The sequence below is a fragment of the Hirundo rustica genome, chromosome 2 (genome assembly GCF_015227805.2).
Source record: "Hirundo rustica isolate bHirRus1 chromosome 2, bHirRus1.pri.v3, whole genome shotgun sequence".
Lineage (NCBI taxonomy): Eukaryota > Metazoa > Chordata > Aves > Passeriformes > Hirundinidae > Hirundo > Hirundo rustica.
The window spans coordinates 44,652,461-44,774,360 of NC_053451.1; the positions used below are offsets into that span (position 1 = coordinate 44,652,461).

A 121,900-nucleotide genomic window follows, 5' to 3' on the forward strand; every position below is an offset into this window, starting at 1 on the left:
TATATACCCAGCTCTACTGAAAGGTGCTTCTGAGCTGTCATTACCCCAGGCTGTACACACACCTCTGCATCCAACACACAACATTTCATCTTTTACAGCACAAGCAATTCCAAGCAAGAGCCTCTCTTACCACAGGTCTCCACATAGAAAAATAAAATCCTTTGTTTAGAAATTGCACAAATTCAGAGTATCAGATTCTTTCAATCAGGCCTCAGAATTCAACCAAACTTGTGTAATTTGATAAAAACTGCATAATCATAGTCTGAACTACCTTTCCTCTGTGTTAGTCAACAACCGTTCACCTCCACTGGAATTTTCAGAGACATCTGTGCTTCCTGCACCTAAAGGATCGATGTGATTATCGTCACTCTCCATTATTAATTCCACCTTTTTTTCTGGACACCACATGTTTTTTCCTGTGAAAGCAACAGAGTTGATTTTTTTTTCATCCCAATAACAAATCAGTTTTCAGCACATACTTTAAACAGCATTCAGGTCAGGTGAAAACCAGAAAGGAGCTTCATGGACATGTGATCTGACTTCCTACATAAAACAGTCCTAAGATTTCCCCAAGTTAATTAATTCTTATTTGAATTTGCACTTTCTTTTTAAAGGAACAAGCAATTTTGCATTAAAAAATTTCCACAGACCTTAAATAATCCATTCCGATTGTTCATCTGCTTTGCTATTGTTAATGTATGGCTTAAAAACACAACTGAACGAATTTTGATGTCTGCTATACTGATGAGCTCTCTTATCAAGCTTCTGTTTCCCACATATATATGCATAAATTGAGAAGAATTTTATTTTTGGCTCATGCTGCTTTTAACCAAACTTCAATGGGCAACAACAGGAACATTCTAAGATCTCTAAGCTGTCACTAAACAAACCAACGTAGCAAGTAAACCAACAAAAATCATTAAACCTTCAAAATAAGTAGCAGAAAATTATTCTCAGTGACAAGGAGGAAAAAAGCACCACACATCAAGGTATCTTTCTGTAAATGACTAAGCAGTAATGTATCTGTCTTCCTTGTTTTGAAAACAATTTGGCCTCTTCAGAGGCACACACACAGACCTTGCTTTTCACAGGCAGACACTTCTGAAAGATGGTTCTTCAAAGATGAGGTGCATTCTCTGTTGTTCAGCTTTTGTAAAGAATCGTTGCCTTGTGCATGGGAAGGAACAGCCAGAGCATGAGCTCTGTCTTCAAAGACATTCTGATATCCAGACGATGGCAATTGAGGTGAAGGTGCTAAGCCCGTGGAATGCCCAGATCTCAGCTTTTGACTTTCAGCCATTACAGTATAACCTTGAAATGAGAAGGAACAAAATGGCTCTGTCATTCTATGTGTATCACAAAACTATTGCTCCACAGGAAAAAAGAAATGGCACTGAAGGGCAGGATCAATCACCCAGCCTCCATCCTTATGTCACGGACCAAGAATAAGTAATATAGCAATCTTGATTTTCTTCTCCTAAAATAAGCCCTAATTCAATCTTCTCAGGTAGGCAGAGTGAAAGAAAGACAATCATTTAAGTCAGGTTGGACTGACACTGCCTGGAGCAGAAAGTACTCCTCCTCAGCTCTAAATCTTTCCCTAGCCAAGAGCTGTCCCCTCTCCTTGTTCCCCTCCCAGGAAACAAGACAGGAAAACTGATACAGGTTACAAGTCTTTGTTTTTAAATACAGATCAGCTCTCTGTTCTAGTTCAGTTCATCACCTGAATGTGATATGTGTGAGCACAAACAAGGAGGGACAGCTTCATTTGGCTACACTGAAGGCTTAAAGCAATCAAAAGCACAGTGAGAAGCAGCTCATCAGAAAGGAAAGTAATTGTTTCACACTTCAACACATGCACTTTGAAGCAAGGGCTCCCATCATAGCACGTACTGATCAAGCCACAATTACAACTGGCATTTTATAAAAATAGGACAGGATTCCTTCTTCAGTAGCACTCAGCTTTCAAGCACTGAAGCAATGCAGCATTTATCTCTGACTAATCAAGTAATCTTAAAATGAAGGACACAGAAGACACTCAGATTTTAACTGGAAAGTGAGATTATATTTTTCAGTTTATATAAAGTACATCATGCGCTTTCTTTCCCAACTTACCAAGAGCTGCTGGCTGGCCAGATACCATGCTAAGTAGCTTCTGTTGCTCTTCCATTAACCTTTGAAGTTGTTCCATCTGTTGTTTCTTTAACTGTTCCTGTTTCTGCTGTTGCAATTCCTTCAGCTTCTCAAGCAAACAAATAGATCCATGTATTAGAGTCTAGGTTTATTCAGAATGTTCCACAGAATTATTTTGTTATAGACTGTCAATAACTTTCTAAGGCTACTTAATAATTCCTCTTAAGATAATAAATTAGCTAATATTTATTAAGCCACTGATTAATACTACTGACAATATTTGAAAAGTGGGTAAGTATTCTCCTATCACGTAAAATACAGGAGAAAACTTTTACAGCACCTGGTAATTCATGGAATTCTGCTCTGGAGACACACACACTGTCTCCCTCTCTCCACTCCAGTGAACAGACATGGGGATTTATGCTGCTGGCAGAGCGGACAAGGACTTCTTAGTCCTTAACAGCAAGATCTACTAAAGTGCTGCTGAGGACTTTCAGCTAACACAATCTGTATCCAGTAATTGGGAAGAGCTTGGAGTGAACACACAGCCGCTTAAAGTGGATTCACTGACACACTTGCATCAGGAAAAAAACCAGTAACATAACAGCATTATAATTCCACACCTCTTTTTATCCTGACGTCTTGGATACTTTATCACATTCAGCACTAACATATCTCCTCATCTAAACAGAACCAGGTAAGTCACACCTGCGTTGAGAACCAACAAAAGATGTTGCTATAGATACAAGAACATTCAGCTCCACGGTATTTTGAATATCTGTGGTCAAGCACTACACCTGTCAAGGACCAGCACCCCACTTCCACAGCCCCAAGTGAGGAAACACTGTAAAACTGTGTGCACCTTTCCAGGTAAAATGATTTTGAGAGCGATTTAATTTTCAACTGGAACTTGTGCCACCTGGAAACAACAGTAGTTACACTCTCAGTAAATGCACATCATGAGGAACACACCAACTTTCATGTGAGCATAACTGGAACTTAGGATTTGCCCTTTAAGCCTGCTGTGGCCTATACATTGCAAGGGGTTTGCTTACCTGCAGGCATGACAAATCATATGCAGGAACAAAATAAACCTTACTCTAAGAATGTCAAGGAATTCTAGGTGTACTTATTACCTGTTCAAGCTTTTGTAAGAGTGGATCACTGTGACTGGATTTCTTCTGACCGTCCATTTCACCATGGACTAAGTCTGGTTTAGAGCTCTCTAAGTTTCCAGTTGCTGCTGGGAAAGGTGTTCCAGTGGTACACTGCTGAAGTGTCTGAGAGCTGCCAGACTCTTCACACAGGGAGTCATCACTTACAGAACAGCTGTCTGAAAGATGCAGCCCTTCTTCAGGTACAGCTGTGATGTTTCCAGGTCCAGGTAACAAATTTTCTTTCTTGAAGTTCAAACCAGTAAAACTAGGACCCAGTAAGACTCCAGCACGGGAAGTATTGAACATCCAATGTGCACTGAAGTTTTGCTCACCACTCAGATTTTCAACAGTTGGCATCTTGCAAATTGTATTCCAATTTCTTTGCTGATCAGCATTAACACAATAATATTATGTTCTGTAGGGTTAGGACAATATAACTTTCAAAGATCCAGGTAGCTGCTATGGACAGTTATCTATCTGCTTATAGCACCTAGAAATTAAGCAGATTAACAAAATCAGAAATCTACAATAACAGATTCCCAGTAAAAGAAAGTTACTCTCTTGTAACCAACCTAGTGTGTTTATAAAAATAAGTCATAATCAATAGAAACAATCTGGACAACAAATAACAAACACTTTCTGTGCAGAAAATCTATATAATCCAACTCTTAATCATATTATTTGAGTGCAGCTAATATAATCTCAAATACCATAAAGCAGTACATAATATTTTCTTCAGTAGTACTGAGAGGGATTCAGAATTTTTTTTTAAAACACTTGCAACAAAAGAAGTGATTTGATGAACTGAGAGATCTCTGCCACGTGACCTTCACATTAATGCAAAGTTTCAGATATGTCCATCTAAATACAAACACTTTATTGCACATATTTCAATGCAACACATTATTTTCACATTATCTTCCTTAGTTTCTCATGGAAACGCTGCAACTATGCTGCGTTTTACCTTTCTTCTCCCAAAAAGCTTATTTAAAATCCACCCAAAGGAAAATTTAAATACTGCAACAAATCCTAAAAGTGCCATAAAACATGAACGAATTCATGTAGGAAGGAGACCCAAAGTGATATCCTCACTTAGGAAGAAAAAGACAAAACTGCTGCCGGTGACAGTGTGGCAGCAGGAGCCGTGCTTCCTCAAACTCATCCCAGGGCAAATAACTTTCTGCCTGTGCATGTGGTGTGTCAGGGGAAATACAGAGAAGGGGCCAGGGCACCAAGGACAGACAAGCACAGCAGCCCAGGAGTCCTGTTAACCTGGAAATAACTTCTTAAAGCTTCCTCATTCCAAAGAGATCAGTTCATGCCACCTCCCTTAATTTTCCCGCAGTAAAAGTACTTATGCTTCCAGCCAGAGTTTGAAACCGCGACTGGGAGAAACACTACAGAAATGTTTCATATAGAAACGACTGCCTTCTGTTTTGACACGCTAAAGGAAGTTTCCTAGCGATGTGCAGATCCCCGCAGTGGCAAACTGAAGCCTGCAAGGTTCACGGTCTGTTTGACCCGTCCCTCTTCGGAGACCCTCTGGACGCCGCCTGCCAGTCTAAACCTCTCCATGAAACCGACGGCAGCAGCACCTTCGTGCCAACCGAAGCAGCCAGCGGGGGTCAGGCTGATTCGTCCCGGGAAGGGGAGGAGGGACAAAGGGATCCCCACACAGGTCGACACTGGGGAGATGAGCACAGCCCCGCTCCTCGGCCGAGCCGAGGCGTCGGGCCCAGCGCCCTCCTTCCCTCACCGACACCGCCCTCACAGAGCACGCCCCAAGCGCACCCCCGGCCCCGAAGCACCCGCACCACGACAGCTCCGACCCGCGGCCCCTCGCATACAGCGAGGCAGCTGCCCCGGCCCCGCTCCTCAGGCCGCCACCGCAGCCGCGCCCACCTCCGACTGCTACAGCCTTCTCCTTCTATTACAAACCTGCCGCCATCGCACAGCCTCCCGGCGCCACAGGCGGACACCGCCCCGGCGCCCCGCATGCCGGGAGCGGTAGTTCGAGCGCGGCAACGCCACCTCACAGCTGGCCGGGGAACGCGGCGGATTGGGACTACAGCTCCCAAGAGCCTCCGCGGCGGGAAGGCCGTTGATGGGCATCCACAGCGGCGGCCGTGCCCGGTTCGTGCCGGGGCTGTCCGGGCGGGAAGCGGTGGCGGGATCCGCTCCGGAGCCGGGGCTGTCCCCGCAGCTCGGGGCGGCTCCCGGGTGCTCCTGCTGGTGGCCCTTGGCGGGGGTCTCTTGGGGCAGCGCCGCTCAGCTGCTGGGGTGAGGCTGAGAACTTCAGTGTGCTTTAGCTGCGGCTACTCATAGCCTTTTAAACTTTAAACAGCAGCGGGACCGGAGGAAGGCAAAGATAAATAGGCGAAAGGCACCCGCAGGTTCTGTGACATTTTGTGCTTTAGGTATGCCCTGTGTCACTGAGCGAAATCAGCGTTGTCCTCGAAGCTCCAGAAAGCGACAGAGCCTCACGCCGCAGCCTCGGGGAGCGCCGCCGGCTGTGTCCTGGTGCTGCAGCGCTGGTGGGCAGGCCCAACACCGAGCTGCGGGCCCTGCGACCCGGGACAGCCTTTCCAGGTGCCTTCTGTCAGGTCTAGTTTTTGCTGCTTCCTTCTGTAGTCCCACAGGGCTCTTTCTGCTATACTGACACCGTTTATCCTGGACTTTGGTTTAGCAAGTTACAAAAGCACTGCCTGCGTGATTGTCCTCAGACTCGAATCTTCATTAACAGTGATAAGCTAATGTGCTAGAATATAGGATTTGTGCTTGCGGCTTTCTAAACCACAGCATCACATTCAGCCCCTTTGACAACTTTAGTAGGAAAATACTAGTGGAGGGGTTTGGGGGTTTTTTTTCCAGTTTACCTGCACACTTAGGGTCTTACGGGACTACAGATTATTGATGGTCTGTTGTTGGATGATAGAAATTTATTTTTGGCTCCCTCAGTGTGCTAAAAATATAATCCGTTACTGACAGTGGTGTTGAGTTTGTGGTTTGATCATGAAGCACAAGCTTGAGTGCTTGTGTGAAATCCTTTTGAGACTGTTGGGACCCTAAGGCTCTTCACCAATATAAAATTGTAAGAATTAAAACAGGGAAACTTGTCAGCAGTTAGACTTCATTTAACCTCCTCATTAGATGCTGCAACAATGCAGTATTCCAGTTTCAAAGTTTTTATTAGTAGTTAATCAATCCTGAACATGCAGATTAAATATGATAGTTTTAATTCAACAACAAATTCTGGTTTTGAATTTTGCAAATTTTGGCATTCAAAACTAGTAAGGCCAAACACTGCTGAAATTCTTAAGAAATTTCATTCTCTAGGGAAATAGGAGAAAAGGGCTCACTATCCAGTGATAGCAGTAATAGATAATAAGAGAGATCAGGGAGAATCTCCCTCACTCAAGGGAGAGAAAAACTGCAGGGTTCATGCTTTGAACAGGTCATAACTCAAATTCCTGATCTCTGTCAGGTATTCAAATAGACTTATGGAATATCCTGAGTTGGAAGGGACCTACAAGGGCCATTGAGTCCAGCTCCTGGCCCTGCACAGTGATTCAAAAGAATCTACTCCAGAGCAAGTCCTATAAAGCAAAGCACACCTTTTTGGAGCCAAGAGGTCATGCAGGGGTAGCATCTCCATGTGCATGTCTGACTGGGGTTCATTTTACACAGGCTTTTATACTTTACAGTTCTGGCATCTGCCCTTGTGTGTTTGCTTATCTAAAAGCTGCTGTTTTAAGGGTTGGGGTCTTACATAACTTGTAGTTTCTTTAGTCTAGGGCTACAAGCATGGTACATAAATCCTGTCTAACATATTCATCACATTCACCGAACTGCTATTATGCTTTTTTATAATGGTGCTTTCTTGATTACATTCTTCTATTTTCTCTCTGTGAAAACAAACCCTATGCCTTGGCATTTCTGTAGCCTTTTGTGACAGCCAACATGTCTCTCCCTTCTTACCACTTTAGCCCACCAAGGGTAGTTCCCTGCATGCAAAAGCAGTTGGTCAGATGCATCAGTCACACTTAAATCTCTTGCTAATTCATACCTATGCTAAAGCGCTTATGTCACCTCTGTCAAGTGAGGCCTGTGTTTCAACAGCACCATCCCCAAGAGTCACACCGTGTGCCTGAGCACACTGTCCAAACTCTTCTTGAACTCTGTCAGGCTGGTGCTGTGACCACTTCCCTGGGAGCCTGTTCCAGTGCCCAAACACCCTCTGGGTGAAGAACCTTCTCCTGATATCCAACCCAAACCTCCCCTGACACAGCTTCAGGCCATTCCCTCAGGTCCTGTCACTGTCACCACAGAGCAGAGGTCAGTGCCTGCCCCTCCTCTTCCCCTCACAAGGAAGCTGCAGACTGCACTGAGGTCTCTTCTCAGTCTCCTTCAGGCTGAACACACCGAGTGACCTCAGCTGCTCCACAGAAGGCTTCCCCTCCTGTCCCTTCACCATCCCCATGGCCCTCCTTTGGATGCTCCCTAACAGTTTATTGTCTTTCTTACATTGTGGCACCCAAAACTGCCCATGGGACTCAAGGTGAGGCCACACCAGCTCATAGCAGAGCAGGGCAATCCCCTCCCTCAGCCGGAGAACACCGTGAGAGACAGTTTTGAAAGCTTTACTGAAATCCAAAAATATTACATCAGCTAGCTTTCCTTGATCAGCCAGGTGAGTTACCTAGTCGTAAAAAGAAATTAAGTTTGTCAAGCAGGACTTTCTCCTCATGAACCCATGCTGGCAGTGACTGATGACTGCATTGTCCCATTTGGTGTGTGTGTATGAGCAGAGAGTACTTCTATGCCAAAACCACTGCTAATGCAAAAACAACCCACCAAAACCAAGAACCACAATATATAGGTATTTATTGACCTCGTGTACTCTTTGATCTGTTATCTACCTGTCCTAAGTGCACCTACTACCATTATAGAGTTGCCAGTTCCATCAGGTGTATAGTATATACAGACATGGGTAAAATTGCATCTCATAGTGTTGATTTCTCAGGTTTTTATCAAACCCCAAATTCAAACTGATTATGTTGCTCTCTCTCCTTGACTAACTACTTATTTTTTAACAAATAATTTGTTATTCCACAGTAGCTCGCCATCTGATTTCCTTTTTACTGTGCTGAAGAAATAATGCATACATTGAAAATCAAATAGGTCAGAGAGTAAGAAAATAAATATATTCCTTAAATGTAGTGTAGGTAACATGCGCTCAGTCTCAGCCTAAAATTACTTCAGGGTAATGTGTTTTGTTGGAGTTTTTTTTTTTCATCTGAAGCCTTATCCTAATCATCTCCTCTCAACTTGGCCCTTGACAAATCAATCAAACCATTATCTTATATGAGATTGTCAAGTGCCATTTAAACATTTCCTCTGCATCGTCACTGTCTCTTGATTTATTCGCTCTCTGCACTGAAACAGAATCTTTCTGCTGGGTTGATGGAAAGGTTTTATTGGCCTTGTAAAGGCTTTGGCACAATATGACCAATAATTTTAAAGCCAGAAGGACCTATTGGGTAATTAAGTTATTTGGGTTTAGTCTAAAGAAAATGTTCTAATAAATGTTTCCCCATTTGCACATACATAGGGCAGAAAAATATGAATTAGGAAATGAATACAAGTACTTCAAAACAGCATCTGCTTTCCTTTTTCTTTTTTTTTTTTCCCATCGTTAGTGTAGGTGTTGTTTATTTATAGAAGTTTAATCAGAATTTGCAATCTGTGTGGAGCTCTCATTAAGATAAAGAAAGGGGCATTTCTGTTCCAAATGGCCTCTCCAAGAGAGAGGGAAGTTGGACATCAGATGTTTTTGCAAAGCAAAAGAACTGCATTCTTTTCACATTACCTTTGAACAAGCAGTTTCTGATTTGTTCTGCCTCATCCTGCAAGCGCAGGAGCAATTTAGAGGGGCCAAGTATTCTAGGGTGTCAGCTCTGTCCAGTTATCTCACAAATAAAATTACTTGGCCTTAAGTCACTGTGGAAAATTTACATCATCAAGTAGCCTTTTCAGAAATATAAATAGAGTAAAAGTCATTACTAGTGACATTGATACAAACCCTCTGGATGAGATACACACACGGTGCATTGGGATCCAAACATTCCCTGGTGAAAAAAAAATTGTGATTTGAGTGTTTTGTTTTACAAGCGTGTGTTCTCTTCATACTAGTTACTGTAGCATTAGCAGGTTGTCTGCATTAGTTTGGCTTGGAGCACTAATGCCTTTTTAAGCCAAATCAAGAGCTGCCTAAGGTTAAGTTCTCAGTAGTTTTGAAGGTACCCTCTGAATGCCTTTCGGAGAAAACTAAACTGTGCTCTGTGCTTCAAATAAGCTCAACGGGGGCATTGTTTTTGGCTTTGTTCTGTCTGAGCCCACCCAGTCATAAGACCAGCTAGCTTGCACTTAGGACCTATTAACCACTGATGGGCTCTGAAACCCTAGAAAGCCCCATGACATGCTGAGGAGCTCATATGCTATATAAAGAGGTCAGTGCTCTGTGCAGTAGGCTCATTTACCCAGCATTTAGCATTCTTTTAAAATCAGCTTTTAAAATAACTTTACTCTCAAAAGTGTCCAGGTAAACAAACACACATTGATGATACATATTAATCACTTAAGCCAAATACCCACATTTTGTTGTCATAAATTCTACTCCTGTTTAAATGAAACTTTCCCAGTCTCTCATATCTTAGCATAGTTTGTCACAAATGACATGCAGCTGATTTTCATTCAACTTGTTTTACAGATGATTTAGGTTGATAATGCTGAGAAGAGTAGCACTCCTACTTCCCCCTCTCCCCTGCCTCATCCCCACTTCCACTGCCAGAGGTGAATTCTATCAGAAAACAGATCTGGATTAATATTGTCCCCTTAGACCTGGGGGTTTTGTTCTAGTTGAGGTGTGTGCTGTGTGTTTTCTGCATTGGGTTTAGTCTGGATCAGTTTTCCAAAGTTCTTTTTAGATGTTGTGCAGTGAGGTTTTTGGTTTGGGTTGGTTTTTTTTATATATTTTCAGATTATAAATCAGTGAGTGGAAACATGAAATGCAATTTGCATTCCTGAAAAAGAGTTACTTTATAATGGTTCTGTGTGAAAGAAGAACTGAAGGCAAGGTTGTTCCAGTCCAAATTAAGGTAAGTCCACATTACTAACAGCATGTATTAACAGCAAGAGATTAGGAAAAGAATGTTCACTTAGTTCAAGCTATGATTTTACTGAAAATGTAGGTCACACTAAACTTTCCACATAATTAAACAAAATTAATAAAACTGATTAAGATATGTTCTGAGTGGGTTTGAATAGCATATTGATAAAATGGGATTTGTTTTAGAATTCCCTGGAATTGCAAGAATATTATCCACTACTTAAGAGGATAATGGGAACAGAACCAAAAAAAAAAATTCTCTTTTAACAGAACAGCAGTGCCAATCTTTGGAAAATGTGTGTTCTTTATTAAACTGAAATTCTTGCCTATTTAGCAAGCTTAAAGCATCCATAAAAAACAACATCAGAGTACTTAATTTTGTGCTGAATCACAAAGTAAGTGCCATACTTATTTCTGGGATTTCAGAAGGAAAATACCAAGTGGTGCAAGTGTTGTAGAGTTTTGCCTCCATGTAGAGAAACTAGAACTGTAGAGATTTTATTTTGATTTAATATTTAAATTAAAATATTCCATTTACATTTTTAATGCATATGACACTGTAGTACTGAAATGTCATATAAAGAAATGAAGAGCAATATTCTCTTTCCACAAAAGAACCCAGGAGGGTTTTCCCCCCCCAGTTAAAATTGCCATGCTGTTGTTCTTCTCTCATTGTTGGAGAGGGGAAACTGAATAAAGAAACACATCACTGACTTGGGTTTTAGTCATGTTATTGTTAATGTCAGAATTTGGGGTCTGCAGACTGTTATGTTCACGTACCTGATAATTCTATGAAAGGCCTGGATAGTTTACTAATTGAATCAGTAAACAACATAAGCCTAAATGATGTAAGTTAATTCTTGCTGCTCTGTTGCTGTTGGACATGAACGAAAGATGAAAGACTCCAAGTATTTCTCAGAAGGCAAAGAGTATAAAAAAGCTTTATTGTCTAATTCTTACCACCTTTTATAAGGTGTTCCCATACAATCCCATTCAATAGGAATGAGACCTTCCTAATACCATTGGTGAAACTAGAGAAACAGCAAAACACCACCTGGAGAAGGATTGTTTTGGGAAAAGATAGGTGTTTGCCAAGATTGTTTTGAGAAGAGGCTTTCTTGAGAACTTTTCCCTTGGGAAACAGCACTGCTAGCAAGCTAAAATCCCTTCTGACTTAGAAATGTCAGGCCCACACTGCTCTGTGAGGCTGAATATGTAAATGCTGTTAGAAGTAAATTTTTTCCCAGGAGACATGTATGTTGTGTTTCAGATTGGGATTGGTAATTATACTTTTGATATTTCTGTACTTCAGCAAATCCATAGAATCATAGAATTGTTTAGGTTGGAGGAGACCTTTGACCTCATCAAGTCCAAGCATCCTAACTCTGCCAAGTCTACCGCTAAACCGTGTCCCTGAGTGTCAACATTGCACGTCTTCTAAATACTTCCAGGGATGGTCACTCAACCACTTCCCATGCGGTCTGTTCCAGACATTGCTTCAGAAACTTTTATCTCAAATTTTGCTTTAGTCCTAACACTAAAACCATGCTGAACTTCCCTAGGGCAGATGACTTTTTTGTTTTATAGCGGTTTACACAATTTTCAGAATTCCTGTCATGACATAAATCAAATCATGTAAGAAGATAGTCACAGAAGGCAGTGCATGCAGCAGGTTTCAACCATCCTTCTGTCAGCCATTCTCTTGTAACGGAAAAATAGTTTTAATTATAGTCCCTGTTGTGTTATCAGGTGACATGTAATTAATGCAGAGCTACTGCTGAAGGCCTTTGGATATTACAGCTGTTATTAAGCTGTAATATCCAAATAACCCACCCTTTTGTTAAACCTATGGCTCATTTAATCCCGCTTTCCCACACACCTCAGTTCTTTAACTTTGCTATCTAAACATTGAAGAGGATAATCTTCATGTAATTTTAGTTCCTATGACCTAACAAACAACTATGACATAACAACAAGAACAAAATCACTGTATAAGGCAAGATTTTTGTTCATCTCTGTTATAACTGAAGGCAAAATTATTGGAAAGGCAAAAAAAAAAAAGAAAAGGAAGAGCTTTGACAGTAGAACAGTCCTCAATTCTGGAATGACTTTGCTTAAATTTTATTACATGAAACTCACTTTTGATTCTCTTCCTCAATTTCTATATGGCATAAGAATATTCACTTTTTGATGTGGAAATAATACATATTTTTATGGGTTCTGATGAGTAGGGAGTACATTAGCAGTATTGTAGAAATATACTGAGAAACTGTAATGACTACACTACATAAGTCAACAAAGACATGAGGAAGCACTATTTGTAGTAAATGCTTTTTACAGCATGCAATTGTTTGGATATTAAGGCTCCTGACATCTTTCAGGGAGGTGAAATTTGATAAGTATTTGGGAAATAATGTTGAATCATGGGTAGCTTTTACAAGAACTGAATCACAGAGAATAAAAAGATTCTTAATCTCAATGCATCTATCTGTAAGAATACAATAAAACAGTTTTCACTAACTCTTCCCATTTATAATTTATTTAGGAGAGAAATAGCATTTGTATTGAAGGAAAAAAAAATCTCAGTTAAAAAAAAATCACACAATAATCAAGAAGTGGGATGCTGTTCAGTTAGATTAACCTTTCATTTTGTCCCAAAAGGCATTTGAGAGACCGAGACTAGTCTGGATCACTACTGAACTGCAGTAAGACATTGCTATGCAGCCTCTTATGTCAACATTTTACTAGCTGTTGCCTGTGGTTCATGTAAATTAAGTAGCATTTTGCCTTTTTCCTCTTGCCTTGAGAGGACAAAGTAATAGAACATTCATTACTATCATTTCATCTGTAGGTTGCACTTTAGAAATAAGACTGTGTGTTTTAGGATCGTGTGGTGCACTTCAACATTTAGTAAGAAATTTATTATCTTCTTGATTTTATTTCATCAATACATTAAAGCTGGCAATGTGAATCAACACAATGTTGTTCTCTTTCAATCTGATCTATATTCCATTTTATTTCAGGGAGGTTATTTTACTGTCTCTTAGCTCTGCTTGAGGTAGTTTGCAAGTAGCCCAGTATGAGGGCAGAATAGTATCCAACTGTTAAATACTGTTTTCATGTTCTAGCTGCAATAATTTATTTAATGGATATTGCACTAACAAGAGTTAAAGTTTTATATCAGTGTGGAATTATACGATCCATTTTCAATATTTGTTACTATGTGCTCTTTCTGAAATTTTGCAATAGCTTTCCGTTTAACAGTCTCTTCTTTTACAGGTGAGCAAAGCAGAAAGTATTTTATTCCAAGTTAAAAATGCACTTGGATGAGAGAACTGGTGATGAGGCACTATAAAAGATGCTGATGGAATTCTATCAAGTTAGACATCACCAAACTGAAATGGAGTACATAGTTTCCAAAAAGTTATCAAGAAAATAGGACCTGTGGTAGATAACTTCTACATATTGTTTGCAAGCCCTGTGCTACAACAGTTCTGAACATGCTCACTAGATAAATCGACAGGATACTTCGCATAACTAGTCACAGGCTGTAAGTTTAAAAAAATAATTTATTGAAATCTTATTATTAAAGTAAAACTTAGGGGGGAGTTCAGTGCTTTCATGAAGGCCAGTTGCTCTCTAAGTGGTAACAAGAGCTCCCAGTGTAATCATTGTGAGGGCATCTTCAGCTGGATCAAAGGAGAATCAGAGAACTGTTATAATCATCCATTGACCCTAACAAATACTCCAGCATATACGTAATCAATTTCTCTTGATTATCTTAAACAATATGCAAAATATATCTGAGCTGTTGTAACTACATGCATAGACTGTTCCGTGTACCCTTTCCTTTCCTGCATATGCCAGAACAGCTTCCAGAGATTATTTAAAATAACCAATCTATGTATAGCTTGGTGTCCTCCTTCACCTACAGCATAAACTGCTCGAGGCATTCCTTGGACTGCCTGGATTGTCAGAGCAAGAAGTTAGCCAGCATATCTAGGGAGATAACACCTTGCAGCTGGCCTAAGCACAGCTGGTCTGCCATGGGCAGTCTCCAAGGAACACCCCCTGAGCTCCTGTGACAGTTCCTTCATTTTTAAGCTGGGTAGGGGTTCAGTCAGCCAGGAGATCAGTTACCGTGCTGCAGGTCAGTCCATTGCCTCGTCTTTGCAGAAACCAGCGGGGAAATCCTCAGCCTGCTGGGGAGGACTGGTGGCAGCTCTGCTCCTGCGGTGCCCAAATAGGAAGATCAGAGCAGGTGGCTAATCCAGGGTCACTTTGTTTGGCCTCCTCATGGTGGCTTGTCTGCAGGTCCAGATCAAACCAGGAACCTGAGTCCATGAGGATCTGGGACAGAACCAGGGAGGTGCAAGGCTGGATGTGGACATACTGACAATATAGTTCAGCTGCGAGACCATGGGTAAGAGCCTATGCTCTAAGGCACGTGAGCAAAGGAGAGGCAGGAATTTGCAGTCTTCTCACAGCAATCTTAAAAGTCTCCACAAATGTGCTGACAAGGCTGGCACTGAGCCCAACCTACCAGGCCCTCTGGAAAGGTGACAGTCAGAACTCCGACAGCTACAGTATTCTTGTAACTATGGAGCAAACACAAATTTCCCTCTTTTAATGCAATTATAATATAAATTCCATAGATCCTGCCGGAGATACCTCTTTTCTTCTTCTTCTTCCCTTTTTTTTTTTTTTTTTTTTTTTTTCTGACAAAGGCTATCCAGAATTCTTGCCTTGTTGACAATGAAATAAAACCATTTCAGCCTGTAATTGGAATGGAACTGGGGCAAGAGAGCAATGACACAGAGTCATTGTCATTTTACATTTACAATGTCATTTACAGTGCGCAAGTAAGAATTTCTTTGTTTGTATATTGACTTGCTCCTTGAGTTTCATAAATGCTTATCAGAACCCTTTTTTGAGTAATTGTTTGAAGCTAACATAATAAAAAGTAATTTGTCATTTGTTTGTGGATGTTATTATGTGACATCTGCGTAGCATCTGTTTAACAGATTTCCTACAGGCATAATTACCAACAGCAGTTGCAACTCCCACCGCAGTGTGTTTCGAGAGAAGCAAAGGAAGTACTTCTTCATAAATCATCAGATGGTCTTTAAATAATTCAAATGTGAGGTTCTAAACAAAGACCTTGTAAAGCTTAAAGGACTATTCTGAACTCATGATCCCTTAAGATAGACAGCCTGCAGCTCAGCAGTTCACAACATGGGTTTTCATTACAGAAACTTGGTGGGACTTCTGTGTTCTAAACCTCATAAATGAATGTGGGTCATTAATATAGGATTAGTTTCAATCATTCTTCCCAAGTGTATGTTTCAAAAAATAGCTTTTTAATCTTTCATAAACTCTTTATTCAGCCTATGCATTACCAAATGCAAATTTTTCGAATCCTGTAAAAACTGGTCTTCAGGACAGGTTGGGAATTGCATTCCCACTGGAAGGTGTTTATATTATGGCAAGGATCATAAGCTTTGTAGCCCAGGTAGGGTACGCTATTTGTTGTCCTTTTCTATAACTCAGCCCTGAAAAAATAATCTGTTAAGCTATTTTTTAGTAAAAATGCTATTCAATATTTAGTAAAAAAAAAATTTAAAAAAGGGGGGGCAGGTCAATCGCTAAATGAAGGCAAGTCCTGAAACTGAGTAGAAATATACCTCTTAGAGGGGTATAGTCAAACAAATACCTAAAACTCTTTGGTCAGTGAAAGGTTTGGCTCTATTTTTAAGTCTGGTTTCTGCCTATGTGTAATCAAGTGACTTTGTTGAGAAGCTTTCTGCAGTAGCGTACACATTCTGTTCTCTTTAGAAACCTGCTTGGTTGAACTGTAAACCATGGGGAATACCTAGGATGATAAAAGGTTTCTGGAAATGTGTTCGTGCTTTGGTTAGACAACCTAAGTTAGCTGTTACAAGTGAAATATCAATCACTCCAGAAGAAGTTGCTATTATAATCTGAAAATAAGCTAATAAAAGTCAGCCAAGCAGTCTAACTTGGGTTTTAGTACGTATTTCCTAAGAACACGTCCTGTCCAGTCACAAGTCGTTTCCAATCCTGCAACATAATTCCATAATCTCCTCCCCTTTCAACTGCTTCCTGGCCCAAGTAGTCTTGTTCATGCTGGAGCTGTGGCTTCACCAAATCTGTCTTGTGTCTCTGCACAAGAATCTCTATTCAAGGGGTTTCAGTGCCAAAGCAGCCTCATAAAAGCACATCATGGTTTTTGTACTATTATAGACATACTGCAGTGGTGACTTCTTTTGTAGGCAATAGCTTGACAGCTCCAGTCCTACCAGGGTAATAAAGAACCTTTAGAAGGCCGTGTTTTCCTCTTCTTCTGGAAGATATTTGGTTAATGATTTAGGGATTAAAATTCAACAGCTCCTTATGTATTTCTGGAGATGTCTATATGTCAAGCACTGATGAATATTATACCTTCATTTTTAAAGTATAAATATAAGTTCTAATTGTGGCATGCTGATTGACATTTTGTAGTGAAAAGCAGTATTACACTGAAAGTATTGATATTTTAATCACAATTTAAATATTGCACAAAAAATACTCATTTCAGGTCGTGATGTTACAGCCATACACCAATTAAAACAGTAAATCAATTGAAGCTAACTATATCTTTCCTTTGAATGATAAAGCTGCTGTTTATGGATTTGAATCTTTTATCAATGGAAAACTCATCACTGGAGAGATAAAATATTATTGTACTTTGTTTTTGATGTAGTTCCTTCAATGTCAAGATCTGAAACGACTTAATTAGTAATGAAGATGTACAATGCTAAACTTAGTCTCCGTCATGATTTTTGTTGTTGACACTGAGCAGTATTTCAATGTAGTCATGTCATTAAAGAGAATATTAGCTACATTTTCTGTCTCTAGAGATTAAATTACTTATTTTGGAAAAATCTTTCATAGGCTGAAGAAAAGAGTGGTGAATCAAAAGAATAGGTAATATCGAAAAGCTGTCAGTCAGGGTGATGGAGCTTAGCAAATGGACCAAGATGCACCAGTATGTTGAATATCATGGTTTAGTGAATATCGTGGTTTAGCCTACCAGAAAATTTACAATTGTCCAGTTACAGACTCCTTGCTGAGTCATACCTTTGTTGGGAAACTTCTTTTTACTAGAACTTATGTAGTGCGTACATTTGATACCATTCTTTGGGTTTTGCTGGAAATGAAGGAATTATGAAAAGTTTGACATTTCATATTATTATTATAAATTCATTATCATTTCAACGCTTCATCAAAAAACAAATAGTACCCTCTGTTTTAGCTTTTAGTTTCAGTTCCTCTAAACACTTATTAAATTATTGTTTTGGAAAACATGGGCTTTAGCGAGATTAAATCTTGTTTCAGGTTTTTGTTTTGGGGTTTTCTTAGGATATTTTTGTAATAAGTGTTGGAAATTAATCTTCATGTTCTAGAGTAGTGATCTAATCACCTAAGTCACTGCACTGAGTTTTCAGAATGGCTGTAGGTCCTTTCATGTGCCATCTTCTGTCACTACGGCAACAGGACAAAGCTTTGAATGAAAACATGCAGGTTTATTAAAAACCAGTCTTAAAATAACATCTTGTTAAGAAGCAAAAGTTCCATGCCTAGAGGAATGCAGTTACACAAGAGACTTAAATAAGCTTATGATTGTTTTCCTTTTAATTTCTCCTCTTTTGTTAGAAGATAATTGTTTGTAATCATGTCCTAAAGCAACTGAACCATAAACTTAGGTTTGCTGTGATTGGTAGAAGGCCTGGTAACTATCTCTGAGGATGTATTTGCTCCTGTAGGACTTGGAAAGTTGACTTGCATTGGCACATCTTCTTTCTGAGTTATTTGCTATGTCTGTGCTGCTGTTTCTCCTTTGGCCTGCACATATTGACCCCTCTGCAAAACAGGAGGTGATTCTACAACATCATGGGGTATCTTGGGTCTCTTTTGTATCTGAGTTGTATTATTAGACCTATCAAATTGCTTTTTTAATGCTATTGCAGAAGTAAATGAAGAATTTACTTAGCAAATTAAAGCTAAAAAAAAAAAAAATAAAAAAAAAAAGACATGCAGTTTTACCAGTGAAGTTTGGAACATTTAGCCAGGAAAAATGATGAACTCAACTTCTCTGAAATCCAGTCTGGCTGGCTGTTATAAAGCTTTGCTTTAGAAAATAAGTGTAATGTGTTATAGAGGAGATCATGCCAAATGACTTCTTGATCCTTTCTAACCTTTTAAGCTATGAATACCCATAATGAATCAATGTGGTTATTCTTTGGGTAGCCTAGGAACAAAAATTTGTCTAACAAGTTTGGTATTCCCCACTTTCGTCTAAAGAGTAAAAAAGGACACAAAACATCGCTCCTTCTCATGGATATGTCATGGCATGCAGATTAAACATCAACTTCCCTGGAGTGCCATTCATTTTTTTTCCTCTATTTTGTGGCTTTTCCATGGAGATGGGTATTGATCTAATCTAATATTAAACACATACACAGTTGTACAGATAAAGGTAAATTAATTTCACTGTAGCCATTGACAGTTCTGTTGTGTATTTTAAATGGAAGTTTTGTCCTAGAAAACACTTGTGTCTCATCTCTTTGGCTTTACTGTTCATTCTGCAAGGAGCTTGGTTCTCTGTTCTTCTCTGATAAACATTTCTGCCATGCTTGAAGCCTTTCTGGTTTGTCTTCTTATCTAAAAGCACATTGGGGAAAGTGAACGATATGTTAAAGAACGTAAAATGTAAATGGAAACTGTACCTTGTAGACTTTCCATAACCTCTTTGAGAATAGGCCTTGGGACTACCAGTTAAATCTACCATTGTCATTCTCTGTCTTTATATTCACTATATTGTTATTAAATAAATATTTAAGTGCTTTCATTTTCCTCTTCTAGAAAACAAACTGTCAGGCTGTAATTAAAGTAGTTAATGAAGTTTTGTTATAAATATCTAGATTTCTCAGGTGTACCTACCTCCAAAGTAGGTAGAGAAGCATCCCAAAAAAATGAGACACAATGCATAACTTGGAGTGTTCATGATGTGTGGTGGTAATAACGAATATGCTAAAACTTCACAAACAGGGACAGCTTCATTTTGATGTGTATTTCACACCATGGAAGGGAATGCATTGTGATCCATTTTCTTAAGTTGAGCGTTCTCCAGAAATTTTATTTTCAGTCACACAGAATTGTTTGGAGGTTTTGGTTTTTTTTTTTAATCCATTGCCTCTTACAAGTAAAATGTTTCAACACAGTGTCCAATTATTTCTGTTAAATCATAGTTTTTTCCCCAACTGTTGTGTTGCTGTTTGTATTTCCTAGAAATATGACTACAGTGTTTGATACAGATGTTGCATTTGGAGCAGCGGATGTGAACAAACAAGTCACAGCTGAGGCTGGAACTCAGTGGCATCTGTGAGTCATGTAATTGCTGTACAAATTAAATATAAACAAATTATTAAACCATTACATTTTTAGGACTGTATTTACAATTCACATGCAAATATTTATAGAATCTGTCAGTATTTTATTCTAAGGCATCTGGCTTCCCTAGATTTTGCATTCTGCTGTAGTTGTTGCTGCTGCAGTGATTTTTCTCAAACATTATTTGAATCTTTTTCACTAAAAAGTGAAAAAGACATAGCTGACACTTCTAGCGCTCTGAAGCACTCACAAGCAGAATCCAGGTATAGCTGTGTCACAGAAAAGCTCATTATCACCACTGGAAAACATTAATAAAAGGTTAGCTAGGAAAGGAAAGATCAATTCAACCCCTCTTACTTTCACTCACAGAAACTACTCTCCTGAGAAATACACTTAAAACTCAAGAGAATATCTTAAAATATGTGATTCCAGGTTATTATTTTCCCACACATTTAATGAAGTCCATGGAACTTTTAATTATTTTCAGCTCTTTTTTATATTCTTACATAAGATAAAATGTTGCAGAAGTAAAATGCAAAGTCTTCACATGAGTAATCTGTCCATCCACTGCTGAAAAATTGATTAAAATAAGATGATCGGTAATATTTTCTTTCCAACAATGATCCCTTTTCTTATTCTTCCTTTTCATCAGCGTTGCTTAATTTAAATGTATTAGTTTGGGGATTTCTTTCTGATGACTGCAATAATACAACTCCCTCAAGGAAAAGAGAAAGAAAGTGATTCTTATTTATGCAAACCTTTCTTTCCCTAGTGGAAACATTTTCACTTCTTCAGGCATTTTGTTGTTCCATTTTTGAAAACCTTTGTTTTTCATAGCATCTCTGTTCTTAGTAAGGACAGTAAGCACTTCTGGTTTGCACATTCTTTTTGATTCTAGTACTTCTCACAAACTGATGGTGGCAGTGATGACTAAAAGATTATATCTGTGGGGATTTTATTTTTTTAAGATTTAGAGTCAGTGTTGTTTGCAGAAGAGTAAATTGGATAAGAATTTGAAACCACAAAATTCCTTTTTCAGTTTTTCATGTGATACCTGAGATATGGGTAAAGAACAAGGAATTTTCACTTTTCAGGCACTACAAGTAAATGATACGTATATTTGTTAAAACTCTAAAATACAGCTGTATTCTGATCTTATTCCAAAATAAGAATAATGAAGATATTTGGGTATACTCATAATGAAATAATATTTGTCCACTGCCCTGATGATTTTGCTTCTCCTCCTGTAACCTTGGATGCTTCTGTTTCAACCAGATTTTGAAACAGCATTTGAAGAGCAGCTGTCCAATGAAATTGTTATTTTAATATATTGTTCAGATTCTATGGCAGGCCCAGCTCTACACCAAACAAAGTGGATTGCTTCACATGTTTTGGAATTATTTTTTTTCAGAGAAAAAATGAATACAGGCAAATTTGGCACAAATGAGTTCCTCTATTTCCTTTTTACCCAAGAGCCAGCTGTTACTTTATTGTCATGGCCTAATTTTATGCACATGGTTATTATCAAACCAGCAAAACACACTGAACCATGACCGGGAATGTGTGGCAGTTTGCAATACTTCTATTCTGATATTCCAATCATAAATCATAAGCTTGTGTTTCCATATTGTAACTCCATGCTTAATATTTTAACAATTTTCAAATCAGTCTTTACTCACAGATTTCACTGCATTTTCTTCTTTTTCAATGAACATCACACACGATTTGGCATCACTGAAGGGGTTTACTACGGTAAGTAAATCACTTTGGTTGTATTCTAAAGAATGCTTTTTGTATGGAATGCTAATCATTGCTAAACTCTTAACATGCAGCTTTTCATCTTTGTTTGTTTGTTTGTTTTTTCTTTAGGCCAGCTTTTAAGATTTCTCCTTAATTTAGTCTATTTGAAGTAAATTTGCCCTAATAACAAGCACAATCACATATGAATATTATTTCCCCCTAAATACATCTTTCAGAGTCTCATGCCTCACATTGCTTGCTCTTAGCAGGAATTACTTCCTTCTGGAAATCTGCAATTTATAAGTGAAGGCTGCACTTAGACTAAAGGGAATTCAGTGAAAAGGAAAATGCTTTTGCCACCAAAGGATCAGATGTAGACAACTTAGGGCAGGAGGTTTTGGTTAGTGCTGTATTTAATCAGTGCCAGAAGTAGATTAGAACCTAAGCAAACACAAACTGCAAAATTTCCAACAACCCGTGACCAAGTTTAAGTGTGAAACCCAGGAGCATGTTTGACAAACCACTAATGTGAATTCTCTCCCTAGCAATGATTGCATGGTGAAGCAATTAATTGGTATTCAGCAAATGATGGTTTAAAAGCCTTTGCAGAAAGTACCAGTTTTGTTGTCAAGAACTCATTTAAATAGTAATGTTGCTTCCCTTTTCTTCTTCCTTGGTTCCAAATGGAAAAGCTACTGCTATTGATTGCTACTGTTCTTGTGCTGCAGTTCATACGATGCACAAAGGAATTGAAAGGGATAGTTTTCAAAACACTAGTGAAATTGGAAGATTCATCTAACTGAAGTGCACTTTAAAAAATAAATCTTACATATAAATCCTCTTGACATACAAAGACTAATATCATTATAAAGATTCAATGGCTGTATTAAAGAATATCAGAACTAACATGTAACGGATTCCTTGTGCCAATAGGCAGAGATTTACACACTTCATACTTTACATGGGCATGTAGGAAAAGGATACAGAAACAGTCAGGAGAACCCTGGAAATCTTCCTTCCTCTTTTGAAGAATTATATTACTCATTCTCTATCAGGTGATATTTTATACATGCTGGATCATCATACTGTAGAAAATCTTGTCTTTAAAATAATTATCATTAGAAGAATTTTTTTCCCTGCTCCTTTGATGGACTTACAAGATTTTATTATAATTAAACTTCATTTTTACTCACAGTGTTGTTCATTATGTTTTTGTGTTGATGAAGAAAGCAATAGAGTTGGTAAGAAGGCAATTTCCATCTATTTGCTATCAAGTTGAACTTGGTATTCTGCTACTGAGAAGGTACTGGGTATCAAGTTTATCTAACATGAATTATCTTTCTACATAAAACATTTAATGACATAACTCTTTAAAATAATAATGGAGTTAGCTTTCCTTGCAGTTTTATGTACAATGTTTAAGTTGAGGACATTTGATCTTGTATTGTTACTAAGTAATATCTTTCACAGTCACACACTTTAAGGTATGGAAACAAAAGCTCTTACAGTTACTAAGTGTTGTTTTCACATATATGTCATATTTTACTTACCATAACTTTTTAAAATACCTTACTATTTAATTTTATATGCCAATTTCTAGTTTGTTGCACATCGTAAAGTACTTTTATAATATCTTTATTTTGATTTCTGCTAAAATATCAGTACTCTTAATTGTATGGTTTTGTAATTCCTACAGTGTGCCTTGAAATGGAAACAGCAGAATAGATATTTTTCTACTGCACTGCTTTTCTTATTGATCATAGGCTAATTTGTGAATACATAGGTCAGTTTTGTTAGGAGGAAAGAGTTCTCTCTTTTTTTCCTGTTGTTACTCTGTATTCTGATTTTATGCAGATGAAAAACCAACTAATTAATTTTATTTTATACCGGATCAAACACTGTAGCCTAATAACAAGACCAGACTAACATTTATTTTCATTTAATGGGCTTTTTACAGGTATTTAATGAACACACCACATCTTCTAAATTAAGGAGCTGCACAGAACAACATTTTGGTACTCTGTGATCTGATGAAATGTAGTTGGAAACAGCACAATGGCTTGCTCTGAGGGTTCAATTGGGTATGGAACATACTCCACACTTGTTTGTGCATCCTTTGAAAATATTCAGGAGCAGGAGATTCAAGAGAACCATAGGTAATGCCTTATACTGCCCTTGCAAATGAAGAATGCTCCCTAGCTGTTATATGGAACTAAGAGATTACTAAGGAAAACTGCAGAACCTTTTCCACAGAGGTTTTCCTGAGAATTTAAGCAAACGTGCTAAGGGTGCAGTAGATACACTTGATCATGTAAAGGACGTTGCCAGGAGGGATATCCCAATGTCCTTCTGTTTCTAAGGTGCTCTGAATCCTTGTTCTCAAAATGGAAGAGACTGGCTCTTTTTAGTAAAAAATACAAAGGAAATATTTCTACTACACTATGAGAAGAGCTAGGATCTGGGTTTCTTAAGAACTAGAAAGACACCTTAATTCAGACAATGATAAACTAGCTTCCAAATCTGCTCTTCAGTCTCTGCATGGTCAATTGCTCCATTACTAGAATTACCTTAGAAAGCAAGTGCTGGCAAAAATAGGAAGAATTTTTTTTTTCTTCGGTACATCTGTCATTCTTGCAGCAATACATCCCATATGGGGGGGTGTGTGTGTGGAAGATACACATTCAAGCTAAAACCCGAGTTTTGGTTCAGCAATGTGTGATCCCTAAGGATCTGTTTCCGAGAGCAAATACACTAACACTCTGGCTCTAGCAAAAGGCCATGGAATAAGCAAATAGGGTGTGGCTTATTTGCCTTTTCTTACAAGGCTTCTTTTTTCTTCCTCCTACATGTTAAAGAAAAACAGCTACACTTGCCAAGTACTTTAACATGCAAAATACTATGAAGTTAAAAATTATTTTTCCTTACTAAGAAACCCTACCAATGCCACAGCAGGATCTTGTCCTGAGACGTCCATGTACACCTTTTTTGTGCATTTCTTCAAATGCTGAGGGCAAAGAATACCTTTGATCCAACAAATCCAAATGGAAGATGCTGTATTTGGATTGGGGCAACCCCAAGGATGAGTACGGCCTGGGAGAAGAACTCACTGAGAGCAGACCTGCTGAGAAGGACTTGGGGGTGCTGGTGGGTGAGAGGCTGGACACGAGCTGTCAGTGTGCACTCACAGCCCAGAGAGCCAAACGTGTCCTGGGCTGCATCCAATGGTGGGCAGCAGGGCCAGGGAGGGGATTCTGCCCCTCTGCTCTGCTCTGCTGAGACCCCACCTGCAGTGCTGCAGCCAGCCCTGGGCTCCCAGCACAGGGAGGACAGGGACCTGCTGGAGCGAGTCCAGAGGAGGGACACAGGATGATTAGCGGGATGGAGAACATCTCCTGTGAAGAAAGGCTGAGAGAATTGGGATTGTTCAGCCTGGAAAAGGCTCCAGGGAGAGCTTGTAGCACCTTCCAGTACCTAGAGGGGGATTACAAAAAAGAGGAAGATTGACGGGCAGATAGCGATAGGGCAACGGGGCATGCTTTTAAACTACAAAGGAAAGACTTTGATTAGATGTTAGGAAGGAATTCTAAGGGTGGTGAGGCACTGGCACAGGTTGCCCAGAGAAGCCGTGGATGCCCTGCGGCTGGAAGTGTCCAAGGCCACAGAGAAGCCGTGGCTGCCCCATCCCTGGAGGTGTGCAAAGCCAGGTTGGGCCGGGCTCTGAGCACGCCGCTCCCGTGGGAGCTGTCCCTATCCATGAGGGATCTGTCCCCATCCACGGGCGGAGCTGTCCCTACCCATGAGCGGAGCTGTCCCCATCCATGCCCGCAGCTGCCGCGGAACGCTCCCTGAGGCGCCTCCCAAGCCCCGCCCAGCGGCGGCCGCGCGGAGGGCACGCGGCCCCGTGCGTCACGGGCTGCGCGCGCGGCCATTGGCCGTGGCGGGCGCTGCCCCGCCCCCGGATGTCAGCCCCGCCGGTGTCGCGGCCGCTTTGCGCCCTTGTCGTTTGAAACTCGGCCCAAGATGGCGACGGCGGCCGGGAGCCGGGCCGAGGCGGCGGCCAGGCTGGAGGGGGCGGAGGGAGAGGAGGAGACGGCGGCGGCCGCCGCGGCGAAGAATGAGGACGGGGGAAAAGACGGCGGCGGGGCGGGCAAAGCGGCGGGTGTTGCGGCGGCAGCCGGCGGGGCGGCTGGCGGCGGCGAGAGCGAGGTGGACGAGGAGGAGGACGAGGAGGACGTGTTCGAGGTGGAGAAGATCCTTGACGTGAAGAAGGAGGGGGTGAGTGCGCGGGTCGCTTACAGTGGGCGAGGAGCACGTGAAAAGAGTAATCCCGTTACAATTGCGATGTAAAGCGCGTTGTTGTGCAATGAGGCTTTTTTGTCCCTTGTTCCAGATTCAATCCCCTCAGCTAAAGATAAGTCTTTACTAAGTTGTTGGGTTTTGTCTGCATTTTTAAACCGCTCTTGGCTCTTAGGGCTGAACTGCGGTGCTATTTTGATGTGAAGTGTTTTAGTGCGGAGATGGCCAGCGTTGAATATAACTGAGAACTTAGAGGCGTTTTCAAGGTATGTTGCCAGGAACCGTGTTCACAGACAGAAAACGGGGGAAGACCTTCTAAAATAATAGTCCTCTCCTGATTAAATTAATAAGCAGCAGTGATCCTGCATTGTTTAAACTGAAATACCAGACCTTGATTTGTTTCTTTGTAAGCAACCTAGACTGGTTGAGGTTCCTGAAAAATTTTCCTAAACTGCAAATAGAAAAAATAATTAAAATAATTAACACGGGGGTGGTTTATGATTTTGTGCCTGAAAGATTTTTATTTTAACTAATTCATGTTTTTTTATTTTGGGCTTCAGTCAGGTACGTGACATTATAAAATTCTGTCAATTCTATGTAAAAGGTCAGAGTCTTGAAACCCTTAGGCTGGAGAACCTTCAGATCAGCATTTTCTTCGATATTTGTGATGTTATTAAATTGCACCTTATCTGAGATATGCTGATGTCTTAAGATTATGTTATGCTTTCAGGTTAATACAGTATTTATAGCTTTGCCTGTATGAAGTGTTGGTCAACATAAGTCAGGCTTGAAAACAAGAAACAAGAGGATTAATTTAATTTTTTTTTTTTCCTTCTTTTCTTTCCATTCACCCCCAAGTGATGGAACTTGAAATCTGAAGGTTTAGGTGGTTGTGGTGGTGAGACATACCATTAAAGAGCACTGGAATACATCAAGTACCATCTCTTAAAGATGTCACTGGCACCTGCTGGTAACAGGGTGCCTCTTTTCCACCCCCTCCAGGCAAGCAGCACATTCTGAGCTCTGTGTGCTTAGTTTTCCAGGCGGGGTCAGCGCAGTGAGCTCCAGCGTGTGGGTGTCCCCAGCACACGTTGATCTTGGCTTCGTGTCGTGAGCTCCAGATGCGTCAGGTGCCCTCTCAGTCGCTCTGCAGCAAGGCCTGTGCTCCTGGGCTCCGCAAGTGCAGGGCAAGGCAGGGACTCACGCTCAGGTGTAGCTCCCGAAATGGCTGGGAAGAGGCGTGTGTCACCACGGAGTGAGTCAGTCAGCCACCGTGCAGGTGGCATGAGGCCGGTTGGGGTGTTCTGTGGGACAGTGGGACCCCTGGGGAGCCCGGCACAGAGCTGCTCCTCCCGCACACAGTGTTGCTGCCTCTGGGCCTGGCAGTGGCTGTAGGATGAGAGACAGCGCTCCTGGGTTGGGATCGGGCTGGGGAGTTAGACCTGTGGATCAATAAATCATTAACGTGTCCTACTTAGGAGAACAAGCAGTGAAGTTTGGAAATGTAGTCTCTCAGTGTATCTGTAAAGCCTTTTGTAGTGCGCCTCAGTTATACCTAAACAACAGGCTCTGGTGAAATTGTGATGTTGCTCAGTGGAAGTGGGAAATTTTAACTCTGCTGTTTAATGACGTGGTGGTACCCCTTTCCATAAGAGTTTGTTCTAGTTCTCACAGAACCTGAAGCAGTATAAAAATTCTTGGAAGTATTCTATTTTTTTCTAAGTGATAACAGGGAAAAAAAACCCCAATATTATGTGAATGAGTGTTGATAGGTGAGTGTAAGACCGTGTCTCTTAACTGTGAGAATCAGTCTTCACTTAAGAGTCCTCACTTAACATGAATTTTGTATCACTCTCCTAAGCTGCATTTTTCTGTCACTCTCTGTGTACTGGATGTAGTCGTTCAAGAGCCAAATGGGTTTGAATTTGCATTAGACTTTATTTTATGCAGCTTTCTCAGTTAATGAAAAAAGGACTTGTAGCTTATTTGGTACTTGAGTTACAAGGATGTACCTAACTCTGCAGCTAGCAAAAGTCCTGCATCTGAAAGGAAATAACCCTGTGCCACCAGGCAGGTGAGAGTCAGCTGGCTAGGATGCAGGTTTGCAGGAAAGGAGCTGGGAGTCTCCACAGGCAAATAAGGTGAAGGTGAGTCAGCAGTTCTTGCAGCAAAGAAGGCCAGCAGCATCCAAGAGTGTAGCCAGAAGATGAAGAGATGCTTCATTTCTCTTCTCAGACTGCTGAGAAGCATCCTGACTACTGTGTGAGCTCCCCAGGACAGAAGAGACATGTGCATAGCGGAGAGAAGGGTAATGAAAACAGTGAGGAAGCTGAGAGCTGGATTTGCTTTGCCAGAAGAAGAGAAGAATCAGGGGAAATCCAAGTAATATCTGTATCTAACAGGAGGCTGTCGAGAGGACAGAATCAGATCCTTCTTGGGGGTGCACAGGGAAAGGATGAGACAGGCAGCGGACACAGGCTGGAAGACAGGGAAGCCTGCACAGACACCCTGACTTGGCAGATTGGGCAGCCTGATGTAAGCAGTCCTGCTTTGAGAGGGAATTTTACTTGTTCTGGAGATCTCTGATAACCTAACATGCTCTGTGACTATCACGAGAAGGTTACTGGTTGCTTATTTTGTAACCCCCAACAGAAGAAAAGAGGAGAGGGGAATATGATTTTGAAAACTTAATTCCTAAATCGAGAGAGATGGGTTAAGCTGAATTTTAAGAGAAATGTTAAATTAATATAGTTTATTTAATATGTTTGAATATAGGCTCTTTATTTATTTAGATGTCTGTGAAGCAAAATACAGAAGATTGTAAATTGATTAGTTGGTTGCTGAAGCTTAGTGGGATGTGTATACACTTGGTTAAAGGTTAATTATGCTCAGGTAAAAATTTATGCATAGACTTTTAACAGTAAGTGCCAATTGGCAATTCTTCTGAAGCTTGCTTTCTCCAGGCTTGGTTAGCACTGTAGGGTCTTTCAGAGCATTATCAGTCCATGTTTGAAAGCGAGAGGTACTATTTTGCCTCTCCAAGGGCGCTTTCCTTAGCACATTCACTAAAAAATTAATTTTTTAATGGTAAAGGATTTCATAATTTAGTAGAAAAAACTAGATAGAAACTTCAAGGTGCAATTTCGTCCCACTGTGAAGTTCAATACTGTTGAAACAGTTGGTCTCAGATTTTTGTATATAATCTACCAAAATCTTTGTCACTCCACAGAGATGCACACACTCAGATTTTTGTCTAGGTTTAACTTGATCTCATTGCTGTTTTTTTTTTTCCTAATATTTGGTATTTCAGTTTATCAAAAATAGAATTTATTACAAAAATAGCATAAATTATAAATTCCAGTGTGAAACTTGGTGAATGGTGTTAGTTCATTAGAAGCCTTAAGGGTTTATATTAAGTTATTCAGCAAAGAGAAAACAATCAAGCTTAAAAATTTCATGGAAGAAGTATTAAAACTTTAAAAAATAGTTTCATAAGTGTCAGAAAACTCATTTTGATAAACTGACTGGGAATTTATGATGTGTACGTTGTAGCTGTGGTTCTGAACAACTATTTTATACTGCAAGTATTTTGGATAAAACTATTCCAACTACAGAAATACTGGTTTTTATATACACAAAATTGTATATCCACTGACATCCTCAAGAACTGACTAGCTGATGCAATACTATGTTGTGTTGTATTAAATGTTGTGATTTTTCTTACAGGGTAAAATTCTCTATAAAGTCCGGTGGAAAGGATACACCTCTGATGATGATACCTGGGAACCAGAGGTTCACTTGGAAGACTGCAAAGAAGTGCTTCTTGAATTCAGAAAAAAGGTTGTGGATAATAAGCCTAAACCTGTTAAAAAAGACTTACAGGTGTATTTCAGCTTCCAGTATCTTACACCGGAGATGTCGTCCCTGTCTAGACTCTGCTAATGAGAGGAGGGGAGAAGGGAAGGAATTTGAAATGTGGAATCAAGAAGACTTTAGGAATCTCATCTAAAACGGTTTTGTTTCTTGTGAAACTTAATATTATTGCTGTTCTCTGGTAGGGATTTTTTTGATGACAGGTTTGCTTGTACACTGAATCCATCTAAACTTCAGTTCCATTTCTGAGGGGACTATATAAGTAATGTACAGTCATTTTAGTTTGTTTTTGACAACATAAATAACATCCTTTCCCTACCCGCATGCATTATTGCCTTTTCACTGAAGCTGGACACACTATTCCAATCACCCTTCTGCTTTCTGTAGGAGATCAGTGGGTTTTAACATGTAATCATTAAGTTTGGTAAGAGAGGAATACAGAAATCTTAGATGCCAGAGGGAAGAATATGGCTTTTTTTCTTCTTTTTAACTGCTCAGTTAGTTTGAAAAAGCAGTGTAAGGATCCTTTTGGAAAACTGGCATCCTGCTTCTGGGAGACGTGTAGGTAAATCTTACAAAATCAGATCAATTATTTTTGATGTAAAATAGCTCAGGTTTAGTTCTATTCTGGAATCTGGTTGCTGGATGTGTAATTGGTTTGCTTGAATTGTTTGTGCATTGATTCTCATCCAAGCAGTTAGTAATGTAATTTAGGTAAGTAAGCTAGAATTGTATTATCACATTTTGCAATTTGGTAATGAGGAATGATCTTGGCAGGTATCAAGTGATTAAAGTGCTTAAAAATTGACTTTTCCCAAGCACGACCGCTACCATTTTTGTATGCTTTGTACCAAAGTGACAGATTACCGGGGAAGGAAAAACTTTAATTTTTTTTTCTTTATCTTTTAGAAACTATCTCTAAATGACGATATATTCGAAGCAGAGTCTGACAGCGACTGGCAGAGTGAAACAAAAGATGATGCTTCATCAAAGAAGAAAAAGAAGAAGTCAAAAGAGGGAGAGGATAAAAGTTCAGATGACTCGAAGAAGAAAAAATCTAAGTCTGGAAAACTCAAGGAAAAACCCATAACAGAATGTGAAAATTCCTCAGATACTTTGGCTTTAGATTCAAAGCCAAAAAAAAGGACTTTAGAAACTGAGGATCCAAAGGACCCAAAGAAACAAAAGAAAGAAGAAACTAAAGAAATCAAGAAAAAGAAGGGAGAAGTTAAAGATTTAAAAATAAAATCTAAAGAAGATTCTAAAGAAAATAAAAAACCACAGAAGGGGAAGCATGGAGATGTTCAGTTTGACTCAGGATCAGGCATTGTAGATGATTCAGTTTATCAAGGAACTGATAATGAAAATTCAAACATAAATTCTGAAAATAAAGACGAGAAACGAAAGGTAGTAAGTGGAGAAGAAAGATTGGAACCAGAAACTGATGAAAAAGGTGCTATTACTGATAAATGTCTTGATGGATCAGCAAGTAATGAAGATGATAGTATTGATATTAGGGCTAAAAGAAAGAAGAAAAAAATTCAGAAAGCAGAAGACTGTAGAGAAGAAGGTGGCAAAGCAGAAATTCAGGATACTAATTTAGAGAAGCAGAGCATGCACAAAAAGCAAACAGGTCAAGAAAAAGTACCGGGAGAGCTGGAGAAAGTGTCACCTGCTCCTTCACCAGTGCAGAGGGGTTTGAAATTGAGCCCTGAAGAGAGGGTGTGCAAGCCCACTGATTCCCCTGGGGAGGTAAGCACAGTTAGGGTGGGGGCTGGGGGTGATTATCAGTCATCTTTGAGGTACATATACCTCAAACCATGACTGTTCATGATGGCAAAGAGAAAAGTACAAATTGGAAAGGTACTGTATGAGCTGCATGAACTTAAAGAAACACCCACTGCACAATGTATAACAGAGACTGGGAAAGTTCTGGATTCTCAGCCCTCTAAAGGGGGGAATGCTTTAGGAGAGGAAAGCGTATTTAAATGTGAAAGGATAAATTTCTCCCATTTTACTGTGTCTTCTTAGAATGAAATTTCCTGCAACGCATGCTGTTGTTTCTAGCTGTGTTTGTGCCCACTTTCAAGAGTTTCCTCATTTGACTTTTTTATGCTTGTGTAGTAAGACAGAGCGGCATTGAGCAACACTTGCTCTCTCAGACCCAGCCATTCCTTTAGAGCTTGCATGTGGTGGCACTGAGACCTGAGAACTGGAATGCTGAAATCACTTCTAAAGCCCAGGTCTCTCAGATAATTGTGTGGCAGGCTTGTCTTGTTAGAATTCCTGGAGTGCTTACAGGAAATGCTTTGTTTCGTGACATGGTTTCATATTAAATAGAAATGCTGTACCTGTTGTAAGAAATGAGCTAAGCAAATACCAGGATATTTATTTTTCCTTATTAAATACAGCAGTGTTTTAAGAAAAGCAGTATTGTTAAGGCAAAAGAAAAAAATTATGACAAAAATAAATGTTTTTTGTAATGTTTCTGGGAATATAAATTCTTTCAGCTGCTTCAGCCTGTTCTAATACAGTTTGCAGTTTTCGTAAAACATTGGCTGCTCAGAGCAGCCATGTTCTGATTTAACAGGATTGCAGCCAAGGCACCCTGATAATTACTGGACTATATCCCATTCTGAGTCCATAATTCCATGGTGGAGAGTTTCTTCTGCAGGCTCAGCAGTGGTCCTCTGCTTTTGATTGTTTTTTGTATGGAGTAGGTCACCTTAAAGAAGTTATTCTGGGGATAAAGAATTATGTGGCATAATCTCAGAGTAGAGCTACACAAAAGTGTTTTTGTAGGATCTTAGTGGTGAAAGCTCTGGAAAACAAGGAATTACTCTGAGGCATAGGTCAGTTTCAGAAGGCTATTTAATTAATTGAAATTATATGGTCCTTTATTACCCAAATGTTTTACTTGTAGTTCAAGGCTGTAGTGCTTGTGAGAGAGAGAGACAAGAATAGGAAAACTGTTTGGAATTCTGTTTACCTGTAGTATAAAAATCCTGTCCCCTTGACCATGAATAAATGAGCAGCAGAGGAAAGTTTTTGCTTGTGAAAAGCAGCCCTTGAAAGGGTTTGCTTGTGGCTCTTGAGTCAGCATCCTCAGTAAGTTGTCTCTATGCTTTTCTCGTGGTCGTGCTCCGTGGAAGGTCATGCTCCAAGGTACCAGGAAGGAGTATGGAAGGCGTTCTGCTCTTTGCTTCTTTTGAATGTAGAAGGTTTAAGCAGTGTTTTCTGTAACTGGTTGGTTATTCTCTGGAGCATCTGTGGGTTTGGTGGAGAGTTCGCAGGGGCTTTCGTGTTTGCTAAGTTGTCGGCCCAAGCAGATGATGCCTTTCAAAGAAAGTCATCATGTGTATTTCAGGTACCTTCCTTTCCATATGTAACTCTGGTTATAGAGCAGCAGTCATGTCAGTTTATAACAATATTTTCTGTTTGGGGTCAGTTTGCATGCTGAACCATTCCTTCCATTTCATTTGCCTCCAAAAATAAATGTGTATGTTGTGCATCTGATTAACATTAGAAATCTGGAATAGAATTCAGGATTACTGATTTTAACAGCCCCACTGTAGCAAATGCCTGGTAGTCCCTTTAGTTGTGGATTTCCTCTTAAATACTGAGCATCTGGCAGGATTAACAGCTGCCTGTGTTAGCATTAATCACGTCAGTGATCAAAAGCTGAGGTTTGTGGAGGGAGGGGAGGCAGTGAGAAAAGCAATTAAATGTCTCAGCTCGGCTAATACATCATGATACACCAAATTAATCTGGTTTAATTAAGGTTTTTGCTATTTCAGATGGTAGAATATATATAAGTTTTTGTGAGCACTTCTTTTGGGGCAGTTTTTCAGAAAGATAGTGCTACTCCCTGTGCCAGGTTAGTGTCAGAGGCTGATAAAAAACCATGCCAAGGAGCCTTGTCCAACCTACTCTGCAGTGAATTTGCTGAGTGGAGAGGGATTACAGGAGGAGAAAGGCAAACTTTGGTAGAGACAGTTGAATTCTATTTTGGCAAATTTGATTATATATTTACATCTACAGTAAGTGTTTTCTGTGATATTAGATGCTGCTAAGCTTGGACTTCTGCAGGGATATCATGAGTTTGGGTGGATTTTGCTGAGTCTGTTTTCCAGAAATACCCGTTGCTATAACGTTCTGTCTGTGTAAATTGGAAAGCTTGGAACCTTTTGTGTCCAACTGTCAAATTTTCTCAGTTGAGGTTCAAGTCAATGCTATCCTAATGCTTCAAATATGGTGCTACAAAATTGTTAAAGGCTCTGAAATAATTACCTTCTATTCAGGTTCACTATTTGGAACAAATGAAAAGTTCATAATTTTGTTTTCCTTCAGAGTGCTGTTTTTGTTGTATCTGCAGCTCTTCCATAAAGTAAGTTGATTGACTGGGTTGCAGTAAAAATATGAATTGAAGTTCAGAAAATAGTACCTCTACTGTTAGGGAAGAAGCCTTCACACACTTAACTCCTGTCTCATTGTTTAATTCTTAGGAATGTCTACAAGACTGTTGCATACAGGTTTCAGTAGTATTAATTATAAATATACTTTATTGTTGGAGTTTTGAAAGGAGTTTATTTTCTATTTTTTCTCTATCGCTGAAATTTGATCTTTGTTCTCAATTTTAGGAAAAAGAAGTAAAGAAAACTGAAATTAAAGAAAAACCTCAAAAGAAAGAGTCTGAAAAAGAAGAAAAAAACAGAAAAGAACAGAAAGTCCTAAAAAGTAAGTGGTAACTTTGAAACAGAGAAAGGAGTGACCCTTCAGGGCATTCTCTTCTTATTTCTATAAGGGCAGATATTGTGTAATTTTGTAACACGCACACTTCCACACACCCCAGAAGTAAGGAATTCTGTTTTTATTTTAGGAGGCAAAAGTCTTCTGCTCAATGGCTTTGCTAATACATGCTTTATGAGAATGTTATATATTCATGTATGTGCTTCATGTATGAAGCACAGAAGTATCTAGAAGTCTCTGACATTTTTGTAGACAAGTCATGATTTTGCCCTTTTTAATTTAATATTGACAACTGTGCTTCTCTGGCATGTAATAGTAATTTTTTTTTTTTTTTAAGAGGAATTCATCCAACTGTTGGCTATTTTCAGAAGCATTCTGACAATAGGATGTGTCTATCTAAATATATCTTTTATATTTAGAAAAAACAGTAGAGGTTCCCATCAGACAAACATCTTGCCTCCTGCCACAGAGACGAGTTACATTATACAACCCTGGATGATTAGATACACAGCAAAAATTGTCTGTTTCTGTTCCTAATAGTATAATGGATTATTAGTGTTACTGCTCTTGATCTCAGAACAACTCTGGATTATTTTTTTCAGAATACATTCCTTCATTAGAGAAACACCTTTTTCTGAAAGTGGCATAGTTGCTTACAGTGCTTAAGGAAAGTAGTAAGAAGCAGAATGATTAATGTTTGTTTCTGTGCAGCACTTGTCCTTTGTTTGGTCATCACAGATACTGAGCCGTATTTTAGAAACAGTAATTTATGCACAATTCTAGACTGCATTTCTTCAGAGGAGGATGGTTCTATGTTGAAAGCAGTCAGAACTCAGACTTGCCAGGGCAGGTGGAGGTGGACTAGCTCTCCCTGACTTTTGTCTTAGGTTAAGCCTGCTCCTGTGCTCCAATATTTAACAGAAAGAGAACAGATCTTTTCTAAATGGTTGCTGGTAATTTACTTAAATTTTGTTATGTAATAGTCTTTAGTGGCTCAAGTAGGCACTTGTGGTAATTGTGTTAATATTCTAGGCTTTAAGGTCATCAGAAGTGCATTTGAGTTGTTTAATGTACTTCAGAAGAAAAAAAAAAGTAAATATTATGAGAATAACTGCAAAAGAGAAGAATCTTTGCTAGAATATAAATTCATAGAAGAATTAAAAGAACAAGGTGTACAAGGAAAGGAGATGTAGCAGACATGTAAGAGATGAAGCAGACACATGGACTTGCATTGCTGCAGAAGCTGATTGAGAAGTACTGGCTGTGTGTCAAATGCGGAACACTGGTAGTTGAGATTTTCTTCATTCCTCCTTGCATCTCTAGTGCTCCAGTTTTCTTTTGAAACTCACTGATACCTTTTCAGTGTGTTTCCAATGCTTCTGCTACTAAAGTGATGGAGTGTTCACCTTTCCATAATCACTTCAACCTTATTTATTCTGACAAATTAACAGTTTCTTTCAACTAAAAGCATTTTATGTAGCCTTTGCTACTGAGGACCATTCCAGTCTGACTGCCAGAGTTTATTTGAATGGAAAGTAGCAGTAGTTGTTTGTTAAGCTGCTGATCATTGAGGCAAGGGCAAGCATTTGTTAGCTTGAAAATTTACAATTTGTTACTTATCTTACATGTTTTTTCTTCCATAAAATTAAATTCATGATAGATGGCAAGCAGCAAGTCCTGAGTTTGGGTATGGACATGCAGTTAGAATGGCTGACACTAGAAGAATTCCAGAAGCATCTTGATGGAGAAGATGAGAATCATGTATCAACAGAACCAATATCAAGTGGTGAGTATTTCTGGGGAAGAAGGGGTATTTCTTAGCTGACATTTATAAGGGAAATATCTTATAACAGCATTGAATTTGTTTTCTAGCTCTCCTGAGAGATGCTGTTAAAAGTGGAGACTACATGACAGTGAAAATGGCACTTTCTTCAAATGAGGAATATAATTTGGATCAAGAGGTAATTTTTGTGCAGTAGAAGTATTGTAAGACAGTAGGAGGGAAGAATATGAATTTGGATTTGTTTGAAAAGCTTTCCCCTCTTGTGTTGTAGCAGATTTCCATCTCACCTAGGTAAAAAAGCACAAGGTATCAAAAAGGAGTACAGACTTGGAAGTTTCAGTACTTGTTATCCATTTCTTCCCAGAAAAAAATAGTTTGATAGAGCCATCCCAGTTGCTTTCCAGCCAAATTGCCCAGTGTATTTAACTGACCAAATGTGAACTTTGCATGCTGCTAGGAACAATAACCATAAGTTTAAGTGGCTAAACTGTAAAACATTGTACATGGGAAATAACTCTAAAAACCCCCAAATACCTGAAAGTTGTTTGACACACCGGGACCACTTCACGATTAGTTTTCTGCCAGTTTGTGTTCTTTTTCATCAGCTGTGTTCTTATTTGGTTTACTTTCAAGAATCTATTTTCCTGCTGAGTAGTGCTGTAGTTCCATTTGTGAGTTTAAAATCTCCAATACTGATATTTTCACTGGTAATCTTGTGTAGTTGTATTACGTAGCATTTTGAGAACTCCACATTATGCTAAGACTTCTGAGGCGTCAAAGAGAAGATGCCAAATGAACTGATGATGCCAGCATGTGTTCTGTGAGTTGTAAGATCTGGTGAAAGATGCAGGAATGAGTGAGGAGACTGGCTGGTCACAAAGTGTCTTTTTGCTTACCCTCTGATAAAATCAAAAAGCAATGTTGTGGGGAGCAGCTGCCTTGAGCCATAGTGGTTTTTCTCCAGGGGTGCTAACTTATGTTTCCCAGAGTCTTGCTGTTTTCCCCACCCTCAAATACCTTACAGCTTTTCTCCCCGGTTCGTTCTGGTTTTCCTGCTTCTCGTTCTGGTCCTCAGAACTGCAGCGAATTCTGCAGATTGTGAAGCTCAGAGTGTGAGACCTGCGGGCCAGAGAAGTGGGAGGTGGTGTTTGCTGGTATCTGGCAGCCACGTGTGTGTGAGTTCTTGTGCCAGGGAGGGAAATCTTTGTGAAACACGTTGATACATTTGAAAGTTTTGTCTTGAAGCTTTGATTTGTCTTGAAGTATTTCTTTGCGTTACTATTGTTTTTTGTAATGGCGGTGATTCTTGTTCCAGGACCCAAGTGGAATGACCCTGGTGATGCTTGCTGCGGCTGGAGGGCACGACGACCTTCTGCGGGTGCTAATCAGGAAAGGAGCTAAAGTTAATGGCAGACAGAAAAATGGAACAACTGCATTGATACATGCAGCTGAAAAGGTTGGCTTGGTTGTTGTGTTTGTGGTTCTGGGCTCTTTAGCTTACATTTAAAGGTGGTACACAATTCTTTACCTTTGGATGATGCCTAAAATAGTTAGCAAGATACAGCAGGCTGACCTAAAATGCATCATTTCAGCAGCTGTGGTTATTGTAGTGGTTATTGTGTAGATCACAAACCCTGTCCTGAAAAGAGAATATCTTAGGAGGAAAAGTGGTGGCAGAGGGTATCTCTGAATTTTTTGTCTGTTAGGAGAGCTTAAGTTCTTGTGCTAGAATTGCATGTTATGATGTCTGTCTACCCCGGATCCAAATTGGAGACACTTAGAAAGAAGATCTGTGATGAAGCAGGACTTGTTATTTTAAAGCAGTTGGGCAATGGGCACAGCTCTTCCCACACTAAGACCAGCTAAAGCAGTAAGTTAGAGCAAGTCAGGGTTTCATGGGTGCACTCTTCTGCTCAGGCTGGTCTGTGTGCTTCCCCAGGTACAGTAGACAGAAAGCCAGAAGGGAGCCTCATTCCACTTTGGTAGCAGATGCAGATACACTGCTTCCTTGCTGTCATGTTTATTGCAAGATTTAGAAAAAAAGTAGGAATTGTAAATAACTAGGGCTATCCACTTGCCTAAGTCTGAACTGCTCTTTATTAGCCAGGGGAGACAGCAATGTTAATTGTGCCATGACTCCTGTTTTGAATTCTATGGATGAATTTTAAGTAAATGTCATTTTACATTCTGAAACAAAACCAGAATATTTTTTACTTACTTGTGTTGTGGTTTTGGTTTGTTTTTTTCCCCCAGAATTTTCTAACAACAGTAGCCATTCTTCTGGAAGCTGGAGCATATGTGAACATGCAGCAGAGCAGTGGTGAAACTGCCTTAATGAAGGTAAATTCTGTGTTTGTCCTTTCGTGGTTCAATAGGAATACTTTCACCAAACTAATAAAATGTAAAAACATATTTGTAGGATTCATTTCAGGAACATGTACCATATTTGAAATAAAAATACTATGCATGGTTACTCTAAGCAGAGTTTTAATCCCTTTCTTTAATGTACTGTAATATTTAAACAAGAAACACAGATGCCTTCAGCATGCAATGCTAAATGTGGCTCATCATCCTTTTCCTTTTGTTTGGCTCAAAGAAATGCTGATGTGGTCTTCCAGCTGAGATACTCAGATTTTCAGCAGGAAGAGAAAAATTCCCAAAAGGAGAATCTTTCACATGGGTGTTGCTGTGATTGACACTTGCTGTTTTATTGCAGGCCAGAAATAAAATGGCCATTTTACAGTCTTATTCCCAGTGCTTGTTCTGCACCATTACTTCCCAGTCACAAAGGAAATTTTTAATTTTGTTGTATTGGGAAAATTCTAATACTCTTATAACAGTCTGGGCTTTTTTTTCTTTATGTGGATGAATTTCACTGAAGTTCCCCTTTGGATAAACTTGCTATATTTATATGTAGGCTGTTTGTGTAGTTTGTTTGTCAAAGAGGTTACAGAAGCTTTCCTGCCCAGACAATGTGGTGTTGTTTCTGTTCTGCCCTGTGTGAGGCTTAACAAGTGTGGGGATTTTGCATTTTCTCTGAAGACAAAAACTCACTTGTGGTTTCCTCAGCCGCTTCAGTCCAAAATCTCTTCATAATTTGGCCACTTCCATGAAACTCAGTCTTGACCTTCATTGTTTTTAAAGTTTTTATTACTCTTTGATGCACAGCTATACAAACCAATTAGCCTATGACGACTTATTCCAGGTGTTTGTTTTGCAGTCTAGATCCAGAGATAGGATCTTCATTTCCAGTAACTTTCTGGGACAAGGTTAGCCCTCTGGATAAACATATGAATGTGTTTATAAAGTCACTCTTACTTAATCTGAGGACTTTGAGCATACTTTTTTTAGGAGAGAGAAAAGATCATAGTGCTTGATTCCTTTCTGTCAGGTGGTGTGAGATTTTTCTGAGTTTTTTGGTTTGAGGAAGGCAGGGGTGTTGTTCTTCTTATGGAAGATGATGGAATGAAGGCACAGATCAAAATTCAGAGGAGAGATAAATTTCAGAAGCTGTCTTCTGAAAGTCTTACAGAGATAAAAATGTGACACTTGTGCCCTTCCCTCATTTATGTGAGTGAAGTGTTTGAAAACAAGTGACCAAGAGCATGTGTTTGCTTTCTTCGAAGTAAAACTTTTTTAGATTTTCCTGTGATTTTTAAGTCTGTGGTTGATGTGCCCTGAAATTCTTGCTGCAAGTGACAGTGAACAGCTTTGGACATTTATGCAGAGGATAACAGTGGCAGTCTGGCACAACTACGTACCAGTCTGGGACAAATTCTGTAAATTTACTGCATACCCAAATTACCATTTTAACTGACGTGCATAAAAAACCAGGCACTTGGAAATGTTTCTTTAATAATTTCTTAATAGTTCTATAAAAACATTTATTCAGTTAAACAATTGCAATAAAATTTATAGTCACTGAACTCCAGCAAATTGGATATTTTCACAGAACTTTTGGGGTTTAGGTTTTTTTGGTTGGTTGGTTTTTTTGTTTGTTCTGGTTTGGTTTGGTTTTTTGGTTTTGTTTTTAGTTTTTTTTCTAATTACGTCTGGTAATCCTGAGGGTTGCTGCTTCTGTAGGATTGAGTCTGTAGTACTGCCTGGATAAAGTATTTATGGAGTGTGTTCCTCAGTTTCAAGTTGTGTTACCATTCACAGAGCAAATAGTTAAATTTCTGAATTGTAACTGATTTTGGATTTTCATTTACTTCTGCAGTTCTGCTTACTCTCATGTTCTGTTCTGTTCTAATGGGTTTGTTACTGTTTCCTGTCCTTCGACCTTCTCCCTTTCCACACAGGCTTGTAAAAGAGGGAATTCTGATATAGTGCGGCTCATGATTGAAAGCGGAGCCGACTGCAACATTTTGTCCAAGCACCAGAACAGTGCCATGCATTTTGCTAAACAGTGCAATAACACACTGGTGTATGAGCAGCTCAGGAACCACTTGGAAACGTGAGTAAACTCTGCTTGCAAGTTTGTTCTGCTGATGTTTGTCGTGCTAGACGTGTCTTAAGTCTGGTTTAAGTTAAGGAAAATGTCAGGAAAGAAAATAGTTCTGATGTGAGGAGAAAGCTAAACTAACAAATCATGAGAAATCAAAATTATATGAGCTAGCAGAATTGGTATGCGCTTGCTCAAACACTGAGTAAAAGCATGGAAGGAAGAAAAAGGTAATTCCTAGGAGTGAAAGATTCCTTTAATTTAAGGTACAGCAATCATGAAAACTTAGAAGTGTATAAGCACTGGACCATTGAATGTAAGCTCTTAGTAGAGCATGCCTTGCTAAATAAAATACCTTGCTAGAAAGCATAGGAAAAATCAAACAAAAGAACATCAAGCAGAAACACCATGAACAGTCTGTGCAGGCAGTTGTGGTGTTGCTGGACCTTGAAACATCAGCTACGAGCTGAAAGTGCCAAGGATAAAGCTTTCGTGCCAGTAGGTGATGGGTATCATCATCATCATCATGCAGAATGACTGAAGAGCAGTGCAGTGTATGTGACATGGGAAGTGCTGGTGTCATATGGTCATGTAAAAATATACTGAGCTAAACTGAGACAAACATACACAGAAGGAGCAAGCTCTTCAAATATCCATTTGGAGTGCTGTGGGTAATGTATATGGGCAGAAAATTATAACCAGCAATCTCTAAACTTTCGTAAGACCCAGGGGGGGTCTCAGGGCTTCTGGAGCAGGTGACATTTTGCCATGAAAGCATAGTTAGTGCTGAAAGAACACTGTCTCAGTGCAAAATTGTTTTCTTGTTTCATGATGATTTAGTCCTAGTGTTTCATCTGTGTAATCTGAGACAATCTGTCAAGAAGATTACAGTCTAAAAAAATTTACTCTCTTCCAGTGTATCGAAAGCCCTGGCTGTTTTCTGCCTCTTATCTCTTGTGTTTCCCATCAGCTGACTTTTTAAGTCTGTCTTTACAGAAAAGGTCTTGTAATGCTCAGTGTTTATCAATCAAAGAACACCTGAAGTGATAGGGTAAAGGAGATGGAGTCACACTGGTTTTAGTGGTTCCCAGTGACTGGAAGCTGCAGTGGACACAAACTGGAACACAGGAGGCTACCTCTGAGCATCAGGAAATACATTTTTCCTGTTGAGCATGATGCAGCGCTGGCACAGGCTGCTCAGAGGGGTTGTCAGGTCCTTGGAAACTTTCTAGAGATACCTGGACATTGTGAGGTTTCTGTCAGCCCACTTGTCAAGCCTGTGGAGGTCTCTTGTGGACGACAGAAATACACCAGAGGCTATCAGCCACTCCTCCCAGTTTTGTCTCATCTGCCGAAGTGCTGAGGGTTCGCTGCACCATCCTCTGGGTCGTTAATGAAGATGTTAAACGCGACCAGATCCGGTATTGATCTCAGGGCTGCACCAGCAGTGGTTTGTTTCCAGCTAGATTTTGTGAAACTGATTTTTCCTGAAATAAAGTGTTTGGATCCAGTTTCATATCAGGAGGAAAATATTCTGATGCCACTGTTTTTATTGCCCTGTAAAGTTTGTCTGAGATATTGTAGATCACTGTATCAAAGTTCTGTCCTGAGCAGGTGAACACTATAAAGAATGTTTTTCTCTTGTAGAATGTTAAAAGGAAAATAAAAGTGCTGAAAGCATAAAAGCTAAGAATTATTTTTCAGAAATTAGAAACCTGTTAAAGTGAGCAGGGGCAGCTGAAGTGGGTGAATGAAGTATGCTGATTCTTTCCTAGGGAAGCAAATCATGACTTGTTAAGGTTTTGAAGGCAACAGCAAGCAGATAGATAAGTGATCTAGTATCTGCTGTGTAGTGAGACTTTGTCACTCGTTCACTGTCTGATGCCTTTCCAGTTTGTTTCCTATTTGACATCTGCCACCTTCAGTTTTGGCTAATCTGAATAATAAGTTTTGGAAGATCTTGACCATGTAATTTTGTCAGTGAAGCGGCAGTTGAAATTAAACATTGATGATCTCAAAGTGATGTCTGGAGATATCACTGTGCTGATGTGAACTATTCAGGGAGTAACACAGCTCTTACTAATTCAGGAAGCTTTTAGACTCACTACCTGAAAATACCAGTTCAGTGCTTTTTGTCATTCAGAAAGGAGGACAGTATAGTAGTAGTGGAGCTGAAAGTAAAATGATTAAAAGGTCAAAATGTAAAATCAAGAAACAACAACAGAAAATAACCCAAAGCTGTGAGACGGGTTCTGCAGGACATCCTACTTTATGATATAGTGGTAAGTTTGAAGTGGAGGAATATTTTTGCACAGCAAAACTGAACCACGAATCTCGTAGTTTTGCAGTTGCAGAATTCTGTGGTCACAAATACCTAGGATTTTAGAAGGGATTAAGTAGATCTGAAGAGATGTGATTTAGCTGCAGCTTCTAGTTTTGGAGGGCTCTTAATCAGATTGCTGGAAAATAGGACAGTGTACTAAAAAAGGACGACTGTTTAATTTCTCATATTCAATACGGCTTTGTCAGGAATCTGGAAAACAGGCTACATGGACTTTGGGGCTTGCTTAGGCATGGCAGTTCTTGTGGTTTCTTTGCAGTGAAACACTGAAGTTTTAGATTCTGCAGATGATAGTTTCAGTCAGCAGGGTGGTGAAGTGTGCTCTGGATAATAACTGAAAAAGCTACAAGCTGCCAGAGGCGGGACCTCTGCTGTGCTAAAGCATTTAAAACCCAATTCTGACAAAACAGCTTTCTGAAGAGGATTACTGAGTAATCTGCCTGCAAATGTGCCAGACACCAGTGGGTGATGTGCTCTCTCTTTGAAGGCTGGGCTGCCACTCCCCCTGCCTACCTCACCACCCTCCCCAAAAACAAAGAAACCCCCCACATTGCCTATTTTAGTGGTAGAATGGCTACTTTTTCACTGGTTTATTCAGAGTTTAACTAGGAACTGCATTTTTCCAGCAGTATTGCCAGTAAAACTATACAGGGATGTACTTCTTTTATTTTTACTCGCAGGCAGCTTGGTAATTCAGTCAGGCTGGGAAAGTGGGGATGCCTGTCTAGCAACCAGGTATATATTGATGTTTCTGGGATTTCTTTCTGTATATAAAGCTTTCAAAATATGTGACTAGTTAGATTCTTTTTTTTAATCTACTGTAGTGCATTTGTATTAATGTTTTATATTTTTTATATAGTAGTTAATTTCACAAACAGATTGCTGATAAAATATTTTATTAACAAAGAATTGGGACCTGTGGTTCATCTGTGGATAAATGCTAGAGAGGAAGGCATTCGCTCCTGAAAACCAGGAATCTGAAAAAGTGATCTGGAATCTTCTTTTTGTGTGTGTGTCAGGTCTTACCAAGCCTATGTCTGGTAAAATAATTCACTCTGTGTAGCACAGGTCTCACTTGTTTGGTCTTTCAGGCTCTCAAAACTAGCAGAAGATACCATCATGAATTACTTTGATACTTGCCTTGCTTTGCTGGAGCCAGTGTTCCCAATTGCATGTCATCGTCTCTGCGAAGGGCCAGACTTTTCTTTGGATTTTAACTACAAACCTCCACAAAATGTCCCAGAAGGTAGGGAGGGGTTTGTTGTTGTGGGGGTTTTGTTTGTTTAAAAAAAATGGAACAGTATGTTTAAAGCATGTTGTAAATGATCGCCTATGCAAAATTATTTTTGTGTGACTTTGCAGTACATCACAGTAAGAATGCTCTGATTATGGAATATAGGGAGAGTAAATATATTTTGATGTATTATAGGTAGGGTTTGTGGGGGGGTTTAAGACTTTAATTGCTACGTACAGAGTGTCAGCGTCTTTCTGTTCATGGATTACATTAGCTCAGTGACAGGCATTATAGGAAAGGAGTGGTTTACCTTTACCTTGGAATTAATAATTCAGGAAAATCTAGGCTTACTAGATTACTAGAGAAGATCTTGTATTGGATTGTTTTATTTTATGGACAGTAGGTCACTTGCTGAGGGCTTGGAATGTAGTCCCAGCAGTGCCCTGAGACAAATGTAGTCTAGAAATACTAGGAAAAGGAAGCAGCTGCAGTTTTTGTTTTGCCCACAAACCCTTTGAAAAAGCTGGGAATCAAATTCCCAAGGTATTTGGAAATGTTTGTTTATTCTTCCAGAATTCAGATACTATTCTCTGCTGCTTGGCTTAGCTAAGTCATTTTTGATGAGTATATCAGGGAAATATTTACTGATACTGATTTTTCTTCAAGTGATAAATCAGTGTGACTATTAGAATCCACTTAAACTGAGATTGAAAGTGGGTATGTCTGCTCAGTGTTCTGGTTGTCAGAGTTGTTGCGTAAGTCTTCCAGTTCTTGATTATAGATATCCTATCTTACAGAATTGAGAAACTTTATGTAAGTTTATGTATTAAAATGAAGTATTTGTGGGTAGTTCAAGTTGCTGCTTATTGAATTTCAGTGCGGTTCATAAAGATCTATAATTGACTGGGCTCGGTTGTCTCTTCTTTTGACTAGACCCAAACCACACTCAATTCCATAACTCTCTGGGTAAACCTGAAACCACAGAAGTGAACTGTGCTGAGGACTGCTGTTTCCATTTTCATTCCTTTCTAATAGCCACATAAAATTGCTTCTGCTGTGAAAAGTCCTTAACCTGGTGACCAAGCCAGTTGCTTCTGAATCCACTGGCTTAAGAAATGTGATTTTTTGCATTTGTTAATATATATATATATATATATATATATACACACCATAAATGGTTTTTATTTATATGTATTTGCATCTGTCTTAAAAGGTCCGGTGTATGCAGTTCAAGATAATGGATCCCATTTCAAACTGATGTAACTGAATTGCCTTCCCTTTCAGGATCTGGAATTCTCCTCTTTGTTTTCCATGCAAATTTCATTGGTAAAGACATTACTGCTCGCCTCTGTGGACCATGCAGTGTACAAGCTGTGGTTTTAAATGACAAATTCCAGCTCCCTGTATTTTTGGTAAATCTTTTCATATAACTGATTGAGTGTAAAACTACTTCATAAAGTCTTTGTAGAGCAGCCTGGGAAGTCTTTGTAGAGCAGCCTGGGAAATCTCAGTGCTGTAATTTGAATTTACAATATTATGATGAAGCATACTTTTTATGATTATGAGGTTTTTCTGAAATGAAACTTAATTTTCTTTGGATATGGAAAGAACAATGAAGTTTGCCTGTACTAGATTCCGTAAAAATTTATGACTTAAGTGTCAGGGACATAGGGCTGGACAACCTTATTCGAGGTGGCCCTGCTCAAGCCAGGGGTTGGATTAGATGCCCTGCAGAGGTGCTCTCCAGCCTTCTGTGATTCTGGGACTGAGGTTTCTTCTATAATTGACCAAGCTTCTCATTTTTGAGCCAAGTAAGTTCTTAAAAACCTACCTCAAAGTTGTAATAATTAATTTCTGGGGTTTCTCTTTTAATCCATTAAATGCATCACTCTGCAGAATTTTGAAGTTCTCTTGTTTTCTTGGTTCATACCTCAAAAGTCCATACACAATGTTCTTTCAAAAACAGCATAGAGAAAATTATGTGTTCTGTTAGTCCTCTTACATAGGTCTTTCAGCCATAACCTACCATTAACTTTGTCCATTTTCTTTTTTACTTGTAGGATAGTCACTTTATTTATTCCTTCAGCCCTACTGCAGGCCTTAACAAGCTTTTCATACGGTTGGCAGAAGCTCCTACTGCCAAGGTACAAAATGTTCACAAAATTAAATGTGTTTGTTCATTGTACAGTAACTCTTCCACAGTCTGAATGTTTTACATTCATACAGCTTCTAGCTGCATGTTGCAAATGTAAAACTAAGGATTTTCCTCTGTCTCCTCATCCCAGTTTCCATCAGTTACAGTTAGATCCTGTGACATTGCCAGAACCTGGGAATATTGCCAAGGGTTAGTTCTGTTATAATTAAATGTTTTTATGGTGCAGTCAAAATAATTCATACACTAGGAAAAACGAAATGCTCCAGCTAAATATCTTCTCCGTTTGTATTGTGAATTTGTTGATTGAAAGAGACATGGAGTGGCCACCTCTTCTTTTTTTTTTTTTTTTTTTTTTTTTTTTTTTTTTTTTTTTTTTTTTGCATAGTTATTTTTGCTTGTGTGTTGGAAGGATTTACTGGGGTGTGCACCCTGCTTTTAAATAGTCTGTTGCATTTTACAGGTGGTTTGAGAAATACTCCCCACTGCATGTTGCAGTATGAATCCTGTTCTGGTAGCATTTATTTTGTCCTAGAAAGACACACCACTAAATTTTCCAGATATTTAGATTTAAAATTGCACTGAAATTATACTCTTAAGTATTTTATTGTACTTTCTTTTAATTTCTTTTTTAAGTGAAAAAATGTATATTCAGATGGAAGTATGTTTGTCTGGTTCAGCTTTGGGGCTAACTTGTTCAAACACCACCTGATGCTCTAGAATTCTACTGGAGTCCTCAAACAAGCCATCTGTATTTCAGTAGGGCTACTATAAACTGATTTTATTAAGGACTTTGTAATTCCTCTTTTTTCCTTTCTTAGTAAGCAATCGTGTGCCTTTTCTTGTGCCATTCCTACATTAGGAGCCTGTAACACAGTAATCACCTGTGGCCAGCACTGATATGGAAACCTTTGTTTGCTTTTACAGGTAAAGCTGCTCATAGGAGCTTACAGAGTGCAGCTGCAGTGACCTCTGAGCATGAGTGGACTGACACTTTTTTGGATATACTTCCAGTTCCTCTCTTCAGAGACTGACAAAGCAGTTTGGAACTTTTTGGCACCACGCTCCGAAGACTCAGTTCCCAGCTTGCTGCTGCTCCTTGCAGTCACAAGAAGTGTGTGTTGAAGAGCAGTTGAATACGCTGCACTGGTGGGACAGGGTTGTCAGCTTTTTTTACTTTGTACAGATGTAGATGTAAGTATTTGTGCCAATACATAGGAATTCTGTTTTTCTTTAACTTGTGGAGTCCAGACTGCATATTTCAGCTTTTCCACAATGTGGAATGGTGCATATAAGAACTATTTAAGGTAAAGACATTTCATGTAATTTTTAAAGATCTTCTTCATTTGTAAACTAAAGTTTTCTACTTACTCTAACATTTTCTCTGTGAAATGCAGAATTGTCATATTATTGGAATGGGCAGAAATTACACTTTAAAATGACTGCATTAGATTTAACTTTTAAGTTGCTGAGGGCTGTGTTCTGGTTTAAAACTCCTCCTGTTTCTGTCTCTCAGTGAGACACCAGTTATGCTTAGAGTGGTTCCCTTTGAACAGAGTTCAGTCTGCGAGCATGAGCAAAGATGTGAACAGGCTCAGTTCACAGAAGGGTCGCAGTCAAGTTCCCAGTTACATCACTGGTCAAACCTGCTTTGGTATTAGAGAAGCAACTGGTAGTTTTACAGACATCTTAACTTTTGAGGTCTTGGGTCACATCTGGAATAACAAACACAACCTGAAAATAGCAAACCAGAAAATTTGTAGCTACCTTCAGTGTCCAGGCAGTGCTATTTGTAGGCAGGAAGATACCTAGAGAATTTCAGATGTCCTCAGCCTGCCAGGTGACAGAACATGTGTTGTCCTTTACTTCAGAAATTCAGCTCCTCAGTGCAAAAAGCTGCTATCTTTTTATTTTATTATTATTATATTATTATTTTATTTAAATGACCCATTTTATCAGATGACAGCAGTTTTGTAGTGGTCCTGTGCTGTAAAATATAAATGTAATACTTCTGCATGGAGTACAGAATATTTTTCTTTGTAAATCAACCACCATCTTGAAAGGTAGGAAAAACCAAACCGGATCGTGCCTTTGCTGTTCTAGTTGTTGTGTGTAGTTTACATGCCACTATGTGCCTATATTATTAGCAAAACTATTGTGCATAAATTCTTGATGATTTTGACTGCTCACCATCAAAATGGTGCAGCTGTATGAAGTATCCCTTTTAAGAATTTTCTTATTATCAAGTTCAGTGATTTTTTTTAATATAAAGTTCAGGTAACCAGTTTTTAAATCTTGGTTCTTGAAGTTTAAATCTTTCATATTTAAGAGATGCCAAATGAATAACAAAGGACGCCAAATTTGTGGAATGTCACATTAAGCTATATAAAACTAGAACAGCAGCATGACATACACTCATTTCTGTTTCGATTTAGAATAGTTGTTTATGTTTTTGCACAGTATTGATGAAATCTTAACAAATTTGGGTTTTGAACAGACTTTTGATACCTCCACCTCTCTGAAATATGTTAGATACCTCACTTTGCTAAGTGTGAACTCCTGAGACGCACGAAAAGCGCTGGCTGAGAATCAGGTATGTCGCTGCCAGCACTTGGGACTTTGTGTAGCTGAAATTTCAGTTGCTGTGCATTAACCCTGGGTGATGCATCAGGAGAGGGGCCGCTGGTGTTTCCTTGCGCTGGAATGCCAGGTTTCATCAGCGTGGCTGCCCCTCGCCCTTACTCCGGTGCAGGACGTGTGGCAGTGCAGTGTGTGTAGGACAAGGTCTGTACAGCACCTGCCAGTGGGGAATGCTGGAGCTGCTCCAGGTGGGGATAAAAGGTGTTTTGAAAAAATGTCCAAATGATAGAGATGGTATTTAGAAACTGTTGTACAGTCTAACCTAACAATGTCTCGTAATGCTCCAAGAGTTGATATAGCAACTAGTTTGTCAAAGGCTGTTGATTTGGGGGGATTGTTCTGTTTTTTAGCTTGAGGCACTTGGGAGAGAGGGAGGAGTTCTACAGGACATGGGAATGAAGTCTGAGTTTCATGATGCATTTATTAGAGATGGATATCTTGCAGCCATCTTTCTCTTTTAGCTGGCAATATAAATTCAGAATCCCTATTGAAGATGCATAAGAAGTGTACAAAAAGCTGTTTGAAACTGGGTTTTGTCCGTTTTTATTGTAATGTTTTTATCCAATTGCTGAAAAAGGTTTTGATGACAAAGGATGAAGAGAAAGTAGCTACAATAAAAAACGATTCTTTAGGCACTGTGGAGAAATACCTGTGAAGTACTTGCTCAGTTTCCTCTTGCTGCCACCAGCAAGGGCTGCAGCTGCAGTTCCCATGAACTGCAGTGGTAGCAAATGGTTCTGTAGGCTCAGGCTCCTTACCTTCACTGCTCCAGCACCAGTGCTGCTGCTCCTGGCTTCTTTTACAGGTGCTGAAGGTCGCTGGGTGATGAGCTGACCATGTCACAGGTCTTCTGTGCTTTCTGCACCCATTTGCAAAAACAAGATGGGTTTTGATCAGTCTGAATTTAAGAAAGCTGTTCCAATATGGGGAAGAGACAGCACAGCATTGCTCTGCCATCTTAGCCATTCAGGACTGGTACCATATGGTACTGGAAAACAGCCGGTGTAATGTCTTTCCTTAGGGTTAGGCTGTCAAAGTGGTGGCTGCCAAGGATCATGGGAGCAGTGATGACCCTGTAGGATGCATTCCTGTAGCAGTGTGTTTAGTTTGGCTGGAGTCCATAATGGAGTCTTTTAAGAAGGCAAGAGAATGAAAAAAGCCATGTGTTTCTAAGCTACTGCCGCATGGGCCTGCACTGCACGCCCATCACTGAATCCTGACACTTCAAAATTCCTGGGTTACTGTGTCCCGTGTAAGCAAGGAAAATACTTCTCACATTCTGACTGTGTCTTCAAATGTTTGAGTGAGGGGCATTGACAAGTTTGGAAAAAACTACCTGAAAAAGACACTACAAACTGGAGCAGAACTGAGGCAGCAGGAAAAATTAATCTTTAAAAGGGTCTCCTAAATCTCAGATACCTCAAATATAGCAGGCATCAGGAAGGAACAGGAAGAAGATGGTTCTTTTTGATTGCAAGTCACCTGGTTTTCCACAGCAAAGTCTCACCTGTCATGCATGGTAACTACAAATGAATCTTTTTCCAAGATTATCTGTAATACTTCCTCCATGATCTGAAGTGTAAGGAACTCTAATCAGTTACTGGTGGCACTGGTGCAGTTATAGTTGGGGGGGTCAGACTTTCCCATTGTCTCCCTCCTCTGCTGTGCCTGTTGCTCTTCAGGGAAGGCACAGCTCTGCTGCTCAGATAACCCAAGCCACGTGTATGGGGACTAAAGACATTTTCACATACCCAGGGAGATGAGGGCCTGTTCCAAAACTGGATTAATTGCAACTGTGTAGGCATGGGACACCAGAGCTTGAGGAACAGGATTACCCATGTGGTGACATCTCAATATGAATTTGAGAAGAAAGCCCTGTTAGGCCTGTTACAGCAGCTGCATGTCTTAGATTGAACACAACCCTCCAGTGTGGGAGAGGGGAAGGTGCTGTCCCAGCCCCTCCCACCTGTAAAAGCTGTACTGACAGAGCTGGTATTTAAAAGGCTTTACGAGTTTGGGTGAGAGAACCTGTATGGAAAAGCTTGCACAGGAGATTTAAAGGCTTGGGAAGTTTCCTCACCTTTCATCTGTCTGCTATAGCGTGTCAATATCAGAATAGTTCTTTCTGTGAAGAGCAGGGTTAAGATCCCTAAAACCACAAGTGAACGCCCAGCCCAGGTCCCCTGCATCCACCCTTCCTGAATCCAAATGATTACCAGGAAGCCCCCAGTGGTTCCCCAATGCAGTAGTGCCTTGCACTGTTTTTATGAGTGGTATGGTGCAACACTTCCATGCACTAAAACAATGGTACAAGACTGCCACCGTAGCACCACTGCCATGAGTAGCTCCATCTTCTCCACACCTATACAGCGAGATTAACCATCTCGGTTAATCTCTGGAGAACCCACCTGCTGTTCTCCAGCTGGAAAGAACCCTGCTGCCTGGCCCCATGCCTCCTGTGCTGCAGCCTTCTGATTGCCCAGTGGCTTCCATGGGACTTGTTCCTACACATTCTTGCCTTCAAGAACCCAGAACTGGGCACAGTGTTTCAGCTGCAGTCTCAGAAGTGCTGAACAGAGATTGCTCTTCTGGCCCCTGCTCAGCCATGATCTTCTAATGGAGCCCAGCATGGGCATGGACACCTACATCTTCCCTTGTCCCTCAGGGGCCCAGATCAGCCTCCACAAAGCTGCTTCACCACCAGTCTGTGCCCAGGATCTACAGCTGCATCAACTGAGTTCAGTTTCCAGACTTAACTGCATGGGGTTCCTGTCAAGACTTCAATTCATGTCCACTGCCTTGCTGATTTCAGGAAATAGAAAATAAACATGCTGTTACTCATTTAATTTGAAACAGTTTTACAATAGCTATATAAATTGAGAAAAACGCTGTTGATATGTTACAAGCCCATGTTCACGTCACATCAAATTAATTTTTCATTCTTCACTGTTATAAATGAGAAGACCAAATTCGATAAATCAAAATTTGGAATTTTATTAAGAGACAAAATAACAGTCTCGGACAGCCACAATTAAAAGGACAGCGTCGAGCCCGGGGTCGGCGCCGGGTGAACAACGATAACACACTCTGCCAGTCTGTTATCCCCAAGTTCACATCTGTGGTTTGCAGCAGCCTCTTTTTATACACTGGATCACGGAGAGAGGCCTGAGATGATGTAAGTCCTCCATCCGAGGCAGCTTCATTAAGTATGCAAGTTTCAGTTCTAAGAGTCTGAATGGATCAGCGGAGGAGGACAATGCTGTCGATGGTCGGTTCCAGGTGTGGTGTAGACATGCTAATTTTGGCCGGAGACCATCTAGATACGGATCTGAAACCATCATCGGGTTCTCCGGGCTATCATCTCTGTTTTCCGTTGCCTTTTGTTTCCTTCCAGCGATTCCTGGCAGTGACAGTCTTCTGTCCTCCTTTCTGGTAATTCCAATCAAGCTCTTTCCGTGTCCCTCCCAAACCTTTTTAGGCTAGGGATATTTTTGTATTCTATTGAATCCCCTTCTTCCCAAGTTAACCCACAAAATGCTAGAACAAAACCTAACTTCTAACATGCTAGTTTATACAGGACTTATAATCATACATTCAGTATTACAATTTATATTCTATTAACATGAAGTAACTTCAGAGCAGATGTTACATTCCTTTTTAACGATCTGTAGCCAAAGCATGTTTGTGTCTCTCTCCTGGTAGCTAATGCATGTTTGTGTCTCCCTCCTGGTAATTCTTAATCATGTTATGTCTCGTGCTTCCCCCTCCCTTGTCCTTTCAAGCGAGAGAAATTCCTGCACCTTTTCTGAGCTGCTTTCCTCTGAGTTGACTCATAGTTTGTTGGATTAAAACAAAACTTACATTTATTGAGATGATATTACATTTTTATCTATCAACACGAATTAACTTTAGGACATATATTACATTCACTCAAGGTTTTTTGTCTTTTTATTGGGCTACATTAAGACAGGCATTTGTAGCATAACTTCCTACTCAACACTACAGACAGCTTACTGCAGCTGTAATCTCCCCTATGATAAACATTTCCTTCCAGTTCTTTTCAGCTGTCCCTGGCTCATACCGTTTTTCTCTAGGTAATTAATACTTTTGTGTTCTAAACTTCTGCAGCATAAACACAATCCACAATACTGCATTATCTTTAAACTCTACCACTTGCCTATGTTTTGTCATATATTGTAAGGCTTGAAAATATTTTCATACCTTTTAAAAGGCTTTTTTAAAGTCAAAGAGCAAAGGTTTAAGCAATCCTTAAACCAAGGAGCAGTCATTTAATATAACATTGACTCTTATTATTCTTGTAGAATGTACAAACTTTAATCCTGACACCCATTTCCCTTAACACCGATATTTCTAGAAAGAAAATCTGCTTCAAGTACAGTCTAGATGAAAAGGGCATCAGTACCTCAGTTACACATTCAGCTTTACTATGAAATGCTGGACTGGCACCACCTTCTGTGCCAGAGGCTGAAGACATAACATCACAAAAGCTGTAACTTGTCTCCTCATGTAGGAAGAGGTCTTGGAGCTCACAAGCAGATGTATTCACATTCCTCTCATGTCTTTTTCAAGCTGAGGTGTTGATGGGGGACACAGCACCTCCAGGCTGGGTCCTTTTCTGTAATTTCAAACAGCCTTTCTACAAGCAGAGAGAAAACAGCTTAACTGAGAATGATCAGTTCATCCTTCTACCTTCAGCCAGGTGTGACAGATTTAGTTACTATTTTATTAGGTAACAGCATTATTTGTGTGCCCAAAAGTACAAAGAGATAAAAAAACATATACACATTAAGCACAAAAATAGTACTAACAAACTGAGAACCGAGTACAAAATGTACCATTACAGGAGTTCTAACAGGCAACAACACCATTATATTCTTACCTGGATGGTCCTTGTAACTCCAAGGTGCAGAGCAGCATTTTCACATCACCACAGTGTAACAGCTGTCTTCAGTTCAGAGGCTTTTTTGAAAACTAATGCATTCAATGGAGAGGAACATTTCCAAGAAGTAAGCATGATTCAGGCTGAGGAGTTACAAGAGACACTTGAGTGATAACTTCCTTGCGAATGTGCTTTTGTCATCAAAGTAGAACACTTAGGACTCAAATGGCAAATAACAGAGCAACATATCAGCAAATACAGTTGGATAAACAGCTGAGAAATGCCAGCAATTTTTCAGACAGCCCTCCCCAGAAAGGTCACCTGGAGCTCCCTCTGTTCAGGAAGCCCAGGAGCACCCTGGCACAACATTTAACACAATTTCATTTCATTCACTTTGTCAGCCAGGTTCACACTGCAGTCTGAGCTGCACACACAAGTGATGAATGGGGGAAAAGGAAGAAAGGCTTTTATCACTTCATTGAGCCAAGGAGTTGTTATTTAGCCAGTAAAAGGAACACTTGTATCTCCAAGGAACCTGGACCATCCTTTTTTCCCCTCACAGGAAGGAAACTGTGAGCTGACAGAAAAATTTTGAGATGCCTGGGAAACCTGCCAAACACTGAGGTTCCCAAACGGCTCTTGTGCACAGCAACACTGCAGTATGTAGTGACAAGCAAGACTGAATTCCAGTTGCTACAAGGTCAAGACAAAATGTCCTCAATAAAAAAAAATCCCAACTAAATCGAACTTTGAAAAAATCAGGCATTTTCTGTTTTACTATTACTTTTTTGATGAAGAGCTTTAGCTGCTTGTCTTTTTTAGATTTTGTGAGTAAATGCTTGTAGCTTGCTTATTTCTATAGTCTGGTTTATATTACAAATGATTATGTGATTTTTATACTGTGATTTTACTACAACTAGAAAATAATGGGACTCCTCAGTAAAGGGCAAAAGCAAAACCAAAAAACAAGGTGTGCAACAACTTTCCCCCCTCCTCAGTGCCCCCCTCAGTACCAAGAACAAGACAGGGTCCAGTTAAGGGAACACAAAGTGGACGAGTCACATGGGCTGAGCCTGATGGGATGTTCCCATGAGTGCTGAAGGAGCTCACTGCTGGTGCTGCAAGGCCACTCTCCATTGCTGACAGAGTGTGGCAACTGGGAGAGGTGTGCAAGGACCAGGGGAAAGCAAAAGTCACTTCAAGAAGGGCAGGAAAGAGGACCCGTGGAACTACAGGCCATGGGAAGGTTACAGACCAACTTCAGAAAACCACTTCCAGACCAAGAAGGGCAAGAAGGTAAGTGGCAGTAGTCAGCATGGATTTACAAAGAGGTCATTTGCAAGTTTTAAAGGAGCCCAAGTGGAGAGCCTCTCTGGTGGGGTGACCAGTTCAGTGGACATGGGGCTTAGGAAATCTTTTGACACTGCCATACTATCTCCAGTTATCATTTTGACCCTGTCATAATATTGACAGGCTACTGCCAGGCTCAGTAAGTGGACCATGAGGTGGACTAAAAACTGGCTGAGCAGACAAGCCTAGAAGGTTGTCAATGGCCTGAAGTCCTCTTGGACACAAGTGAATAGCAAGAGTATCGCTGTACTGAGGCCAGTCCTTTTCAAGATCTTCATTTCTGCTCTGGCTGATGGGACAGCATATCCTCAGCAAGTCTGCAGGTGACACAGAGCTGAGAGGAGTGGCTGCTAAGGTCACAGTGTCATGGCACCATCCAGTGATCCCCGACAGGCTGGAGAAATGGGTTCACAGCATGTCATGGAATTCCAAAAGAAGGAAATGCCAAATCCTACACCTGGGGGAAAATAATCCCAGACACCAGGACAGGCTGGAGGCCAGCTGGCTGGGAAGCCCCTTTGCAGGTAAGGACATGGTGGCCCTGGTGAACAGCAAGTCCAAGAACCACGCTGAGCAAGGAGCACAACCTGTCCACAAAGACAGCCAATGGCATCCTGCTTTACAAAAAAAGTTGCCAGCACATGGAGAGATGATCATCTGATCTGAACCCCTGCCATGGACACGGACACCTTTTGCATGTGATTACAAAACAGATAAATTGTTCTGGTCTTTTATATCCAGTTCTCTTATTTATATATATATATTCTCCTATTTACTGTTAACACAGCTACAGAGACAGCTCTGAGCCCTTTTGCTAAGCCAAACACAGGAGAATTAAATCAAGTTTCTCTTGCTTTACCAGTAGAACTTGTACATCTTGGTCAAATCCCACAGTGTTTAAATTTACTTTTACTTTATAAAAATAACTGATATTTTGGAATTTTGCAGCTACCAGAACTATTGAACTTAGCTGCATAGAACTCCCTTTAAAGTCTTGCCATCTGTCAGCCCCACCAAGATGCTGCTCACAGTCAGGACAGATGGCACTCCACACCTGTGTGCACGCAAACCTGTGCCCCAGGCTTCCCAGAGTGCATGGACACCACCTTCCAGACCAGAGCCCTCTGATTAATGCCAAAGACTGTTCAGAAGCAGTAACTACTGTGCTGGTTGTACAAACAAACATGATTCCGAGTGCAATGTATTGGTAACATCCAGGAGCTCAGACATGGCATCATATTAATATGTCACTGTGGGGTTTGGATGGCTGGCAAGAGCTTGAGCTGACTCCTAAAGGCTGTGTACATATGCTTGAAGTCCTTTAAAAACATATCACATGGCAGGAATTATGCTAGGACTTAGATTATCTGAAATCAAGCATTACTTGAAGTGTATAAGCACAACTACATCAAATCACAAATCTGAACAAAAAGTGGGGTACCGATTTCAGTAGCTGCTGAATAAAGCCATATGTCTTAATACGTACCTTGTACTAAAACCTGGTTTAGGATTCCCTTTTGTCTGCATAAGATAGCAGAAGGATTCTGCACAAGCCAGTCTTCATCTGCATTTTAAGATTTTAATAGTAACCTAAAAAATAAAGACACAGTAAATAACTGATATTTCAGGCAATGGGGAAAACACAGTAGCTGCTCTTTTCAAAAACCCATTATATATGGAGTAATAAAGCATGAAAAAACTTCCCATTACCAGAAAAAAATCCATTTATTCTCTACCCATTCTTACCACTTAGTTGTTTTTCCACAGATTTTATTTAATTTTTACTGCCTCAGGAGTTAACCAACAGCTGTTCCAAGAACATTAACGAGTTCCTAGATTTTCCTATTTCTGCTTGGAGTAGATCAACCGCAGTTCTGCTGCAGTGTGGCCCAAGTCATTTCTCTTCGGAGGTTTTCTAAAACGTATCTACTTCATGTGACAGAAGACGTTCTGCATGTTGTCTTCTAGGCCTGCCAAGGCACATGGCAAAAGTGGCATTTTATCCTTCTAATATTAGTGCCACTAAAATGATCAGGATGCCTGCACACAACACTGAGTCATTAGAGACACTTGAGAACTAACAGCTCTCACTGCAGTGTCCTCCTCTTTCTGCAGCATGTTGTACAGATACTACTGAGTAGGGACTAAGTTATCTATCAAAATAATACAACTTAACTGAGCTGGAGTAAAATCTCCCACTTTATAATAACATCTCACAACAGAACTGCATACAAGTATCATTAAAGTACAGTTTAATACTACAAGCATTAGAAATTGATGCAAAAGTTTAGGACTTCCATAACTTCTGCAATAGATCTGCTTGTATTTGCAGTAAGTGCAGTTGGAAGAACAGCTAGTCAATATTATTGCTACTACATTTACTAATTAACAATTAAATTATTGTAATTCTATTAAAAATGCCTAATATAAGTGTTAATAAGGGCATCCATCTTGCACAGTGTGCATCTTCTCATAGAGCAGACATGCAAAACAACTATCCAAAGTGTTTAAAATTCAGCAGCTCCATGCCCCAGCCATTCAGGCTTCAAAACAGCTCTCACCTGTAGACACACTCCCTCCTCCCAGAATTAAAATCAGCTCTTCTCCTTAAATGCCTCCAAATTATAGTAAGATGTGAACAGTGCAATATTTGATAGGCTTAGCATCATCCCTTATTCAGCCACAGAAACACGTTGCAGAGCCTGAGAGCCCTAATGAAATGTCTACGGAGAAGACTGCCTGGAATGGTCCTGATTACAACAGCACAAAGGGGTAAAGAAGTCCCCATACTCTCAAGACCTTTTAAAACAATCTTCCCACATCTTGAGGTCCAGTTTGATGATCGTAAAACTTAGCACACCCTACAAATTACAGAAAGAATTCCTTTGGAAACCCACACACAGGTTGCACCTTTCAGGCTAGCTTCACTTTAGGAACAGTCCCAAAAAGCAACTCAAGAAGTTACATACATGTAAATTGCCATACACAACCACGAACATTTACAATAAAGGTAACGTTTACCTTATCAGACACAGCTGAAAACAGGCTGAGATGCACAGCTCAGAATAAATACAGTTTTAAAGTTGGTGTGATTTAATGTCTGAGTCCTATTAAATCAATTCTCCCATTTGGATCATTTTATCTCCCCTCCCACCCATGGTGAAGCTTGCTATCGATCAGATTTCAAAAGTTTGATTATCTATTCTGTACCAGACATTCAGCAAGATAGATACTTTCTTCCTAAAGCACAAATGACAGCACACAGCCCACTAACTCTTTCTAACTAGAGCTATAACTTTGCAAGTGTTGATACAACAATCATTTAGCAAGTCAAATGCAGTAATAGTTGCAGTGATGAACTGTCAGTTGTACGGAGCTGGCTGGAACTGTCATCTGGACAAGTGTTAGTGTCCTGAGACACCACCTCGACATGGTGAAATTAATGTAGTTATTGATAGATATGTACCCATCTAACAGGAAGGCTAAAATTACAGTCTGTAACTTAATATGAAAAAATACAATTAGTTTCTCTCTTTTTTTTTCCCCATCAAAAAAGCTAAAGCATCAAGGCCTAACAGTCTCTCCAGTTCCTGTAACTGACAGAGTATATTATTTCCTCTTTCTTGGAGATTTACTAAAGAGAAAGCAGTGAGCCATATTCTTGGCAACCAGGAGATATTAGTGACAAAGTTGTAGCCAAATAAACATATTTTTGATGACAGGTCCTAAAACCACCCAGTAAGACTGCTGGGAATGTTAAAGTATGTATGGCTTTTACTAGGAATGTGCCTCTGCACTATTTACTCACGATTCTCTCCCTTCTAAGATCATGCCAACCTCTCTACCCTATATAAATTCTACTGTTTATGATTAGCAGTAATTACTTTGTTAGAGCTGACTGTATCCAAGCAGCCAGTGACGAAAATAGTGGTTTCTAGGAGTGAGCTGGAAAACAACAGAAAGTTGTTTTCAAAGTAAGAGACTGAATTTTCATTCATATGATAAAGCTATGCTTTAAACGAAAGATCAGACTGGGTTTGGTGCCAAGCAAAATGAATCTGAAATAGTCTAAAAGGCTAACAGCATGATAAACATGCCTGTTCTGGAGAGAAGACAGGCATCACACACAAACTGAGTGATACTGCATATACTGTGTCATTATAAAGGAAAATTGGAAACCAACTCCTAAGTGCACCTATCCAAAGTATCTCAGTGTAGCAGGGTATCTCCAGCAGAGCCCGGCCGTGCGGGACAAGCTCCAGGCTGCCAGTGCTAATTCAGAGCAGGAACAGCTGTGACACTACAACACTGAAGGACATTTCACATTTACCTTGCACGTGGATGCGTGGCAGCTTCACCAGCTTGACTGACAGAATGGGTTTTGTGGTTTGGTTGAGGGGTTTTGGTTTATGTTTTTTTAATTAATAGGATTATTGGTGGGTACTGTAACAAAGAGCTTCCCCCCTAAATTTCCCCCTTTATTTTAGGTCTACTTTAAAAATTACCTAGCAAGACACAACAGCAGCACAGGTAAACTTTTGACTTCCACTGAAGTGACCATATGGCATTTTGCACCAGCAGACACAGGTATGATTTTGAAAGTAGCAGAACCACTATCCAGCACACAGAAAGAAGAACTCCAGTGCCGAGCTGTTCTCAGGAAAACACACAATCCCTTGTGGCCACTTATTTGGGGTTTCCAAAGGGAACCCGAGATGATCCGCAGAGCTGTGTTCATGTTTGCATTTGTTCAGGCTTACCTATCAAAAGGTAACAGATAACAATGTTGGCTGCTGACATACTAACAGAAGATACAGTGCTAGACATTCTTAAATGATCAAGCAATCTTATCCTCCCCATTCTTCTCTTAGTTTTAACTTTAGTCTGGCCAAACCTGCTCATCTTAATTGCGAGTAGTCCCTGCTGAAGACAATAAAACCATCAGAGATTAAATCAACTGTTACCTGGCATCACTGCAGAGCTGCCAGGGATTATAGGAGACAAACAGCAACACAATTTTCCCCAATCTTGTCTTTGTCAAATTCTCTTAATATTAAAATGCATATACTTGCGAAGAAGTAGAAGCAAGCAAGCATTTTAGGGGAAAAAATATTACCAAGTTAGGGCTCAAAAGGAGAACTAAGTTCCTAGAAGCAAAAGGGAAAATACTACTTGAGTTAAGCCAAGAAGGCATTTAATTTCCTTTACAAGATTATTACAAATATTTTACATCCATTTCACAACTTTCAAGTAACAAGGTGTAGGCTACCTGAAGTTAGCATGTTACACAGAATGGGGAATGCAAATGCAGTAATATTCCTCTTCTGGGATCAGATTTTCAAAAAAGAACAAATGGTTGCAGTTACTAATGGCCAGGCAATGAACCCATGCCAGTGACAATCTGCTATAAGGGGACATTTCTTTCTGTTTTGCTTGAATTGCAAAGCTTCACCATCTAGAAATCAGATGATTTCTTCACTGTTTGGGGAATGATGAGCATGTCTGAAAGCATTTAAACAGAAGACAGAGAAGTTTTCATCTGTACAGCTTCAGCAAGGTCTGAATTCAAAGATACTAAAATTTGTAAGTACTTTGTAAAATTAATAAAAAATGCTCATTTGCAACTCATTACATTCCTAGATGCAAGACACAATATCATCAGAGTGGTTTTTTTTATATATACACACACATTATATTTTCTGCAAAATTTTGTGCACTGTGAAGCAGCAGTCCAAGTAATTAAGATAATCTTGTATGAAACAGCAACTAAAACCTCTATTTTTTAATACAGCCCCCTCCCCTCTATGACACTCCCATTTCAAGTTGAGGAACCTGCAGCACCAGAATAGCTGGCACTTCAGTGATTCTCATTAATTACCCATTTTACAAATGTTGTCAGTGAAGCAGCAGAAATATCTTTCAATGTTCAGATTTTTACCTTCAATGACTGTGTTCATGATGAGCAACTTGGAAAAATGTCCAAGTAATGGTGTCATTTTCTCCATTCAGAACTCACACGACATATTACATGGATGTGAAGTTCTGAGCAGTTTGTGATACTTTATCATGAACAGCTAAAAAGTACAAAACTGTTGAAGGAACAAGGGAATAACCTTTAATCCTCATAGTCTCTTTCACCTAGAAATAATGATGTATAGAAGTGACTTCACAAAGAAAGCTTAAAGAACCTGACAGATGAAAAGCATCTGAAAATGCTGCACTTGGCACTGGAAGCTACAGTTAAAATTTCATGATAGTCCTGCCATGTTCTGGAAACTCTGAGGTCACCTATTACAGAAACAGGATTCAGAAAAGTCTGCTGTAAACAAGGTATCATTAAACCAGCACAGCTAGCACAGAGTTAAGTAGGATCAGTACAGCTCTACTAATTTAACAGAAGTCATGATACCATTGTGCTACACACAATGCAAACAAAATTACACTTATGCAAGGAGTTAAGAGAACCACCAAGATTTTAGGGATGTTTAAATAGGCATACTTCTATTAAGCCTCATTTTTTATTTCAAAATAATTTAAAATTGTTTTAAAGTAGCGAGAATGTGTATATGCAAAGAGACAGTTTTCTCATATCTTACTTTTAAGACCACAGAAAACTAGCATAAGCTTTGTATTATAGAAAAATTCTTATATATAGTAGTGATGATCTCACTAGCTTAAGGACATTTTGGATCTTCCAAAACCTATGGGGGAATCTAGTTTCACACAAAACTTCCTATACTGTGCATAAACCAATTTTCTCCAATTAAAAAAAAACCACACCACACAAGGAAAACAAACAAACAAAAACAACAACAACAAACAAACAAAACAAAACAAAAACCCCAACAACAACAAAAAAACCACCACCCCAAACAAACCAGCATTCCTAAGGAATTGTGAACCTCACTAATACACAGTTTCTGAAGTGTTTGCAATTCTGCTTTACAGAACTTCATACAATGCTCCCCGTTCCCTCCTGTAAAGTTCCTTACCTGTCATTTTTGCAGCAGGTGCCAAGTTAGGCCAGTGTCCTAACCTCCTCTTCCAAAATAATGACAGCAGAACTGATTATCTTTGTGGGGCTAAAATCTCTGAAGCCGTAAGACTGTGCTGGGGGAAGGGCAGGGCAAGACGTGGTCACAGAGTCTTTATTAAACAACTCATTCACTCCGAGAGCTTTCATCTTTGACGTGCTTCATTTGAAAATGTAAAATTTAACAATACTACCCAGTACAGACATCTACACTGAAATGAAACCTTGTAAGGAAGGATTCAAATACCTAAGCATGTAATAGGGTTTAATTCATTAATATAAAGTTTGATGAATTCAAAGCTTTGCTTAGATGACAGAATCATGGACATGTTAATGTCAGAAGGGACCTTTAGAGACCATCTGGTCCAACTCCTCAGCTCAGGCAGGGCCACCTAGAGCCAGTGCCCAGGACCACATCCGGATAGCTTGCAGTGTCTCCAAGAATGGAGACTCCACAACCTCCCTGGGCAGCCTGTGCCAGTGCTTGGTCAACCCTCACAGTAAAGATGTTTCCTGATGCTCAGAAGTAACCCCGTGTTTCTGTGCGTACCTGTTGCCTCTGGTCCTGTCAAAAGATTTGTGATTCTTTGTGCAATTAAGTAATTTCCTTCCTGTACTAACTCTACTGGGTGACAACTTCCATCTCAGATTACTTTATAACAAAGGCAGAATACCAACTTCTGGCTTCCACCATAATAAAACCATAATTGGTAGAAAACAGAAAATCTTACATGAGATTTGAAATACACAGGAAATGGAATCTGTATTTCAAGACAAAGACAACAAACAGCATTAATAAACTGCAGGGCATCCTGCAAATGTTCTACCCCACATTGACTTAGACTTACCTGTTTCTGAAAAACCCCACAAAGCAATGTTGAATAAAGGAACCATTTTTCTATTTGCTACCCTTGTATTGCCTGGCAAGCTGGGACTCAAACTTGGCATTTCATCCTTTCCTTGCCCAACTGGACATATTGCTGATGCTGCACTATCAGGATTTATTTCAGCTTTATAGGATCATAGAATGCTGTAAATTCTATGTACAGGATTCCTTATTTTAGTAGAAGTCACTACTACTAGCAAGATAAAGCTATTCTTCATACCCAAACTGAAATAGCTTTCTAAGTTAGTATCAAACATTTTTAAAAAAGCTTCAAGCTCAGCTGTCATAGGGTGAGCAAGGTAACACCTACTAACATGCAGCAAAGAGAACTGAAAAGCACTATATTAGAAATAATTTCAAGTCTGAATAACAGATCAGGTATCTTAGTTGAGTGTTATACTATTAACCATTCCACCATACAGCCCCCATAAAGACACTCCAGTTGGTTACCATCTGCTTCACTTGAGAGCGAAGTGAAGACCTCAGTGATGACACTCCTTTGCACAGGACTAGGCCAAGACCACATTGTGAGAAGTGAGGAATTCTCTTTTCATATCATCTTAGATACAAACGCAGTAACTTGGCATCATATTCAAAACTAAATATTTTTAATCAAAGAGACTGATTGTTGCTACTGTTTTTCATCATGGCTCATTCAGATTTCAAGATGCAAGCTCACACTATAATTTTCACATTAAAAATACTAATTTACAAACAAGCTATCAAAATTCTGTCAGGTACCAAATTTGTAAATAACACATTAATGAGAAAATGGTTACGCACACAGACTAAAACATAAAAACTGTTACTTCAGTTACCTCTTTGCGACTTTTAAAGTACACAAGTAAAAAATACACATTCTAATACACTACAAACATTACTTGCAATGTCTTGAGAAAGAAACTCCACTTAAGCAAGCAGAAGCTTCTCCGAAGAAGTCTGCATTTCAAACTGAAGTTCTGCATCCTGCTGCATCCATTTCTTTGAATGATTAACAGTACATGTACATGTTATCAGATGCTTTCACACTAGTTCTTACAGACTACCTTCAGAGCTGTTTGCTCTCCTATTCTGCTCAATCTTGTTCTGATCTTCTCGTAACTTTACTTCCATCTTACTTAACAACTTATTTCAGCCAACTTACTTTCATTCTGGACTCTACAAAATCTTGCATCTGATCAGCACCTGACTGATGAGTATGCTCTGACAGGGTATATTTATGCATAACGTTTGAAGGACTCTAGTTTACAACAAGCTGTGAAAGCAAAAATAAATGCAGATGTCCAAACAGTTTAAAGATGAACCTCAGAAAATGGAGGTAGAACAAAATCCAAGTATCTTTATTACAAACTTACAGAATCAGAACCATCCCAAGAGATCAATTTTCTGTAACACACCTGGAATCATTAAATGAATCTGTCTCATTGACAAGTACAAATGTAACTAGTTTGTATTTTCTTAAGTCTCTACTCAAAGTTGCTCAGATCAGTACCTCACTGAGAATACAACTTTCATTAATGAAAAGTAATATTTGGAAGTGCATTGTAATGACTGAGCAGATATAAACTAAGATGACTGCAGCTGATAGGAGCAAATGCTGATTTAAGCAGCCCATCGTGACACCACCCTCAACCCACAATTGCGGTGGCTGTCACTACCTGAGAGAATTTGCTAAGCAGAAAAGATGACTTTGAAAAGCATCCGTGCAACCATGAATGAACTTTATTAACTGAGGCACATGGAGCAACTGCTGAAACGACCCAAGGCACTACCATATGCCAAGTCCTGGGAAGCCTGTGACAATCATGCTGCTGTACACACACCAACTCAGCAGACAAACTTATCTAAGATGCTGACTTCTTCAGCCATTCAGATATTTATCACTGTGGCAAGACAACTATGTTCTTCATAACAATAAATCCTGACAATCCTATTCTTGGTTTGTCACAACCAAGGCAAAGATAACAATTTCCTGCCATAAGAACAGGATCAGATTTGGGCAGCACTTGTGTCTAAGCAGAAGCTCTCTAAACTCATGACAGAAGTCCTCTGTTGGAAGCACTGGTACTTCAGTTATGCATATTTGAACTTCAGTCCTTTCCCAGGAATTTTTGTCCTGTATATTTAGCCTTTCCCTGCAACCTGCAAAGTGAAAGATGAGATGAAGCCACATTTTCCTGCTTTTGCACAATAGTAACTCTCCCATCTGTCAATCCATGAAGAGCACTTATCTACTTTTACCTTTCTGTATTAGTATTTGCACACATCTGTGAGTTCAGAAAGGGTAACTATCTATGAAGTTCTCATGTACTCTGTTAATTAATTCTTGCATGATTACACAAAAGAGAAACTATGAAATGAAATTAATCCACAGCAATTTTTCCCCCTTAGAAAGAGATCTAAATCCATTTTAAAGGCACAACAGGTTAAGAATAAATACATGACATATACTAACAGAACACATATAAAGAGGCAAGTAACAACTTGTCAAATCATAGACAGAACTGGTTTTTACTGTGCATCTGACATTTTTCCCTTACTTTTAACCATTTCCATCAAGTTTAGTGTTAGAACCTCCAAGTTTCAAACAGCTCAAAACTTCCACATCATCAGGAACACATAAAGCCTTTTACAAGAAAAGAAAACCTAAAGTACAGAAAAGGAAACAAAATCCTGAAAGGAATGGATTAGGATAATCAGAGCAGGCCAGTGACAAGCATCAAATATGAATGATTTGGCCCAATCCTACAGTCATCTTACATGCTCACATCACTTGTAAAGCCTGGCAGAAGCTTGCACAATTTCCAACATAATTGTAGCATAAGGTTAGAGTTAAGACACCATGTCCTCAGTGCCAAACCAGCAAAAGGTTTAGAGCTCAAGTAAGACATCTAGTAAAATAGTGTTCCCACATTTTTAAAGATAAACCATTTGGTTTCCTTCACACTGGGCAGTTTTAAATATATAAGACACTTTACAAAAAACAGTAAATTTTTAAGCAATCGTATAAAGAAGATTCTACAATACCAGTTTTCCCACAAAAGACCTCAAGAAACAAGCAACATACCATAACCAATCCTCTACCCTCTCCCATATATTTAGATGAACACTTTCAAACCTGTGAGTATTTTTGTGATTACCGCAGCAGTAAAGCAGAAATGCAAGTGCAGCATCAAGGTTCTGGCCACTGAGTTCTAAAACATCGTTATGCTCAAAATGTATCAGCTTTTATCCAACTAGGCTTAAAGGCACAACAACATATCATCAGTAACTACCAACACTTGAAACATCCTATTTCTGATATTTATACTGCATGCCATGATCTCCAGTAAAGTAAATGTGCCTAAACTAACCAATTCTATTTTTCCACTGTAGCAATGAACTAATAACTGGAAAAAATATGACAAATGGTATTTCTTTTTAAATATTTGTAACAAATGGTCCCAATGTAAAGAGTAAAAAATGCATGCCCAGGGACATAATGCAACTGAAAACAAGAGTATAATTTCTCCACAAATCTGTGCTTTCTTCACACCCACTCCCAGGGGACTGGCTAAGTCAGTATTTAAAAACTATGAAACTCAAAAAATTATTTTTCTTTATGTTTAATACAACTTGGGGAGTTAAGAGTACTATTCAGAGCAAACATCCAAGACATTTGTGTTTAATTTACTGTCTTGTAAACATGCTTAGGATTAAAACCAGACAGAAATTAAATGTTTTGGTTTTAACCTTGAATAATGATTCTTACATGTGCAGTGAGCAGGAAAAAGTCTAGAATAATCATGCAGAAAGTATACAAAGTGATTTTATTCTCTCGAGTCAGCTGTCATTTTAGAAGCAGTAAGAAGCATCCAGGACTTTAATTTAGTTTCCTAATAAACATGTTTTCATTACTTACTACTTTTCCCACTATATAAAGTAGAAAAAGTGTATTTTGCTCAGAACATGTAAACACAAGACAGAAAAACTTATCAATGAAAAACCCTCCTAAACAAGTTACATAATACTAAACAAATGCTCTGGTACGCATCCATCTACAGACATTTGCATTCATCAGTGTGTATAATATATGAAACTACACAAGCATGATGCAAGAATGATGCCAAACATGCATTAAGTGGTATTACAAAAACTACACAAGTATAACATGGCAATGATAAACTGACACATATTCCAAAATCATTTCAGAAGTACAGCCATCCCTGCTGCCAAGTTGACAATTTTCACTTTTAACCCAGCAATTCAACAGATGACAATTCTTTCATACATTTTCTTTCAAAACTCTGAACATTCAGCTTTTGAACTGCAGTAATTGCACTCTTCACACACTAAGGCAAAAACTTTATTTGTGTGATTTAGCACAGCTCTGTTTCTGAAAATGTCAGATGTGGAACTGCTACTGGTATAATGCTGGAAGTTCTAGAAACACAACGTTCCACATTGAAACAAAACGGCAGATGAACCACTGTTTCATTATTACAGGTGTGTCTCCTGGGAAAAGCCTTTTATTTGAAATTGATTAAAACTGGAGCTGCGGCTTACCTTTTACATGCTCTCCCCCTTAAAAGCGGAACATAATATATGGAACAACACAGTGCTAGGATGTTAAAGAATGAAGAATGTTAGCATTTTAAAAGACAGTATCTCCCATCTTTGTAACGGCAATTTATATCTTTTCTTCCAAGAAAAAGTTCATGTGAATAGTCTTGCTTCTTTTTAAAGCAACTGTGTATATCACCTCTCCAGGAGAAATCACGAAGAACACTATTTTCCATTTTTTTACTGGCTTGCATGTAACCTTCTTGGTAACTGCAGAAAGTGAACAGACAGATCAAGCTCACATAAAATTTGGCTCAGCATTTTAGTGTACATTTCTTCTTCATTGCTTGAAATACTCGCTCTCTTGGACCAACTATCACCACAAATGTAAACCATAACCGTGTTATTCAGACATCTAAAGCCCTCAATACGCTTCTTACCCATTTGTTCTAGGCTATGTATTTCTTCCAAACTTCATGAGAACATTTATTAAACTACATTCTGTGTGTGCAGCACAAATTACCCTGTGTATGCACAGGTATGAAGAGTCTTGCTCTACTGCCCCTCCTTGCTCTTCTTTCCTTGCACAATGAAATGAGGAGAATCGAGAATTCTCACTGGGTCTCCTTTACCTGCCTTTCCCTGGGTCTCCTGCTCACTGCTTGCGGACACAGAGGAAGCAGCACCAAGCAGCAAGGAGGGCAAATGGCTAATCATATCTGCAACAAGGCATGTGCTGGATTATCTTAAATATGCACACAAATATTTCAAATTCCCGCTAGCATACAAATATTTAGAACATTTGTAAGAAGCCTGGAAGATCAATTCAGCTGGCAGTTCAAAGACTACATTCTACAGTACTGCAATAGCTGGTTTATGCAGTGTTTTTTCATTCAATTTTACACTATATAAAAAGATTTAAAACTTAGTAACAATAAATAAATTTAGTAGAATAAATCCTCTCATAAAAAATAATGAACAGTAATTGATTTTTTTTTTTTAAAGCAACACTTTAAAATGACCAGAACATCAAGAGATAACAGATGCAAAAAGCATTACAGTAAACCCTTGTGTTTTTTACATCTTTTTAGATTTATTTTCTCTTCCACCTTGCTTAAATATACGTGGTTATTTAAACTGGGAAAACACATTTTGCTTGGGGTTGGGTTGTACACAGAGGTATTCAGGGTTTGGGGATTTCTTTGGGAGAAGTGTTTTGTTTTGCTGGGGATTTTTTTTCTTTCAAGTATTAACTGATAATAAAATTAGTGTCCCTGTCATACAAAAAATTTGATTACAGCAAATTAAGGCAAAAAAATTAATGAAAATACCTTAATCTCATTCCATCACTACTAACAGATATGTACTATTTAATTTTCCTTTACCACGTTCCTCTGTTTGGCGCTTCTCTGTCTAGGATGCACTCAGGTTTAAGACTGGATTCTCACTGGTTTGATGAGAGGCTAACAACTTTAAAATCAGCTGTTACATACTTACATGGTGTGTGTACGCTGTATACAGTTACTGTATTCAGCCACAAAATCAAGTCCTACACAACAACTTCATAAAAACAACACAGAAGAGGTATATCCAACTGCAGCGATCCCACCCTACAACCCAAGAATATCAAAATTCTTAGAACATTAATTCATTTCAGTTTTTCTGCTATTCCTTGGCCATCTGCACAAAACTAAATTCAGTTTAAAAAATCCAAGACATGAATGTAACTGGTATTTCCACCTTTTCTATTAAAAATTAGTTGGGTTTGTGGTTTTCATGTGGAACAAGACTTAAAGTTATTTTTGTGAATCTCCTGCAATAAAATTAATAAAATTAAACCACACTTTTCTCACTTTTATTATGTTACTTTATTCCCTCTCTCCCATTTTTTTTTGTTCCATTTACATACAGGACCCTCCACACTTATTCTTATTCAAGGATCTACGCAGTTTTTACTTAAAGTCAAGAAGAGTATCTTTATTCTCACTGCAATTCTTTCAAGTCAAGCACTTAACGTCCCGCATACAATTAGCATGTAAATTCAACCAAATTATACAGCTATGCTTTACTCTACAAAAATTGAGACATAAAAGCACACTACTAAATCTAGGAACAATGGAAGCTCTAGACAAATCATTCACCCAACCAAATGGAAAAATCTTATCCACATGTGTATGTAAATAATACAATTCAGTTCCTCTTGAATCTCATACCTCTTATTATGAGCATTTTATTCTCCACTCAAGGGACCACGTACAAATCACTTGAGTTTTTACCCACATTTACAAAGTTGCTTTTTTTTTAATGTGATTTGTGTGTATAAAAATAATTACATTAGAGCAGAGGAGGTTTTAAATAGTTTTAAGTATTCTGTGCTTATCTCTGAATGGTTTTCCAAATAGCTCCTTTAATTAGGAAAAAAGAGCTGCTCTTCCAAACAGAAGGAACAGAAGAAACTTCTCGCCCTGCTTTTGAAAGTCAGGCTGAGGTCATTAATAAGGATTCCTCCAAATTTAAATTATATTAACTTTCAGAGTATCTTAAGGAAGTTCAAGATGGAAAAGACCTATTAAATCTATCCCACTGAAAATTAACACATTGACGGTTTGTTTCCATGCATTTAAAAACATAAAAAGTACTCTTTTCATGAAAATTTCACGTTCCGTTTATTTATTCTACAAGTAACATTTTAGACAATTTTATAACTAGCTTCAGTATTTCATGGATTACTGTGAAAACACTCCTGAAATGCCAACAGCTATGATTTTTAAAATACTTTATGGGAAAACACCCCAAACTATTAACAAAACACATTAAACTGGTGAGAATGCTCAAATTACTTTACAGTATATCTGGAAAGGTAACAAAAGGTAACAAAAATAAACCAATGGGAAAAATTATACCTAACATTAGGTATTACAAGCTTTAGTCAATCCTCTTATTGTTACTACAATAAATTCTTACATTTCAGTAAGTGAATTTTTAAGAAAGCAAATGCCTTCAGGTTACTACAGTTCTACATTTGCCACCCAACTATCACTGAAGAGCCAACAATCTAAAGCAGTAATGCCCAACCTCTGCATTTCCCACAGGCTACATTCACTCCCTTCTTACCACTCATAAATCAGGAAAGTTTGGACTGATAATCCCTCATGCTAGGAGCCAACAGCCAAGGAAAGCACCAAACTCCAAGATGAGCATCTTAAAACCAGCACAGCGGCATATTAATAACTTGGGGGTCCTGAGAAGACAATTTGCACTGGAAGTACGTGCTCTCTGAAGCCCCCCACTCTTGGCCACAAGCACAAGCTAACAACAGATGCTGCAGGCAGACTCTAAAACTACCCATGGATAGGCACTTCAAGTCCCAGGAATGGGATTTAGAACCCCTTCACATTTGTGGTCCAACACAGATTGCTACCCTGCCTTCTGTGCTATTTTAGGAGTTCAATTATGCTTTAGGTTGGCTTATGAAGGGAAAAATCATGACCCAACTTCTTATAAAAAATAGATAAATTAGGAATTATGCAAAAAAAAAATTGTTTCTACAACATACTTAAGTAAAATTAATTTCATGCCACTAGAGTACACCAGTTAACTTCTGAACATTTATCTCCAAGCATATTTTCTCCCTCCAAAAGGCTTACAGGGTTTTGGGTTTCACTTGAGAATCTGCCTTTAGATTAGTTATTTTAGCATTTTTGAGCCAAGTTATCTCAAGGTAGATTGCAACTGTTTAACAACACATAGTTCATAAGTGCCACTGTGCGTTCAGTACCCTTCAAAGAATTTGTAATTACAAATTATTCTATATCTGAAATAAAGAGTGGAAAAAAGGGAAATGAATTTGGTAGAACATTTTAAAATGTGGCAGCATACTTTAGATCAGAGTACTCCTCAAAGAATGCATACAATAAAACCCTACTGGATTATGCTTAAAATTAAATTAATGCAGTACTTAGTTCATACTGTCTTCTTGACATCTATTTCAAATTTCATTCTTGTAGGAATCTCCAGCTTATTATATCTTTATGTACAACTGCATAAAAAAACCACAGACAATAAGTAAAACAGCTTCATGTCAGGAATTTTCTTTCTAGGTAATCCACAGTAGTTTGTGATTTTCTTAGGAAATAAGTACAGTACAGTATATTAGGATTGCCACTAAGTTTCCCAAGATACCAACGTGCTTTATCTAATGAGCACATTGGTCAGAAATGGAATAGTAAAGCTTTGTTATCTTTAAGTACCAAACTGTATCTCACAGAAAAATTAGGCAGTTTAGGAATATGAAACTTCAGGAATAATGAAAATTCCAGTAAGTACATTACAAAAGTAAGTGCACTGTAGTTGGCAGTTTCACATATATTCCAAGCCTATTTGTTTTAGCATACCATATAGCAGAGAGTCAGGACTTCACTGTGCTTTCCAGTCAAACAGTGCAAATGTAGATAAAAACTTGAGTACATAAGTACACAAAAAAAAAAAAGATAAACTGATCAACAAGATGAGGAACAAGAAAAATTAACTGCTTTAGCAGAAGGGCAGAACCTTCATGCAAAAACACTGGCTGGCCACATCTACACCTTTTTAGGAAACAATTTGAGACAATTCCTTTTTTATCAAAATTAGGTGTTTATTTTATAGCTAGGATCAGTTACTACCACATTTGGCAAAATAACAAGCACTGCCTTTAGAGTTGAGCCAGACAGCCCAGAGAAAACTTTTAAGAGCTGAACTTAGCAGCGTGTCATCAGCTACAAAAGGCAGTCTTCATTAACTCTTTACAATCTACCCAAAAATGCATTTCAGTATTTGTTGGGACTTGATTCATGAATATTTAAAAATAGATTAAATTATTTTCTGCAGTAAGGACAGCTGACAAATCCACTGCTCCCATGCAGCAGAGCAATCCAAATCAGATGTTTACAGGAAGAGCAGGTCACAGTGGAATGTCAATCACTAAGGTTAAATAAAACTTATAATAACTTTCAAATACATACATACCTCCACTCGCTACCAAAACCACAGTGCAAGCATGCACTTAAAATAGCATGAAGCTGGCATGAGAAGTATGAACTACTTTTGCAGATTCAGTATATTTAATGTTCCTTTGAAACATACTCAGATACTACAAGGAGGAGTGTTTACATAACAAATATACAGGAGCTAGCTAAAAAGCCTGAACAACACAGCCTTTTCCTTTGAAGAAAATGAACCAACATTTTGAACCTAGTTGAATTTGTATTTAAAATGTGCACCGTACAGCTTTACAGTTGAGAAGTCATGCACAAAAAAGTCATGTACAAGGGCAGAAAAGATGAGGAAAAAAGTAATCTCATATTTAGACACCTTACTAGACAACCTACCAATGTAAACTGTATTTTTAACTGAATAAAGGACACTAGAGCAGAGAGCTTAAGTAGTTGCCATATGCAAACATATATGAAAACCCAGTAATTTTCCCAAATCTTGAGATTTAGGACCACTGTAAAGTAAAACCATTTGCAGTTTGGTTGAGGTTTATCTTAAGAATGAGTGCTACAATATGATACATATACCAGGGAAAGAGTATCTCAGACACTAAAAGGTAACTCATATTGTATTACAAAGTGTGGCATGTATCAAGTCAACCAAAAAAATGGCAACATTAAAGACAATCTAAAGCAAAATGCTTAGCTGGTACAGATGCCAGGAGTGAGGATCTACAGACTTTGTTACACTAAGGTAGCTCCCGAATTGTTTGAAAACAGTAACTTAAGCCATACAACACTGGCAACTGAAGTAACAGTGTATTTTCAAAATGCCAGCAATGATGACTTCTTGTTAACCATTTGTTCAATATTCAATCCACCAATATCACCGCTACATTAACAAGTAACACACACAAGCCCTCTCTGCAGCTTGCATCCCACGCTATGTATATACCATTTGGATGGTATTAGGGCACCAGGTTATTTCAAATCAGTTTTTAACCAATTTAGTAACCCAATTCATGCAGATAAAATTTAGTAATGTCTACCTCTGAAAATGTGAGTAAACTGATAAAAAAGAACAGCACTATTTTACAGCTACTTTGCACAGGAAAAAGAGTAGTAGTAATCAACCAATAACCCTACTTATTCGCCATTACAGGAATAGAACCAATAGGTCTTTTCCATCCATCTTCCAAGACTGACAAAACAGAATCATAACAAGCTTCCTAGCAGCTTTACTATTAGTTTTATTTTAAAACTCAGTCAGCAAATCTACCCTGAGTTGTGATGTAATAGGCGTTTTTCAAGTTCCTTGTTCTGTGAAAAATTTATTAGGAATTCTCCTTTTCTGAAGTACTTCTGCTTTTTTGAAGAATTCATCTACTATTCAAATAGTATACGAATTTTGAAGAATTCATCTACTATTCAAATAGTATACGAATACTCATGTGCAATCCTAAATGCATATTACTAAACTATAAGCGAACACTTACTTTTGCTGGAAAACATGTATTTGCTTCTTAATTAAACAGTTACTCATTGATAACAGACATGTTTTTATTCTAACCATCCACTGGGGAAAATGTAGTTATTAATAATGATGTGCAAACACAGCAGAAAGCTTTCGACCAGCGTGCAGAAATGTTTCCTTTCTTGCAATAGAGATACTTTAACCACCAGAACACACAGATGTCACAACCAATTTTCTCCTCTATATACATGGTTTAGGTAAATTCAAGCATACTGTTATGAATAAAGCATAAAAAGAGATTTCTTTTCAAAGTTGTTTTTTCCTCTCCAAGTTAAATTTTCTAATAATTTGTCTAATAGATAACCTCTGTTGATAACCTCTTACTGCGACTAAGTTTGCAATGGCGGACTGAGATGCAAGGACACAGTATCTTTGAGAACACTTTGTATAAAATTTTATGCTCTTTGAAAGTCAAAACAAAAGCAGTTGTGTTTTAAGTTTTTCATAGTATGTACTGCACCATGCAGTTTAGCTAAACACTCACTATTAAGAATGGAACGTCCTTGACGCATAGTAGAAACTACGTAAAAATGAAAATTATGCCACTTAAAATTAAGCATGAAATTATTCTTACTCAGTATTAGTAATAACATTCCCAAAATCCTTTCCAGTGATTTTTTTTATTGTAATCAGATAACTGCACGTTTTACAGCATAGTCACACATTGTATTTTGCTAGAGTCACAAACACATTGCCTTACATAATGATCCGCATCATTTCTGCTCTATACTACAAAGCCTATGACTGAATACAAAAAAAGTTTTACAAAATAAACTGTTTTAAAGACTACAATAACAATAAAACCGTTTCCAGATAACAGCTAAAATTATAAAGGCATATCACCGTATAATTTTACTGGAATTTCTAAAACAGTAAGGAATGAATTAAGATTTAGTATCTGCGACGCTTGTTAGGTCCTTCAAAGTTGCCCCCTGGGTTTCCTCTACCAAAGCCACCAGGTCCACCACTCACGGCACCTACACCACTCATTGGCGGCTGAGGAGTTTCAGAGCCCGTTCTACTAACCAGAGGTGAACCCATCTGGGATGGACCTCCTTGAGGGAATCTCTCATTATGCTAACACAAGTCCATTTGGAACATGCCAAATGTGAGTTACAATAAAAACCACAAGTGATGTTGTCATGGAGTTCAGCAGATAGTCCAGCAGAATCAGGATCATACATAGAAGGAAGAAAGGAGCAATTCAATTAGTTATTATGGAAAAAGAGCTGGAAATTAAAGAGTGCTAATGTTATGCTCCAACTTTTTAAAGTAAATTAAAAATTAAAAACAAGACTGACTCTGGCACTGAATGTAACTTCATCCTTACAAACACATCTGAAGCAATACATATTCTCTATGTAACAGAGGAGACAGCAAACAGTTGTATATCTGAGCCCGACTGCGCCTTACACACCAACTACAAAGCTTCTCCCTTAAATAGATTAGACAGAGACATTGTGAAACTAGGAGGGGAGGAAATCAGCTTTTGTATTTCTAGACACTGCATATTTATTCTTTTAATACTCTTAAGACTTCTATATCCACATCTATGGATATTTCAAGTCCATGCTACCTGGAGCTGGCCTTTTGTATGGGACTTAAAGAGATCTCTAGTTAAAGCTTTTAAAATTCTGAAATCCTGTCTGAACAAAACTACATTAGGGAAAAAATGTGTAATTTTGGACTATTCCTAGTTTATAAAAAAACTCTGTATGTAACTAAGGCTCGTTCTGAAATATCAGTGCGAGATAAAAAACCAATTAATATTCCATATTTATTTTCCTTAGCTCTACGCTTAGTATTAGTAAAGGTATATATGCTTACACAATTTATTTGCTTAATTTCTAAGCAAAAAACATCCATCTGAGCATTTACAGTTCAGTATTTACACAAGTGTTTAAAAATAGAACCCCACACTGAGAAATTTTAACTCAACATAAACCATTAAAAGCATATATACATGGTACATTCAGATGTGGAAATAACTCATCATTCACCAGTTAAGGACAGTTACGCTTTCAGAAGAAATTCCTTCTGTACAGAGACCTACATCAACTCTCCAGGTATTCAGAGTTCAATACAGACATTTAAGAGCAACACTTTACTTATATGCCTGAATCAGAAAAGAATTCTTCTGAAAGCCAAACTCCAGCAACAGAAGTAGAGCTCAGCAGCTCTGGAGTCTGCTAATTCATATATATATATATGTATACATAAGTAAAACACCAGCATTTTATCTATATAGATAAAAGTACATGCAACCTAGATCATGGCTGCATATTTATGCATTGTTTCAAGTGTAACATTGTATACAAGAAAGGCTACTTCAAGAGCTGCATAAAGATCTACTACTGAGCTAAAGCACCTTTCAATCTGTAGCACTGGGCAGTAACTGTTTTGAAATAACGCAAGCCAGCTTGTTAGCAATGGATATTAATTTCAACACGTAACTTATCACATACTTCTGGACCCTTTTACCATTTGACTTTTGGACAAAAGTCAAGTCCTTTCCAATAAGGACCCCTCCTTTCAGCTAACAAGAAAACTTCCATAATTAACTACGTACATTAGTAAGTGGGGGAAGCTGCTTTTAAAATGTTACTTTCAAAGACAATCCAGGTTTCAAAAGACTGCAGTGAAACAAAGAGGAAATTGCTACAACTTTCTCTACAAGATAAACATCCAATTAAAAACATTCAATTTGTATTTCTGGTCTAAAAAGTATGTTCTTCATTTCCCTCAGTGGAAAATAACTTAGAGTGCTTTATTAGATAGCCCTCAAAGGATCTTTAAAGTATCTTTCTAACAACAGCAATAATACAATAAGGCTATGCCTTTCTGCAGGGGCCTGACCCTCCAAGTTAAAAACTTTCAAAGAACAAAATGAAGAAAAAACTAAAATGTAATTTGTCCTTCAGAAGCATGCATAAGAAAATGAAAGAAAAAAGCTGGGTTTTTTTAAAACATGCATTTTCAAGTGTCAGTTATTTCCTACATTTCCATACCTGGAATGACTTTTTGTAGAAAAACAACCATTTAAGTTAGATACCATGACTTAGGACACCAGGTTATTTTCCATACACATCTTTTTCAGTGTCTATATAACCACAAAAGAAGGTTCTCAAGTAACCAGTAACACAGTGGTCTCCAGCAAAGCATTTCCAAATACAGTATGTTGTGAATAGCATCCTCCCCACTCTGAGAGAAATGACACACCTGATAAAATGAGCTGGCTCCTATGATGTGATGTAAGATCCTCTCCTTTTTATCTGGTAAAGGCCAGACACACAATGTATTTTGTGCAAAATCAAAATCTCATTTTCTTCTATGGAACAAAGGATTTTGTTCTAACTTCATTATACAGATTGCTCTATCATAGATATTGTTGAGAAGGCATATCTAAAAAAACACAGCTACAAAATGCTTCTGTGTTCCAACTGTAACAGAATAACTGTTAATACTATGTACTCCTTTATATCACACCACCACTAATCCAAAAATCTAGTAACAGAACAGTATTTAAAAAATACGTAAAAGTCAGATTTCATATTACATAGTTGTTTCTCTACAGAAGACATTACAGCTAGGAAAAGTGACTGGCCATAGAACAAAGCAAGAACGGCTAGTGCTTTAACTGCATCCCAATGGCCTATCTGCTCTTGATCAAAAATCCCAGACATAAAACAGACATTCCTATTACCCATGGCAATTGGGCAACATTATTTTTCCCGTACTAATATAACAGTTATCAATAGCTGTTGGCTACTGATTTTCTAAGTGGCATAATTACCGTCAATCTCATGCGTTAAACGGTGTTAGAAAAGAAATACAAAGAACACTAAAGTTGCTTTAAAAAATTAAGTACTTTACACAAAGATATCTTCACACTTTGCACCGTCCAACATTTAACTGTTCATCATAAACCCCAACAAGCTAATTCACAGAATTTAGTTTTACTAAAGCAAAGAACAGCAAAAGTCTAATTTTACAGATTTTTCATTCCTAAGGGAAGCAGTATTTTCACGGTAATATCAAAAAAATATTTCTCTTTTGGGTTGTAAATTATTTCCATGAAAATGTTTTATCAATTACTTTAAACAGATCCAAAACATGTAAAACATTCTTACTCAGTGTGAAAATACCTTTGGTAAGAAAAATGGGCCATGAGACATGACAGCTATTCAAAGGAATTAAATTTGTGATACATTACCACTGTTCCATTATCTGGCATCATTGGTGTTCCCATATTTGCAGCTCCTTCTGGTCCCATGGAAGGACCAGGACCCATTGCAGGGCCAGGTAAAGTTCCTCTGTTGTTCATATTCATACCCATCATTGGAGGAGGGCCTTGGTTACCAGCAGGTGCTGGGCTAAACGCATCTATGCAAAACAATCTATACTTAGAGCTGTCCTATCTTAATTTTACAAGAACAAACAAACAATTTACAGTGTTTTAAAAGCCAAATGTACAAGACTTCAAATGGTTGGAAAAAAAATTCTTTGAGACTGTACATTTATCTCAATTATCTGCTTTTAAACAGATTTTAAATAATTTCTATTATTCTGCATTATATAATTTGCCTCACATTTTTGAAAATCCCAACCTTTACAGCTAAATATAGCTGTACACTTTCTGTGCAGGAATCAAAACATTCACATTATATCTATATGGAGTATGCACACCACAAACTGGCAAATACTGCAAGTGATTTTACAGATATTGGCAGCTTTATGACAACTTGGCTCTTTAGGGATCTTAACAGATGAAATGTAGATTTGCAAGACGTCTTTTACCAACAGTATGTTAATTGATACAGTGTACAGTAGATTGGTCTAAAAGCAATAACAGAGATGGTACTCAACAATAAATCATCTGTCATACAGAAGCAATAAAATCTTGCATTTAGCTGTAATTTCTTATGGTGTAAGTACCAGAAAACTAAACAATTTTGTTAGAACTTGAAATGACAAACAATCTCCTCCAAAAGTGTGGATCAAAGAAGTGGAAGAAAATTTTGAAAACATATTCTGAGGAGATCATTTGGCTGTAATATTACACTAAGAAGCATCACTCTGCCAGTCCTCACTAATGTACTGAACACATAGGTAAAAATGCCTTCATACTATTTTCACATGTTGCTGTAAGAAAGAAGTCTGATTATCTACCTCACACCTTACTATTATGAAATATCAACTTCAAGGCTGGTGGTGATGCATTCCTCCCATTCCCCACAATAATCCATCCTTTTCAGCCTAAAGTATGCATCCAAAATTTGATAATGGAAGAAAGCATACCTTTGGAATTTAATGTACACTTTAAGTATACACTTTCACAATATAAAGAAATCTGACATGGTGCTAGACTTATTTATAAGCCTGTTGTTTATACTAAAAAACACCACAACACCACCAACCAAAAAACCTTCCACTTCTCACCACAACTGCACTTTTTTAGAACTGAATATATACATCATTCAGAGGAGGCCACTTTTCACAGATACAGTACTGTGACTATCTGCAGGTATGCACAATTACATCTCGATTACCTGCCTTGAGAACACCATGTCACAGCAGCCAGTGAAACCATGACAAGCAAGATATTGCTGCTAAAATTGGAGACCTGGGATTGATCATATACATTAGGCCAACCACAAACTCCTTAGCAAAAACAATGCATGCCACACAGTAGCACATGGGAAGTGCTAAACAAGTTTATTACAAGTGACTGAAATCCTGTAATTTTGAAAAGCACAAGTCTTTGAGCTTAGTAATGAATAACTCCCAGACTTCTCCCTATAACATTAATTCGAAGCAAGGTACAGATTGGATGCTTCTCACCTATCCAAACACAAGATCAGTTCATGTAGCAGGTAGAAGACTGGGCCACAATTCAAGAAAATTATAGTAGCATATGCTTTAATATGAATTTTTACTGCCACCCATTCAGTTAGTATAGAAGGAAGTCTACACTGCCAATATCAAGAGAAACCTTTATTCTCAAAGGCCAGAGGCACTCAGCAGGACTATCATGATGGCAGCAGCACTTAGTGCATGCAGTAGTGCCATTAACTAAATGCTAAATTACTTGCTAGTGGTTTGCTTATCAGCATAATTAAACTGAGCCAGGTGGCCACCCACAGGTACTGTCACTCATCTGTCAACTGCCACAAAGTTCTCATGCTTCCTTATCATAGAAACATGCCCAGGGTGGCAGACAGAAACCTACACTAGCAAACCTCTGGAATACTGATCCTGTTTCAGGCAGAGTCAGATCCCAAGAGAGCAAAACTACAGAGTACAATGCAAGGAGAGAGTGGGTCACTGCATACTTTCAAGCCAGAGGCCACATCAATATATTGGCTCCGACTCAGAGGCTCTCCAAAATCCTCCTATCTCCAAAGCAGACCCTAAGAGCTAACCACTTAATTGTCCTTTCATTTTAGTGGGACACTAATGTGAGGAGTTAATTCACAGGACCATGTTCAGCAACAGATGGAATGCAGTCATTAGTGTTCGTGCCACAATGCAGATCCTAAAAATTCCTTTTCTGCAAACTGAAGGGGTGGAAAAAGTCCACTCTGAATGTCTGAAATGCACCAACAAGAAAGTCAACAATCTTCATCAATGCAGAGACAGTTCCCCAAAAAAGCCCCTTTTTTCCATATTTAAGTTTATAATCTCCACTTAGCACTACAGATCCAGTTAAATGCTCTGATGAGGTATACCTATTCTCTCAGAACTTGTCACAGAAAGCTATAAAAATGAGCAGTTCTGCACAAGTCAGCCCAACACTTATCACAGAGGCACTCTGCTTTCTAAGAAAATTATCATGCAGGTATTTCAGTTACTGAAGATATTCCAGCTCCCTCTGTCCCACTTTTTATAAAGTCGCAAATGGCACAGGCAAAAGTCAGTTCAAAATAAAGTTACAATTCCAACAGAAATATTAAGAAAGGATGCTACTATCAACAACTAAAGATCTACTATTTAAAGGTCTACTGTAAGGTTTTTGGGGTCAATTATTTTGCTTGTACCAATGGAGTTAATATGCTAGAGAAGAAACAAAATCTCTGTGAGTGAATAAATGCTACACTTATTTGCTATGGACAATTTAAAATATCTGAGTGGTACTATAACTTTTTTTTGAATTATACAATTTATTTCTAAAAGTATTATATTTAAAATCAAGTTGTAACATAAAACTTAAAAAGCAAGACCAATAACATCACTGTTAAGAACTGCAGTAACCACACATTTCAAACCTGCACGTAAGAAGTGTATCTTGCGGATCTGGACAACTGGCACAGTATCAATATCTACAAAGTCTTCAAATTAAATATTCAAGTACGATGCCATCATATGCAAAAGTACAACTATAAAATAAATTTTAAAAGCCTCAATTTATGCTTCAGTTTAATATTTGTAGATAACTTCACAATGTCCACCTTCAGAATTATTTGTAAAAAATCTTCATCATCCCTGAAAGCACAAGCCTATTTCTATTTTTCATCTATAAATATGCTTCAATAAATACAAGGAAATAATGAATAATGTGTTTGAAAATCTGAAGCAGATTCATTACTCCATAAATTCACATTACTCAAAAGGCCAAGTGAAACGTACTAAGTTTTGGGTGCACTTTCAATTTTAAAATATATGGAAAAAATAGTTGTATTACATTTCTTTTAATTACCACCTTAATTTACTTTAAATTACCATGAGGAAACTTCCAAAAGATTAACAGTTTGCACAGTTTAGTTAGATTTGGTGGTTTTGAAGAAATATTTTAAGTTTCAGTCTTGTTTAAAAGCAGATATTCTGGGTAAGAAAGATTCCAAACCGTTTCAGTCTGCATATATGGAGCAAGCACTAATTATTATACTTTCCTAGATTATACAGTAGTAGTTTTTAGCAGTGACGGTATTTAAAGTTGCAAAAGCTAATAACTGAGGTTATTTGTAAATAAGAAACTTGGAAGAAATTGACAGAACACCAACCACATTATTCATTTATCACATGAAGTACATCAAGAAGAACTTGCCAATTTTAACCTCTACATTATTTCACTGCATGCAATTAGAGTCCCAATTTCTTTGAATAGGCAGTAACTCCAAAGTAATGCCAAATGTTTTTTTGAACATAAAATTCCTCTTTTGGAATAACTCTCAGAGCATCACTTTTCACTGATTTTTGTTTCTGTTAATTGCGCATCATTTTTTGCCATGTATAGTCAAAGCCGGAAAATAAAGATACACCAGGGGTAGGGGAGAAAAGCTGCTTGAAAGCAAGATATATGTTGGGGTTTTTTATTTCCTAATATTGCTTACTCCTTTTTTACCAGTTGTCAGTAATTAATAGTGCTTGAGTAACATGTACAGTCCCAAAGAAAAAAAAAAAATACATTATAGAAGCCTTTTTCCTTCAGATCCCTACCTCCCATGTTTATTGCTCCACGAGGACCCATATCACCCATTCTCATTTCCTGTTCTCTCTGAAAGTAAACATAGTTTTCATGATCAACCTATCATTCTTAGAACTTAAAACATTCCCATTTACTCAATGAAAATAAAAACGTTAAAGTTTCAAAAGTTTCCATTGATTAAAAACAGTGCAAGGAATGAAGTTAAATATACTCCTGTTTTTTATAATATCAAAGCAATTAATAAGTTCAACATAACAATGCTGTACATTTTTGCATTTTAAAGATTAAATATCCCAAGTTTCATTTATCAGATGCAGCAGCCTAAAGCTCCCAAACAGTTATGTGATCAACCGCAAATGAATCCATCTTCACACAGTGTTTTTAACTAATAAATGTTTCAATTTTACCTGTAAACAAACAGGTCTTATTACAGTACTAGCCTAAAGGCCGTGGTTCAGTAATACTCAGTATGATTTCACAACTCAAAAGTACTTGTGTTGATTGAAAACCAAGACCTGATGTATTATACTATGGTATATAAATTCAACCGACCAATTCATCATTGCTCAGTTTTAACTTAACTTGGTGGTGGTATATTGTTTTAATGAATTATGCTTTGCTATTGATGTTAGTTCAGATACTGACCATCCTTTTAAAACCATCATAAAACTGTATTATCACCGGAAACTGTAACATGCATTTAACACTAAACAGACAAATAGCAAATCAAAGTGATGCAGACTCAATTGATGTTCAGTCAACCAACAGCAAAATATTTCTGACATTATTAAACATGAACCACGGTGTGCTGTGAAACAATACTCAAAGGATGGTACCCAGAGGGGCAAAAAAAATCATCACTTGTGAGAAAACAAAATACTCTATCAGAGACAATTCCAAGGGATTTTAGAATTACATCAAAAAGACTAAATAGAAATTAATTCACAGTTCAAAACAAAACCTAATGAAATTTATAAAAAAAAAAATCTCCTCACTTTTCTACAGGAACATTAACAAGTATTCTGCTCTTGAGTAAGTACGCATGCACTGAGAATTAGAAAGTTCAAAAAAATTTACTCATTCTGAAAAACCATTCTACTTATGATTTAAGAGCCTAAGTTCAGATGCACTTTGAAAATAAATCCACGTACTAAGCGACTATATCAGTCTATAAGCGACTTTTACATGGAAATATTAATAAATCAAAATACATTCATAGTATTTGTACAGGTTCACCAAAGTCTGGTTTGGTCAATCATTTTTGGGATGCCAAACATGAGTCTTCAGCCACTTGAAGCAGCAGACTCCATTATGTGACAGAACAGAACCAATAGTTTTATAAAAATATCCTGCTATAGAAAATTGCCCCAAGATAGATGATAAAGAGCTCTCAGGTCAACAACTTCGTAGTACGTCATATTAATCTGGAAAAAGTACTTAATATAAGAAGAGTACACACTGTTTTCAAAATAATATGGGCTTAATGTGGAATGGAAAAATAAGGCCTGGTAACTAAAAGACACAGGCAGGTTTTAAATTCCGGCTAAAAAAGGCCATTGATGGAACACTGAGGAGGATCTCTTCTTCTGATCCTAGAAATCACATTCAAAATTGATTAGAGAACATGCAGCTACTCTGACAGACCTTTTACAGTAACATCAATTGACATTTTAAGTAAAACCAGCACCCCATAGGGATCAACCATACCTATAAACTGACATGATTTACTCACAAATTAGCATACAATCGTGTTATTAGTCTGCTTGTACACCTCAGTCTGGACATCAGGAAGCAGAAGGAAAAGTGGTGCATCACCCCTATTGCCAGTTCCTAGCCCAAAAGGACAGGGAAACACCGCGGCTATCAGTTTACACTAGTCAGATTGTGCGCACACATGCACGCCTATATGCTTGTGCGAAAACCAGACACACCATGAACAGTTGTGAGAAACTTTTTCACTACAAAGCAAAGCACCAGACTTTACAGTAGGCACAAACCTTACTTGGTTCATCTCAGGTTCAGCTGCAAGTTGGTTGGTATTTTTTTAAGTGACAAGTGCCAAAAGGCAAGGCTAAGTGCAACACTGGCTAGATACGGATGCTAAGTACAAAGTTGTAAAGCTGCACCAGTTACTAGAACTGAACTTGTTTTCTTTGTGAAGGACAGAAGCATATGCAAGCTCTGATGTACACTTTACTAAAAAACACACTAGTCTTCCTTCTAGCAATCAACTATTTTTCCCTGTCTTGAAATGCTACCAGTCTGCAGTTAACTGAAGTACAGCAAAAGATGGGTAGAACCTACTTTTATTTAGTCTAATTTGACATTTGTAAGAAAAACCAAGAGGCAATTATTTGCCTTTTTTTAGCTTTAACTTCAGTATTGAATTATTACAGTATAAAAAACATTTCAGGTATAGAATCAAGATCCATAAATGTGTCTTAAGGTTGCTGTTACCTACTACTTGATCAACATGCCTGTAAGATTAAGATGCTGCTGCGGCTTATAATTATTTCTACTGTTGCATGTTCAAAACATATAATGTTCCCTTGATTTTCAGCACAGGAAAATTCTTCTGTACTCGTAACACAGAATTAGCAACTTTACACCTCCTCTCAGAGAAAATACTCAATTTCAAATGTTAACCAGCAGTACATATCATTAATGTAATTAGATTCAAAAATTCTATCTGGAGGAGTCCTGGGTAGCAACAAAAATTCAGTCACACACAAATCATATCCTAGACAGCTCTTTACTATGTAAGCATAAACATGTTGCTACAGGTTACCAGGATGAGGTCAACTAGTCCATGGGTTTTGCCCAAAATTTAACAGAATGGAATACCAACAGGCAGTCTGACACAACAGCTGAACCAGTGCTGGCTGGTAATTCCAGCCCACCTCAGAGGTTCATTTTCAGATACTCAAGCCTTTTGCAGCCTTATCAATGATAGTGTTACCTCCTCAGAGCTTCTTTTCCTCACTGTATGACTTCCCATTCTTCTGTTGACTAGCAGTCTGCTTCAGCCCCTTCCCCAAAGTCACCCATAACTACCCACAACAGGGAATTAAAACTGAGCAGCAAGAGAACAGGGCTAAACTCTTGAGTGAGAAATATGTGGGGTGATTAAGAACCTCTCAGGTCACCTGTACCTGGGAAAAAAATCTTAACAAGAAGAGAACAAGAAAAACAGATGATATGCTATTACAGGGGGAAAAGAAAGCCACAAGACAAATAATGTGCAGGAAAGCGTAAGTTAAATTTTGTGAACATCAGGAAAAAACATTATCAAAAAGACAGGCAGCAAACAAAAAATGTCCTATTGTAAAAGCGCTGTTTACACAACTCAAACCTTTCCAAATCATTTGTTGCCAGGATTCTTGTAAAATACTTCAGAACTCACTAATGTAGACAACCTTCTAAACAGGTCCAATTCATCTGAGTAATCTTTTAGAAAAACTGCTATGATGGCAACTATAGGATTATACTTACTAATTACTTTAGACAGAAGCATTAAAAATTGTGTTTCTCGCAATGCCAACTAATTTTAATGTCAAATGTAAAAAGTAGATCAAAATATTCAATACACTCCATTTTCAAAATATGTACTTCATTTTAATAATAGTATGGATTCTCCCCATTTTACCAAGTACCTGAAACCAGTTTTCCAAAATATTTCAGGTGTATCATGTGCTATGTTCTTACACCTCTTATCACCACTGATACAGCAGTCTAAATATACAGAGAACTGCCAAGATGATTCTTCTGAGTTTGTTAAATATATTATGCTATTTTTAAATTTCTTCTACAAAACCATGAAACTAAATGTTTTGAGAAACACCTAAGAACTGATAAAGGTCACACTGCAAGTAAAAATACAGTCATAAACCTGACTTTTTAAACTGACAAACCAGTGCTACTTTTTTTCTTAAAAATAGGCTTTGCAATTTCAGCAGCCAAGCAAAAATTAATCTTGTCTCCAAGAGATGCAATATTCATGGTAACAAAGCTGTCAAAAATTACAGTATGAACAGAACAGCACAGAAAATTTCAGAACAGCAAAAAAGCAAGATATCTCAGAAATGTTATCATGACAGACAATAGTTTTCAATGTTTTGTGGCCAGAAGAACATGTGACTATTTACTCACCTTTCACAGTATAGTAACCCCTATAATGCTAAGATATGGCATCCAAAAAATGCCTTAGTAAGCAAAGAACACTTTCTCCATAAACTTGAAAATTAATAGTTAAATCAACACTTTATACAGGTTGTGTGGTAGAGCAAGATGTAATTACAAAGTGCTGTTGATCCTCACTTGTTTTTGTTACTATAAAAACTGAATTTTATTCTCTAACACACTACGTATTTGTCAAAACTGGTACAACATTTCTGCACCTCATACTAGAATTCATTACTCTCTTCTAGCGTGTTTTGTTTCATTAAATTCCTTCTAGAAAAGAAAAATTATTTCCAAAGACCACCTAAAGAGGCATAAGGCTCTTAAACCTTACATAAATAGTAACTTACTGAAAGACATCTATATTTTAATGACATAAATAGTACAAGTTATTAAAGCTGCTAGTTAGCAATCAAAACTAGAATTTGAGGGATAATTTTGATACTTGTTTGTTATTTGTCTTTTCCTCAGAACAGTCCACTATTTCACTCCAATGACAAGTGCACTGAAGTTAAGCAGCAGTAAGAAGTTAAAGTAATAAAAGGCTTTTCTTCCATCCACCCCTTCTTGTCACCCATCTCTCTTCAGTTTGATACTCAATTAAGTTCTCTGGGTAAGATCCAAAAGTTACAAAATCCCCACACAGTTCATAGAGAATAACAGTAAGTAATTTTAAATGAAAAATACTGATCTTTAAAATCCAATATTTGTATGTGTTCCTGAGCACTGAAGTCTAAATTCGGAGCTGATCCCAACTCTGAGCTGGGCATCACACTAGATGATTCCAGAAATGTCTTCCAACCTAAACTGCCCAAAACTCTATGCACTGAGTGATAGCGTTCACTCAAGAGTCTAGAAAAATATAAACTGTCTAACTTCAAACAAACCTACATAAAAACATTAAACTAGGTAACAACTAAAGCAAAAATAGCTATAAAACACACAGCATGCATATGTCCTGGTTTTAAATAGGAATCCTAATGAAAATAATTTTCATTAGGTTTAATAGCTGTTACCAGGACTCAGTCTTGGAAAAAACATACTAAGAAGGCTAGAGGAGATAAAGGCAATTTACTGCTTTCTGACTCGAGTCATGAATAAAGCTCATGGAGTCAACTCATGAAGTTCCAACACTAAAAACCCCTAAACATTAAAAAAGTATCACATTAGTAAAATCAGGAATACACACTGCATGAAATACAAGCAGACACACATACTCCAGCAGATGCTACAAATTTGAAAAACACTCCTAATGGCAGTAAAAACTACAATTACAGAAAAATAAATTTATTACTAGCCCAGCATATTTCTTAAGAATTCCTGTCATTTCAGTAAGATTGCAAAGGAAGCATCAGTATTATTTGAAGAGGCGAATTTCTTTTAAAACTAATAGCAAAAGTATAGGGATGTATTTGTGAAAAACCTCTGTGCATTACATCTTTGTTCTCTTCTTTTAGTTCTGAGAACAGAAAGTCTTCTACCTCTGTGGGGTCTCATTTTCCTCCTGCATCAGTTGCTAAGGATAGTCCTCAGCAGCTAAAGCCCACAAAGAAAAAAAAAACCAAAAAACAAAACCAAAACAAAACAAAAAACAAACCTGAACCAATGTAATTAAAACTACTTGGAAGAATTTACTATTGTAAATTGAAGTTATTATTTAGAAATACTTTTTACAGTAACTGTTAAACAGCTGTGAACCTCCCAGAATGTTATTATTTTGTCATTCTCTCACAGCTAGATGCAAAACCCAATCTGAACTAAAGTTGGCTTCCTTCCAATACATCAATTCTCACATGATATTTAAGTAAGAATGTCACTAAACTGACAATTTTGGAAAAGAAAGCAGTTTAATTGCACTAATATGATTCTTGATACAAAGACCTTTAGGGGATACATCACTAACCAGCAACATTTAATAATCCTAAAGATTAAAGAAAAGGTTAATCCTAAAGGTTAAAGACAATACTATTTAATACACACCAAAGTAACAGCTTTATCTTAACACAAGAACTCATATTTTCAGAATGCATTACAGGTCAAAACTCAAATTACAGTCTAACTTGTTAAAAAACCAGAAAATAGTCTAGAAGAAGCCAAGATATACCATGGAACCTATTCTGTTGATTATTGAACTTGGTTCCATATTGCAATTTATATATTTTCTGCTTCATTAATTTGCCTTGTAGTTACTTGCTCCTTCACTGGATTTTAATATTGTATTTAAGGCAGTGCATTACTATAATTAGTGATCTTTTCTCCCACCTCTCCCATTTCCATTTGTTAAAATACAGTATAACACTGTATATACACTATCTATAAAACTGACAAAAATGTCATTTTCTCATAATCTAAGGTAAAAGTTATTTGTCATCCCAGAAAAACAATGTACACAGAAGGCTCTAAACAAATATATGCATACATATACAGTAGTTAGGAACGAAATCAAAATATTTTAATTCCATGTCTCCAATCATTATCATATCATCTGTTCAGGTAAAAAAAAAATCCTACCATTCACTGTATATGAAGCACTCTCTGATTGTGTAATTGCAAAGAAGGATATTTTTCCAAATGCCTTTGCTGTTGATGATTTCAGAGAAATCAAGTACAGAGGTATTCTGGCAATTTTTCCCCTACTAAGACTATGACAACTAAGACTCACAAGAAAGGTAAAAATCTGCTTGTCAAATATTTTAAGCTAAAATTCAGAAATAATTTTCACAAGACAAAGGTGCTTAGAGAAGGCAACAGCCCTCAACAGATTTGGAAATACTTTGAAAAATGAGATACCATTACATCAATTCCCTTTAATAGCAACTTTCTCAATTCTGCCACTTAATCTGGTTCTGCTGGAGTTAGGAGCCACTTTAGATTTATGGAATCAAAATATAAAAAAAAACATTTCTCCCATTTCCGCTAGCTTCCTTTTTTCGGTAACAGTAAAAAAGTTAAAAATATAAATTAAATACAGATCAACAGCTGAATATAATACAAGTATTTTTTTCAAAGGCATTTTACTCTTCACTTACCCACGGAAGTACTTTCTAGAAGAAACATACAGCATATCACTAAGTTCACGATTGAAACATGCAACAATTACACTACATTCACAATATATTCACAATATATTCACATCTTCAGAGGCATATTAGAGAATTTCATGTGGCATCTTAGAATTATTCTGGTTTTATATGAGCTGAAGAAATGTCAGAAGAGTGGGTAAGTATCAAACAGACAACTTGGCAGGCTGCAACTGATTTTCAGTGCCCTCCACTATTTACCATGGTGGGGTGGACTTGAATGGCTGTTTAACTGGTAACAAAGACTGGGCTAACTGTACCCTCATGCAGAAATGCACTAAAGTACTAAATTGAAAATCAGGTGTTACATAGAACAACGCTGCATTTTAGATTTGCCAAATTGTTATGTTTTCCTTGCACAAACCCCAAGTCTATACAAATATTACAAAGAGTGAATGCTGGATGGAGTGAAAAAAAGTTTTCCCTAAATGCAAGATTCAAGGATAAGATGTAATGAAAGTCAACACTGTTCACTTAGAAGAGAAGTTAATCAGCCAAGAATACCCTTTATCATGGAACGTTTACATGAAAATCTACTTCTTAATTGAAGTGTCAACTATAAGACTGCAAAAGCACCACTAGTTATAGCCACAGTTCACTCAATATGCCTCTCTGTCAGACTTCTGTATTAAGAATTTTTCCTCACCAAGTAAATATTATATATGCCATATAAATTATAACATAAAAACCAGTCCAATTGTAGTTGCTATCTCATAATTAAAGTTACCAAGTAAAAAAGCAAGTTATTTATCAAAAGGAAACTGAAAGCCAAAGTCTTTCAATGCTACTGAGGTCCTGTAGGTGAAACTTCTAGCACCTATATAGTGTTTTTTATAGATGCTATGGATGTTGCTTACAACCAAACTAGTTCAATGTTTAAGATTTCTCCAATGAACTTATGGCCTGTCCACACATACAGCACACTAAAACGTAAGAAAATATAAACAGAGAAGCATCAGTGAAACTTTCTGCTGGAAGCCAAGCTCCACAGTTATTTTATACAACTTGTAGGCCATTTCCGGTAAAATTGGAGCAGCATGAGGCAGACTTGAATGAGGAAGATGCTTGTCATTCAAACAAAGTTCTGACTGATGAAAATAATATATTCTACCAGGCAATTCTAGTATTTCCATCAAAAGTTTAAGAAACTGGCCATCTGAATAAATCCAAACAGATTGAGAAACACTGCTTTCTACCTAAATACCCTAACCCAAGTCCATACACTCTTAAAGCTACAGTGTCTAGTTTCATCAAAAATATCCAACAAAAACTACTATCTTATTTACGTACAAGAGACTCAAAGGTCACAGTTATGTTAGGGACTCAATGGAGACCAACCAATCAATAGGGACAAAACCTAAACTCGGAAGTTCCCCTATAGTTAAAACAAAAGTTTAATAATTCAGAAATGGTGGGGGAAACAAACAGAAGACTCCATAAGTAAATAACATTTTAGAAGTATCATAAAAACCAGAAACATGTAAGAACATAAACAAAGCCTGAAGAACCTAATTTCAACATCATACTGTCTTTTTCTTAGAACAGACAACTACCAACTATCTTGTCACAAGCAGAAAACCCAAACTGCATTTGGGACCTGTAGTAATAGCTTCATGTTGTGTACAGCACAAAACTAACACAAACACTCCTTCATCCTACACAATTCTAAGCCTAAACTGATGAGCCATTAGCCACTGTAGGAAATTGTAATGGTGACAAATGTTTTAGTAGGGCATGTTGTGACAGGACATGGGGTAATAGTTTTAAGCTAATAGGGGGTAGACTCCAGCTAGGTGAAAGGAAGAAATTTTTTACAGTGAGGACAATGAAATACTGGAACAAGTTGTCCAGACAGGCGGTGGATGCCCCACCCCTGGAAACATTATGGATGGGGCTCCAAGCAACCTAAAGTAGCTTAAGATGCCCCTGCTCATTGCAGGAGGCAACGTACTAGATGGCCTTTAATGGCCTCTTCCAAATCAAACTGCTATGATTTTAAGATTATAGTCAGGCAGAAACACCTTTTAAGAGCAAACCCTAGATATACCTACCTAATTGACTCTTTAAGCATTAGTTTCTACTGAACTTCCCATCTGAACAGTTACAAAACAGCTCTACCAAAACTCATCTTCTTACCAAAACCCACTATTTATCAGAAGTGCTAATTAACTGGAAAGTATTACCCAATCTCTTCACTTTTAAAGTGTACTTGATGGAAGACAGAAGTATCAGATTTAAACTCCACTTTCCTCATGAACATTTAATAATCCAAAGCAAGCACTGCCACCAGTAATAAGAAAAAACTACTATGACAAGGAGGCTTGTGAAATATTCATGAGAAAAATTATGAATATTTTAATTTTAAAAATAACAGCCCGGTATAAATAGACAGGCAACAACACTAAGTTAATTTCTAGGTTTTTCTATTTCTATCAGTTTACTGCATCATCACTAATAAAATTTTCTGCTCTGTGAGAGCAACTGAAGCAAAACGCTAGAGACTAAGCAAAAGGTCACAGTAAGGAAAAAAAACCTACTTGGAAGGCACTGGCTTGAGAGAGAGAAACAGACTTTGCTCACACTATGCAACAGACCCATTAACAAGTTCCCTCAAATCCAAAAAAACTACTTATACAGTGTCATGGGTTGGCACAGTTTGGTTTTTAGTTCAGGAGGCATGTGGAGTGTTTTTCCCTGCCAGGACCCTGGAATTGCTGTAGAAAGGACAGGGACCTATCAGAAGGCTAGACTGAGAACGTCAAATGCGACTACGGGAAGTACCCACATAAACCCTGACTTCCTGCAGGTCAGCCCTTTTCCTCCTGGCCAGCTGCACAGGTAACATGGAGTCCGGCCTGCTGCTCCCCTGCCCCTCTGGAGGGGAAGCTGGCCCCGAGGCCTGGCCAAGCTCCATCAGAGAGGCTGCAACTTAACATCAACTACTATGAAACCTCCCCCGAGCCACAGAGCCCCGGAGCAGGGAGGGATCTCTGCTGGGCCCCTGATAACAGCCATGGGCCCGTTTAGGCCGAGGCCACCCCGACTGTCACTGAGGGGTGGGCAGAGCTCACCCCCTTCCTCTGGTGATTCCAGACTGAGAAAGAAAAGAGTGGAAAGAGGAAACCCAGGCCAATGATCTGAGATGCAGCAGTGGAGAGACTGCTGCCAGGGACAGAGATCACACGGCCACTGCAAGCCTGGGCAGATTTATCCCTTTCCTGGTAACATGAAGCTTCTAAGGCCTAACCCTTTTCTGAGAGAGAAGAAAGAGACAGAGTGGATGTAGGAAAGACACTGAGTGAAGTCACTGGAGCAAGAGTGAAAGAACTGATAAGATTATTAGAAAAGAGACTGAGGATGTGAACACTTTTAACCGGACTTCTCTGGGGTAAACTAGGGAGAAATGGACTGTTTCTTGTAACACCTTAATGTTGTTTGGGAAAATGCTGGTTCTAATCAAATTAGAGATCGGTATGATTGAGATTTAAGTGAGAATCCCAAAGCCCCTCGCTTCTGGGGTAAAAGGAGGTCTCAGTCTTTGAGACAAAGATTATTTCAAAGAGAAAGTGATTTGAGGCCCTCAGCTCCTGGGGTAAAAGGAGGTCTCTATGGTTTTTTGAGCTAGGGACGATTTCAGAGATAGAAGAAGAGAATCCTTGTTTTGTACTGGAAGAAGCATTCTTAAACAGTACCCCAGATACGCTGAGAGGCCCACAAGTAGCCAGGGGAAAGGCTGCTAATGGGTGGGACTGCACAATCTGCAAAAATTCTGTGCAGTTGCAGATTTGTGACATCGGAAGCCACTAGACTGTTTTTGTCTTGTGGCAAGTATCTCATGGTACTCTAGAGAGACTCCTCTCCCAAAGTGATGAAAGATTATGTTTAAATGGTGAAACTGACTGAGAACCACAGGTTGTGTCTCTCCGTGTTGTTTTGTAGGAAAGTTAGCAGTTTGTAGGAGGAGAGAAGAGCGTTTTGGCGTTTCATTCTGTTTTGTTTTAGTTTTTTTCCCAACTTTTCTTTTCCATTCTTTTAGTGTGTGTTAATAAAACTATATGTTTATTTTTAAGCTTAAGCCTGCTTTGCTTTTTCCTGATCTTCTCCCACAAAAAAGAGAATAAACACTAAAACCACTGCACTAAATCTGGCAACCAGAATTTAGCAAAAAAACCACTACAACAGAAATCTCACTTATTGCTTCTTGGGTGCTTTCATCTTTCTTTAAACACAGATCCCTTGAGCAAAGACAAACTTTTCTAAGCAGAGGAACTTATTTTGGTTGCAAGTCTCAGTGCCACCAAGCAAGATCTCAGGATTTAGAGAAGTGGATGAGTCCGAAATAGGTATCAAGCAGACAACTGAAACTGAAAATAAGTTTCTTCTTAGTCTGGGTAAATACATGTATAAACTCCAAGTCAAACTTAACTCCAGTAGCTGAGGAAGAAAATAATTAAAATTATTAAGGCAAACATTAATTTTAGCTTCTTCAAATATATACGGCATTTATCAAACACATCGACAAGGAATTTTTCTAAGTTATATATATAATTCCTAAGTATTCTTACTTGTCAGAATGTGAAAAACTGAAGAACTCTATTTGAGTAGCTTAACTTGAATAACTAGATTTTCATTAAATTGTGAGCAGCAACGATTTTCAGAAACAGTAGTAAAATATAGAATACAGACTTATTAAATCCACTCTTGACTACATTTTTCTATTTTTATCTGTAAAACCCAAGAAACAGCAAATGTTAAGCATGCAAATGGAGTATTCTATAAACAACTACAGATGCATTTGAGGTCTTTTTATCAATAATTGAACAAAAATGGCATTTGCTACAGCTGAGGCCTTATGAAACACAGAGACTGACAAAGACTACTGTCATTCTGCCATTGCATAAGCGGCATTTGAAAATTGTTATTTTAGTTTCTAGATCAACAGTCTTACTGAGAGCAAGTAAGGTTATAAACAAAACCAGATAATCTAAAGAATATGGACAGAAAATTCTCCATTACTGTAGAAAAGAACAAATTTGGGAAGGCTTAAAAGCAATACCACAACACCTAAATTCATACTGGAGACTTATGCACATTTGACAGCACATTAAAGTATAAAAATCACTTGTGAATAGTCACTCATTCTATTTGCAAGTTCACATGAAATACACATTAGTATTTTCCAAAGCACTTTGTACAAACATTAGAAGATGACTGCAACAGAACAAAAGATTAGTCTCCGAAATATAACACAAAAATATCACATTGCCTAAATACTCAGTTCACACATACAGAAATATAGTTATAAATGAAATATAATACTGTAACAATTATTTGCTCTGTTACTGAAAAATTACCTTAAGTAGCATCCTTGCCATACATAAAAACATGACCTAGAAAATCAATTATGAACCATGCTAAAATGGCCACAAAATACTCACTACCAAAAGATCTTATTCCACAAACACCTTCATTTAATAAGCACAAAAAGATACCTGAAGTTCTGCATTGATTTTCATGCAATGTCTTTTCATACTAAAAGCAGATACAACAGTTAAATAGTTTTTTTCTACCTAGTAATGTAATTAAAGGCTGAAAATAATTTATTTAGTTGCTGAAAATAATATAAAGTGAATATTTTAAGGCTTGTTAAGGAAGTATTATTCTTGCCCAAAGCAACAAATTTAGTAGCTGAAACACCAAGGAACAGAACATGATTTAAGTGTCTGTCTACTGAGGTATGTCACTTGTGAAAAATAAAAATAATTTAGTGCTACTGCCAAAACCAAGACTGCCCACAAAAACACAAACTGTGTATTTATAGAATGCTTGCTCAAAGGCCTACCCTATGTTGATTTATGCATAGGAAGAAACTTGATCACTGAAGTAAAACCACTGCCAAGAAAAGCAGGAGTATTCTGTCAGGTTGGTGTTTTTTAGTTCTACGTTTAATGATTTGTCTTTTTCCAAGCCAGTTTTACCTTAAAAAGCCTTTAAGGTGTCACACAAGAAATATGTATGCTGGACTGCAGTAAGGATGCTATTCATCTCACCCAATCACGCTCTACGTAAGAGCTTTAATAAAGTAGCAAGAAACCAAAATTTTATTCATACAAACTCACAAAAACTTCACCAACATTACCTTCATTAAGTATACCGGGCTGTCAGGATAAAATAACCAACATCTATTGTTAGAAAACTTACCAAATTTGAAAAGATTCTTAGAAATGTTTCATTAATTTATTTTTGGGCATCTGTCTTAGTTTGAGTTCGGTAGGAAAAAATTCACCATTCAGTGAAAATTCCAACTGCTTACATTAACGGAGCTTTTGAGCATAATGCTCAAAAGAAGATGATATTAAAATACAGTTCTATCCACTTAAAATGGCAAGAAGTGCAAAAATCTAGTCCTGAATTATTGAAGTTTAAGGAAATCTAACTGATAGTTTTGTTCCAAACATGTCTAATGCTTAACCTGCAAGTGAACACAGAAGGGAGGGATAAGACATGCCTCAATAGGGGTCCTAACAGTAAGAAGTGGAAAACTTCATCTATAAACAACTCCGAAGGACCAAACTCTTAGAACAAAAACTATGTTGCAATGTCAGTCTTTTTCATTCCTGAAGCTACAGACTTCATTGCTGTTTCCCGATGAGCTTTTTTTTACTTTCTTGCTCTCATCTGTCCTACAGCTTTTGATCCAAGTCCACTACAATCCCTGCTGTTGAAGCATCTCCACTGCTTTAGTGGCTGACACTTTATGCCGATAATTACTCAACGTACCTGAGAGCAGTGCTTCTGCAAGAAAAACTAAAGGAAAGCAAAACAACGTCGAGAAATAATTCCTGAAAAGACTATGAGATTAAAAACAAAAGTATTTAATATACAAAGTCTTACATGAAAAAACAGCAAGCATTCAGAAATTGAAACTGATGAATTCTCAAGAAACAATCCTTTACACATTCAAAAAGAGATTTTCCATGGAGGAAAATGGGCAAGGACGTCCAAAAATCTCAATTCCGTCTTTAAACTATCAGTAAGAAGAGCTGTAAGTTTTAGGCTGGTACTGCAGCTATTGTTTCACTAAGTACAATACACACCTGACACTATTTCAGTGTTACTACAGAACTAAACCCATGCACACAAAACTAGGACTACAACTCGTAGGTATTTTGATCTCTGTTTTAGACACACAGAAACTATTTTAATACACTAAATCCAAACTGCTAAGTTGGTGACATGAATAAAAGCAGGTCTTAGAACTGAAATTATTTTGTAAAACGGCTCTGATTGAGACTCAACAATGTAAATCCAAGCAAGCCATCCGTAACTGGAAAATAACCACTGCATGTTTGAGTAATTAATGTATTACTGGCACTCAGATGTATTTTCTTTTTAAAAAATATTTGTGCCGTTGCAAAATAAATCACCATCAGCAAGTTCCTCTTTCAGCCAGAAAAATGTATGTAAAAAAAAAAATTAGCAAAATACTACTAGAAAGTGAATTTCCCAATTAAGCTACTGTGAAATCAGAATGCATATAAATTATTGAGCTATAACAACACATTTCAATGGACTTTTAGAAAGAAAGGAAAAAAACCTAACCAAAATGAAAGTGTTTATTAATAATTTATCTAGTAGAGATCAAACAACTAGATTAATGAATTGTTTAGGCACCATCAGGCTGCCAGTTAGATTAACAATCAATGCAATCAAATTTCTAATGTTCATCATCACCAGCAACAAGAATGCTTCACGAAAAGAAATCCTCCCACAGAAAATATTTTTATCATCTGTAACAAAATCAAGTTTTTTGATTGCTACATGCTACCTGCGCTAAACTTGATCACAAGATGTGTTTCAAAAGTAGTTGTATTTTTTAAAAAAATCAAGTTTAATGAGTTAGGGAAAAGACACAGATAGAAACTTACAATGGGAAAGCCTAATACTGCAGCTTTACATGTGAGGGTCCAGTTCTGGTTGCCATTACACTTACCATTTATCTTCCTGTTTTAGACTGACCAGTAAAAAGTGATAGCGTATTAAGTGAAGGAAGCTTACTTTTCAAAGCTTTTAAGAAACAAAAACAAGGATTAGAAACAATTCTTATTGTCCTACAAAATACATTGTTGGCAGAAGACTTTAATATGCTGTAAATATAATGCCAGAGGAGTTTATCAAGACTTGAAACAGTAAAAACTATCCAACAGTATCAAAAAAAAAAAAAAAAAAAGCAGTTCTCACCAAGAGTCAACTTTTTCTCTGAAAATAGAGAATAATTTTCTCAATACATGTACAGTGATAATCTTAGAATAGAAGCAAGTGCAAGATGGAATCTGTTCACAGTAAACAAGTATTAGTAAGAACAAATAAAAACAAATGAGCTGTGTAAGAAATTCTAAGTTGAAATCAGATTTCATGTGTCATTTTGTTATCTCCAGAATAGGTTTACAGTTTTTCTCTGCTGCAAAATGCAAAGGCTTTTTCAATTCCCATTCACACTACATAACAACAGTTATCTAAAAACCATTTTATCACAAGCATCTATAAAATGACAGGCAGCTTAGTCACAGGGCTGCCCTGATTAGAAACTGTTGCTAAAGAAACACATCACCTGCCATTTTGTTTCAAATTTTCCTCTTTTAAAGTTTCAAGAGCATTAGAAGTAAAACCTCAGACATAACCAGAATACGAAAGATTAGTCTAGAAAATACATTTTTTCATGTATTATTGTATATGCCACTTCAATTTCATACAATGTTTAAAAAACAATACCTGTACTCTACAGTCCCTTACATGTAAGTTAAAACACTTTTGGTAGGCCTATTACTGCAAAACTACATCTATATATTTTTGCAGTGTATTAGCTAGGTCCAGATGAACACACAGTTTCAGTAATGCATGAATGGGAAAGCTACACTCTTCCAAAGCAGTCTTCCACCTTTTACCTTTTCCTTCCAAAAAATTTTATGTATAAAAGTCATAAAAATTATGCATAGTGATTGAAGTCTTTTCATTTGACCCACTCTTCTTCCCTTTTTATCCTACATTTTTGCCAAGTCCAGCACATCAACTTCAACAGAGTCTATTCATATAGGGTTTGGAATTTAAAAATGTAGATAAGCAACAAGGAAGGAAAAACTGCAGTAAGCAATTTAAGCAAGGAGACTAAATACTATTATCTCAAGACAGATGTAAGAATAAACCAGTAAAGGCTGTGATGGCCAACATCATCTATTTTTCCCCACTCTAAGCTGCAGATTACAGGCCACAACCTCCTAAAAAGAAATGGAATCTGAGGGAGCTACTGCCGTCCCAAGGGCTGTGGCTCCTCAGCTTCCTATTACTGCAGTTCTCTGCAGCAAGAAGCACGGCTCTCACAGAGGAGTCAGGGGGTTCTGACAAGCAGCTTACAGGTCAGAAAGTCAGGCAACCTCCAAAGATGCTACATTAAGATATTACAGCGATACAAAATCTTACATTTGGCACTACAGAAGTCATCAGTAAGTACTACTTCTAAATTACATCAGACGACTGCTACATGCTAGTTCCCCAATTTATGTTTAATAATATTTGGAACACACTAAAGGACAGTATGAGTTCTGAATTCTTGGTCTTCATTACCCTCAAGAAAAGATGTGCTGGAAACTGTTTTCTTTTAGAGTGAGAATATATGGAAATAAATTACCATCTGCTTTTGGATGCGAGTCCCTCAAAACACAGTGAGCAAAAACAAATTATACCTGCTAGTAAAATCAAAGCAATTATTTTGCTTCCTCCCCATCTTTACTAAAAACACTAAGGGGCAGGTGAGGGGAAAAATGTCCTGCTGAGAACAGGAAATCATTTATTTTCTAACATCTCTCAGGATGTCTCAAAACATACATAATAAATTCTTCACAACCCTACAGAAAATTTCATGGTATAGAATGTAAAGCAGGTTTTTCTTTCACAGGAAGTAGCTGAGAAACCAGCAGTTTATTTTTGATTGATGTACGAAGCTGCATCTGTGAAGGGGAGCACAATCCCCTCCTGAAGACTACAGTTATTTCAATAATGTAAAAGGGCATTGAATTGCTTATTCATTATTTCCCCACTAGGAACAGCTGTAACAGTAAAAGGTATCCTACTCAAGAGAAACAAAAGCATTTGCACCACAGTTTGAACTGATCTGGTCGGTACAAAAAAAGTCATACCCTTTGGGCAAAAAAATTTAGAAGCTGACTCCTCTGACAGCACCATTTTGTTAGTCCTGCAAGGATGAGTCTTCAGAGGCAGAGAACACCTAAATTACTAATAGAAATCATGTACAGATTACAGCAGAGGACAAAATTTCCCTCACTTTTATAATCTTTCAGTCTCCTTTAGTAAAGATTTGGATGTTCTCTTCACCTAGCTTTACACAGGGTCAAAGGGAAGAGTGATTTTAGGCTCCATATGAAATTAACATTGCCCTTTCTGTTTCTGAAAGCTTTCTTATTAAGTTAAGCATAAACCAAAACCAGTAATTCAAACAAGCTTAGCAGCATGAACTGGTTTAAACTGGTTTTAACTGTGCAGAGTAGGGCACATTAGGATGGGTGATTCCTATCACCTCCCACTTAGAAAAATCATTTTACTGAAACACTTCAATTCCCAAATAAAAAAAAATTAGTATCTGAAGACCTTCACTTAAGGGAAGCGTTACATCATCAGCTTGCAGGAAAAATAGCAGTGATGTCATCATGCAAAAGAGTAACTACGCTACTGAATATGTAGCAATTCACTCAGGAGAACTAGGAAACAGCCAACAAGAAAATGGCAGTTCAGTAACTAGTATAAAAATAGTATCATGGAAGACTTTTTTGCAATTTGGACTTTCACCATAGAACTGTACTTACATTGTCCATGAAATTTGGCTTAAATCCTCCCTCCTGCTGTCGTCGTAACTCCTCTTGTTCCCTCTGGCGCAGCATCTCTTCTTCACGACGTCTGTGTTCTTCTTCGTGTCTAGGATATTTTTTAAAATTATGTCAGCTTAGTCTCTTGACCTGTTCAGGCTTGCACTCAGTCTCAGAGGTAAGACCAAGCACATAAATAAGGCTGGTCATTATTTTTACATAATGTAAGGCACTAATCTACTCAACTTGATGAGTTTGAGTACTTTTGAAGTTTTGGTTCATTTGTTTGTTTTTGTTTGTTTTTTTTTTAATTGGAATACAAATAATTTCAATACCAATACATTCTATACCTACTCTTCCAGGCATGTATCAGTAAACAGGTTAAAATATTCCAGTTTTTAAGAAGCCACTATGGATTAAAACATTTCAACAGTGCCAAGTGACACATTTTTAATTCTGAGATGTGTTTGTGCTGTTCTTTTTATCTTATTGACATTTACTGTGATATTTAACACAAAAAGTATAAATCAATATGATGAGACCATGTCTGTTTCCTTAAACTTTAGAAGAGGCATTAAAACAATTATTTGCATTAATCAAATCCTAAAAGAAAAATTCTTTTCAACATACTAGAATATCAAGTGAAAATAACTTCCAAAATCCCATGTCAACTATAAGATTGCAATGCTATGATTCTATACGCAGATCATCTGCACAAACATCCAGAAGCATGTTCCTATCTATTACAACAAAGCTTTGGTGACATTAAAATAAATATGAAACAAAAAAATAGGCTAAGACATTTCTAAGCTATTTAGAAATCTCAGAAATTTACAACAAAACTAGCAGAGCTGAAATAAAGTGAAAAAAAAATCAAGCAACGCTTGAAACCAATCTTTTATATTAGCATTATATTATCAGAAACATCACATATTATGCTTTTGAGAAGCAAGGTTAGTTAACATATCTAAATTCATGCATGCCTATGTTGGCTGCATGCCACACCTCTGCACAGTAGAAGACAAAATACCTCAACTGTATCTGCTTGCGTTTTTGAAGTTCTTGGTTTCGAAGTTCTTCCAAGCGCCTCAATTCTTCCTGACGACGCATGAGATCTAACAGGATTAAAAGCACATTTAAATATTAAAGCTATCAATCAATAATGTGGCAACACAAAAATTGTTACTACTGTCAAATTACAGTTCTAACATTCATTTAAATGAAATTTTCAATGCATTTAACTCATCTCTTCCCATAAATCTAAGTTTAGTACTTGAAAAAACACTGGATCCATGGCTGACAAAATGGGCAAAGCCCCCAGAGCAGGTTACAGAAACAGAAATTTTTTAAGTTCTCAAGAAAAGGAAAAAACACTCTCTCAAAATCTCCCTTAAATCATATCCTGGTTTTACATCTAGGACAGGGCATCAATTTTCTCACAATGCTGTATACTGCTCAAGTCACACCACTAAAACCACGACTATTTATGGACATTTATGCTCTTTGCCACCTACTGCAGACCCCTACATGGCACAACATCAGAAAAAGAAAAATCGAATGAACTTCAAGTGCATGAAGTCTGAACCTCCACGAAGATCTATCATGACTCTGCTTACTGCAACTTACAAATGCCTAGTCTCTTAACTCCACAAAAAAGGCACAGCCATAGCCTCCTAAGAAGCACTTAAAATTCCTTTAAAAAGCAGGGCACAACTCACAGTAATTACTTTTGCTGACCAGTCATATTATTGACTTCTGCCTGGAAATTCATGCTTTCTCCAATGAGTAATAATTTTACCATTTGTTAGAAGCAGGTTTTTTATTTTTTAACTATATAGGATATTGGCCACATGATACTATTTTTAGAAAAGACAAGTAACATTTTACCATACCACCTGTTACATCTTTTATGCTTTAGTTTAACTGTTCTGCATGCTTTCTCTATGCATTTCTTCGTTATACTAATTAAAATATCTTTTTAGTTATGCAAATCAGTTTCCTCAAACTTGCATCAGCATAAATTATTATAACTTCAAATTTAATATCCAAAAGCTACAATAGCCAGTACCTTCTGCCAAAATATAATGTTTTCTTTGTGAACAAATATGATTATCAGATGTTTACTCTCACAACATCTCTGTTGATATTAGAAGTCCTTTTTCAAGCACATCTTACAGGATTGCTTTTCCATTCTCTTCTGCAAAATTAACACATTTCACACTCAAATAGAATAGAACTATATTGAAGATACACTCAAATCATAAAGTCTGAGCGCTGCTTCTTTCCAAATATGCCTGCCATAGAAAGCCTGGCCACTGGTATCCTGATCATTGGGCAGTGTCACAAGCACACTATTTTGGCTTTTAAATAACCTTTAGGTTATTTCAGAGTACAAGTGTACTTCCCTCTTAAAATTAACCTTTAGCTTGCTTCACAGTATTACTGAGATCAAAAACTAACCCTTTCTGTATGCAACACTGGCCACTGTGGGAGAAGATGTTTCCCTTTCAGTTCTTTGTTCTTTCAAATTTATACAGTGTTCCTTATTTCTTGTGCACACAGGCACAGGATTTCCTACTTTCTCTCTACCACTATCATTTACTGTCCTTTATTCTCAAGGTGTAGGACTCCACTTTTCTCAATGTTCTCCTAATTCTTCTCCACAGCATAGTTTATTGCCTTTCCTGAAACAGTTAGTATGCTGAAAGTTCAACATAGCAAATTATGGTTCAGTATCATTTGACAACTGCCAAATATTGGCAGAAAGCCTTGCTAGGCCAGGAGAAAACACAGCTATAGAGGTTCAAACTCTGCACAGGAGCCGTTCACATTAAAAGATCTGTAATGATGGTAATTCCTGACTCACAGACTTTTTCTCTGAACAGAAAAAATCTGCACTAAAGCAGTCATGGTAGGAAAAAAAGAAAGAGAGCATTATTATTAGCCTCTGCACTTTCTTGTGCTTATAAAAGGGCAAGGTTTTCATTTTACCTTCAACCTTCTACATAGCAAAGAGCAGAAGGTGAAGGTGTTCTCTCACCTCAGAAGTTAATCCTACAAGCTGGAATATCAACTCCACAAAGACTTTTAAGCAGTTTTAGCTGCTGATTTTTCAGCTTCTAAAGACGGAAAATAAATGCCAAGTTTCCATACAAATGATAAAATAGCTTCTGGTTAAACTCAGTCACGTTTTCCAGTATTTTCATAATCTATTTAACCGTCGTGAGAGAATATTTACAAGTGTTTGCTGCATACCACCAGTACATAGATCAGAAATACCATGCAATTTACTTACACGTAGGAACATGTATTCTGCTTTACAAATTACTTCTGACTCAGTCTGTCAAAATATGACACTTAAAAATGAAAAATTACACATATCAGAAGAATTAAATCTACCTTCAGAATTAATACCACAGCACAAAAACCAGAGTACTCAAACCAACACGCTCTAGAGTTCCACTCCTACTAGCTCTTGTGGAGCAGTTTCAACACAACCTTCACCTGCTAGAATACATGAACCAGTAAGTTCACCCTTCCTGTCTTCTTTTTAACACAACTAAAACATGACGTTTTGTATTTTATTTCGTATTTCATAATGTCTGCTTCAATACCTCTTTAAATTTGACTTTGTGCACCAGGGATACAAAAGTATTAATTCTAGGTTCTAGTGCCCTAGAAACTTCATTGCAGCTTTCTACAGGATCGTGTGATGCAATCTCATCAATATAATCAATATTCTTGGCGTGGCATGAATGTAGATCCACACATTCTCTTGTTGCTTGTTCAGAGCAACAAGAGAAAACTAATCTTTGAAAATAAATACAAATGAAAAAGCCACTTTATGTTCATGCATGCTAAAGCCAAAGAATTGAGACTACAAAAACAGAAGGAATGCTTACTAATTCCTAGAGCTCTGAAAATTAAATGTTGGCATGTAACTAAGAAGAAACCTTCCTGTCTTCACAAAATTCTAAGTTATCTGGTACCAAAGAGTTACTCTGCTAACCAAACTGTGAGGAGGAAAAAGCCCTCCTCCACCACCAAAAAACCCGTATTTTCTCACTGGAATAGCAGCACCACATGCATTCATGTTTTATATGAATTTTAATGGAAGGAATAATTCTCTCTTTTTTCACATAAAACTAGCATTTAACAAATATTCAAAAAGCAGAATATCTTTTCCCTCATGTTGTCCTTAAAAGAAACCCTAATATCCAAAAACACACCAAGGATGTTTTCCCATGTTTTAGCATCAAGTGCTTTTCTATCTTAATGAAGACCTCACTGTAATCTTGTCCCAGTTTAACTCGCAATTAAGATACGAATTTAAGACCAAGTAATCTCTGATCCTGCCCTCAAGGACAGGCAACAGGTGAATTAATTCAAAGGAAATTGAAAGAGGATGAGTTCGAAACTGGATTATTAGCACTGTTAAATATCAACAATTAGAAAAGCCAACAGTAGATTTATCCAAGCTGTATCTTAAGCACTGAACCATCTCTCCAAATCTCAGTCACGCATCCACACAAAATGACGATGTGTGTCTAACTGCCAAGGAGGGGCTCTACTGTGCATTGTCAGCAGCATTCTTGGATCATACTAACATGGACGCTCCTCACCTCTAATACACACCTGTGCTTACAAGGAAACTTAAAGCTTCAACAGCTTTTCTTGGGAAAAAAACCCCAAGAAATAGCTGGCAGTCATTTCAGGTGCTGCAGCAACCACCTAGCATTTCAAAACAGTTTTCTATGTAATTGCACTCCTTATGCTTTTTATGTTATTACACAGTTATGTTTTTATGTTATTATCTTCTGCATAAGACCTTAAGCTCTGCACAAGACCTTATAAAAACAGCATGGCTCCACAGTGGGAGCACTTGTGCCTATTTAGGAAAAACAGGCTAAGTAAACATTTTCCTGAAGATAAATTGAAGAAAACAGACTTAAACAATCACCTCTTTATCAGATTCTTAATTTCTGCAAATCATCAAGGAATATGTGCACAGGTAAGTATTCCTCCTTTATTCTCAGTTAAATGCATCTAATTAAATGGTGACCGGCAAAATGACCAAGTATACAGCTCAATCTGCTATACAAAAAAAAAAAAAAAAATCTGTAACAACAAATTTAACACTAGTAGATCATCTGGTTTTACCTTGCCTCATCAGCATTAGCTGATGCTCATGTCTAGCTGCTTCCATTTCTGCCTCAAGTTTCTCTTTGGCTTCTCTAATGTTTCTGTCAACCTGTTCACGCTGCTGCTTTTCCATCTCATCAAGAGCCTTCCACCGTGAAGCGTACTCAAACTCAAATGTTCCAGGCTGAGCAAAGCGTGGAGGCTGCTCTCTTTCCCTAATAAAAAATTTGCAGTAAAAATGTACAGAAGGACACATTTAGATCAACAGCTGTAACAGCCAGAGAATGTATAAACAATCACTTCAAGTACAGATCTCACTTCTTATCAACCTGTCAGATGACTACATTCTAAATCAGACAAAGCTTAAATCAGACATTAAGACAAGTAAAAAGACAATTTTCCAAAAACTGCCTAAATAAAATTCAATTTATTTAATTCTAAAATAAAAAATTCTACTGACATCAGTACAAAATACTAAGATGCAACACTAGATTAACCATGTTCAGCCTTCTAAATCAGTCAATTCATTAAACCAGTTACTTAAATAAATATCAATGCTTACTAGACAGCCCAGAATATTAGCCAGAATCTGTAACCATTAAAATGAGCCCGCATTTCCCATTCTAACACTAATATTGTACCTTATAGTGACAAATTTTTAAGAAGTGGTGTTTACAGTCTCCCAAAATAAACATTTTAGATTGAAGCAACATGAATGGCGAGTTATAATATTAAAAATTAGTATTTTCAGCTTAGGAGGCTTCTATCTCATGACTGAGAAGCACTTTCTCATATCATGTTTAGAGTTTTACCTCAACTGTGGAAGCTGCAAAGATTTACATGCCAGGGAGGCTGCAAGCAGTTAAGAGGCTGTTCAGAGAACATAAAGATCTGTGAGTATTCAAAGTCTCTGCAGGATTACACCACATCCCTTCTCCATAAAAGTCTATAGTTTGCTGGCAACAAGCTCCCACTGACTGCAGTGTAGGCCAAGAAACTCTCTACTACAATAAATGCACTGAATGTTAAACCAATGAGCCACATCTGAATTTTACTATGATTAGGAAATTTGGGAAGGCCCTGCTTAATCCTTTGACACAAAACAGCACAACATACAGAAGCACTACTTCCTGCTACACAAACTCAAAAGTAAAAATCAGCATATATTTACAAAGGTAACTAAGTACACAAATCCTGTTTTATAAAAAAAGGTTAAGCACAACTTACTTGTGGTACTGTTGTGTTTTTTGCATTAGCTTCTCAGGGAGTCCATCCTCATCATCAAATTGCTCCATTGGTTCTACAACAACAGGTCGAGGTGTTCTGGAAAACATTTTCAATTTGATAACTGAATCATTAACAAAGAAGTTACAACTTATTTCAGCATTTTGAAAAAACACTCCAGAAAACTACCATGTAATTCCTGTGTCTTGTCTTAAATCACAGAATTTCAATGAATCCCAATCTTAAGATTTACCTTTGGAAAATAATTGTTTCTATGCCCAAATCCAGCTATTCCGCCTAGAAACCACAACTTACTTGACACAGTTCTGTTTGCTTTTTTAAAATACCAAAAACATCTACTAATAATTACAAAATATTTAGGAAGAAACTACCTTTCTGTTTTTATCAGTGAGGCACCACAGAGGCCGTGACCGAACCAGGTAAGCAACAAACCCAAAACAGAGCAGCACAACTTATTCATATTTCTACTGACTTTTACAACTTAGTTTTGCAAGTTACTCTACAATTGAAAACAGCTTGATAATTCAGTATTAACATTACAGTGACAATTAGAAAAACATTTCTGCATAAGTTATTTAAAATCCGTTATCTGAATAACCATATGCTCACAAATCAGAATCCTAATTTATCTCTGAAAACAGGTTCCTCGATATGTAGTAACCAGTGGCAAGCACGAGCCAGTACTGCCAAAGAGAGCAGCGTAAGAACTCTGAATTGTGTAAAAGTTCTTTGCATCAGTCTTGGGAGCAGAGCTTAGAAAACACAGAGCACTAGAGACACGATTTTCAAAACATCAGCACTCATTTATTGTGTTCCTTGCCTTTACTTCACTTGGCAGATCTTCCCCTACTGCCCATGTCCCTCACTAGGAAAAAAAAAAAAAAAAAACAAAAAACCAAAATCAAACCAAACCAATGATCCCCCCAATTATTTTACTCTGGGCATCAAGTTCATATTAAAAAGATGAAGTCCAGAATCACAGAGCACAACTCAGCAACTGTTTGTTCTGATGCCATGTGCATGGCAATTGCTGACAGTTCTGCTATTTAAATGCAATTGAACTAAGGTGGTAACAAGTTATGACATAAAACAACGTTAAAACGCTAATGTTTTGAATGTCTAGTTTTGATACACTTAAACAGGAAGTGAAAGATGTTCTGATCAGGCAAAGAGTTTCCAGTTTAAAGAAGCAAAACCTTAAACTCAGAAGTAAAACATCGAAGCAGATGGCAGCAGATTCACGCTAATTGTCTTTGCAACTGTCCATTAGGGAACATGTCACCTAAGCAAGAAAACGATCGAGTGCTTCTTATTCATTCAGGCCATGGTTAGATGGTCATTTCCATCCAACTGATCTACCCAGCTGGTAAAAAAACAGTACCCCCCCTTCATATCCCAGCTTCTTTTTCCCTGCCACATCTCTCATGCCAAGAACAGCACTCCTCTAACAGTGAACTACATTACTTCCCTTGTTTGGCTCACCACGCTTCCATGCAATTACTAATGCCAAGAAAACCCAGGAAATAATAACAAATTGCTGGCACCTCCCGATAACATACAAGATGTATTCAGACTGAATTTACTATGTAACCATCAAATCAGTTCAGTAGCACACAAGATATGGAGTTTCAGACCCCTTACTCACCTGTCAACTCCTCCTGGCAACATTTTCTCTGCCTTATTCTCTGCTGGACCTGACATTAGCAAGCGCCCTCCTGCGCTTGACCAGACTGCAATGGACCCCCACACAATGAATGCTCTCCTGCTGTTTTTGTAGCAAGCACAAGCAGCTTATGAAGTATCATGATGTTCTCAAGCACATAAAAGAGCAGCACAGCCAGGGCAGGAAAAGAACTCTAAGCTCAATTCAATGACAGCAAGTTTCCATGCTGTGAAACCACAGCCTTATTTTCCCAATGAGAATTAGAAAAACAAAAAATAATCATAAATATGTATCATTTCATGCAGTTTTTAAGAAAGCATTTGAAAATGTCACTTGTGACTATGTGAAGTACAGCAGTTAACAATTCTCTTTGGCAAGTACAGAAATATGAGATGTAAGAGAAGTGCTGCTATTTGCAAGCTTGCCTGTCCTTGAAATAGATTGCTTTCCAAGCATCACTACTACAAACCTCTTCAGAATCTCAATCTTCATTTTAAAACGGCAAGAAAACCCTAGCCTTACAAGCCACAGGTAATTTTTGAGATACAAACACTTTCCTTAGTCTACAGAAATATCAGCAATGTCATGCACTGCTCTGTTAAGAAACAAAGGAATATTATTTTGCCACTTTGTTACTGGGATCAGGAAGAGTGCAACCAATGAAAATGAGGTCTCAACAGAATATGCCTTATTATATAGAGAAGAAAAGTAATATTGCATATGAAGAAGAAAAACCCCAGAATTTTGCTCTCAGACTCTCACATGGCAGTAAGAAATCTTATAAACAGTAAGCAAAGAAAAATGGTTTTCTTAAAATCAAGAGTATTTGTGGTATTAATGCAAAACATTTTAATTTCTAACCCCACAGCTTTCAGAATTTGAAAACAAAATAAGAACTAGGGAATACCATGAATGCAATTTTTGCTCACATCAGGAAGATACAATCACAAATTCCAACAAAAACCTGTGAACTTACGTTGTAAGCAAGAATGCCCCGTCACTGCATCTTTCTAGAGCTTTCCGTGCTGGAGGTTTTGCTGCAAACTCTACAAAACCTTTCCCTGTAGCTCTGCCACGATCATCTACTACAACAACCGCTCTTTCCACTGGCCCGAATTGCGAGAATGCCTGTTCCAGCAGCTCATTGGAAACCACAGGCGACAGATTCTTCACAGTTAAGGCAGCTCCATGGGTAGCAAATCGAATTCGAAGTGGTCTGCTCTTCAAAATAGTACCATCAAGTTCTGCCTTTGCTATTTCAGCCAGGGTCCTAGATTCCTTTATAAAGATACAAAGTATTTTATATCTTTTATTTTCAAAGACAACAAATATCGCTTTTGTGTGTCCCCCCCCCAAAAAAAGTAGCAAAGTTGTTCTCCTTCACTTGAGCATACTGGCACCAGGATCATCCAACTTTTTCCCCCCCCAATCAAAAAAACAAAATAAACCAACAACAAAAAACCCAACAAACAAACCATTTGTCCTCTGATGGAAAAAAAGAAATGCATTCACTACCACTTACGGTTTATTCTCAAAAACAACATAGGCCTAATTTTTTTTTGTTGCACATTAGAGGATTTAAATTCTCATTATGATGATGCTGCTCTATAAAGGTTTTGAGCAGAGTTGAAAACTTGATGCTTTTCACGTTTTACCTATTCAAATGTTTATATTCTGCCTCCCGAGCACCCCGCAGCAGGAAATGATATTCAAACACTGCACTACAGGATCTAAAGTGTTTTGAGTTGGGTTTTTGTTTTGCTTTTAAATAAGTGAAAATATCGCACTTGCTCTGAATGGATAGCCAATTCAAATTTCATCAACAAATGATGAAATTACCTTCTTTGCTCATATATTCATTCGTCTCACATTCATGGGCTTTCTGCACCCACATCCATGAGACACTGTAAATCAACAACTACCTTTTTTCTCACTTCAAAAATCTTCACCAGGTTTGATACCTGCAATCCCTGACATTTAAAGAAATTCTTTATATCCTTCTTCACAGTTCACCTGGCTAGGCAAGCTGTTGGAATATATATATATTCCCTAAACGTAATGGAAAAGGAAAGCTCACATAAAAACTCTATCTAATCTCCATTACACACAAAAAATGAGTAACGGGATGTAAATGTATCTCATTTCCTCCATCAAATTGCTATTTCAGGCCGGGGAATTCTCAGGGTAAAAGATGCATGGCAGAATGCCACAAGTATTTTAAGATGTCAACCAAAAAGGAAAAAAAAAAACACTAATCAGTAAAATATACGGAAAAATCATAATTAGATACCTAAAGCACTCTAAAGCTATTCCCAGAATGATACAAATCGGTGCGTTTTAAACAGAGCGATCGTGAAAACTAATCTCGCACACTAAATTACCGTTTAAATGAATCATAAACTTTTCAGATTATTCCCTTTTTTGCATGCTTAATCAAATACTGTATTACCCCTAAAAATCTAGTCTTATGTGGGCACAAGGAATTTAAACAACCCGCTGTCCGCAACCTTTTCAATTCCGTGATTTTATGTTCTGTGTTCAAGACGTGCGAGCAGCTGTATTTCGAAACAAGCCTGTCCGTGCCTTAAAATTAACCCTTTGAAGCGCCATGGGGTGAGGCGGGGACCGAAACGCCAGGGGCTGGCAGGACGAGTCTGAATGCAGGGGTCTGGCTCGGACCAGATGTAGAGGCGAACAGGGTGGGGGAAGAAGGCAGAAGGGGCGGAGGGACCAACGCTAGCAGCGAGGGGGAAGAGAATGGGAGGCAGATGCTGCCTTTTTTACACCGGCCGAAAAGGAAGGGAAGGGGGCGGGGGGCAAGGGACCGAAGCGTCTTGCTTTCAGACACAGCCTCAGGGTGATGGGGCAGCCGCAGGGGCCCGCCCGGATCCTCACCAGCCGGATGAAGCCGAAGCCACGGTCCCGATTGATGAAAACCTCGCTGGGCTCCCCGTAGCGCTCGAAAAGGCGCTTGAAATCCTCCTCGGTGATATCAGTAGGCAGATTCCCCACGAACAGCCGGCAACGCTGCGTGTAGCTCTTCTCGCCGGGTTTGAGAAAGCTCTTGATATCGATGGTGAACCCAACCTCCTGCTCCTCATCTCTGCCACCTTCTTTGCTCGGCGCCAGAGCCATGGCCGCCGCCGCCTCACTCTCCGCTTCTAGGCCGCGCAATCCTTTCAGGTTGCCGCCGCCGCCACCCCCCACCATGCCCAGCGGCGCCGCCGGGGAGCTGTTTTCGATCCGCACTTGCTTCAAGTTCCTATTCGCGGCCATATCCGCTCCTTCCTCGCGGGTTCTCCCTCGGGGGACGCGGAACCCTGCCGGGCAGCCGCCGCCTCCGACCCTCAGCCAGTTCAAAATGGCGCCGCCGCCAACCCCGGCGAGTTGCGCCGTCCCCGCGAAGCCCCGCCCCGCCCCGGCCCCGCTCCCCCTCACGGCCGCGCCCCCGCCGCCGCTCCCCCTCAGCTCCGGCGCACGGCCGAACCGGCCCCGGGCCCGAGGGGAGCCGTCTTTCCCTCCCTGGAGGCCGCTGCGCGCCCGCGGCTGCGCTGCCGTGTTGTGTTAGAGCACTGGTCTCCTCAGCCCGTCCCCAGGCAGAGGAGCCCCTCGCTGGGGTCGCTCCCGAGGGAATGGCAGCCGCGTGGGATGCTCTGGGGATGTCCGGCCGCTGCGGGAGAGGGAGGCAGGCGTGACACAAGAGACGCTGAAGCTGCGGGGACAGCTAAGGGAGTCACAGAACCACAGAATGGATCAGGCTGGAAAACCTCGAGGTCATCGAGTCCAACCTGTGGCTGAACACCGCCATGTCAAGCAGACCACGACACTGAGTGCCACGTCCAATTCCACCACCACGCTGGGCAGCCCATTCCAATGTCTAATTACCCCTTCTGTGAAAGTTTCTTCCTGATGCCCGGCCTAAACCTGCCCTGATGCAGCTCGAGGCTGTGTCCTCTTGTCCCTATCACTTGTTGCCTGGGAGAAGAGGCCGACCCACCTGGCTACACTCTCAGGCACTTACAGAGAGTGATGGGGTTTCCCCTGAGCCTCCTTTTCTCCAGGCTGAACACCCCCAGCTCCCTCAGCTGCTCCTCACAGACTCGTGCTCCAGACCCTTCCCCAGCTCCGTTGCCCTTCTCTGGACTAGTTTCAGCTGCTCGGCGTCATTCCTTGAATTGAGGGGCCCAAAACCTGACCCAGCACTCGAGGTGCAGCCTCAGCAGTTCCCAATACAGGGGGACGGTCACTGCCCTGCTCCTGCTGGCCACACCTGGCTGCTCCAGGCCTGGAAGGGCCATGTGGGCCATGCTGTGAAGCGTGGGAGAACCTGCAGACAGACAGAGCACAAAAAGCAATCACCGAGGCAGATACAGGAAACAAATCTGTGAGGAGAGGCCTTGCAATGCTGTATCCAGGACAACTACTCACAGAGCGTCAGCTTTCATTGTAGAGGGGGCAACTTTCTTCTGAGAGGTGCGAAGTCAAATATTTCCTTCCTCCGGCATACCTTCTTGTAGCAAAGGCTATGGATCTCCCTCATCTGCAGCACCAGACTGTGGTTTGCTCTCCTGCCAGATTCACAGCTGCTTGATTAGGTTTGTGTGCTTCAACCAGTAGTACAACTAGTGCATGATTTCTCAGAAATTTTTGTTTCATTAATACAACTCTAGCACTGAAAAGGTCCAGACCACCTTATGAGGTCAGTTACTTCAGCTAGTGTGTGGCATATACTGGTCTTCAGAAAAAGCAGTATCAAACATGGCATTCAAGAACAAATTAATTCTACAACAGGTGTGAATGCGTTGCTTTGTCTGTTGCAGAATATTTTAAGTTCCTCTCTCTTGCAAGTTTCTCTCTCTTGTTAAGGTACAACAAAGATACGTCCCTTTCTTCCCATCTCTGAGCTTGTTCAAGGACCTTGAGAAGACACAAGTTCTCAACTTTATCAGTCCATCTCTTTCTGAAGCAGACTTGTGGGTGTAGGGCATCAAGCTCAATGCAGATTTTCAATTTTCTGAAATTCAGAAAAATAGAGATGATAGGGAAAGGATATCTACTCATAGGAAAGGCAGGAAGTCAGGCAGTGTAGGAACATGATAAAGGCATTAGAGTAGCACTACGGAATCCCTAAAGCCTGACCATCTTGATTGTCCCAAAAGCAATGCTTTGAAGTATATTTTGGATTCAATAGCAAGTGTTAAGACACAGTTTAAGAAAGAAACTAACTTACACCAAACCAGTAACTTTCTAAAATGGGTTAGCATGAAAAAGGAGTGAAATATATGTTAGAAATGATGTGACTATACCCTGTAGATGTGTACTTATCAGTAGACGGGAGAAAGGAAATGCGAGGTAGTCTGGCTGTTAAGCTTTTACCAATGTGGTGTAATAAAATTGTCATGGTTTTCAAACAGAGATTTCCAAATCAGGTTAGTAGTAAAAGCTGCAACCATTTAAATTGCAGCCACAATTTTCTGTGTCCTATAAAAATGTCAATAGGAAGAGGAAGGAATGTTTACAAATTCCACACTATTCTTACTTTTCCTTAAGTATAGCACAATCTCAATTAAAATATATATAAATATAGTTCAGTAAAATAGAGCAACAACAAAATTTCCACCTTCCAGAAACATGGAAATATGTCTGAAAATATATATATACTTAATGTGCTTGTGGATCCATACATTATCTTAATTAGTCAGATTCACAGTACAACCATAATGCTTGCACTTGTTTTAGCTTTTTTGAGAAGGAGCTATTTGCATATGCCCTATGGTCAAACATTTAAAGGTAACATACAAAAAGAACCTCATCTCTGCTGTGTTCACTTCCATTTACACATCACTTCACAATAATTTACTCATTCATCAGAAGAGCCCCAGACAGTTTACCTCCCTAAGTGCCCAGAATCTTGGTGTCTTGATGACTTCTACACATTGCCACTGACACCAGTTAACCAATAAATATTTTGAAAGGAGAAAAAAGGGTCCCTTAAAGTTCTTGTGTTAATGTGTTCCTTCAGCTATAAACACACACTGAAATCTCTATGGCTTATGAAATCAAATTAATATAATTGAGAGATACATCCTAGGTTGTTCCAACCACTGTCCATTAGTTTGGTATTGTTATATTTAATATTTTGAATGTGATTGAACTACATGGAAGGGATTTCAGAAGAGTGGGGGAGAAACAGTTGTAATCACATGGCAATTTACATTCATTCTGTCATTCATGAGGGGTTTTATGGAAGCCTGAATTTATTCAACTTGGCATTCAAAAGGCCACAAAATTTGTTAGTCAACTAACAAGTTAGACTTGGAATTTATTTAAAGATCTTAAAACAGTCATGACTTCTTCATTTCATGAAAGGCAATGAAATCTCAAAATTCCAATGAAAATAAATTTAAGTTTCAGCCCATTTCACTGCACTTCCTTTCTTTCCATTCCATTGTTTTTGCTTTTTTTCCATTAATTTTCACTTAATTTCAGAATTATTTTTTTTTTCAATTTCATTTCACAACATTATATTTCCTTTCCTGTCTTTTCATTTCCCTTCATTCTTTGATTTCTCATTTAATTTCATTCCATGAAATGAAAATCCTTATTTTCATGAAAGGAAATGTAATCGCAAGATTTCAAGCAATACCATTTAATGAAGTGTTGGCTGATTTCACTGCACTTAATTTCACTGTATTCCATTTATTTGTTTTCACTTCATTTCAGAATTTTCTTTTTTTTCACACAAACCTTTTAAGAAGCTTGGGTCTGCAGCTGAGGTGCCCATCCCTGTGCACAGCCCTGTGGTAAAAGGCATTGAGACAGAAATGTGGCTCTGCCATGATCCTCTTGGCATGTGTTTTCCAGCCCCATTGGTCCTGGAGTTGGAGGATCTTTTCCTCTCTCAACCCTAACTCCAAGCCTGATGGCATCTGGTCACTGGATCTGAGATGCCCATCACCATGGGTGGTTGAGATTAGAAAGATGTAAGAGCAGCAATGGTGGGGCCATGCTAGAACAGGCTTGGCAGGACTTCCCCAGCTCCAGTGTTCCTGAAACTGTAGGCTCTTCTACTCTTTCAACCCTAACCACAACCCTAACCCTAATGGCAGCTTGGCTCTGTGGCAGAGGTCCTCATCTCCGCAGGTGGCACAGATGAAAAAGTGTTGAGTCAGCAACACTGCCACTCTGTCATGATGCCCGTGCGCTGCTTTTGTGAGTGTCAGTGTCCCAGGAGCTGTCGGCTCTGCACCTCTCTGAACCCTAACCTGAACTCAGCTTGTCGCTGCTGCTGAGATCCACTGTGGCTGGCCCAGATTCAAAAAGTGAAAAGAGAGCAATCTTGGTACCCTGCTGAGATGAAAATCCTTAATTTCATGAAAAGAAATGAAATCTCGAGATTTCAATGACAAATCATTTTGTGAAGTTTCTCATTCCTGTCATTCCTATCATTCCAATGCCATTTAATTGTTTTCACTTCATTTAGGATTTTTGGGGTTTTGCAATTTCATTTCATGTCATTATATTTCCTTCCCTGTCTTTTAATTTAATTTAATTTAATTTAATTTAATTTCTGTCTTTACATGTACTGCCAGGCTCTCTTTTCTTACTTGTGTATTGTTTTGGATTATCATCTCACAGATGGTTTTGTATTTAAATTTACTAGCACAAATACAGTATTCTGCATATGCATGAGTATCTATAGTGCAATCACTATTGCCCCCTTGAGAAGAACATTTATTGGGAAAAAAAAAAAAAAAAAAGGAACAGAATTCTGAAAATCAGCAGTATTTTTCATTTTATCAGCTACAGAGACAGGTTATGTTTGGTGTATGCTAAAGTGTTCATGCTATTTCCAAAACACACACCATCCAGCCATGTGCCATATGAGACAGTCAGAAGGAACTGTCCTAGCCTTCAATTTTCTGTATCATAACATTACTTTCTTACCAAATATCAGCATCCTGCTGAATACCAGCAATGCATCAGACCTCTGAAAGGAAGCCACGAGAGCTTTTAATGCTACAAACCTGAAAATGCTACACATCTTGATCTGCAAATAAAAACCCGACACCATTTGTAGTTACCTTTGTGCAACTTCAGTGTGATTGCTCAGATGCCAGCAGTCCAGTGATGACAGCTGTGATAGTGTTGAAACTGACTTCTCAAAAGGCTACTGTAGCTTAGTGCCCCACACATCTCTGGACTCCCAGGTTTATTTCCTTTTACTTCCTAAAATCTGCAATGAGTCACAGTTAGAATAAGTGCTTGTAATTCAAGCTGCAGTGGTAGGTCATGACAGAATGTTTCAGGGAGAACTAGAACTGAGATGCAAATTAGGGCATGGAAGAGGATGCTCCATTCGAGAGGAGAAGGGAAACAAGGGAAAAGACAAAATTCTGCACTGAAGAAGAAGGGAATGAGATAGGTAGATAGGTTGACAGCCTGAGCCTGAGATCCTGTTCAGAACTGCAAGGTCAGGGAGCTGAGGCAAACCTCTGTGCATCACCTGACACATGTGGAAGCTCCATCTCTTGCCATTAAAGACAGAATTTGCCTTCAGTATTGCTCATGACAGTATCTGGGCAAATTAACTTTAGGCAGGTATTGGTCTCCACTACTGAGTTTTCTTACCAAGTCCAGTTGGCCAAGAATATTAAAAAGTGTCGCAGTTGTGCCAGCAAGCCTGATGGTGTAAACATAAGGGCGCAGAGGAAGAGGGGCTTCATGAAATCTGAAATAGCGATGCATTCTTTGTGATTGCCTGAGGATGACCTCATGGCGCCGCTGATGGAGTATGAGATGTCAGGGGATCATGTCGCTGCAGTGCCATCTGGTGACAAACACTAGAAGTATCACTTTAATAGACTAATTCGAGTGGAAATAAACATGACAAACTACAAGAATACCATCTCTCTGGTATTATTGGACAGCACGACTTGGATTTTCTATTTTTAAACTTGCTGGGAAAGCTGCCTTTCTCTGTTTTCTTCTCTTAACACTACCAGAATTTAGCAACATTCTTTCATTGTTTTCACCTGGATTGAAATGCACATGAATCACATTTATATAATCAGTGCAACCTAACCTAACTTGGTTAATAGTCACCTAAATTCATGCTATATAATGGATATTTTAATGTGAATGAAGACTTGTATATTGGAATTATCCATATTTGAATAGTAAGTATTGTTCTTTGAAACAATATTGGTTTCAAGGACACAAGGACTGAAAATATATGAAAATATTTGTGTCTGTGAGGTACTTTTCAGATAGACGTATAGGCTCAACAAACATAACACTGAGTTTTCCAAAGCTACTGTCTCCACTGTTATAATCAGTGCATACAATGTACTCCTTTTTGAATATTTTTCAGCATATTGTCCTTCCCTTTTCTGTAGAAGAGTGACAGTAAAGTACTAAGGCAAGCAGGAAGTTAGAGACTTAAGGAAGCATATCCCAAATATATTCAGCTCTTAATTTATACCTGAACAATCATTTGGTATCCTGTCAGCATATCAGGTAGTAGAGCTTCACTTGGAGATCCAGTAGAATATGGTAGATGGCCAAAGGTTGGGGGTTTTGTTCTCTTTTACTTCAAATGATCTCTTTTACAGTCTGCAGCAAAATATATTTCTTGCATTTGATTACTTGTATCCTCTGCAATTAAGCTAATGTATTCTGTAAGTTTTCTTACATGAATTTTATTTGTTCACTATTTTTTCCTTTGGTTTTCCTTTCAAATCGGGATAAAAGGCTATTTCTCTGTGAATCGACTTACTCTTCCACAGTGCCACGGGGGCTGAAAATGTTCTGTAATCTGAACAGTGACTGTGCTCTGAAAAGGTGTAAGATATTTCTCTGTGGTCTTTATTTTTGCTTTCCCGTTCCAGGATTGAATATTTTATTTATCAAGGGAAGAAATTTAAACTGAATTTAGAATGTGTGAACTCAATTTTCAGGAATTTATCTAATACCTTTACCTAAACCTCTTTGATTTCACTCATATCTTTCCATCACTCTTACAGCTAGAGAAGAAATAATATTTATAATCTTTGAGCACTTTTTACAGGTAAAAATATTTTACAGTAACTTGAAAATTTTACCTAACAAAAAATTAGGAAATAATGAAAAAATGAATTGGAATATTGTTTTGACACTTTTTTCTAATAGTTAACTTCGATTTTTTTTTTTAAGATGGAATGTGGTTTGTCTGTAGTGTAGAACACAGGAATTCAGGAACCGCTATATTAGAGAAACCTCAAAGCCTATCCTATTAATCATACTGTTTTTGACTGGTTGATGCCAAATGTTTAAGGCAAAAGTGTTCACCTGTCTAGGAAGTAAATGTAGGAAGCAGATGTATAGTTTTATTGTTTAAAAAAAAAAATCAACAAAAATAATGCAAGATATATAATTTCTAAATTGATAAATTAAAATTGATAGCAGAAAATTAAGTCTAATTTCACATTATTTAACAAGGCATTAAGCTGTTTTTAGGTTGCTAATAGTTGATATTCAGTATTTGTTAATTCAGGTGCATGTGTAAAATTATACCACATATAGATTAGATTTTAAACTTTTTTTTTTTTTCTTTTTCCCAAAGCTCTGTGAATCTAGTTTTTGTGAGTGAAACCATGCCCAGCAGGACCACTTACACTGCTCTGTAAAGTCTCTGCTCTATTCTTTCACCTGATATTTCCTACTGTCCCTGTCTCTTTTCTTACTGCAGGGTTTTTGTGACACATTACTCTGCTGCTTATACGGCCACGTGTAAACGGGACGGGGGAACGAATCAGGCTGAAACAATAAAGGGAGAGAGAGAAGAGGAGCAAGTTAAAGGTTGTTTAAGCAAGCATTGGTGGTTAATAAATGTGGTATTACCATTTCAGCCTCATCTCAAACAGCACCTGACAGAGGCTTCCAGTTACCTGAGGAGAAGAAATAAGCACTCCCTGAGGTACTAGCTCCTTCCAGGTCTGGAATTCGGATATATCCACTTTCATGAGCATGACAAAGAGTCTGTCCCTGTAAAAAACCCACTTAAAGCATTTGAGGAGAACCTGCTAGAGCTTAAAGTTTTTCTATCCCTTGCCAGCCATCTTTCAGGTTGCCAGCTATCCAGTACACTGTTCATTAAAGTGGACTTGAGCTGAAATTGTAGCCTGAAGTAAGTGAGACATGAGCATGTACTTTTTGCTCCCAGCTCATCTTTGAATTAAGGTAAAGTTACCTTGTCAAGGAAATAGCTCAGCAACCAAGCAGGTAGTTGATCAATGTAACACACTGAATCATGATAGCAAAATTAACAATAAAATTTGAGCAAAATCCTTAAGTATAGACCCACATTTTTTGCCCAAAGCTGTAGTCCAAAGTTGTGTGGTATAGTCCACTTTATATCTTTTCAGACCAGAATAAAGAAGGCTACAGGCTCCCCAGTTAACCTCCCGAGCAAGATCTAATCCCAAAATAAATGCAAGGGCAGTTTAGCTCATTCAGCAAATACAGTAAACTGCTGTACATGTTTGAAGGTCAGACAGCCTTGCAGTGATAGTGTGACCTCAGAAAAAACATCTTGCACTTAAAAACAACTCTCCTGCAGCCCGGCAGCTTCTATTCCTGTTGGAATCCCGTTCAAGCCTAGTAGCAGGGAACTGCTCCCTTGAGTGCTTCCCTACACCAGTGACTGATCAGTTATAGGCTGAAATAAGTTGCTCCCACAGGTCCTGGTGGTGCTCCTCACACTGTGTGACAGTTCCTGCAAGTCACTGGTAAAATCTGTAGCACAGCAAGATTGCTTTGTTGCCCAGCAATAAAGAAATCTGTTAGAAATTGTATTCTCCCAGAGAGAAATTTAAGACAACAGTACATCTTACCTGCTTGGTAAGATGGGACACATATATGAGATTCTTTCTGGTATGGGTTGTGGAGATTTGTTTGTTGTTTGTTTTGGTTTTGGTTTTGTTTTCCCCTGGTATTTTTTTTTCCTAATATTAAGGAGTGTAAAGGGAATTAAAGATGGGTTTCTGTTTGAATGTCAGACCAAAGGCAGACACTTGATGTGAACATATTTAACACATCATTCTGCGATGCTGCGCAATTTATTTAAGTCAGTATTTTCCAAAGCAGGTGACAAAAGCTAGAGGCTAAAAAGCTAGAGGCTTCTAAAATCAGTAGAAGCCTTAAGTACTTACTACCTTCAAAAATAAGGCCATTTCTTATACATGTGTCTATGAGACATACAGCTTACAAAGTCTTGATCTTCATAATATCTCAGTTTCTGCACTGGGGAAAATGTTTACTTACTTCACATGGGTAATGTAATGTAATATGAATTAACTTTTAAGCACTCTGAATTCTCAAATGAAGGAAACTCTTCAAGTATAAATTCCCAAGATTACTAGTGTATTATCACACACAGAATCCCAGTTATCCTGTGGCAGAAATGTGAGCAGGACAAATCCCCAAAGCAAGTGATGTTCATTAGATGTTCCAATTCTGAGAAAAATTGGGACACTGTGGTCATTTTTTTTTTTCATAAGGCAAAAGACCAAATGTACTGCTTGTAGGAACAGGACTAGAAAGAAAGGAAAAAACCACACAACCTTAAAGCCAGATACCCATACAACAACTCCGCAAATCTTCTCACATGATCACCTGGTGCTCACAGAGGCATCCTGCATGCAACCTACTTTGCCATGTGTAATAAATGGTCAAGCCCAATTTCATAAATCAAAATATAGAATTTTATTTTGAGACTTAAATTCAGTCTCTAACAGCCACAATTAAAAGGAACAGCATCGAACCCCGGGTTTCAGCGCTGGGTGAACGCAGAAACGGACTCTATTGCTCCGAATCTCCCCTGTTCACAAAGTGTGTCCTGAGCCACTGGTTTTTATACAGTCCTCTGC

At 38.3% G+C, this 121,900-nt stretch overlaps 3 protein-coding genes across 10 annotated transcripts in view; 1 reads left to right on the top strand and 2 right to left on the bottom strand.

The window, feature by feature from the left end:
• CENPJ (centromere protein J) overlaps positions 1 to 5,337 on the bottom strand; it is a 16,606-nt gene extending 11,269 nt beyond the window's left edge. For 4 of the 7 annotated variants that reach the window (XM_040057140.2, XM_040057146.2, XM_040057144.2 and 1 more), the window contains exons 1-5: positions 5,229 to 5,337; positions 3,270 to 3,780; positions 2,116 to 2,239; positions 1,078 to 1,311; positions 272 to 416 (exon numbers count right to left, since the gene is read on the bottom strand). In XM_040057140.2, the coding sequence (XP_039913074.1) occupies positions 272 to 416; positions 1,078 to 1,311; positions 2,116 to 2,239; positions 3,270 to 3,647 (881 nt within the window). In that variant the 5' untranslated portion in view covers positions 3,648 to 3,780; positions 5,229 to 5,337. The other 3 variants (XM_040057142.2, XM_040057143.2, XM_040057141.2) reach the window with 3 other exon arrangements.
• Positions 5,338 to 24,699: 19,362 nt separating this feature from the next.
• On the top strand, positions 24,700 to 49,809 carry MPHOSPH8 (M-phase phosphoprotein 8). The gene is made up of 14 exons (XM_040055229.1): positions 24,700 to 24,799; positions 25,514 to 25,926; positions 29,674 to 29,787; positions 30,730 to 31,572; positions 34,461 to 34,557; positions 36,230 to 36,355; positions 36,442 to 36,530; positions 37,668 to 37,808; positions 38,606 to 38,692; positions 40,654 to 40,808; positions 44,229 to 44,383; positions 45,656 to 45,783; positions 46,432 to 46,515; positions 47,451 to 49,809. Exons 1-14 carry the CDS (start codon positions 24,700 to 24,702, stop codon positions 47,490 to 47,492), a joined length of 2,574 nt encoding a protein of 857 aa, XP_039911163.1. The 3' UTR covers positions 47,493 to 49,809.
• A 2,323-nt stretch (positions 49,810 to 52,132) lies between these two features.
• Positions 52,133 to 112,376, bottom strand: PSPC1 (paraspeckle component 1). 2 transcript variants are annotated; one of them, XR_005704481.2, is made up of 9 exons: positions 111,888 to 112,363; positions 109,969 to 110,270; positions 107,312 to 107,407; positions 106,103 to 106,299; positions 101,973 to 102,057; positions 100,943 to 101,051; positions 56,900 to 57,003; positions 54,064 to 54,206; positions 52,133 to 53,820 (listed from the first exon to the last, which is right to left on the bottom strand). XR_005704481.2 is itself a non-coding variant. In XM_040090672.1 (9 exons), the coding sequence occupies exons 1-9, from the start codon at positions 112,266 to 112,268 to the stop codon at positions 75,273 to 75,275; spliced, it is 1,584 nt and encodes a 527-aa protein (XP_039946606.1). In that variant the 5' UTR covers positions 112,269 to 112,376; the 3' UTR covers positions 69,824 to 75,272. The 2 variants fall into 2 exon arrangements, 1 of the variants encoding a protein (XP_039946606.1); XM_040090672.1 differs by lacking the exons at positions 52,133 to 53,820; positions 54,064 to 54,206; positions 56,900 to 57,003 and adding exons at positions 69,824 to 75,458; positions 78,595 to 78,764; positions 82,818 to 82,875 and having other exon boundaries at positions 111,888 to 112,376.
• Positions 112,377 to 121,900: the final 9,524 nt, after the last annotated feature.

Excerpts from the sequence above, each read along its gene's own strand:
- MPHOSPH8 (XM_040055229.1), top strand. The coding sequence starts at position 24,700 with ATGCTGTATTTGGATTGGGGCAACCCCAAGGATGAGTACGGCCTGGGA. Across the intron at positions 24,800-25,513 it reads GGACTTGGGGGTGCTGGTGG|CCCCGCCCAGCGGCGGCCGC; the intron begins GTGAGAGGCTGG and ends GCGCCTCCCAAG. Across the intron at positions 40,809-44,228 it reads CTCAGGAACCACTTGGAAAC|GCTCTCAAAACTAGCAGAAG; the intron begins GTGAGTAAACTC and ends TTGGTCTTTCAG.
- PSPC1 (XM_040090672.1), bottom strand. The coding sequence starts at position 112,268 with ATGGCCGCGAATAGGAACTTGAAGCAAGTGCGGATCGAAAACAGCTCC. Across the intron at positions 78,765-82,817 it reads TGGAGCAATAAACATGGGAG|ATGCGTTTAGCCCAGCACCT; the intron begins GTAGGGATCTGA and ends TGTTTTGCATAG. Across the intron at positions 75,459-78,594 it reads TGCCAGATAATGGAACAGTG|CATAATGAGAGATTCCCTCA; the intron begins GTAATGTATCAC and ends GACTTGTGTTAG.